At 43.1% G+C, this 144,179-nt stretch overlaps 1 protein-coding gene and 1 pseudogene across 1 annotated transcript; both read right to left on the bottom strand.

Moving 5' to 3' along the window:
• Positions 1-11,937: 11,937 nt before the first annotated feature.
• LOC141141103 (extracellular calcium-sensing receptor-like) lies at positions 11,938-26,234 on the bottom strand. The gene is made up of 6 exons (XM_073628812.1): positions 26,116-26,234; positions 20,443-20,734; positions 16,894-17,718; positions 15,581-15,805; positions 14,489-14,612; positions 11,938-12,851 (listed from the first exon to the last, which is right to left on the bottom strand). The coding sequence occupies exons 1-6, from the start codon at positions 26,232-26,234 to the stop codon at positions 11,938-11,940; spliced, it is 2,499 nt and encodes an 832-aa protein (XP_073484913.1).
• An 18,401-nt stretch (positions 26,235-44,635) lies between these two features.
• On the bottom strand, positions 44,636-78,297 carry LOC141141104 (vomeronasal type-2 receptor 26-like; annotated as a pseudogene).
• Between the last annotated feature and the right edge of the window lie 65,882 nt (positions 78,298-144,179).

A 144,179-nucleotide genomic window follows, 5' to 3' on the forward strand; every position in this document is an offset into this window, starting at 1 on the left:
TTTCTGGGGGGGCTGCAGTTCTCTTTTAAATATTGTCCTAAGCACGGAATATTCTAGTTTGTATTTACCCTCTTCATGACTAGACCATTTTTTGATTTTCAGCACTTTGCTATTTTATCGGGCAATTACGCAGTCATTAGAGTCGTGACAGGACGAGACATCACATGGATTGCAAACCTGGAGGCTTTAGGGGAATGCCCTTCAAGTAGGGAATCTTTTAGTGGCTGCACATTGGTCCATCTTGGCTATTGACAGAGCTGTATATGAATTAGAGGCCAAAAATAATATTCCAGGTACACTGTCTATGATTGACAGTTTGTGGCCCACTATGAGGTTGACTCCGGTTGACTTTGACCATCTTGTGCGGCCATTCCTCCATCTTTTCATGCCCCGCTCTCCTCTTTGCAACTGACCTCTCGTGTTTTTTTTATCTCTAAGTGCAAGATCATGCAATATGCTGATTGAGTCTCTATATGAATACAGTTATCCTTGATATTACCCCTGAAGAAAGGCATTCAAAGCCAGAAACGTGTCGGGTACACTGGAGTGTATTAAGTATTTGTACATGTATTCTTATTACTCAATTTTGACATCCATGCTATTTGTCTTTGCACAGACAAAAATCTTTTATTGTTATTGTTGTGTTTATATTCCTTTTGTAATACAATTCTATATACTTTTTACTATTGGTGTTGATGTTGCCTTTAAAGTCCCATTCCCAAGAGGAATATTTTTCTGTTCCTTGCGTGGACATGCAACACTGTACCCAAACAACATTTATATAATTTTTTTTTTCCATACAAAGAGAGCTTTCTTTTGGTGGTATTTGATCACCACTGGGTTTTTATTTTTTGTGATATAAATGAAAAAATAAAACAAAAAATTATGAAAGAAAAACAATATTTTTTACTTCTGCTACAAAACATATCCAATAAAAAATGTAAAAATCGAAATTTCTTCATAAATTTAGGCCAAAATGTATTCTGTTACATGTCTTTGATTAAAAATACCCCAAAAAGAGCTTGGACTGTGATTCCCCTCCTGAGGGTAAATCAATGAGTGTAATGTCATTTTCATCTTCATCAATTGCAAACCTATTAAAGTCATTAATGTGCTAATGTGTGTTCTCTCCAATCCAACTTGATCTTCTCTTAGTGTTATGCTGCCATTGCCAATGTACAAAAAACATTTATTATTTTTTCGAGTGTAGTGTTGGAAGGGAAACAAAAATCCTCTAAAGTATATCATAAACATTGACTTTTAGCCTTTCTGTATTGTTTTGCAAAAATTTTATTGACAAACTTTAAAGACCATATTTTGGTGGAAATATCTCTGGATACACTAATTGTATAAATGTTGCGTTTGAAAAAAAAATATAGAAAAACTATTTTATTTATTTTTTTTATATTTTTGCAGAAAAACCTAGGAAATAAAAATATGTATAAACAAATCTGATAGCAAATTCCAATTTGTTCTTCAAAAAATGATATACAGTGCATCCAGAAAGTATTCACAGCACTTCACTTTTTCCACATTTTACAGCCTTGTTTCAAAATGGATTAAATTCATTATTTTCCTCAAAATTCTACAAACAATACCCCATGACAACGTAAAAAAAGCTTGTTTTATTAAAAATAAAAAATAAAACAATCCCATGTACATAAGTATTTACAGTCTATGCTCAATACTTTTTTGAAGCACCTTTGGTACCAATTACAGCCTCAAGTCTTTTTGAGTATTTTTGGGTAGTTTCTCCCATTCTTCTTTACAGGACTCCATCAGGTTGGATGGAGAGTGTCGGTGCACAGCCATTTTCAGATCTCTGCAGAGATGTTCAAATCGGGTTCAAGTCTGGGCTCTGGCTAGGCCACTCAAGGACATTCACAGAGTTGTCCCGTAGCCACTCTTTGTTATCTTGGCTGTGTGCTTAGAGTCATTGTCCTGTTGGAAGATGAACCTTAACCCCAGTCTGAGGTCCAGAGTGCTGGAATGGTGTTGGCCAGGTGATGAGTGGTGCCTGGTTTCCTCCCGACATGATGCTTGCCATTCAGGCCAAAGAGTTCCATCTTTGTTTCATCAGACCAGAGAATTTTGTTTCTCATGGTCTGAGAGTCCTTCAGGTGCCTTTTGGCAAACACCAGGCAGGCTGTCATGTGCCTGTTACTGAGGAGTGGCTTCTGTCTGGCCACTCTAACATACAGGCCTGATTGGTGGAATGATGCAGAGATGTGTTTTCTTCTGGAATGTTTTCCTCTTTCCAAAGAGAAACGCTGGAGCTCTGTCAGAGTGACCATCGGGTTCTTGGTCACCTCCCTGACTAAGGCCCTTCTCTCTCGATTGCTCAGTTTGGCCAGGCGGCCCACTCTAGGAAGAGTCCTGGTGGTTCCAAGCTTCTTCCATTTACGGATGATGGAGGCCACTGTGCTCATTGAGACCTTCAATGCTGCAGAAATGTTTCTGTACCCTTCCCTAGATTTGTGCCTCCATACAATCCTGTCTCAGAGGTCTACAGACAATTCCTTGGACTTCCTGGCTTGGTTTGCGCTCTGACATGCACTGTTAACTGTGGGACCTTATATAGACAGGTGTGTGCCTTTCCAAATCATGTCCAATCAACTGAATATACAACAGGTGGACTACAATCAAGTTGCAGTAAAATTCAAGGATGATCAGTGGAAACAGGATGCACCTGAGTTTCTTTTGAGTGTCATTGCAAAATCTGTGAATACTTATGATTTTTCATTTTTTATTTTTAATAGATTTGCAACATTTTCAAACAAACTTTTTTCAAGTTGCCATTATGGGGTATTGTTTGTAGAATTTTGAGGAAAATATCATATCAAAATATGGAAAAGGTGAAGTGCTGTAAATACTTTCCAGATGCACTGTATAAAACATTAGGGTAGACTACAAATGCCAAAATGTATAAGGTGCATAACTGAGACATTTCCAAAATGAAAAAAAAAAAAAAAACACTCTGTGGCTCAAGTGGTTAAGTTGCAATATATTACACTTTTGTTCTTAGGTACAATTTAAATAGTTAGTATTACAACTATTGCAAAGTGTTGATATAACACTGTAGAAATAAATATTAAAAGTAGGCTTTATTTTCATTCTAAAAAATATTTCCCAGTAGAAATGATACGTTTACTATCCAGCAAATAAAATCACTCACGGAAAAACAATCTTTTATTATCTATGCTGTTTCAAAACTGGTGTTTTATTTTTCTAAGATAAGATGATAAGAGAGACAATTATCCATTTCAGCTCTCGCACCTGAACATTCCCCAATGGAGCAGAGCAATTATTACATTTCTACTATGAATCTATTGATTTGACAATAACTTTGTCATTACTTAACAAAGTTATACATTTACAGTATTGGTTTGGTGATATTATCTTGAAAAAAAAGTTTTATTTTCATGCAATCCATGGACAAACATTTGTAACAAAAACACCCTGTTCCTACTTTGAGAGGTGTTAGCTTGCATATTATTTATCCTAAGTTGACATAAAAAAATAGGGTCACGTACCACTTCCGGTGTTACGTGATCGTCACCGGAAGTGACCATCACGTACCACCGGTAGTGACGTTCCGAGTGTTTGGATGAGAAAAAAACGAGCGGAATTTGAAACTTCATATACTTGCTGCTATTTTTTTATATCTCTGGCATCCTTTACAATACCAATGCGATTATTTCATCACCTTCTGGTAAGTGCACGACCATTAGGCCGGTGACGTAAGGAATGTTTGTTTAATAAACGTTTTAAATGGTATCACACTATCTGGAGTTTATTCTTTCCGCGTATCACGATTATCTCTGGATCATCATCTATGGGGATTTTGTTGTAATTTGATTTGTTGACTGCTCTTTTTGCCAAAACACGAGAGTGTGAGGCAATATTAGCAGGTGAGTGTAAATCTGACTGGGGAAGTGGGACAACGTATGTTCACACGGTCTGGTGACAGTTGGAAACGTTTGAATATGAAGTTGCTTTTGGACTATTAACCACTTACGGACCGCCCGCCGCAGGAATACTTCACTACTTTGAAGAGGAATACTGTTGTTATGGTAGTAGCTAGCTACCATAACCCCGGTACCCTCTTCAAGAGCGGGCGGTCCGCTTTCAGCTAAAAGTGGTCTCTGCGGCAGATTTGCCGCAAGATCATTTTTATCGGCAGCGTGAGAGGGGTCTCCCCCTCCTCCCACCGCTCTCCGGTGCCCTCCGCCACTTACCATAGCCGTCGGCAGTGGGGAGGTGATCCGGTCCTGTCCCTGGGCTGACATGGAGACGAGTGAGGGGAAGATGGCCTCCATCCATATCATTGCAGGGCGGAAGCAATGTCAAAACGTCACTTCCACCCAATGCTCTTAAAGGGACATTTATTTATTTTTTTAAATTACATAATTTTTTTTTAATTGCATTTAAGTATAAATATGAGATCTGAGGTCTTTTTGACCCCAGATCTCATATTTAGGAGGACCTGTCATGATTTTTTTTATTACAAGGGATATTTACATTCCTTGTAATAGGAATAAAAGTGACCCACATTTTTTTTTAAACTGCCAAAATAAAAAAATTAAAGTAACATAAATAGGAAAAAAAAATGTAAAGCACCCCGTCCAGACGAGCTCACGCGCAGAAGCTAATGCATATGTGAGCAGCGCCCGCAGGTGAAAACCGTGTTCAAACCACACATGCGAGGTATCGCCGCAATCGTTAGAGCGAGAGGAATAATTTTATTAAGCCCTAGACCTCCTCTGTAACTCAAAACATGCAACCTGTAGAATTTTTTAAACGTCGCCTATGGAGATTTTTAAGGGTAAAAGTTTGTCGCCATTCCACAAAACTTTTAAGCGTGACATATTGGGTATCAATTTACTCGGCATAACATTATCTTTCACAATATAAAAAAATTGGGCTAACTTTACTGTTGTCTTATTTTTTTATTCAAAAAAGTCAATTTTTTTCCAAAAAGTGCGTTTGTAAGACCGCTGTGCAAATACGATGTGACAAAAAGTATTGCAACGACCTCCATTTTATTCTCTAGGGTGTTAGAAAAAATATATATATAATGTTTGGGGGTTTTAAGTAATTTTCTAGCAAAAAAAATGTTTTTAACTTGTAAAGACCAAAATTTAGAAAGAGGCTCGGGGCTTAAAGGGGTTGTAAAGGTTCGTGTTTTTTCACCTTAATGCATCCTATGCATTAAGGTGAAAAAACACCTGGCAATCACGGGCCCCCCAGCCCCCCCGTTTTACTTACCTGAGCCAATTCACCTGCACTGCAAGTCCCCAGCGTCCTCTTCTTCACAGAGTCTTGGCTTTGATTGGATAGATTGATAGCAGCGCAGCCATTAAAGTGGTTAATGGACTAGGAATATTTTTTTATGCATTCCTGTGCACTCTTTCACTAAGGGGACTTTTTTTTTTAGAGATTTCATCATTCCTAAGCGCTACTTTTTACCTCTATCATATATATATATACTTATAGGTAGGTTTTAGAGTGGCTGCTGTACAGTACTGCTGTTTATTATTATTTCTGTATTGATCTGTGGTGCAGATTTCTGATCTTTGTTGGGGGCGCATCTTTAAGATCGGTTCAGCCACCCGAACAGCTGCTGCAACAATCGATTTGCATAACCAAAGAATTTCTGTACAAACTGTCAGAAACCATCTCAGGGAAGCTCTCATGCATGCTCATCATCATCTCTGAGGTCTCGACCTGACTGCGGTTTGTCGTTGTAACCGACTTGAGTGGGAAAATGCGTCTGGCACTTTGGAGAGGTGTTCTCTTCACAGATGAATCCCAGATTTCACTGTACAGGGCAGATGGCAGACAGCGTCTATGGCATTGTGTGGGTGAGCCATTTGCTGATGTCAACGTTGTGGATCGAGTGGCCCATGGTGGCAGTGGGGTTATGGTATGGGCAGGGGTATGCTATGGACAATGAACACAGGTGCATTCTATTGATGGCATTTTGAATGCACAGAACTACAGTGATGAGATCCTGAGGCCCATTGTTGTGCCATTCATCCATGACCATCACCTCATGTTGCAGCATGATAATACATGGCACCTAGGGATGAGCCGAACACCCCCCTGTTCGGTTCGCACCAGAACATGCGAACAGGAAAAAAGTTCGTTCGAACATGCGAACACCGTTAAAGTCTATGGGACACGAACATGAATAATCAAAAGTGCTAATTTTAAAGGCTAATATGCAAGTTATTGTCATAAAAAGTGTTTGGGGACCCGGGTCCTGCCCCAGGGGACATGTATCAATGCAAAAAAAAGTTTTAAAAACGGCCGTTTTTTCAGGAGCAGTGATTTTAATAATGCTTAAAGTCAAACAATAAAAGTGTAATATCCCTTTAAATTTCGTACCTGGGGGGTGTCTATAGTATGCCTGTAAAGGGGCGCATGTTTCCTGTGTTTAGAACAGTCTGACAGCAAAATGACATTTTGAAGGAAAAAACTCATTTAAAACTACCCGCGGCTATTGCATTGCCGACAATACACATAGAAGTTCATTGATAAAAACGGCATGGGAATTCCCCAAAGGGGAACCCCGAACCAAAATTAAAAAAAAAAAATGACGTGGGAGTCCCCCTAAATTCCATACCAGGCCCTTATCCGAGCACGCAACCTGGCAGACCGCAGGAAAAGAGGGGGGGACGAGAGTGCGGCCCCCCCCTCCTGAACCGTACCAGGCCACATGCCCTCAACATTGGGAGGGTGCTTTGGGGTAGCCCCCCAAAACACCTTGTCCCCATGTTGATGAGGACAAAGACCTCATCCCCACAACCCTGGCCGGTGGTTGTGGGGGTCTGCGGGCGGGGGGCTTATCGGAATCTGGAAGTCCCCTTTAACAAGGGGACCCCCAGATCCCGGCCCCCCCCTGTGTGAAATGGTAAGGGGGTACAAAAGTACCCCTACCATTTCACTAAAAAACTGTCAAAAATGTTAAAAATGACAAGAGACAGTTTTTGACACTTCCTTTATTTAAATACTTCTTCTTTCTTCTATCTTCCTTCATCTTCTGGTTCTTCTGGTTCTTCTGGCTCTTCTGGTTCTTCCTCCGGCGTTCTCGTCCAGCATCTCCTCCGTGGCGTCTTCTATCTTCTTCTCCTCGGGCCGCTCCGCACCCATGGCATGGGGGGAGGCTCCCGCTCTTCTCTTCTTCTTCATCTTCTTCTCTTCTTCTCTTCTTCATTTTCTTCTCCGGGCCGCTCCGCATCCATGCTGGCATGGCGGGAGGCTCCCGCTGTGTGACGGCGCTCCTCGTCTGACAGTTCTTAAATAGCGGGGGGCGGGGCCACCCGGTGACCCCGCCCCCCTCTGACGCACGGGACATGACGGGACTTCCCTGTGGCATTCCCCGTGACGTCACAGGGAAGTCCCGTCAAGTCACCGTGTGTCAGAGGGGGCGGGGTCACCGGGTGGCCCCGCCCCCGTTATTTAAGAACTGTCAGACGAGGAGCGCCGTCACACAGCGGGAGCCTCCCGCCATGCTAGCATGTGTGAGGAGCGGCCCGGAGAAGAAAATGAAGAAGAGAAGAAAAGAAGAAGAGAAGAAGATGAAGAAGAAGAGCGGGAGCCTCCCCCCATGCCATGGGTGCGGAGCGGCCCGAGGAGAAGAAGATAGAAGACGCCGCGGAGGAGATGCTGGACGAGAACGCCGGAGGAAGAACCAGAAGAGCCAGAAGAACCAGAAGAACCAGAAGATGAAGGAAGATAGAAGAAAGAAGAAGTATTTAAATAAAGGAATTGTCAAAAACTGTCTTTTGTCATTTTTAACATTTTTGACAGTTTTTTAGTGAAATGGTAGGGGTACTTATGTACCCCCTTACCATTTCACACGGGGGGGGGCCGGGATCTGGGGGTCCCCTTGTTAAAGGGGGCTTCCAGATTCCGATAAGCCCCCCACCCGCAGACCCCCACAACCACCGGCCAGGGTTGTGGGGATGAGGCCCTTGTCCTCATCAACATGGGGACAAGGTGTTTTGGGGGGCTACCCCAAAGCACCCTCCCAATGTTGAGGGCATGTGGCCTGGTACGGTTCAGGAGGGGGGGGGGCCGCACTCTCGTCCCCCCCTCTTTTCCTGCGGCCTGCCAGGTCGCGTGCTCGGATAAGGGTCTGGTATGGATTTTTGGGGGGACCCCACGCCGTTTTTTTTTGTTTTTTTTGGCGCGGGGTTCCCCCTAAAATCCATACCAGACCTGAAGGGTCTGGTATGGAATTTAGGGGGAACCCCACGTCATTTTTTTTTTTAAATTTTGGCCGGGGTTCCCCTTAATATCCATACCAGACCTGAAGGGCCTGGTATGGAATTTAGGGGGACTCCCACGTCATTTTTTTTTTTTAATTTTGGTTCGGGGTTCCCCTTTGGGGAATTCCCATGCCGTTTTTATCAATGAACTTCTATGTGTATTGTCGGCAATGCAATAGCCGCTGGTAGTTTTAAATGAGTTTTTTCCTTCAAAATGTCATTTTGCTGTCAGACTGTTCTAAACACAGGAAACATGCGCCCCTTTACAGGCATACTATAGACACCCCCCAGGTACGAAATTTAAAGGGATATTACACTTTTATTGTTTGACTTTAAGCATTATTAAAATCACAGCTCCTGAAAAAACGGCCGTTTTTAAAACTTTTTTTTGCATTGATCCATGTCCCCTGGGGCAGGACCTGGGTCCCCAAACACTTTTTATGACAATAACTTGCATATTAGCCTTTAAAATTAGCACTTTTGATTTCTCCCATAGACTTTTAAAGGGTGTTCCGCGGCATTCGAATTTGTCGCAAACACCCCAAATTGTTCGCTGTTCGGTGAACTTGCGAACAGCCAATGTTCGAGTCGAACATGAGTTCGACTCGAACTCGAAGCTCATCCCTAATGGCACCATGTTGCAAGGATTTGTACACATTTCCTGAAAGCTGAAAACATTCCAGTTCTTGCATGGCCAGCATACTCACCAGACATGTCACCAATTGAGCATGTTTGGGATGCTCTGGATCGGCGTATACGACAGCGTGTTCCAGTTCCTGCCAATATCCAGCAACTTCGCACAGCCATTGAAGAGGAATGGACCAACATTCCACAGGCCACAATCAACAACCTGATCAACTCTATGCGAAGGAGATGTGCTGCAGTGCGTGAGGCAAATGTTGGTCACACCAGATACTGACTGGTTTTCGGACCCCTCCGACACCCCCAATACAGTAAAACTGCACATTTTAGAGTGGCCTTTTATTGTGGCCAGCCTAAGGCACACCTGTGCAATAATCATGCTGTCTAATGAGCATCTTGATATGCCTCACCTATGAGGTGGATGGATTATCTCGGCAAAGGAGAAGTGCTTACTAATACAGATTTAGACAGATGTGTGAACAATATTTGAGAGAAATAGGCCTTTTGTATACACAGAAAAAGTTATAGATATTTGCGTTCAGCTCATGATAAATAGGGGCAAACACAAAAGTGTTCCGTTTATAATTTTGCTCAGTGCAGTTATAATGATCAGGTGTGTGTAAGATAATTGGTCATTAGAGGGGGGCGCAGCTTGGCATGTTCTCCCTGGCCGCTGGTTGACCATGTCCCGGCACTGGCAACAGATGAATCATTTGCTTAATTCTTTTCCAAAAGTTCCATTCCAACCGGTAAAATTTGAACATACTGATATTTAACTCCTCTCTCTCTCTCTATATATATACATGTAGAGTTACACAATCTGTACGCTGATTACCCTCATAAGTGGAAAAAGACATACAGATAATTACAGGTTCTGTTAGTTGAGATATAAACAGGGCCATGGATGAATCCATGGAAAAAAAAACAAGCTTACTTACCGACCAGCTCGCAGACAACCAATTAAACCTGTCTAACAGTATGCGTTAAAAACAGGGGTTTAGCCCACACACATTTGTAAATGCATGCGTAAGCCACAGAGCCTCGCCACGGCACTCTGGTATCTGTGGTACCTAACACTAACTTATGAGTGGCCCCACAGTGGAGGCACATGCATGTGATATACCACAGATACCAGTGTGCCATGGCGAGGCGCTGTGGCTTACGCATGCATTTGCAAATGCGTGCGGACTAAGCCCCTGTTTTTAACGCATACTGTTAGACAGGTTTAATTGGTTGTCTGTGAGCTGGTCGGTAAGTAAGCTTGGTTTGTTCCCATTAATTCATTGATGGCCCTGTTTATATCTCATATAGCCTTCCAATGCTGCTTACTGCGATGGCCAGCTATAGATGGGGGCGGTGGGGTCTTTTTTGTATCTCTGTTAGTTGAGAGCAGGTGAGGAGTTGGCATTCTGTGGACACCAAAGCTAATTATTGGTTTTGTTTCCACTCTGCAGATCTTCTGGGGGAGTCATCACATCTTTGTTCAAATTCAGCATTTTTGTTATGCAATGAAAAATTGTGATGATTACAGAAAGAGTGGACAATTATTACAAGTTCTGAGAATTTTATCAGAATCTGAAGGGCTCAGGAATTGTGAAATTGCTGGTTAAACATCCTATGTTTGTCCTGTTAATTATACGGGGTGCTGAGGAGAATACTCCTGAGGGAGGATAATAATGGATCTTGCAACTGAACTTATTTACTGAGAATAAACAGACCTCCCTGGTAAGGTCAGGGGAGTATCAAGTTTTGAGACATTTCACTAATTAGTATTATTACACCTCCATCACTCACATTGTACTTCATTTCAAGATTTCAGAGAATTCTATAAATTGGCAGCCTTGCCCCTAATTTTAGAGACCTAAATTTAAAGGAAACATATAACTAGTGATGGGCCGAACACCCCCCTGTTCAGTTTGCACCAAAACTCCCAAAGATGTAAAAAGTTTGGATCTGAGCCGCAAAACTCTATTAAAGTCTATCCGACCCGAACTTGAAAAATCAAAAGTTCCCATTTTGAAGGCTTATATACAAGTTATTGGACATCAAAAGGGTGTGAGAGCCCAGGTACTGCCCTGGGTGACATGTATCCATGCAATTTTTTTTTTTTTTTAAAGATAATTTTTACAGAAGCAGTGATTTTAATGATGCTTAATTTGAAATAATAAAAATGAAAAATACCTTGAAATATAGTGCCTGCGGTGTCCCCTTAGTCTGCCTGTAAAGTGGTGTATCTGTACCGTGTATTGAACCTGCTGCAGCAAAACTGACATATACAGTATAAAGAAAAGAAATTACATTTAAATAGATTTTCCCGGCTGCAAGCCATTGCCGGGAATACAAAAATTATTTTAAAAAAAAATGGCGTGGGGGTCCCCCCCGGCGCAATCCATAACAGGCCCTTTGCATCTGGTATGGATTTTAAAGGGAACCACACTCCAAATTAAAAAAAAAAAAAGTTCAATAAAAGTTGGCTGCCAGGCCCTAAAATACAGTTTGGACTGGCACAACTTTTTGGAAAAAATCACCTACCACACGAGTAGATTCACCCAAATACCACACTGTCTATATCCTAATTGCCTTCATAAACTGGTATTCAGTATAAAAAAAAAAACAACACAACTGGATGGAGTAGAAATCCTTTATTAAAATCACCATGTCAATGAACAATTTATAATGCTCAGGCACACTACTTTCTGCCTTATTTTATTGCTTCAAAATATGATTACCGCATAGAAAATATTACATCATTCACCTGATACTTACATTGTTATATTCCCATGTAAGCTTTAACTCAATGCATATTTTGTTTATGTACAACAAGAATTAATGTACCTATATTTGTTTAATAAATTTCATTATGGAAAAAAAGAAATTTGACCAAACAGGAGACATTTTTGAAGAGACAACTGGCCAATCTTTACTTGTTACTAATGCTCTCTGCAAGTTTGTGAAGATCTAAAATTGAAATAATTGAAATGCTTCCTTTTGACATAAATTCTATACAGTAAGATTAAGTTTATTTAATTAAATTTGTCCTGTTTTTACTGCCTGATAGTAAATCACGATTGTTCCTATCTGGTCTCACCAGAATAATATAACATTTGGGTAGAAATATACAGCTTAGCAGTCCTGCACAGGAAGCCAAGATGGCAAATATCTGAACAGCCACTGTGTATTTGCCAGAAGTGCTCAGATAGGCCGGAATGAAGGAGATCCAGACACAACAGAAGACCAGCATGCTGAAGGTGATCAATTTGGCCTCATTGAAGCTTCCTGGAAGGTCTCTTGCTAGGAAGGCCACTAGAAAGCTTATCATGGCCAGAAAGCCCATGAACCCCAGAGTCAAGTAGAAAAATATTTTCTGTCCTTCATTACACTCAAATGTTATCTTATAGCTGTTGGTGACTAGCATAGGAAAAGGAGGGGACCTGTATAGCCAAAATAAACAAATGCTAATCTGCAAAACAGAACAGATCCCTACAACACTACGAGGGATGGTAGGACCCAGCCATTTCCTCAAAGGGCTGTTCAGTCTGGTGGCTTTAAAGGCAAGGATCACCATAATAGTCTTGGCCAAGACTGAGGAGATACAGATGGAGAAGACCACACTGAAGAAGGTTTGTCTGAAGAGACAACTAAAAGTGGACGGTTGACCAATGAAGACCAGGCTGCAGAGGAAGCAAAAAATGAGAGATACCAGCAGTATGTAGCTCATCTCCCTATTGGTGGCTTTGATGATGGGAGTTTCCTGATGTTGAATGAAGATAATTAGAATGCAGAGTGTGAGAGCTGACAACATGACAGCTGTTAACACCAGCATGATTCCCAATGGGTCATCATATGATAGGAACTCCAAAACTTTCGGGACACACCTGTCCTTCTCCTCATTGGACCACTGATCGAAGTGACATCTGATACACTCATCCACATCTAAACAAGAATATGAAAATTTTATATTAATGCTCAAAATGAATTATGTCTTTGGTTGCAGTATTTTATAAAGATATTGTGAATAATAATCCTATCAATATGTACTAATGTTGTATGATATCTGGTTTATAGTTTGTAATAGTATACAGGGGTTGATTTACTAAAGGCAAAAAGACTGCACTTGCATTCATTTTCCAAGAGCTAAGTAAATGTGGTGAAGAGCTGCTCATTTCCATCATCCAATCAAGTGCAAGTAAAAAAATTATATATTTTTTCTTTCCTTGCACATGGTTGAGTATTTAAGTACACGTGAATTTCCACAGTGCACAGTCTTTTTTACTTTTAGTAAATCACCCCCAAAATGTCAGTTTTGCTGCAATACATCTAACACATCCTACAAGTGTGCTACTTGGGAAAGGGATCAAAGGCAAAAAAAAAAGTAGGGTCTCCCCCCAAAATCTATATCAGACCTCTATCTCTGAGAAGGGCCCAATATAGATAATAAACGAGGACCACTCAAAAAAGTGGAGTTCGCCTAAGTATCTATATCAGATCCTAATCCAGGCATACAGCCTTGAAAGCAAAGAAAAAAAAAGTAGACAGCAAGCACACATCTCCCCAAAACCAACTAGGCCACATGCTTTCCTTTGAACATAGGGAGGATACCTTGCCAGGGGGGCCCCCTGGCATGGCACCATGTCCCTATGTTTATAGGGACTAGGGTCTTTTCTCCACTACCCTGGCCCAGTGGAGGGGAGAGCTTATCAGAATTTTCTCCCCTACATGAATGTGTAAGGGCCACTGACTTACTAGAAACCAGGAGCAGGCTGGTGCAAGGATTTTTGACACCCTATGCGAAACATCATTTTGCTGCCCCCTTGGCGCCACCCCTGACTCCACCCCCCTTGCCCTGCCCATGTATACCCCACCTTTTTAATGAAGCGCCCTTCAAATGCAGCCCACCAGCGCCCATAAAATGCAGCCTCACCAGTGCCCATTAAATGTACCCTCACCAGCATCCATCAAATTCAACTTCACCAGCGCCCATCAAATTCAGCCTGACCAGAGCCCATCAAATGCAACCTACCAGCGCCCATCAGTGCAGCCTACCATGGCCCATAAATGCAGCCTACCAGTGCCCATCAATGAATGTTGGCTTGCTTCTATTCATTCGGGAGTCGGGACACAGACACAGTCCTCCGCCGCCGCTGCGCCTCTGACACCATGTGCGAATGACTGCCTGCTAATGCTGAGACTTAGTTGCTTGCTGAAGAGAGTAGAGAGTAGCAACACCAGTGGCCAGGCACCCTAGGCAGCAGTGCGCCCTAGGCGGCTGCCTAGTTTGCCTAGTGGTAGCACCGGCCCTGACCAGGAGCCCTTAGCAGAAAACTGCAGTGTTAGTAATACTGCTGCTAAATGTATGACTTCAGACTGCAGTCGGACATTTGGCTCGGCAGGCAAACAAACACCTTATTTAGTTAGCCCATTCATGAAACAACAAAAGTTGAACCAAATCCTACATTGGTATGAGCCTTATCACTAATCTTTATGTTCAAACTCCATAACCCTTCTATCTCTCTCAGGGCTCCATCTTCAATTTCCAATTTCAAAGATCCAGCTACTTCACTATCTGATACCTGTGTGATTGGTCATCTCTCCCTCAGAGCAGGGGACACAGTCATAGCAGCAGATGGGTCTTCCTTGCAGAGAAGCTTTCCTGTACCCAGGCTGACAGCTGTTACTGCAGACAGAGATCGGCACCTGCTAAGAAGACAATGTCATCATGAATGGGATATTAAGGAAGCAGAAGCATATAATTTCTGTTTCATAAGATATAAACTCTTCTTTGTGTCATTAACACAAATGGAGCACGAGTTTACTTTGTTTCCAAACTGTAATGTGTTAGCCATGACCCTTGAAAATGTGGGGACTTGCATGCATAAACTGCCTGTATTATGACCCCTGTAGGCCAATTTCTCCCCCAGACAGGAGCAGCCTAGTCATATGAGCAAGGGCAAAGAAGAAAGATAGTGTCAGTCTTAGTGACTAGGAAAATAAGAGCAGTTGTGCAAGAGTTTCTATTTGATTGTTTTATTCCCTGAGAATCCTAATTTGAAACTGTCATGATCTGCGCTGTTTATATGAGAGTGTTAGTAGATCTGGCCAAAAAAAGCCAGAATTCTCTCACCTGTCAATGGTCACCTTTGGTCTATAAAAACATCATAGACAACGTGCCCACTACCATTATAAAGTCACTGCTTAACTATTATTTTTATGATTATGCCCAGAACTGGTTGAAGCACATCAGTGGTTATTATTCGCTTTGTGTTGTAAGATCTCCAGTAAATGTTCATCCACACCAAACTGGTCAAACCATGTCTTTATGGAGCTGGTTTTGTGCACAGGGGCAACAGAAGAGAGACTTTCTTAGACTGATACAAAAACATTAGGAGCATGAAATTGTCTAACAGATATTTGTATGATGTGACATTAACATCAACCTTCACTGGAAACACCTGAACTCACTTAATTGGAAGGAGGTCAACATACGTTTAGGTATATAATGTAAAATCTATAATATTCATTCTCGTTTCTCTATTCCCCAAGACAAAAATGAAAAGAGAGCTTTTCCATGTTTCAACATCTCTTGCAAATGCCAGGTCCACATGTGAAGCCACCAAAATCTAACAAAATGACAGAAACGGTGGTACAGTGTCAGCATCAATTACCTGTAAAAAGTGATCATTCCAGAGCATGGCGCTAAAGTTCAGGCTGATCTTCTCACCAAGTTCGGCTTCGGGGTCAATCTTCCCTACTTTCACTAGGTTGAAGCTATCATTGGCGAACTGCATGTTCAAGACGTCAGAGGAAGCAGGAAGGTCCCCCTCGGCATTAAATTTCATCATCTCCCCGGACTTTGAGTGAAAACTGATTTTCTTGAGGCAATGAAGCACCTGTATTATTTTTTGGACACCAAAAGCATATTAAAAGTTTATTGTTTGGCCACATTTATAGCTCATTAAAAAAATTGAAACATTTTGCCTCTTTCCCCAGTTGATGAATGTTTTAATGCTTATTTTTATTTTGTTATTTTGTTATTTATTTTTATTTTGTTATTTTTTTTTTTATTTTGTCTGACTTTTTTCACTTTTTTGCCAGTCTATGACCCCCCTCTTGTCAACATAACCCTGTGCAATGCAGAACCAGTGACAACCGCTTGTCCAGGACTGTATATTGATCATATAGAAATGCCCTCCAACATTACTGTGAAGATCAGACCACATGCTTCCATGGCATCATGAAGTTAAGTAAATAAGTATATGTTAAGGTCAACTCATCAAAGGTCAGTTTGAAAAATAAAACTATTTAAAGTGGAACTTCACTCTCTCAATCAACATTTATCATTTTTAATCCTCATGCTGCTAGCATTAGTAACCTGATAGGAAAGTATATATATCATAGTAACTTGTTTGAAACTTTTTTCTAGCTTTTATTCAGTTACATCCTGGTGTCTTGCCTAGGCAAATTATGTCATACACCCCAGCAGTCCTCAGGAAGGGAGTAGAGGAAGAGGGGTTTTCTCAGCTAAGCACACCCTCTTCCTGCATGTTTAAACTAAGGAGAGATGGATTCTAGTAAGTAAATACTACATTAATCATTTGCCCTTATATAAGATGGCCATGGCCAGAAATGCCAGGGGGGGGGGGTTCAAAGTGATTTTTTTCAAAGCGAGTTGAAAAATTTGACAACAAATTGACTGCTTATGAACTGTTGCAACAATTTATGCAAGTCCACATTTGATGATTTATATATGCAACAGAGACATTTATCACTTTCTGCATACTATATGGGCTATGCTAGTGTTGTTTATATGTTGATTTATGTACAGTGCTTTGTTATAATCCAAATCATTAATAAAATGCTATGTTCCAAAGCAATCAGCTTATACCTACACTGATTGTTTAGGTTATTTTTATATAAACACTGTGGAATAGAAGGCAAAGTGAAAGCATATTCGTTCATTAAGCCATTTGTAACGTACCTTCCAGTGTTGAGCATCATTAATATTTTCACACTTCCCATTATACAGTCCATTTGATCTGGAATTACAGCCAAGGAGTGAATGCAGAGCATGTGCATAGGCATACACACCCAGGTAAGCATGATAAGTGTAGCTAAGATCATTTGTTTCAAATATCTGGGTAACCTTATTGCCCAGTTCTTCTTCCTCGGTGCAGGCCTTTATATCAGGAGTATTTGACTTCTCACTATCTCCATTAGTCCAGAGGCAGCTGAATGCTTTCTCCCAGAATTGTCTAATAAATGGGTAACTTGAGTTGGCAGTTGGGTGAAGGTTCAAAAGGAATTCCTCAAACCCTGGCATTGTACCAGTACGTGGAATCAGTCCAATGGTTCCATTTAAAACCTTCCAGGTTTTCTTGGAGAGATCTCCAGGTGAAAGTCCAAAGTGATCCGAAGCAATGAAAATTTTTCCAGTAGCCCCCCCATCAAACAAAGCTTCTAGCAGTGCCTTAAGATGGACATCCTGGCTGTGAAGAACAATTACATTGACAGAGCTTCTTTTAATTACATCTACTACTCTCTTAATCTGTTCATCTGAATAACTGGAATGGATTTTTTCCAGAAAAGCAATACAGCCTCCATTTCTTTTTATCCTAGCTTCTATAATCTGTCCACCTTGAAGCCCAATATCATTGTCTGCCACCAGCATGCCGACCCAAGTCCAACCAAACTTCCCAACAAGGTCAGCAAGAGCCTCTATCTGAAGTAAGTTAGGTACAGTGCGGAGAAATGATGGGAACAATATTTTATTGCTTAGAGCTGAAAAGGTAGACCCATAACTTATCTGTAAGGAGATTAACATTTATATCAGTGAAGGGGAATTAGAATTTGTGACATTGTTTTATTGCTGCCAATGCCTTCCTTTCCTAGTCATAACCATACCCCCCCCCCCCATTTATTATGTAGGTGTTCCTAGGACTGAAAATTAACATATCTCCAATTGGAATACAGAGAGAAATATGTCATATTTTTACAGATGGATGGTTATCTGTGTAGCTCTACATCCACAGGGGCCACTGGTTCTTCCAAAATAGTACAGATGCTGCACACCACCACAAGCACCACTTCATACACACTGGCTCCAATAATACAGTTTAGGTGATATAGTTTTGATATTTATTGCTTGAGGAACTTTAAAAAGGAGAGGGTTAGAGCATGGGATATTCCAAACTGCTTGCGAAGTAACAGGAAGACACTTTTCTCTATGCTCACACTCCAGGATTCTTCTGAGTACAGGGAAATGGGCAGTACTCTGAGAACCTGTGGGAGCTGTCTCAGTCCAAGCTACTTCTAGCACTTATATCTCAAAAGCACACAGTCACAAGGAAATCATTTTAGGGTCATTACTCACAATTTCTCAGGACAGCTGCACACTCTTCAGCTTCCTCTGGACATGGTCCAGTAAGGATGACAATCTTTCTCCTGACCTGATCCCGTTTGGTGAAGTCCCTAAAGCTCAGAGAGATCACTCCAGGACCTCAGCTCTGCCACAGCCAAGGCATCAAGAACAGCTACCCCATGTTCTGGAAACTTCTTTTAGAAGCAGGGGAAGCAGTCAAACTCCCAGTTAGAAGAGGGAAGGTCTGGACAGCCGCACTCCAATAAAAATGCCTTTATTGTGCCAAATGATAAAAGTACAAACCACAGCAGGATACAGGGAAAACTGACGCATTTCACACTCTCAACAGTGCTTAGTCATAGCTCCTCAGAGAGATCACTCCAGGCCCTCAGCTCTGCCACAGCCGAGGCATCAAGAACAGCTACACAATCCACAGGTTGCCTCAGAGGCAAAAGTCCCTGAGCCTTTTTAACCCTCCTGGGAAGAAGGAACTGTCTTTCCAGGGCTTCAAACTGTATATCACCTCCCCAACCACCTTCTGGACATTCCCCTCCAATGATTGGTTAGATCATGAAGGGGAAAGGGGATCACCGCCCCAAGTAGATCAAATGGAAATAAACCTCTCCTCAAAGTTGAAGCAACAGGTGCTGGCAATGCATATAGCAATTAGGATGAGAGAAGATTCTGGACAGCCACACTCCAAAAATTAGCCTTTATTCATAAAAAAGGATATCAAAAATACATGCCACAGCAGAACACAGGACAGAAGAGCTGAAGCATTTCACACTATCAAACAGTGCTTAATCATAGTTATGATTAAGCACTGTTTGATAGTGTTAAACGTGTCAGCTCTTCTGTCCTGTGTTCTGCTGTGGGGTGAATTAGCTTTAGCTAATTTTCAGAGTGCGGTGTCCAGAATCTTTGGACTTTGGACAATCTTTGGACATCCTAATTGCTATATGCATTGCCTGCATTGACAGCTAATTTTCAGAGTGCGGCTGTCCAGAATCTTCTCTCATCCTAATTGGTTGGGTCATGATACATATTCAGGCTGGCCATTTGCCTCTCCCAGCCCCATGTTCTGGAAACTTCTTTTAGAAGCAAGGGGAAGCAGTCAAACTCCCAGTCTGTGAAACACTGAACAGACCAGACCAAACAAACACTAGATTTGCCTACCCTGTTTCCCCGAAAATAAGACCTAGCGTGATTGTCGGTGATGGCTGCAATATAAGCCCCCCCCCAAATAAGCCCTAGTTAAAGTCCTTGTAGGTCTTATTTTCAGGGCAGGGCTTATTTTCGGGGAAACAGGGTAGGGCTTATTTGGGGGTAGGGCTTATATTGCAGCCTTCACCAACAATAACGCTAGGTCTTATTTTCGGGGAAACAGGGTAGCATCCTACACTAGGAGGGTGCTACATTTGTATGTCAAGGGGGTAGTCAGTGTCTTTTCTAGATGGCACAACAATCAGTTATAGGTTAGACCACATGAAGAGTGTGTTGTTACCACAAGAAGACTACAGATGAGCTCTCTCTGCATATTAGTCCTAACCTAAAAAAGTAAAAACACAACATGTGTATGTAATGAGCAGAAATGGCTGCCCTATGTCAGCCATTTCATATTCTGCAAATAAGTAATGTTTCTTGTATGTTTTGATAGCGAATTGATAAGATGATTTAAAGTAACCTGGTTACTTAAAATCATCACAGATCAATATCCAAAACCCCTTTAAAGACTATAAATATGACATTAAATAGTTTTAAAGCTAAACTTCCGACAGAGAGAAAAGATCACTACTTAATCCAGGCATGTATTCCCTAAAATGAACTTGTCAGTACAGCAAGTATAGGTGTCTGAACCTGTGATTATAGTAGTCTTCTGTTGTAACTTGCTAATAGGAAAAGAGAGCAGAGCGAGGGACTCATTGTTTAGGACTGCTCCTTCACTGTACAATCAGTATGCAGTGGGGTAGTTGGTGACCAAGCTGTATTCATTATCAACAGTAGAGAAAAGGGAAGTCACTGACCTGAAATACGGTATAGTTAGAGTGTCTGGTTCCAAAACTGGCTAAGCAGAATTACAACTGTTTTGGCAGGTAAAGCAGTCTACTATATAATCCACTTGTATTTAGCTAAATACATCCATATATAGCACCTATAATTCTTATTTACCTGTGGGAAGTGGAAGACGCCAGTTATCTGGGCAATAGGAATAGATAAAAAGGAATAATTGTCACCTACAATCCCAGCCATGGTTGAAGGTGCATGACATTTATATCCGGGAAAGGGGTTTCTAAGTCCTGACAGCAGGGACAGAACTCCTCCCACAGCCAGGAGCTCTGACATACAGGAGTCCAGCACACTGAAGCCAAGGGTGATGTTAGGCAGGAGGTCCAGAGAATTGTTAATTTCATCCACTGCAAACATGAGGCCAAGAACATCCCGGTAATATCGAATGTGGAACCTACACAAGATGAGAGAACATCAAGAAATGTGTTGAATTATGGTAGCTGTACACATGGCCATTATTCCTCTCACCTTTGCTCCATCCCATTTAAAAAAAATATGTGTGGAAGATGAATTACAGATGGAGAGAAGATGACTGCTTTAAGAACAGCCGGTCCCTATGCCTATATAGACTTAATACAGGAAAGACTTCAACAAACATGACTGAAGATAAGGTCATTTTATAAAGTCCAATACGTACAAGACATTTAGCTGTGGACGTTGAACAACAAGCAGTTCTATTCTTATCAAAATATGGAAGTTATTGATAAAATTCCTTTTGGACGCCCAACCTGTTGGGGGCTTAGGAGACCTCCTTTATTCCACCATCTCTTAAAACTATCTTCCAATCAGAGTTTTCTATATTTTATGCATTGCTATCTCCTAAAAGCCCTGATCAAGAAAAATGTTGTCAGGGTCCAGATCTGAACTTGCGACCTTGGCAGTGTCTGTCTATAGCTCTTCTCACCACCTGAGTTGCTGGACAGCTCCCTTTCTGATCTCTTATGCCGCGTACACACGGTCGGACTTTCTATCCTACTTGGTCCGGCACACTTTCCGACGGACTTTGTCCGCCAGGTGCGCCGGACTTTAAAACGGATGGACTTGCCCACACACGCCCGGACTTTCCGGCGGGCTAAGTCCGCCCGTCTTTCCGACGGACTTTCGCCGGAGTTCCGGCGGACTTTCAGAATGAACGGACTTGCCCACACACGGACAAGTCCGTTCATTTTGAACGTGACTCAGGTGCGACGGGACTAGAAAAGGATGTCAATTTTACCGCTTTTATCGGCGAGATTGACACCTTGCGAGCCCCGTCGCGGGGCATACCAGGCCCTTAGGTCTGGTATGGATTATAAAGGGAACCCCCTACGCCGAAAAAACGGCGTGGGGTCCCCCCTAAAATCCATACCAGACCCCGATCCGAGCACGCAGCCTGACCGGTCAGGAAAGGGGGTGGGGACGAGCGAGCGCCCCCCCCCTCCTGAACCGTACCAGGCCACATGCCCTCAACATGGGGGGTGGGTACTTTAGGGGAGGGGGGCCGCCCTGCGGGCCCCCCCCACCCCAAAGCACCTTGTCCCCATGTTGATGAGGACAAGGGCCTCTTCCCGACAACCCTGGCCGTTGGTTGTCGGGGTCTGCGGGCGGGGGCTTATCGGAATCTGGGAGCCCCCTTTAATAAGGGGGCCCCCAGATCCCGGCCCCCCACCCTATGTGAATGAGTATGGGGTACATGGTACCCCTACCCATTCACCTAGGGAAAAAGTGTAAGTAATAAAACACACTACACAGGTTTTTAAAATATTTTATTAAACAGCTGCGGGGGGGGGATCTTCCTCCGGCTTCGGGGGTCTTCTTCCGGCTTCGGGGGTCCCTCCGCTTCATCTTCTCCCGGCGTCCGGTTGGTTCTTCTCCGCTCTCTTCTCTCCAGTTCTTCGGCCGGCTCCTCTGCTGTCTTCAGGTAGCTCTCTTGCCAGCAGAGGTCCGGACTTCTTGTCTTCTTCTCTTCTCCAGATGTTGACACGACGCTCTCTCCGGCTGGACTGCTCTCCGAGGGCTGCGTTGTGACTTATATAGGCGGAGACCCCGCCCCCTTTTGATGTCACAGTCCCTGGGCATGCTGGGACTGTGACGTTTTAGGGGGCGTGGTCACTGGGTGATGTTGACCACGCCCCCTAAAACATAGGGAATAGGGATATTAGTGGGGTCGTAATAGGGAATATGGAATACAAACTGGCCGCCTTTGCAGATGACATCCTGCTGTATATAACCCAGCCAAGGATATCCCTACCAAATATCATGGCTAACCTAGTAGAATACGGAAAGTTATCAAATTTCAAAGTAAACCCAACTAAATCTGAAGCACTTGAGATAAACCACTTCAAGGAGAGTGACCACTCCTACCAAAAACACTTCCCCTTTGTGTGGGGGAAAAAAGAACTGAATTATCTGGGGGTCAAAATCACTACATCAACCGAAACGCTATACCAAGCGAACTTTATAGCACTGTTAAACGAGGTAAAAGCTGAATTGAGTAGAATTCATCTGGGTCAACTATCCTGGGTGGGAAGAATCAACATATATAAAATGGTTATACTGCCGAAAATAACTTATAAAATGCAAATGATACCAATAACACTCCCACATACATACCTCAGAAGGCTACACTTAATGTTTTCAAAATTTATTTGGAGGGGAAAGTCACCTAGATTAAAATTCTCACAATTGATTAATACTAAAGGTAAAGGGGGATGGGGAGCACCAGATATAAGGAAATATTACGAAGCTATCGCTATAGCCAGAGTGACTGAATGGGTCAAAAACATAGAAAAACAATGGGTAGTAATAGAAAATAAAATTAGTGACACTAAACTGGATAAGATTATATGGATTTCGCCTCAACAGAGAAAGTACAGCACTGAAACGCATGCAATCACTAAACACGCACTTAAGATATGGGACACCCTTCACAGAAAGGAACACTGGGAGTATAACTCACCCTTAATGCCACTTAAAGATTTAGAACAGTTTGCACCAGGGAAAGAGGAATGGTTTGGTAAATGGTTACTAGAAGAAAATATACAACTAAAAGACATAATGCATAGGGGTCGAATATGCTCATTCCAAGAGATGCAGGACAAAAGAGATATGTTAGTCATTAACCCCTGGCGCTATAGCCAATTAAAACACTATGTTGGTTCACTCCCACAGCCAATAAGATCGGTGGATAATTTAACACCACTAGAAAAAATATGCGTGGATAGAGAGGGGAGGGGGGGTTTCTCCCGGATATATAAAGTTCTAGTTGATTTAGAAAGGTTAGAAACCCCGGACTATATAGGGAAATGGGAAAAGGAGTTAGGGAGAAATCTTACAGATACAGAAGTCTCCCTGATCTTGAAAAGAGTCTCAGCCACTTCAGTTAATAGTAAACTCCTAGAATTAAATTTTAAATGCCTGACCAGAATGTACCTGACCCCCGATCGGGTGCATAAAATACATAGGGATAAGTCGCAATTTTGTTGGAGGGGCTGCTCAGAGATGGGGTCAATGGCCCATATCTGGTGGCTATGTCCGGAAATGAAAAGGTTTTGGGGCGAAGTAAGAAAATTTATCGAAGTGATAACAAACTTGGACGTCCCAAATGACCCTTGGATCTGTTTATTCCACATGAGTGATATGCCGACTAAAACATATCTCAGAACACTTTTGCCACATCTTATTGATGCAGCTAAGAGCTTAATCCCTAAGTATTGGCAAAGGAAAGAGAGACCAAAGATGAGGGAATGGTTTAATAAAATTAATGAGATTCAGTGCTTGGAGTACCTAAGATTTAGCGAAGGGACAAAAATGGGGGCCTTTGAAACAAAATGGAAAGACTGGGAAAAATTTAAAGAATCTCCAAATGCGGTTGAGATGTGGTCTACATAAGTAGAGGAATGCAGAGGACTGGATGGATATGGTCTCGGGGGGTGGGGTGGGGGGGGGGGTAGTGGGTGGGAGGGGGGGATGGGTAAAAGGGAAGCATTAGCTATCGTTGGGATAATTATGTATCCTCTTTTGTTTTGTAATATACTAAATTGGAGTACCAAGCAAATGTAAAGCCATGATGATGTGACGATAAGATGGGAAAGAAATTTGAATTTTAATATTTGAAAAATCTTTTCCCGGGAGAAACCTTCAAGCTGAAGTGGCAAAAAAAAAAAAAAAGAAAAAAAAAAAAAAAAATAACATAACAATGTCCATGCAGTAACATGCCAAAACCCATTTCTCTCCTCCAGGCTTGCTCTTTTTAACCGGACGACTCAGGTGCTGGCTACCACAGCCCATCTTCGCTCTCAGTCAAAAGTAAATATAAGCCGCACTCCAGAACTTATCTCTTCTTCCTATATGAAATTTGTCAAAAGATGAAAGCTGCATACATTAATGTCTCCACCTGAAACTACCTTCCTTGACAAGTTTCACCACTGCTGGCTTGTTTACAAGATAGGGGAAGAACTCACAGGGACTTCACAGGGAGCAGTGGCGGCTGGTGGAATTTTTTTTGGGGGGGTGGCAAACAGTATGTCACCCCCCTGTTGGTTGGTCGGTCGGTAGCACTTACCCCATCACCGGCAGCTTCTCCTGCTCGGCAGCCTCCCGTTCTTCTGCTCTCCATCACCTGCGGCTTCCCCTACTCAGCAGCTTCCTGTTCTCCTGCTTTCCACGGCGGCGGCTTCCGTTTCCTCCCTCCTCCTCAGTGGCCAATCGGGAGTCTTATTTTTTAGGCCAAACTGAAAATGGGTCTCACACCCGCTTCTGATTGGCCTGTTTGAGGATCAGAGTTTCAACAGTGAATATTTATTCGCTGTTGTAACACAACTGGGTGGGCTCCGGTCGCATGCTCTGTGACTCGAGCCCACCCTATTTTGAAGCCTATTAGAGCCTCTGGCTCTAATCAGGTGCTTCAAAAAAAATCTCCTGCAGCTATAATTTATGCGCCCAGTGCCCTGAGAGGGGCCGAAAGCATGAATAGGGGGTGGCCGCGGCCGCCCCCTATTAATGCGTGTGAATAGGGCATGGAGAGGTATTCTTTCAATCATTTAAAAAATTTGTATGACACTATAATAAATTCTACATCCAAATTGATCAAAATAGCTTAGTGTCAGCGTTATCATCAATCTTACTGAGCGTCCGGAAATGTTTCAGTGAAAGTCTTCTAGGAGAGAGACAACCGAAAGGAGTGGATGTAGGCTGGTGAGCTTGCTGAGACCTTCACTGAAACATCTCCGGCCCCTCAGTAAGATTGATGATAACGCTGACACTAAGCTATTTTGATCAATTTGGATGCAGAGTTTGTTATAGTGTCATACAAATTTTTTAAACGATTGGAGGAATACAATATTGGGTTAAACGGAACTATACTATGTGGAGCTTCTCTTCTCATATTTCCGGGAACCTGAGGATATTGTTTGCGGCTCTGATCATGTTCACATTGCGGTTGGCAGCATTTTGATGAGTGTGGAGGCATGAAAACTACTTTGGTCTGGTGAGTTTAAACCCCAGAGGGGAAGGTGACACACTGTTTGGAGGAATCTGGTGAAAGGTGCACATATTTCAGACAAACACTAGGACCACCACTTGTGTCTACTTCGTATATTTAGTACTCAGGTTAGTGATCTACCATACAGAGTTTTAGCCATCTTGGAGTAAAGAATTTATGTTGTAGTGTTCAGCACAGTAAGTAAAGCACATAGCAGATTTGTCCAAGACTGTATACATCAGAAGGTGACCACAAGCAAAAAATAACCTCATGAAAATCATTTTCCCTATTAGACAGTGGTCTCTAGAACTTACCCTGTACATGAAAGTGGCTTTGGCCTCTCCTGGAAGGTTGGTTGTTGGAAAACAATTCCAGAATGAACCACCAAAACTCCACCAATCAGAATATCACCGGATAGTGAGAAGGTATCCATCGGCCAACCCTGGAGACTGCAGCCAGGGCTAGACTGACCCTCACCCAACCACAAGAAGAGGAGGACCTGCAGGAGTCCACACATGATGGCCACTTATGTTATTCTAGTGATCCGAAGATGAACCCTTCCGATGGAGTTCGGCCAGCTGGTTCTACTGGAAGAAAACAAACTTGGAGGTTAGAGTATTATATAACAGTCTCGAAGGTTAGAGTATAATATAGCCGACTAGAAGGTTAGAGTATTATATAAGAGATTTGGAGGTTAGAGTAAAATATCGCTGACTTGGAGGTTCGAGTACAGTGGAACCTCGGTATACGAGTAACGCGGTTAACAAGCATTTTGAAAGACGAGCAACTTTTTTTTTTTAATCCTGACTCGGTTTGCGAGTGTTGTCTCGCAAAATGAGCAGAATTCAAGCTAATCTGGCCTGCAGTACCGCATTTGGCCTGAGGTGCGGGGGCGCCGGAGCCGAGCAAAGCCAAGTGAAGCCGTTCGGAAATACTCGGACATACTTGGAAATACTTGTAAATACTCCATTCCCGGGTGTTTCCGAGCCTTTTCGAGGGTTTCCGAGGTCAGCCAAGCTGTCTTCAGGCCTTTCCGAGAGTTTCCGAGGCTCTCCGGCGTCCCCCCACCTCTGGCCACATGCGGTATTGCATGCCAATGCGGAGCAAATTATTTTCGTTTCCATTGACTTCAATGGGAGAACACGCTTTGATATGCGAGTGCTTTGGATTACGAGAATTCTCCTGGAACGGATTATGCTCGTAATCTGAGGTTCCACTGTATTATATAACAGACTCAGAAGTTAGAGTATTATATAGTCTGATTTGGCTTTTGTCGTATAGTAGAGCTGCAGTAACGTTGTCTTGCTAATGCTTTAGGAATTTGGAAAGGAGAACTGCGGATCTTTTATATAGGGTGGCATATCTGCAACTATAGCCGCTGTGGACTGGCTGCTGGAGTGAGAAAAAACAAAATAGGCTTGGAAAACACCCAAAGAACACCATCAATATCTTTTTTTTATTGTTTTATCTTTTTTTTTATTATAAAAGCTTTTTCATATATACAAATAAACATCGGGAGCACCCATGACACTCTTGACACAGAGATTATACAGTAGGTGTTCTATAGAAGGTGCACAGCAATAGTTGGCTGGGTTTTTTCTATTTGGAAGTCTTTACTGAACTAAATAGAGCAGAGTTTGTTTGCATGTCCAGTCTGAGCTTCAGCTACTGAGCTGTGTAAACAGCAGTTTTTTTTTAATTAATCAAAGCTAAATTCCAAGTAGTTAAAAAAAATACGAATTAAAGCAACTCAATATTTATTAAGACATCATCAAATGTATTTTTGATACAAACAGTATAGGTACCTGAATTTGACTCAGCACCATGCATTCCCTGTACAGCAGAGCTCAGAATAGGAAGGAGAAAGCAGCACGAAGTGCCAATAAGCAATCAGTTTATGTCCATGGCCATCTTTTATTTACTTATGTAAAACCTTCATCTCAAAAGGAGAAAAAAATCTGTAACTGTAACTGTTTATAAAGTGTTAGCTGGAGTTGTTTGTTACGTCCGTCTAAATTTACTAGTACATTTAATACTACCCTTTCCCCAGATTGACAATGCTGCTGTCCAAGGGGGTCTCTGTTGTGCCTCCATCCAAGACTGGAGTAGCCTTAAAACAGGGAGTGGGTTACTGGCTGATATATCAGGAGAAAATAAGCCTAATAAAATAAAAATAATTGGGCCACAACATCTAAGGATTGGCAAGCTGAAATTTATTTTTATTTTTGGGTTTTTGAATTTTATTAAAAATTACCTTCCCATTTCAACCTGACACCACTGTAATTTTATAAGCCTGTCAAAAAAATTTGACACAAACAGTAGAGAATTTTATTTAGTAAAAATCAGCACAAATGATAGTTTTTTATTTTTCTTGAATATACTTTACACTGTTTTGTCCATTTTTAGTTTATGAAATTAAAAACCAAAAGGTTGCAAAAAAAACGCAGTCAAAAAAGATAATTATTTTATTTTTACATGAAGCCAACTTGTGTCAATCCCCCTCTCCTTTTTTTTTCTATATTTGATATAGAGTGAATTAAATTGTTGTTTTTAAAAATAATTACAAAATATCTTAGGACAAATCATGCATATTTGCTTCAATATACTTTACTTTATTTTTTCCTTTTGTTTTTAGTATATGAAAACCAAAGGCTTTCAAAAATGTTTAAAAAGTTTTACCGGTATTTTTTTTATATATTTAAATGCAGTTCTTTTGTGTCAGTCTCCCTCTCCAGTTGTTCTCTTGAAATAATAGATATGGAGTAAATTACAATTTTATTTATAAAAAAAAAAAAGAAAACATTTAGAATTTTTTTTTTGACAAATTTCAGTTAGAATGACCCTCATCCTTTGTTTATTGAAGTGCTGTCAGTCATCCTGGCACAGGAATGATATAGTGACACCGACAATAGGGAATTTATTCAGTAAAAATCAGGACAAATTATGGATTTTTGCTTCAATACACTTTAGTTTTTTCAGTATATTTTATGTTTTGTCATTTTTTTTTCAGTTTATGAAAATTAAAAAACAAAAAATTGCTAAAAATTCAAATAGTAAATTGGGGATTTTTTTAAAAATCAAATCATCTTGTGTCAAACTTCTTCTCCAGTGTTCTGGAAATAATAGATACCGAGTGAATTAAATTATTGAGAGGACCTAAATATCCACATATTATTATTATTATTGTTCATGATTTATATAGCCCCAATCAGAAGAACAATGGGAAAAAGCCTGTGTCTTCACCCATAAATGTTCTTTAAGCACACGCACCCAAGAGACCTCCTTTAAAATTTGCAGCCAGTGGTACATCATCCCTGTGAAAATCAAAAGTTGGTCACCTCAGGAATGAGTTGTTGGAGATGCAACACAGGCAGAGGGACCTTTCTCCATAACTGGTGGTCTTGCCCTACAATTCAAAGCTACTGGCAAACGATTATAAAATGGATAAAACACATTACAAAAAACAAAAATGGACCTAGACCCAGCTTGTTGCCTTCTCCATGTTAACAATCTCTCGTATAGGAAATACAAGAAATCTCTGGTGAGACACCTACTTAACTCTGCAAAAACGCTCATACCACTAAATGGAAAACTAGACACACACCATCAATAAAAGATTGCCTTCTAAAAACTAACGCAATTCATGAAATGGAAGAAACCATCGCTATTACGAAAGAAACTTCCACACAATTCCATAAAATGTGGAGATCCTGGTACCTCTTCAAACTATCTGAGGACTACAAAACACTAACTGACTTCTGATAAGACTACAGTCATAGGAATAAACATTTGAGACTATGTACTAATAATCTTTTCTGTTTTAGAAATCATTTACTACTCCTTTAGATTAATAACCACTAACTTAACATATACTATTCCAACCTTCCCCCCTCCCACTTATAAGAAACATTCTATCTATCAGAACTATGGTAATCGAATAACTTGATCTACTGAGTGGATTACCACAAGAACTACGGTACTACTGGTACAGATATAATGTAGACTAAGATGTTCTGCCTCCTTTATATCCTACTTTGATTATAATATATTCTCTTTATTATTTCTTTACAATTTTGTTCAAGATGAAAAAACTTATGTATACATTGTATGCTTCATTTTGTATGCTTCATTTTCTATAATAAACATTTTTTTTTTTTAAACGCACAAAATCATTAAGGCCAGAGCTGCAATTTAATTTCCTGCAGTATATTCAGCACTTACCAATAAAAAAAAGACCTTGTTGCAAATAAGTAGTAGAGTGAGGAACCACCTTGTCAGAGGTCTATAGTTTACCCATTTCAAATTTTATTTATGTTTCCTATAATTCTTTGATTAAATAAAATGTTACACCACGTGCTCATAGCATGAACTTGAAATTCCATTGTGTTACAGTGCGCGATTAATCATTGGTATCATTCTTATCCAAGAGTTCCATTCCAGGATTTAAAATTAAAACATATATATATATTTATGTTGTGTATATATACATACTCTATAGAGTAGCGCAATCTGTATGGCGAGTTCCCTTGTAGTTATTGCTCACTCTTATAAATAGAAAAGGACATACAGATAATTATTGGAGCCGGTGGTGGGAACAGATGAGGAGTCCTCACTCTGCTGACACTAATAACATAACATAATAGCTGGTTTGGTTTAACATAATAGCTAGTTTGGTTTTCTCTCTGGATATTCTCGGGGGGGGGGGGGGCATAGCAATTTTTCCCAAATTAAGCATTTACAGGTTCTGAGAATTGTTACTGAAATCTAAAGAGTTCAAGATTTAGAAAATTGCTGGTTAAACATCCCAGGTTTGTTCTGTTAATTATAGATAGAGGCAAGAAAAAAGTCTCCTAAGAGAAGATAATAATAGACCTTTAATCTGAACTCAGTTACTGAGAATGAGCAGATCTCCCTGATGAGGTCGGAGGAGTATCAGCTGCTGACGTCTTTCACTAATAAATAATATTCCACTACTAGCACTCACAGTGTACTTCATTTGACGACTTCAGAGAATTATATAAAATTGGCAGCCGAATATCCCAGTCCCTAATTTTAGAACCATAACTTTAAAGGAAACATTTTGTTCATATTTCTGTTTCTTTTTTTACTAACGTTAGGGCTAAAAAAAAAAAAAAAATACAAATAGTTTTTTTTTCCTTATCAGGTAAATATGAAAAATTGTATAAACATATTTAGAATTCTCCTTTGAGGCCAGCAGAAGAAACTTTATGCTCCTTTTCTCAAACTTTCTATCCAGTTGTTTACATAGTTCAATAGCTTAAGCTGAATTTACACACACAATAGGCTTAGTCAAAGCAGTTTATTAATGAAAATAATCAGCAGAACCACCAACTCAACCTTACTATAAAATTGTTTAAAGTAGTGCAGCTTATAACCCAGGCATAAATTGCTGCTAACACTTCATCAGTGTGTTCTCTAAAACCACCACATGTATCTAATGAAAAATTCTATATAAAATAAGTGTAGTGCAACGGGTGTATATATAAAAAAAATAATAAAAACATATAAGAAACAAACTAAATTAAAAGTTAGTGCTACAATAAGGCGTACCCTATTAAATAAGCGCTTATGAAAAATTGAGTGCTACAATAAAGTGTAACTTGTGAAAACTACTTATTGTTCTGATACTGATAATTACTACGTGACATCCTCCCACCATGGGTGGGAGGAGCCAAAGCATGTGACATCACGTAGTAACTATCAGGATCAGCGTAGTGAGCTGATGATTTTACATGCGTGTTATCTTTATTTCCTTGTGAGTGTTTTTAATCCTTTTTTTAATTTTTTTGGTTTATAATAAATGAGTGGAAACAGAGGGCACTATGGTTTTTTCATTTTGTTTTATGGTATATTATGCTGAGGACTGAGGAGTGAAGAAAGGTAGCAGCTATTCCCCTGGATGGGAAGGAGGAATTGGTCTGAGGGACATTTGACTCTGTAAGGGGGTCAGATATTTCAGGTGAGCAGGCATTGCACCTGGTGGGTCAGCAAAAGCACTGCAAAAGATATATGAACTGGCACTGTATGACGCAGTGGTTTTCACTGTCTACAGTATATGGGACTTTCTTTTTATTTGTTGAATTTTAAATGGATTAAAACAGTAGGTGTGGCGCTGTTCTAAAAAGATAATCCTTTGGGTTTTACCTCAACATCTTGTCTGTGTACAAAGCTTGGGGTGAGGGGCAGGTAGAAGCTCTTGGTCTGCTGAAAGGGTTTGGAGGGCAGGAGGCACTGTTTGGTGGAGGCACCCAGGCGAGGTGCCAGGCAGTCCGTCGCAGTCTGCAACTAGTTAACGTGCCAGACATCAGGTACCTCCAGCTCCTGTTTTCGAACCCTTTCACACTGATCAGTTTTTGATGCTGTTTTGAAACAAAAATACATGAAAAATGTATCCCTTTAAATCCTATCAAACTCTTCACACTAGCATTTTTGCATGTTCTATTTCTGGTGCATGTTTAAAAAGTGCGCCAAAATGCACCTTTTCATTCAAATATGAGGAAAACGTATCAAAAATGCACCGGCATATAGCAGGGAAAATTTCCAGTATAAGAGTACTGATGTAGAGTGAGATCATCACACCATCCAGCTGTCCCTTATCACTCCAGGTGTTAAATAACAAACAAAAATGGTCAATAAAGTGGCAAAAGGAATAATGTCCCCCAAGTCAGAAGAACTACCTTAGCCTTGTAGAGCTGGCTGAATGATTTGTGAATGAATTCACCCATTACTTAATAGATATAGGGGGTCATTTACTATAGAGCCCGGAAGTACTGGGCACTATTGCAAATAATAGCGCCCATTTTAGCCAATTAAAAATTTTAACAGGCGAATGTGCGAATGAAAAGGAGCGCTATTAGCGGCAAACAAGCGTTAGTAAATTCAAAATCAGCTCTAATTAGCGATTCCGCTTATATGCAAATGCCAATTTCTGCTAAGTTATTATATAGCACTGCACTGTAACCATGATCCATGTATGTGAAAGAAACATTTTTATATGAGATGTGCTCTACCCCTTGTGCATCTATTGACGTATATTGCAATTAGCATTCCTAAAAGAGTTTTGAACAGGGGAATTGGCGCTGTCCGGCTATATGTGCATAAATGGTGATTCATACAAGTGCAAAAAGAATAAAAAATGCGTGTAAAAAGTATTAATAATATTGTGCGTGTAACAAATGTATTGCAAGAGCTGAGGTATATCAAGTGCAAACAAAACACCTGATAGGTGTGATGTAATAAAGTGCAACGTGCTCCTAAAATATATGTGAATATGCTATTATCTCGATATATACCAAATATCTGTCTGTGTATAGGGGAATGTGCCCACAAATGCAATCTACAAACAATTATGGCAATCAAAACAGTATTTAGCAATACAAGCAAACAGTTTTATCAATAAAAATAAAAATAGAAATAAAAGTAGCGATCCCCAACATATGTGCATAAAAAGTCCAAAATTGAAAAAATGAGAAAAGACAAAAGCTTATGGAAAGTAAGTGTCCAAAATCAAAGTCCTAAAAGTGTGTCCTTCTGGTGAAGAAAAACGTGGTCTCAGCATTAACTGATATTGTCCCCGTCCTTCACTGCACCCCCACTCGTGCTTACACTCACCGGACTGCCTAACCCCTGCAGGGGTAAAAGGCATATGTAGAAAATCCAGCGATGGCGAATCCAGGAAGTGATCCTCCGTCCGGGGGTATTTTATCCTCCTCTGATGTAGTAGTATCCCCAATAACAAGCATCCATATGAAGTGAGGAAAGAAAAGACTTCATAGCGTGAATCCGAAAAAATTGGAGTTTATTAATAAAAGCCCATAACAAATATGGTAAAAATGGTTAAAACAGTGTTAAAACACCGGAGCTGACAATGCTCCAATAGCCGGCTCACAGCTGTTGGGCAGCGTGGTGTGGCGTGCGTTCCACTGCCCGCCAGCTAGAAACCTGAACAAACACAAGCTCAAGCAGAGAGACGCAGACGTGTGCGTATCACAAGGCCACGCCTTACGCGTTTCGTCATCAAGACGTCATCTGAGGCCAACATTCCCTGTTTTTTTCCTTCTTTTGCTAACGAATGCAGTTATGAATGATTATTACATAGTATTGTCTGCTATTCTGTAAAGTTACATGTATTAAACATTTAGGTTACCTATTTGCTGTATGTTGTTTTTTTCATCTTTTTTACTTATTACTTATTTCTTAATTTAGGTGACTATAAAGCAGTAATTATTTATGTTCATTCTTTAATCATACTACACTAGGGCTCAAAATTTCAAGTCCTGAGCTACTAGCCAGGACTTAAGAGTTACTCGCCACCAGTTACCCCACCCAACCCCTACCCTGCCCCACCCCTAATTCTGCTCCTAAACTCAAATTAAATTAATGTAAACTTAATTATAACCCTCAGCATTGGTGTCAGTGGACGCTATAATAACCTCCAAAACAGGTATCAGAGGCTGTGGTAATAACCCCCAGCATTGATGTCAGTGGATGCATTAAAAAACCACAGCACTGGTGCCAGATGCCATAATAACCCCCAACGCAGGTATCAGAGGATGCATAAATAACCCCTAGCATTGATGTCAGTGGACATCATATTAACCCCCAACACTGGTATCAGATGACGCATTAGTAATTCCCAGCATTGAAGTCAGTGGACGCATTAATAACCGCTAGCACAGGTGTCAGTATTAATATCCCCCTCTCCTACATTGGTGGTTAGTGGCATTAACATGTAACCCCTCCCATGACCCCCCAAAGTGTGGGGAGTGGGTTAACTTTCACTGACATTACCACATGCAGAAGGAGTTGGCGGGGTGGTGGGTTAAAATTTCACTGCCATGAGGACCGATGCAAGGTGGGGTGGGGGATTAGGAGGTTAACATTCACTGCCATAAAGACCAATGCATGTGGGAGGTTAACTTTCACTACCACTGACCCCCCCCACATCCCCCACCTGCATTGGTGGACATGGCAATGCTAACCCCTTCCTCAATTTCAGCCTGTTCCAGTCCCATTGCCCTAATACTATGGTGCTGGACAGGGAGCCAGAGTAATGAAACAAGTAGTTAGCTGAGCTTACCTCAGCACACACTCGGTCCTGATAAGTTCACATCTCCCTCTTTCAGGAGTGCAGGCAGGCAGGTGGACGGTTCAGGCAGATGGGCTGGTGAGCAGGCAGGTGGTTCAGGCAGATGGACAGGCGAGTGAGTGGTTCAGCAGGCAGCCGATTCAGGCAGGTGGGCGGGATCTCAGAAGATCGCTGCATCCCTATCCCGCCCACACAACAAGCAGCCAGAGCCTGAAACTGCCAGTCTCGAAGCTGGAGGGAGGGGGAGCAAAATCCTCCCTTCAGCAGCCATCGGAGCCTGCACTGTGTGGTGCTCAGAATGATAGCAGTTACGGCGGCATCACTCCTATCATTCAGGCAGCTGGAGAGCCGGGCACTTAGTGTCACTCGTCTGCTCTCAGCGCCCCCCTCTCCACTCGCCCCCAGCAAATTTTCACTCACTAAATGCGAACAGGCGAGTGAATATTTTGAGGGCTGTACTACACAATTATGCAGGTCTGGTACTTAGCACAATGGCTTAGTGGTCTGCTCAAATGTCTCCACAGCACACATGGTACAAGTTTGAATACCAGCCAACCTACCATCCACAGGCCGTGTTTATTTTTTCAGTGCACAAGCGAATTAAAATAAACAAAGAAAGAAATGTAAACTGCCCATTAGCTAGTGTGTGGTGTTTGGAATTCCACACCATAATATTATTGAATACTTATATACCATTGCATGCATTTGAAGAGTTAATATAATAGAATCAGCCAATTTAAAGTGCATTTGCTAATTTTCAGCATATGCTGCTTTGGCTAATTGTCATTTTTTCACAAAGTCAATCTTTTAGTATCTCTCCGTGGGATTCAAACCCATAAATCTTTCAAAGCCTGAGATATTCAAGGTAGAAGTGCTGACCACTATCCTATTGAGCGTAGTACAATCATATGTAGAAAATACATTTACTAGTGTTTGATGTTTCTTTTCCCTGAGCTGTCTTCTCCCCGAGCCATCTCTACTGCCGCCGCCGTCTTCTCCCGCTGCTGTGTTCTTCTGCGCAGTCGGTTACCTGCTACTAAAAAAGAAAGCCGATGTTCTTCTGAGGCGACCTACTGTGGCCATCCGATAACGTCACCCGGAGAGCCCACTCCATGGCTATGTAAGAGACGCCACACAGAGGGTGACAACACAGCGGAGGAAGACCGCCTCAGAAGAACATCAGCTTTTTTTTTTATTAGTGGGTAACCGGTGGTGCTGAAGAACACAGAAGATGGAGAAGACGGCGGCAGCAGGAGAGACGGCTCTGAGAGAAGACAGCTCGGGGACAAGATGGAGGAGGGAGAAACAGCATCTGGAGAAGACGGCTCAGGGAAGAAGACAGCTCGGAGATATTTTACAATAAAGGACTTGTCAAAAACTTGCTATTGATTTATTTTACATTTCACTGCTTTTTTTGGTGAATGGGTAGGGGTACGATGTACTCCATACCTATTCACATGGGGGGCAGGATCTGGAGCCCCCTTGTTAAAGGGGGCTTCCATATTCTGATAAACCCCCTGCCCACAGACCGACAACCAACGACCAGGGTTGTCAGGAAGAGGCCATTGTCCTCATCAACATGGGGACAAGGTGCTTTGGAGCATGTGGCCTGGTACGGTTCAGAAGGGGAGGGTGCACGCTCGGATAAGGGTCTGGTATGGATTTTGGGGGGCCACGTCTATTTCTAATTATGCTGCTGAGTACAATGCACACTTTCAGGAGGTGATGCCGTCAACCCTCTTTTGATTGAAAAAATGCACAAGAATTTCAGCAAACAGCCCTAGTTGGGCATTTGTCAATAGGCACAATATCATTCCCTCTGCCCCACAAATCACAGCAAAAAACTTGGCCTTCTCAGGCCAAACGAACCCCCCTACTGCAGCCCTTGATATAAGAGAGGTTGTATTGTTAGCACACTGACACACGCCCAATAGAAGTACACGCCCACCAGTATCTTCCAATCTGTCTCTTTGTGTATGTCTAAAGTGATTGCACCTGATGAGCAGGAACACATAATAATATTTGCAACTGTGTTAGCCCTTGGCTATGTGCATCAAATCTCCAACTACAGGCCAAAGATCGAAGTCCATTTGCATGCACATAAACAAAGCAACAGTTTTCTAAGCATATGTACCTGCGCAGTGTAAACACTACAATTTTAAATGTCTAAGACCCTGTCTAAAAATAGTGCCTATAAAGCGCCTGAAAAAAGCCTCAGCTGCAATCCCAGTGTAAAAGGCCGAGTGCTTTCACACTGGGGCGTTGCGCTGGCAGGGCGTCAAAAAAAGTCCTGCAAGCAGCTTCTTTGCAGCGCTTTAGGAGCGGTGAATACACCGCTCCTAAAGTGCCCCTGCCCATTGAAATCAATGGGCAGCACCGCCGAACCCCTGACAAAGTGCCGATGTAACCCTTTTTCAGCTGTTAGCGGGGGTTAAAAGAGCCCTGCTAGCGGTCGAAAAGCGCAGCAAAAACAACGGTAAAGTGCCGCTAAAAATAGCGGCTCTTTACCGCCGATTCCCGGGCGCTTTCAGTGTTAAAGCACTCTAAGTCCCTGGGCATGATTAGTGCTAACAAACATTAACATCAGTCCCTGGCTGCAATAAGCTTCCAATCTAAAGTCCAAAACAAACTTTCTTACATTAGAACCTATTTCGACAGGAGACAAATAATATGCCAGCATGTCTTTGGACTGTGGTGAGAAACCCACACAGGGAGAACATATAGGCTCCATGCACACTAGGAGTAGAAAAAACGTCAATGTTTTTAGCTTAAAAAACGTGGCGTAAAGGACACAAATAGAAAGCATATTGTACAAAGTTTAGGTGAGTTTATGAGAGTTTAAGTTTAATTTATAGGAGTTTTTTTCACTACACGCCCCTCTGCAAAAGTTTTACTCCCAAAATAACCAGAATGCATTGCACACTGCATTGCATTTTTACTTAAAAACGTTGAAACTTGACGTTTTTACAGCTCCTAAACTTCTCCAGAAAATGCGATAGGGAAGGTTTTTTTTTCCTGCCTCTGAATGTCCCTGACAGAAAACGCCTGTAGTAGTCATAATGTGCAAAGACACATAGAATACAACAGAAGTGCTTCTAGAGGCAGGAGAAAAAAAATCAAACATCTGTAGAATCAACGTTTTTTAAGTCCAGTGTGCATGGAGCCATAAACTTCATCACAAGCATTAGTATGTTGGGGAATTGAACCAGCAACTCGAGTGCTGCTAGACAGAATTGCTACCCACGTCACCAGCGGGCAGCCTCACACATGTTGTCTGCATCTCTGTGGTGTGAACCAGTCCTAAGTTACCATCCAGTGTCGCAAGCAATATACAATATATTGGCCTAAGTATTGGGACGCCTGCCTTCATACGCACATGAACTTTAATGGCATCCCAGTCTAATGCCCCGTACACACGGTCGGACTTTGTTCGGACATTCCGACAACAAAATCCTGGGATTTTTTCCGACGGATGTTGGCTCAAACTTGTCTTGCATACACACGGTCACACAAAGTTGTCAGAAAATCCGATCGTTCTGAACGCGGTGACGTAAAACACGTACGTTGGGACTATAAACAGGGCAGTGGCCAATAGCTTTCATCTCTTTATTTATTCTGAGCATGCGTGGCACTTTGTCCATCGGATTTGTGTACACACATTCAGAATTTCCGACAAATTTTATATCCTGCTCTCAAACTTTGTGTGTTGGAAAATCCGATGAAAAATGTGTGATGGAGCCTACACACGGTCGGAATTTCCGACAACAAGGTCCTATAACACATTTTCCGTCGGAAAATCCGACCGTGTGTACGGGGCATTAGTCCGTAGGGTTCAATATTGAGTTGGCCCACCCTTTACAGCTACAACAACTTCAACTCTTCTAGGAAGGCTGTCCACAAGGTTTAGAAGTGTATCTATGGGAATGTTTGACCATTCTTCCAGAAGAGCATTTGTGAGGTCAGGCACTGATGTTGGACGAGAAGGCCTGGCTTACAGTTTCCATTATGATTCATCCCCAAGGTGTTTTGTTGTGTAATGTCAGGACTCTGTCCAGGCCAGTCAAGTTCCTCCACCCCAAATTCACTCATCCATGTCTTTATGGACCTTGCTTTGTGCACTGGTTCAAACCATTTGGTGGAGGGGGGATTATGATGTGGGGTTGTTTTTCAGGGGTTGGGCTTGGCCTCTTAGTTTAAGTGAAGGGAACTCTTAAGGGGTCAGCATACCAAGACATTTAGGACAATTTCATGCTCCCAACTTTGTGGGAACAGTTTGGGGATGGCCCCTTCCTGTTCCAACATGACTGCACACCAGTGCACAAAGCAAGGTCCATAAAGACATGGATGAGTGAGTTTGAGGTGGAGGAACTTGACTGGCCTGCACAGAGTCCTGACCTGAACTCGATAGAACACCTTTTGGCTGAATTAGAGCAGAGACTGCGAGCCAGGCCTTCTCATCCAACATCAGTGCCTGGCCTCACAAATGCACTTCTGGAAGAATGGTCAAACATTCCCATAGACACACTCTTAAACATTATGGACAGCCTTCCCAGCCTTCCCAGAAGCTGGTCTAGCTGCAAAGGGTGGGCCAAATCAAATTTTAACCCTACGGACTAAGACTGAGCTGCCATTAAAGTTCATGTGTGTGTAAAGGCAGGTGTCCCAATACTTTTGGCTAAATAGTGTATCTGGCAAGACTTACAATGGTGGTGGAACCCTCCTACACATAAATACTACATTTAGACATAGTAAAAGGACCTGGGAGATGAGACAACTTCTCTACATGAAGCAGCATGTTTGGGATTACGAACCCAGACCCTCAGAGATACTAAGCAGAAGTTCTAACCTCTAAGCCACAGAGCTGCCACATGTGGTTACCTCCTACACGTAAATACACATAAATACTGCATTTCTTTGGACATACAGGTGATGGAATTATATTACTCAAGAGTTATTCTTCTTGATTTATTCTGTGATATTTGGTGGTTCTTTGTGGGTGAGTGTATAGTGATATTAGTAGTGAATAGTGATATTATCCTAAAATTTTGGGGAATTACATTTTGATTTGTGATGTTGGTACACATATCAAATTTTTTTGGCTCAAATTATGATTATTTGGAAATAATAAAAAGCACAAAAAATTGTGATTAATTTTAAATTTGCATCAGCAATGGTATTGTTTGTGGATTATAAAGACACCTGTGTGAGTTTGGGGTAAAGATTGTTGTGAGATGGAGAGTAACAAGTGAAAGTGACAGAGAAAAATATATTTTACCAAAACGTCAAAACATTCCACATTCTAGTATTCTTAAAATCAAAATAGAGGAGAAAAAAACATAATAGAAGCAGCAACATTGTTGCAAGGAACATTTATTTCAGAGAAAGATACATTTCATTTCAACATTAAAAGTATTTTTTTTATTGTACCATTAGAATCAATGGCTGAAACTTGCATAGGACTATAATAGTGCCAATTTTCATTCTCAAAAATGCATTTTAGCCAAGCGCTAATTTTAGTATTTACTATAGCGCCCTGTAAAAAAGACACTAAGAGCTAAAATGAGAGCTATTTGCAGGTCTGAGCATATTCAGTTTTGTTGGCACCTAGTTGTACAAAAACTGGGGAATTTATCTCTTCTCGGACTTTTAAAGATATTTTAATGTAGAAATCACTTTTTCACACAGTTTAAAAGCAGATTATCTTTAACCACTTACCAACCGGCCCATAGCCGAATGACGGCTGCAGGGCGGTTGGATAACTCTGGGAGGGCATACTATGACGTCCTCCCAGAATTCCCCTCTCGCGCGCCCCCTGGGGTGCGCACCCGAACACATCCGTGACCGCCGGGTCCGGAGGACCCGGCGCATCACGGATCCCGGTAAATGGCCGCTGATCGCGGCCGTTTACCATGTGATCGCGCCGTCAAATGACGGCGCGATCACATGTAAACAGACCGGCGTCATCTGATGACGCCGGTTCCTCTCCTCCCCCTCTCCTCCCCGCCTGTGTACCGATCGGTACACAGTGAGCGGGGAGGGGGATGGATGGATGTCTGCAGCGCTGTGGGCTGTATGTGTAGTGCCCACAGCGCTGCACAGAGACATCCAGGCATCCATCCATCCATGCTCAGCCATCCCCACTACACTGCAATGCTGAGCAATACTCTGCAACACCCCCACAATACTCTGCAATACCCCCACAATACTCTGCAATACCCCCACAATACTCTGCAATGCTGTGCAATACTCTGCAACACCCCCACAATACTCTGCAACACCCCCACAATACTCTGCAACACCCCCACAATACTCTGCAATGCTGTGCAATACTCTGCAATACCCCCACAATACTCTGCAATGCTGTGCAGTACTCTGCAATACCCCCACAATACTCTGCAATACCCCCACAATACTCTGCAATACCCCCACAATACTCTGCAATACCCCCACAATACTCTGCAATGCTGTGCAGTACTCTGCAATGCCCCCGCCATACTCTGCAATGCCCCCACAATACTCTGCAATGCTGTGCAATACTCTGCAATTCCCCCGCAATACTCTGCAATGCCCCCGCCATACTCTGCAATGCCCCCGTCATACCCTGCCATGCCCCCGCCATACTCTGCCATGCCCCCGTCATACCCTGCCATGCCCCCGCCATACTCTGCAATGCCCCCGTCATACCCTGCCATGCCCCCGCCATACTCTGCAATGCCCCCGTCATACCCTGCCATGCCCCCGCCATACTCTGCAATGCCCCCGTCATACCCTGCCATGCCCCCGCCATACTCTGCAATGCCCCCGTCATACCCTGCCATGCCCCCGCCATACTCTGCCATGCCCCCGCCATACTCTGCCATGCCCCGCCATACCCCGCCATACTCCGCAATACCCCGCCATACTCCGCAATACCCCGCCATACCCCGCCATACTCTGCCATACTCTGCCATACCCTGCAATACCCTGCAATACCCCGCCATACTCCGCAATACCCCGCCATACTCCGCCATACTCCGCCATACTCTGCCATGCTCTGCAATACCCCGCCATACTCCGCAATACCCCGCCATACTCCGCAATACCCCGCCATACTCCGCAATACCCCGCCATACCCCGCCATACTCCGCAATACCCCGCCATACCGAGCCATGCTCAGCTGTACTCGGCCTCTGTATGTGGCCAGGCTGTGGAAGTCTCACACATGTGGTACCGCCGTACTCAGGAGGAGCAGGGGAATCTATTTTGGGGTGTCATTTTTGGTATGTACATGTTATGTGGTAGAAATATTGTATAAATGGACAACTTTGTGTTAAAAAAAAAATGCGTTTTAACCACTTCCCGCCCACCGGCCGTCATACAACGTCCTTGACTTTGTGCGGAGATATCTGAATGATGGTTGCAGCTACAGGCATCATTCAGATATCGGCTTTTTCAGCCGGCGATTCCCTACACCATGAGAACGATCATAGCAGCTGTTCCACTGCTTGATCATTCTTACGGGAGGCGAGAGGGGATGTCCCCCCCTCCCGCGCTTCTACCGACTCACCGCTACGATCGAAGCCAGGATCGTTTTTTTTTTTTTTTATTTCAGGCTTCCCAGCCTAGAGGTGAGATGTGGGGTCTTATTGACCCCATATCTCACTGTAAAGAGGACCTGTCATGCCATATTCCTATTACAAGGATGTTTATATTCCTTGTAATAGGAATAAAAGTGGTCAAAATTTTTTTTTTTTGGAAAAAAGCATCAAACTAAAATAAATAAAGTAAAATGAACAATAAAAAAAAATAAAAAAATTTTAAAGCGCCCCTGTCCCTGCGTGCTCGCATGCAGAAGCGAACGCATACGTAAGTCCCGCCCACATATGAAAACCGTGTTCAAACCACACATGTGAGGTATCGCTGCGATCGGTAGAGTGAGAGTAATAATTTTGGCCCTAGACCTCCTCTGTAACTCAAAACATGTAACCAGTAAAAAATTTTAAAGCGTCGCCTATGGGGATTTTTGAGTAGCAAAGTTTGGCGCCATTCCACAAGCGCGTGCAATTTTGAAAGGTGACATGTTGGGTATCTATTTACTCAGTATAACTTCATCTTTCACATTATGCAAAAACATTAGGCTAACTTTACTGTTTTGGTTTTTGTAAAGCACAAAACAGTTTTTTTCCCAAAAAAAATGCGTTAAAAAAATTGCTGTGCAAATACCGTGCGAGATAAAAAGTTGCAACGACCGCCATTGTATTCTCTAGGGTCTTTGCTAAAAAAACATATATAATGTTTTGGGGTTCTATGTAATTTTCTAGCAAATAAATGATGATTTTTACATGTAGGAGAGAAATGTCAGAATTGGCCTGGGAGCTACAGAACGCCTGAAGGTGCTCCCCTGCATGTTGGGCCTCTGTATGTGGCCACGCTGTGTAAAAGTCTCACACATGTGGTATCACCATACTCGGGAGTAATAGCAGAATGTGTTTTGGGGTGTAATTTGTGGTATGCATATGTGGTGTGTGAGAAATAACCTGCTAATATGACAATTTTGTGGGAAAAAAAAAAGTAAAAAAAAAACCTTGATTTTGCAAAGAATTGTGGGAAAAAATGACAACTTCAAAAATCTCACCATGCATCTTTCTAAATACCTTGGAATGTCTTCTTTCCAAAAAGGTATCATTTGGGGGGTATTTGTACTTTTCTGGAATGTTAGGGTCTCAAGAAATTAGATAGGCCGTCAGTACTTCAGGTGTGATCAATTTTCAGATATTCGCACCATAGCTTTTGGACTCTATAACTTTCACAAAGACCAAATAATATCCACCGATTTGGGTTAATTTTACCAAAGATATGTAGCGGTATAAATTTTGGCCAAAATATATGAAGAAAAATTACTAATTTGCAAAATATTATAACAGAAATGAAGAAAAATGCATTTTTTTACAGATTTTTGGGTCTTTTTTCTTTTACGGCGCAAAAAATAAAGAACCCAGCGGTGATTAAATACCACCAAAAGAAAGCTCCATTTGTGTGAAAAAAAGGACAAAAATTTCATATAGATACAGTGTTGCATGGCTGAGTAATTGTCATTCAAAATGTGAGAGCACCAAAAGCTGAAAATTGGTCTGGTTAGGAAGGGGGTTTAAGTGCCCAGTTGTCAAGTGGTTAAATATTATACCGCATATTTCAGTACCATTTAGGCAATTATATCTTGCTCTAAACATTATTTCCATGTGCACTACTCCAGCGTTTAGCAGAGTAAGGATTTGGGCACTATTTGGATTCTGGAAACTATAGTAAGTTCCATTTTGGGAGTATATTCTCACCAGCGCTATAGTGAATACCGTTTTATCGCTAATTCTCGCTAATTACCGCCAATTAGCGTGAATTAGCGCCGCGGCGCTATAGTAAATGACCCCCACAGTCTCCTTCATGCAGTCTGGCATTAATAACATTAACAAAATAATATTTTAAGGGAAAGTCTTGTTGATTAAAATTATAACATCTTGGTCACATTTTGGCTGTGTAAATGATGCAAGAAGCAAAAATATTCTTCATTGTCTTTGAAAAGTTACATATAACCTTCATCCTGTCCACATACCTCTTGTGAGGGTGTTACAATCTAAATTTCCAACATCCACAATGTAGTTAACACTATCTGCATTACATTCTGGGATATTTCTACACCTCCAAGGGAATAAGTCATTAAACGGCTTGTTGAACAGCCCCCGCCTCCGCAGAACGATTCTGTTAGATACTGTTAGTCCTCTATAGTTAGATTCTGTTAGTCCTCTATAGTCTGGTTTGAGGAAACTGCATTGTTCTGAAACATTGATCAAGGGAAATTAATAAACTTCATGGCAAGTGACAGGGGAGAACCTTCCATTTTGTTCCTCTGAATATTTTAACCACATTTGACACAGGTAACCATGTTTTTTTTTTTTTTTTTTTTTTTAATAAAGCAGACAACTGATCTAAAGAAACATGCTGAGTACTACGAATGCAAACATTCAATATATACAATACTATTTATTGCAAAACTCTTCTCTCCATTAAACACGTTTTAGTGTTCAGTTCTGGTTTCCATAAGATAATATAACATTTAGAGAGAAAAATACAACCTGAGACTCCAGCACTGGAGCTCAGTATGGCGAATATCTCCACAGCCACCATATACTTTCCTCTGGTGCTCAGATAGGCTGGGATCATGGCAATCCACACACTGTAGAGCACCAGCATGCTGAAGGTGATGTACTTGGCCTCATTAAAACTATCCGGTAATGTCCTCATCATAAAAGCCAGAACAAAACTGAGTACTCACAGCTGCCAGAAACCCCATGTAACCAAGAAAAGAATAAAACCCAACAACTGACCCTTCATTACACTGAACAATGATCTTGTCCTGATGAGAAGAAATGTCCAGCTCCTGGAAGGGAGGAAAGATAGACAACCAGATGACACAAATTATGACTTGAATAGATGAACATAAAATTACTATGGAATTAGAAAGTTTTGTCCCGATCCAATGTTGTCACAGACTGCCAGGTTTGGTGGCTTTAAATGCTGCAAATACCATGATGGTTTTGGCAAGGACACAGAGGAATGCAATCGTGAAGATGATTCCAAATGATGTTTGGTGTAATAGGCAGGCTGTATCAGCAGGATGTCCAAGGATGAAGAACACACAGAGGAAGCTCAGCATGATGGAGACCAGAAGGGTGAAGCTCAGGTTCCTGTTGTTGGCTTTTACAATGGCAGTGTCTTGGTGTGAAATGAAAACCAGAAATATCAGTCCAGTCATAGCACAAAAAAAGAAGGAGGACAAGGCAAAGACCATTCCTATAAGGTCATTAGCGTAAGAAAGGAAATCTAGGAGTTTCAGAATACACTGATCCTTCTTCTCATTGGGCCATTCATCATATCTACATTGCTGGCAGTTTTCACTGTCTGGAAGATAAAAAAGGACACATAATTGATATTCCATATCATTCAGGGATATATAGTTGATGCATAGTTCATTTGAAACTTTTGACTAGAATGCTGGTTGATTACCAGTTTGTATGGCTTTATAATTTTCAAACTAAATAAATAAATAAATGTCAACTGATCTTCAGTCCAAATTTGTTCATACATTTTGAATGTTTCATTATGGTTTGCAAGAACAAGTATCTGGGAAAATATATTTGTCTTGATGTAGGCTAGATGGCCAACAGTGAACAAACTAAAAAATGTTGCGCTAGTGATAAAAAGAAAAAAAAAAGTGAGAAAAAGTAATGTAATACATAAGTAATACAATAATATATAATATCATATATCTCTTATCGTGTGTGATTCAATAATATAATATAAGTTCTTCTCCAAACAATCCACATAAAGGAATCCAGTGCTTCAGTGTAGTCAAATAAAGCTATAGATAGTTGGGCAAAGCTTCCTTTTACATGAAAAGGAATCCCCTGAGGCAGTCACGAGACCCTGTGACGTAACGCGTAGGAGAGGGGCATTTGGTTTGGTGAGACACTCAGACTTTAGTAAAAAATAATGCAGCACTAAGGATAACCAAAACATGAAAAGAAAATATTTTTGTGAACAAAAAAATTATTATGAAAAAATTGTGAACCATAATATCATAACTAATACCACAAAAAACATACCATAAGGTTATTATGACCACTAAAGGATTGTGTATAATTAAATATTCAAGTGATAAGGTCAAATAAACCGAAAGTGATCATATAAAAAGTCCCATCACAAATAGTGCAATACCAAAAAAAATTAAATATATATAAAGTTCATAAACATAAAAGACTGATCCAGAATCCGTGATGAAAAAGATCCAATCTCCCAAGAGGTGAGTGCACCCAAGTGAATATGAGGCTCCTTACCGACTCAGAAGACCACAACGGTCTGACCAGGCATATGGGAGATTAAAGGTTTCCCAACAACCTATACCGGCAACTGGGTCTGCAGCTAAAGCTGTATGGCTCCGGGAATAAAAACAAGAAAGGCTCCCATAGTGTAATCGTTCCAACCAATAAAAATTTCATGAATAAAAAATGCACTTACAAACAAATCCAATAAGCAAGTGTAAAGGCAATTGCGATGTTACGGCGTCTCCTCAGGCTTCCCGCTGTGCACACACTTCCCATCCAGCTTGGCAGCTCGGCAGAGAGGAACAGCGTAGTGACGTCAGCGTCGTAGGCCACACCCTATGCGTTTCATCATGATAGGACGTCGTCTGGGAGCTAGGCCAAGTGCCGCACGTCACCACGCTCTAGGTATAAATAGACCTGCGGCGCCATCTTAAGTGCTGGCCGCTATAGAGATGAGATGGGAAACACAGAAATGGCGCCAAACTAACGACACACCACCCAGGAAGATGACCTTATCACTTGAATATTTAATTACACAATCCTTTAGTGGTCATAATAACCTTATGGTATGTTTTTTGTGGTATTAGTTATGATATTATGGTTCACAATTTTTTCATAATAATTTTTTTGTTCACAAAAATATTTTCTTTTCATTTTTTGGTTATCCTTAGCGCTGCATTATTTTTTACTAACATCTGAAGTTTGTGTCTGACTTTTTGATGCTGGCTGCTTTGGCAATCTAGGGTAAAATCTCCGATTTTCGTTTACCTTTGCATTAATTTGCTTTAGGCTGTAAGGGTTAATCCTTCATAGCTACCAATCAATTACTAGGTTTCTAGCACAGCGTTAACCTTGTGTTTTTTTTATACATGAGACACTCAGACTACCTTTGGAGCAACACGGAGCTGTTGCAGTGCTGTGGATTAATTTCTTTATGCATTTCTTTATGAACGCATTGGTTTTAAAAAATGATACAAGCACTATTTGGAGCTCCTCTTCTTTCCATGTATATCGAGCAACTGTGGGAAACACTGACAGGACGGGAAGGAGGAAGACACTTCTCATTAGTCCGAGGAGACTAAAATGCTTATTTTGACCAAACTTAAATGTGAGGTTACATGTCATAAAGTGAGCACATAGGTGAAATAGCACACGCACTTTGAGGATTTCTGAAGATAAAAGGAAGCTTTTACCCAACTATCTATTGTTTTATTTGACTACACTGAAGCACTGGATTCATTTATGTGGATTGTTTGTAGAAAAACTTATATTATTGAATCACACACAATAAGAGATATATGATATTATATATGGTTGTATCAGTTATGTATTATATTGCTTTTTCTTTATCACTAGTGCAGCATTTTTATTTTTTTAATTGTTGGTTTGCACATTTATATTGGGAGTGTGTTCCATGCTGCTACATGCCGGGAACCCTACTGCGCATTCGTGAGGCGCCGCTCCTCTCTCCTACTGGCTCGGCGAAGGAGGAGGGAGGAGGAGGATGACGCAAATACCCGCGGCTGAGGCTCCTGAAAGTGGGGACAGGATACCTGTGAAAGACAGGTATTCTGTCCCCCCTTCCTCCCGAAAGGTACCAAATGTGGCACCGGGGGGGGGTACAACGAGCGGAATATCCACTTTTGCGTGGAACGCCGCTTTAAAGAAAGTCAAAGCTACCCAAGAGCACATTTGAAATGCCACATTAGACTTTCTTCTTATGCCCCGTACACACGGTCGGATTTTCCGATGGAGCGCGTTGTCGGAAATTCCGACTGTGTGTGGCTCCATCGGACATTTTCCATCGGATTTTCCGACACACAAAGTTTGAGAGCAGGATATAAAATTTTCCGACAACAAAGTCCGATCGCGTCAATTCCGACCGTGTGTGGCCTGTTCCGACGCACAAAGTGCCACGCATGCTCAGAAGAAATTCCGACACGGAACAGCTCAGTCTGGTAAACTTACCGTTTGCAATGGATACAGCACTTTCGTCACGCTGCAATGGTAAAAATGGTTTAATACAGCGCACTTTCTTCTTCTTTATAATGTGACAAGAATTAAGTAGTTTTGCTGCTCATATTCACACAAACTTCTCACAAACTTATTTCTTTACTATTTATTGGGATTCCCTCAATATATTTTGATTTGTCACATCTGACAACATTATTTTGGTGGGTTTTTTTTTTGGTTTTTAAGGCCGATTATTTTTTTTTTGGTTTGTATTTTTTGCCAGGCTTATTTTTTGTTTTTGGGACTTTTATTTGTACTCCAGAAAATTTTTGTGTGTGTTTTTTGTGTCAAGTTACCACAACACCATTGATATGTTGTTCTATTTAATCTGTAGGAGATTGTTTGGTGGTGTTGTCCCTTGTTAATTTCACATTTTATGTTAGAAATGTACCTGAATCGTCAACAACAAACTGTCCTCTTTGGATGAAAACACACATAGGAGAGTATAATTTTCCAAAAAATAACTTTTATTAAGGGCTCACAACTAAACAAAGAGGGAGGCAAAGCTGGAGAAGCTGCAGAAATGGGTGAAGCCTTGGACCCCCAGGGCAGATATCAATTATTTTCAAGCAAAATTGGTGGCCTGAGGAGTCCTTATCTAAGGGAGTGCAGTCTGGTCCAGAAGTCCCAGAGATCTGGAAAGCAGCAGATGACATCTGTGTCCCCAGGCTGTGGTCATACGAGAGACTGCAGCTTTTGTCAGACCAGACTGAACCCAGGGCCATCACTCTCTGGTCTTCCTTCCACGCTTCCTTCCACGCGGTGGCTCTGTTGGTGGAGTTGTGGCAGCAGGAGGAGGAAGAGGATGGTCCAACTCAATCACGTCGGTCTTGTGTGTTAGTTCCCCACTCACCCCATTAGTTAGGACTTTATAAATAAGTTGCTCACACAGGAGGCGTTGACCCTCCTGCATGCCCTGCAGTTTGGTGGCAGCCATGCAGGCAAAGGCCTCTTCAGGAGTGGGTAAGGCTCGATGGGACGCAGAAGCCTCCTGAATGAGCCTGAGTGCTGAATCCTGCATGGGAGTCGTCTTCCTCGCTCTTTTATATGGAAGGCGGAGGGGAGGAACCTGCGATTCAGTCAGGCTGCGACTGGTCCCAGGCTTCTCTTGGCTGACACTTAGCCCCGCCTCCTCCTGGCTGCCACTAATCCCCACCTCCTCCTGACTGCCACATTCCACAACCTCCTCCTGGCTGAGGTCTTCCTGTGTATGAAAAAGGGACATAGTTTTAGTTTTTTAGTCATCAATCACACACAATTTTCACCTCCTGACTGTTACAAATTGACTGTTACCAAATATAACAGACTATCTTTCTGAGCCCAGGATTTTTCATTCTTGTCCCAATTTTTGGTGCCCACTACTGTCTATTGATATGTAAAACACTTTTTTCAATCAGCAATTAGTGATCAATAATAACATCTAATAAACATCATTTATTTATTGACCAGAAATCTGTAGAAGAATGCTATACCTGACTCCAGCTGGGCTCCTCCACTTCTTCCTGGCTGGAAGGCCCAGGTTGGACATCGGAAGCCTCAGCTGGTGTCGAAGGAAGCGTGGAAGGAAGAGTAGAGAGGGATTCCCTGACTTCAGTGTGGTCTGACAAAAATCGCAGTCTCTAATAGTACCACAGCCTGGGGACATAAACGTCATCTGCTGCAGCTCCGGACCTCTGGGAATCTGTGATCTTCTTGCGCTCCCTAAGATAAGTGCTCCTCAGGCCACCAATTTTGGTTTTTAAATAGGGGATGGTTGCTGTGGGGACCACCGGCTTCACCAAATCCAGCAGTTTCTCCAGCGCTGCCTGCCTCTTTTGTTTATTGTTGTAATGAGGATGTGTCACCTGCCACAGACAGGACAGCTCCCTGTATTTGTCTATGAACAGGGGGAGGAAATTGTGGTCGTTGAAGCCATCCATTTTCTCAAGTCAGGCCAAACTCTCCTAATCTTGTTACAATATAGGCTTCAATTTCGAAGCAGTATAGGCCCAAGTTTAGATCTTACCTTCGTTATCACGATCGGCGCTTTCGATGCTCCTTCCTCCGCTCACAGATCGTACGCAATATGCACGCGTGTTACGCTTTATACACACTGCACATGCGTGTAACTCCACCCGCCCCTGATGTTCTTTCTAGTCTATTCCCCGCCCCCTTTCGTTCGGCGCAGTGGGGGAAGAGCACATGGCGGATACACAGCAGGTGCGTGCTAATTATAGCAACGAGCAGGAGGAGGAGGAAAGCCTGGAGCCAGAAACGTCCCGATCCAGAAGGAGATTTAAGGCCTCAAATATGTCCTTTGAGGAGATGTTGGAGATGGTGGACATCCTGAAGAGGGCCGACTATGATGGAAAGTATGGGCCTTACCCCAACCCCAATGTCCGAAAGGCCAAGATCATGGCGAAAGTGGTCAGGAGTCTGCACCGGCATTTCGGGGTACGACGATCGAAAGATCAGCTCAGGAAGCGGTGGTTGGACCTGAAATTACGAGAACATGAGCAGTACAGAAAGATCCAGAGAGTGCTGCAAAAAAGTAAGTAGTTGTCCTGTGTTCTGATTTTTTATGTTTATTACGTTCGTGCTGCTCCATGTGCTTTTCTTACAAGTCTACATTTTTACATGGCAAATTTCATGTTCATGGGCACATTATTCGTTCGTATCAAACATTTTTCTTTCGGCCTATAAAACACCATTGTTTTGGCCATGGATTTTTTCCGACAGATGTTGGCTCAAACCTGTCTTGCATAAACACGGTCACACAAAGTTGTCGGAAAATCCAATCGTTCCGACTGCAGTGACATAAAACTATATCAGAACTATAAACGGGGCAGTAGCCAATAGCTTTCGTCTCTTAATTTATTCTGAGCATGCGTGGCACTTTGTCCGTCGGATTTGTCTACACACGATCGGAATTTAACCGATTGGATTTTGTTGAAAAATTTTATAGCCTGCTCTCAAACTTTGTGTGTCGGAAATTCCTATGGAAAATGTGTGATGGAGCCTACACACGGTCGGAATTTCCGACAACAAGGTCCTATCACACATTTTCCATTGGAAAATCCTATTGTGTGTACGGGGCATAAGTAGACAACCAGATGAATAAACACACTGCACGCCAATATCATACCAGTATTAAATGAAGCTTTTAGTTATAAATATTTTTTGTAATATGTCATAGGAGCAAATTAACCACTTCAGCCCCAGAAGGTTTTACCCCCCTTAATGACCATGCCATTTTTTGTGATACGGCACTACGTTACTTTACCTGACAATTGCACGGTCCTGCGATGCTGTACCCAAATAAAATGTATGTCTTTTTTGTCCTACAAATAGAGCTTTCTTTTGGTGGTATTTGATCACCTCTGTAGTTTTTATTTTTTGCGCTATAGACAAAAAAAGAGAAAAAAACAATGGGGGTTATTTACTAAAGGAAAATCCACTTTGCACTGAAAGTGCACTTGGAAGTAAAGTCACTGTAGATCCGAGGGGGACATGCAAGGAAAATAAAAAACAGCATTTTAGGTTGCACATGATTGGATGATAAAATCAGCAGGGCTTCCACTCATTTCAGATCTACCCCTTAGATTTAGAGCGACTGCACTTACAAGTGCACTTTCAGTGCACTTTCAACTGCACTTGCAGTGCAAAGTGGATTTGCCTTTCGTAAATAACCCAACTAAACTGCTGGCAACAAAAGTGACTACATCCCCTAAGTGAAAATGTCCAAATTGGTACCAAAGTTTCAACACTTTGGGTGGCCACCTTTATCTTCCAGCACTGCCTTAACCCTCTTGGGCATGGAGTTCACCAGAGCTTCACAGGTTGCCTCTGGAGTCCTCTTCCACTCCTCCATGATGACATCATGGAGCTGGTGTATGTTAGAGACCTTGCGTTCCTATACCTTCCGTTTGAGGATACCCCACAGATGCTCAATAGGGTTTAGGTCTGGAAACATGCTTGGCCAGTCCATCACCTTTACCCTCAGCTTCTTTAGCAAGGCAGTGGTCGTCTTGGAGGTGTGTTTGGGGTTGTCATCATGTTGGAATCTTGCCTTGCGGCCCAGTTTCCGAGGGGAGGGGATCATGCTCTGCTTCAGTATGTCACAGTACATGTTGGCATTCATGGTTCCCTCAATGAACTGTAGCTCCCCAGTGCCGGCAGCACTCATGCAGTCCCAGATCATGACACTCCCACCACAATGCTTGACTGTAAGCAAGACACACTTGTCTTTGTACTCCACAGCCGGTTGCCACGACACACGCTTGACACCATCTGCACCAAATAAGTTTATCTTGGTCTCATCAGACTAGTAGTGTGCAGCGTATGGGCTGAGCACTGACAGGCTGACACCCCACTTCTTCAACCTCTGCAGCAATGCTGGCAGCACTCATATGTCTATTTCCCAAAGACAACCTTTGGATATGACGCTGAGCACATGCACTCAACTTCTTTGGTTGACCATGATGAGGCCTGTTCTGAGTGGAACGTGTTCTGTTAAACCTCTGTATGGTCTTGGCCACCGTGCTGCAGCTCAGTTCAGGGTCTTGGCAATCTTCTTATATCCTAGGCCAACTTTATGTAGAGCAATAATTATTTTTTTCAGATCTTCAGCGAGTTCTTTGCCATGTTGAACTTCCAGTGACTAGTATGAGAGAGTGAGAGTGATAACACCAAATTTAACACACCTGATCCCCATTTACACCTGAGACCTTGTAACACTAAAGACTCACATGACACCGGGCAGGGAAAATGGATAATTGGGCCCAGTTTGGACATTTTAACATGGGGGTACCCACTTTTGTTTTGCGGTTTAGGCATTAATGGTTGTGTGTTGAGTTATTTTGAGGGAACAGCAAATTTACACTGTTATACAAGCTGTACACTCACTACTTTACATTGTAGCAAAGTGTCATTTCTTCAGTGTTGACACATGAAAAGATATAATAAAATATTTACAAAAGTGTGAGGGGTGTACTCATTTTTGTAAGATAGTTGTGCGTCATTTCGCACAATAGAGCATCTGCGGTAGGCGGTCGGCAGGGGGTTAATATATATATTGGTCACAATAATAATGCATGGCATCTGTTGGTATTAATGGATCTAGATACAGCCTATTAGCCTATATCATTATATAGTTTTTTTTTTTTTTTTTTTGTATACAGAAAAATACTTTGTATTGGTTAAAAACTGTATATTATGTAATATTATTCTCTATATTCATCCACTCGTGGTTAGGTGGACATGACCTTACTCTCTACTTTGGGAAGAAGAAGGGGGGTTATATGGACATTGCTCATAGTGGGCTATCATGGTTTCCTTTAATTATTAAAGTTTATTGAAGAAATTAATTTTCATGTGAACGTGGATTGCAAATCCGTATAAACATTGACATAGTAGGATTGAATCAGGGTGGCAAATACAACAGGTGAGAACATTGTCAATGAAAGGGCCAGAAAAATCAAAAAATACAAATACTAACATTTTAAGGCAATTATCTGCATAGAGTTACAATCACTGCTGAAGGTGAGGAATATCCACATTCCATAGTTCTGTGTATAGAGAGAGAATAATCTTAAAGAAAGAAAACACAAGTAGGAGGAAGAAGTGAGAGATGAGTGAAAGAGTAGAAATGCGAAGGTGGGGAAATGAAGGGGGGGGGGGGGCTGGAGAAGAGGCAGCCAGTTTGTGTTGTGTATTTTATTGTTTATAAACCAAGGTATACAATCTATTAATAAAAAATCATTGTAAGATTCTATATGGATTGAAACAGAAGAAAGCGATTGGATGGTTTGATCACTATTAGATGTGGCAATTCAGATTAACTACAAGGAAACAAGAAGAAAGTGGAACCTACAGATCTATTTCTCATATTCCTGCGAATATTTATAGATGAACCAGGGAGACCAAGTTTTATGATAGTGCTCAACATTTTCGTTTGATTGGGCTCCTCCATCTCACAGATGTCGCAAATCCTGTGTAGCCAATCCTGAATGGATGGTATGCGAGAAGATTTCCAGAATAATGGGATAAGGTATTTAGCCACATTTAGTAGATGTTTGGATAAAGAATGTTAATATTTCTTGAATGAAAAATTTGAGATGTGAAGTAAACAGCATGACGAGAGTAAGCTTGGTCTCCATGATATGATAAATAACCTCTCTAATAGGGATGAACCGAACACCCCCCTGTTCGGTTCACACCAGAACATGTGAACAGGAAAAAAGTTTGTTCGAACATGCAAACACCGTTAAAGTCTATGGGACACGAACATGAATAATCAAAAGTGCTAATTTTAAAGACTTATATGCAAGTTATTGTCATAAAAAGTGTTTGGGGACCTGGGTCCTGACATGGATCAATGCAAAAAAAAGTTTTAAAACCGGCCGTTTTTTCGGGAGCAGAGATTTTAATAATGCTAAAAGTGAAACAATAAAAGTGTAATATCCCTTTAAATTTCGTACCTGGGGGGTGTCTATAGTATGCCTGTAAAGGGGCGCATGTTTCCCATGTTTAGAACAGTCTGACAGCAAAATGACATTTCAAAGGAAAAAAAGTCTTTTAAAACTACTCGCGGCTATTGCATTGCCGGTCCGACAATACACATAGAAGTTCATTGATAAAAACGGCATGGGAATTCCCCACAGGGGAACCCCGAACCAAAATTTAAAAAAAAAATGACGTGGGGGGTCCCCCTAAATTCCATACCAGGCCCTTCAGGTCTGGTATGGATATTAAGGGGAACCCCGGACAAAATTTTTTTTTAAAAATGACGTGGGGGTCCCCCTAAATTCTATACCAGACCCTTCAGGTCTGGTATGGTTTTTAAGGGGAACCCTACGCCAAAATTAAAAAAAAAACGACGTGGGGTCCCCCCAAAAATCCATACCAGACCCTTATCCGAGCATGCAACCTGGCAGGCCGCAGGAAAAGAGGGGGGGTCGAGAGAGCGGCCCCCCTCCCTCCTGAACCATACCAGGCCACATGCCCTCAACATTGGGAGGGTGCTTTGGGGTAGCCCCCAAAACACCTTGTCCCCATGTTGATGAGGACAAGGGCCTCATCCCCACATCCCTGGCCGGTGGTTGTGGGGGTCTGCGGGCGGGGGGCTTAACAAGGGGACCCCCAGATCCCAGCCCCCCCTGTGTGAAATGGTAAGGGGGTACAAAAGTACCCCTACCATTTCACTAAAAAACTGTCAAGAATGTTAAAAATGACAAGAGACAGTTTTTGACAATTCCTTTATTTAAATGCTTCTTCTTTCTTCTATCTTCTTTCATCCTCTTCTGGTTCTTCTGGTTCTTCCTCCGGTGTTCTCGTCCAGCATCTCCTCCGCGGCGTCTTTTTCCCTTCTTCTCCTCGGGCCGCTCCGCATCCATGGCACGGAGGGAGGCTCCCGCTCTTCTCTTCATTTTCTTCTCTTCTTCATCTTCTCTTCTTCTTCTCTTCTTCATCTTCTTCTCTTCTTCATCTTCTTCTCCGGGCCGCTCCGCATCCATGCTGGCATGGAGAGAGGCTCCCACTGTGTGACGCGTCTCCTCTTCTGACGGTTCTTAAATAATGGGGGGCGGGGCCACCCAGTGACCTCGCCCCCTCTGACGCACGGTGACTTGACGGGACTTCCCTGTGACGTCACGGGGAATGCCACAGGGAAGTCCCGTCATGTCCCGTAGTTGTAGTATTTGAAGTTCCTGTGCTGGCATTTGGGCGTGATGCTGCGGCAGTGCTGGTACTGGGCCTGGGCATTTCTTGTGGTCTTTCGCTGGCGGCAACGCTGGTAGTGGGCCTTTGGTTTTAGCGTCTATTGCTGCCAGCAGCTCTGGTACTGGGTCTTTGTTCTTGGGGTTTATCGCTGGCGGCAGCGCTGGTACTGGGCCTAGGAATTGGATCCTGGGGTATATTGCTGGTGGCTACCTGGTTTCCAGAGCGCTGTGCCCTTTTAGGAGGGATCCATACTTCCTCTGATTCATTTGACGATCCACTACTATCAATCGGTTTAAATGCTGAATTTGATTCACAATCGGACTTGGCATTTGAATCTAATGAGAACTCCCCACTGCTCTCATAGGTCATGGAGAGGATCTAGAATGCCTCCTCACTTGTATAGAATCTTTTGGACATTTTTTCTGATGGGCTGTACGATGGGTGACAGGTGATGGTCACTGGGTCACTGATAGGCGACAGGTGACATGTGATGGCTGACAGGTGACGGTCACTAATGGGCAACAGGTGATGGGTGACGGTCACTGGTGGGTGACAGGTGATGTGTGATGGTCACTGGTGGGTGATAGGTGATGGGTGACGGTCACTGGCGAGTGACAGGTGACGGGTGACATTCACTGATGGCAGTCTCTGATAGTGACTGGTGCACTTTATGGGACTGATAGGTGACAGATGAGGGTCACGCATGGGTCACTGATGACGGTCACTGATGGCGGTCACTGATGATGCTCATTGGTGGGTGACAGGTGCACCGCTGACGGCAGTCTCTGACGGTGACAGGTGCACTTTGTGGGCACTGATGGGTGACAGGTGCACTTTGTGGGCACTGATAGGTGACAGGTGCACTTTGTGGGCACTGATGGGTGACAGGTGCACTTTTATAAGCACTGATGTGGTGACTGTTGAGTGACAGCTGTAATGGGGGGTGCACTTTATGGCTGGTGCACTTTATGGGACTGATAGGTGACAGATGAGGGTCACGCATGGGTCACTGATGACGGTCACTGATGGCAGTCACTGATGATGCTCATTGGTGGGTGACAGGTGCACCGCTGACGGCAGTCTCTGACGGTGACAGGTGCACTTTGTGGGCACTGATGGGTGACAGGTGCACTTTGTGGGCACTGATGGGTGACAGGTGCACTTTGTGGGCACTGATGGGTGACAGGTGCACTTTTATAAGCACTGATGTGGTGACTGTTGAGTGACAGCTGTAATGGGGGGGTGCGATGTGACAGGTTCTATTTTTTTGTGGTGTTGGTGCAGTACACTACAATACATAGATCGGTAACTCACTGCTCCTGTCTCTTCTCTCCTCACACTGGAAACAGTATGTGAGGAGAGAAGAGCTGGTAACAGCTAGTAACCGGTCTATGTTTACATTTAATGATCAGCTGTGAATGGATCACAGCCGATCACGTGGTAAACAACCACCAGCCATTGGCTGTTTACTCGTCGGTGACGAGCAGTGTTCCTGGGAACACGCAGCCACCGACATGACCTTGCTGCGCGCTCCAGATTGCGTGCATGCTCAGTCTTAAGCGGGGAATACCATTTGTGACTGGCCGTGACGTAATCGTGGCTGATCACATGGTGAACAGCCATACCCAACGGCTGTTCACCCCTGTCAGTGACGCGCTGTGTCTCGGGGACATGGCGCCACTGTCAGTGAAGGGCTGCGTGCCCGTGATCGCGTGCATTCCCTCTGTGAATGGGCCGTCGTCATATGACGTGGGCCCAGATCAAGAGCCGTACCGCTCCGCCATCATACGATGGTGGGTGGGCGGCAACAGGTTAAAATTTAGAGAATCATTATCAGTTAAGAAAATTAGGTCTATTTGTATCTGAGTTCTTATGTGTGTTAAACGTTTGAATAAAGTATATGTATCAAACTACTGAGTGTGATATTTTAATACCCAATGAAGCAGGAGATTAAAATAATGAGAGATCAAATGGGCATATATGGTATATATATCTAAAATGGATGCAATGGAAAATAGACTATGCAGGAACAATGTGAGGATGTTGGGCCTCCCGAAGCGGAGTGAGGGCCCTCATCCTGCAGAGTTCCTGGAGAAGTGGCTCAGGGAAATATTTGGAAAAGATACTTTTTCACAACTCTTTCTGATAGAGAGAGCTCACAGAGTGCCCTTCAGAACTCCACCACCAAGGGGATACCCTAGACCTTTACTCATGATGATGCTCAATTACAATGACAAAGTGACTCTCTTGCAAAAAGCCAGGGAGATGGAGAATATTCTCTACAATGGAGTTAGGATTTCACTATACCCAGACTACTCACTGGACTTACAGAAGCGTAGGGTGGAATTTTTGAAAATTAAGCATAGCCTACAGAAGTATAAAATCACATATGTATGAATATAAATATAGCGCTCGCAAACACAATAAGTGAAAAATAAAAATATAAATGATGAAACAAAACAAAGTCCAAAACAAAACAAAGACTAAAGGTGCTCCAATCCAAAGTGAAGGGAAAAGGTGCTTCAGAAAATTCTGGTGTGCAACACCCCCTCATGTATCCCCATTCACCAGATAAAAAAATGACCCCCAGCTTTTCTGTCTGGTGGGTCACTTAAAGCTTGGTATGGATGTCTTGGGATGGGAGTAGGTACTTACAAAAAGTAAGATCAAACAAGCATCAAACATGGAACTGTTAGTGTTCCTGGCGTGCGTTCCACGAGACCGGAAGTGACGTCAGTGATACCAGAAATAGCGTCTGACATTTTTTTTTATTAGTTAATTTTGAGAATAATTACCTATTTTAGACGTTTTTCCCCTTGTTTATTTTTCTTTTTTTCCCTGTTTTTTAAATTTTATTTTATTATGCAATCTAAATAGAGGATGGAGCGGGGGGGGGGGGTATATTTGTATGTTTGATGATGGTTAAAAAATGTTTTTGCAATATTGAACTGGGTGGGTGGTAGGGAAAGGAGAGGAGAACATAAATGGAAAAATAATGAATTTAAATTACATGCACTTGGGGTTGTGGAAGAGTGGTTGGGGTGGTTCGGGGAATACAATATGGTCACAAGTAAAGCCCCCAGGACTAGCCTAGTTAGGCGTGAGGGAAGGGGAGGAGGGATAGGTAGGGAGGTAAGGGAAAGGGGTGAAAATAATATGGGAGGGGGGCTTAGTGGAGGGGTAGTGGAGGATAGTAAAATGAACCCACAAAGATGGAAAGGAATAATAATAAAAGTAAATACACTAAAATATCACCAATGTTTAATAAGAAAAGACACTGAAGGTAATATTAGTAGGGGGAAACTTGACAAGGGTTTCTTTTTCTTTTTTTTGAATGACACAATTATAGATTGGACTACTCCTATGGAGGTTATAAGTATAGAATGGTTTAGAAGGACAGACAGGGCTAATAAGTAATGTTAACCAAAATAACTTCCTTTTCTGGTTGCCTTTTTTTTTTCTTTTAGGAAGGATTGGAATTTTTTGGGGTTTTTTTTTAATCTTTTTTCTTGGATGCAGTCTAGAAGCTTAAATATAGGTTCTTGGAATATCCGGGGGATGGGAGACCCCATTAAAAAAGCTACAGTGTTTTCTGTAATGAATACACATGGAGTGGAACTGATATGCCTGCAGGAGACACACTTGTCAAAAGACACTATGTTACAATTTCAAGAGCAAGATATTTCCAAATCAATACCATTCAGTTTACTCCTCCTATTCTAGGGTGGTGAGCATGGTAAAGAGAGGAGTGTCATTCTCCTGCAGGGAGGTCAGTATAGACGTTTTGGAGTGCTATATTTTTTTATATTGCTTAATAGAGAATAAACCATATGTAGTGGCAAATGTGTATATTCCCCCTCCGTTTAAACTGGAGATTTTGTACAGATTATTGGTATTTCTTGAGGACAAGATTGATATCCCGGTCATAGTGCTGGGGTATTTTAACAAGGTTCTCGATAGAAGCTTGGATAGGTTTCCACCAGGGGTTTGGACAGACAGGGCATCAGAGGGATGTTTACTTCATTATTTCTGGAGGAGGTGGGGTGGTGTGACATTTGGAGATCTTGTAATCCAAAATGTCGGCAATACTCTTGCTTCTCTGGTTCATACTCCACACTTTCCCAAATAGACTCGGCCCTAGGAAATGGGGAAGTACTGCGGCTAGTAAGAAAAATAGTGTACTGGCCAAGAGTGGTGTCAGGCCACTCACCATTCGTCCTAACGGTTAACCTAGGGGGGAAAAGTACCCCCAAAATATGGAAAATAAACCCACTATGGATGGAATTAATGGAGAAACCTGATGAAATATCTTTAAGATTAAAAGAGTTTGTGGAATGTAATACAGGTACAGCACCGGTGGATTAGGGTGGATTGGGACACCCTAAAAGCATTTCTTAGGGGGCTTTTGATCCAACAAGTGGCACAAAATTAAGAAGAAATCAAGGGAGTGGGAGGAGAATATTAGGAAGGAGGTGATAGAGGCCGAGAGACAGTATGTGATAGATCCAACACTAGTGATGCAAGGGTTATGGCTCAATAAGCAACAGGAATATAAAGTGGCTATTACAAGAATGATGGAAAATAAGCAACTTTTTCAGCGACAGTGTTCTTTTGGAGACGGGGAAAAAGTAGGCCGTATGCTGGCTATTTTGGCCAAAACCAACTGCCCCTCCTCTGCTATTTGTGTGATTAAAACAACAGGGGGAAAAAATTTGTCCGAGCCATCCGTGATTATGGAAAGATTCAGCGAGTTTTATAAAAACCTGTATAGATCGCGGCAGGGGTCAGAGGTGGGTGGTATGGACAGGTTTTTGGGGAAATTGGAAATACCTGTTCTTTCGGAGAGTGATAGGGACAGGATGGAGCCCCCAAAACTTAAGAGGAGTTGCAACAAGCGACTTCTGGTATGGCCAGTCAAAAATCTCCTGGACCGGATGGTCTACCATTGGAGACTTATAAATACTATGGGGAGGTGTTGCTCTCGGAGCTTCTAAAGACACTGAGTTGGGCAGCAGTAGAGGGAAGGCTGCCCTCCTCTATGTCAGAGGCTACCATAATAGTACTACAGAAGGAAGGGAACGATCAGCTTGAAGCAACTTCCTACACACCAATATCACTACTGTGTTCTGATGTTAAAATAGTAGCAAAGGTGCTGGCAACCAGACTGAACAAAAGTATTTTGAAACTTTTACATCCAGATCAGTCGGGGTTTATCCCCAATAGATCTACTACTATCAATATCAGAAGGGTATATATGAACCTGCAGACCCTGACAGAGAATATGGGATGAGGGTCATTTTGTCCTTGGATAAAGCCAAGGCCTTTGATAGCCTTGAGTGGGGGTATCTCTGGCGGGTACTGGAGAGGTTTGTATTTGGCCCCATTTTTATAGGATGGTTAAAAACATTATATAACCTCCCAAGCGCTAAATTAAAAATTAATAATGCATATTCAGAAAGGATTCCACTTGAGAGAGAGAGACGAGACAGGGGTGCCCTTTGTCACCCCTGTTATTCGCCCTGGCAATGGAGCCATTAGCATGTGTGGTAAGATCAACAACTGGTATTCAGGGGTTTCAAAGTAAATTTGGGGAAGACAGGATAGCATTAAATGCATATGATGTTATATTTGGGGGGGGGGGGGGGGGGACACAGAGTCCTCTTTGATTAAGGAAATGCATATAGTGGAGGACTTTGGTATATTTTTGGGCCTAGTTATTACCTGGGAGAAGTCATCACTTTTTGCCGGTCGATCCACTCATTAAATCCATTCCATTGGGAATGTCCCAGCTAAAAGTAAGGGAGACAATGAAATATCTTTGTATTGTGCTGTTAAACGACCCCAATCAGTACATTAGTGATAATTTAGTTCCACTTCTGTTAAAAGTCAAGCGGAAATGTAACATCTGGAGTCGACTCCCCTTATCTGTGGTGGGGCGTAGCAACCTGGTTAAAATTATTTGGATGCCACAGTTGCTGTATTTGCTCCACAATTCCCCAGTTTGGATAGGGGAAACCATAGTTCCAAAAAATAGAGACCCTTTTTAGGGAGTTAATATGGAAGAAGGGCCAGGCCAGGATCAGCCTACAAATGCTACAGCTACCAATAAATGAAGGGGGAATGGCTGTTCCCCAACCATACAGCTATTTTTTAGCAGCTCAGTTGCAGCAATTGGGGGGATGTGCTGCACCGGGAGGGGGGAATGCCAGTGGTAAAATGATGCTACAGGAGGCTCCACATAATACAGTAGTGGAAGCGCTGGAGGCAGATTCCTTTTTGAGTGGGAGTCCAACATTAAAGATGGTTACTAAAATCTGGCAGTCAGTTAAAAGACTGATGGGGTATGAGGGAGTAACAGAATACTCGCCATTTCGTATAACAAACACCTGTAAGAATTATTAGTCATAGGGAGGATCAAGGAATGGGAAAGGCAGTGTATAAATTGGTTGACCCAATTGTATGAGGGTAATATCTTAAAATCATTTTCAGAGTTGAGAAATGAGTATGGGATATCAAATCAATCATTCTACAGTTACCTACAGATCAGACATGCCTTAAGTACCCAGTTTAGTAACCAAACAATGGAATGGAGCAAGATTCCCCTTCTCTAAAAAATAATCAAGGCAGATATTTCTAAAGGAATTATTACAGAGGTGTACGCGTAAATAAAGGGTAGAATCACTATTGAAGTAGTGTCCTCTAGGAATAAAGAAAGATGGGAAGAGGATGTAGGAGTAATAACTCTGGAGCAATGGAAGAGGATCTCAGAACTTGGACCATTGGTGTCAGTCTCTCCTTCACAAAAAGTATCACACTTGTTTCTATTGCACAGAGTTTATTATACCCCTAGGAAAATGTACATGATTGGCAGCAGACTTGATGCCAAGTGCCGTAGGTGTCAGGAGACAGGGATCTTATTCACATGATGTAGAGATGCCAAAAACTGTTCCGATATTGGACAGAGATATTAAATATTATAAATGCGACGTTTGGGGATACATTAGAACTAGAACCTAGAGTATGTGTGTTGGGATACATAGACAAAGGCAGAGGGTCAGCTAGTACTATAACAGTGATTGTAAGATGCCTATATCAGGCAAGAAAATTAATTGCACAAACTTGGCAATCATTGAGACCCCCGACTCCTGAAGAGTGGGTTAAGGCCATAAACATGATAGTATGGAAGGAAAATGTAACCTTTACTAGACGTGGTAATTATAACAAGTTTGTAAATATGTGGAAGCTCTGGTTGCAAAAGATGGACTGAGTGCTGGGTAGGGAACCAAAGGTGATGGTAGCCCGCAATGGGCAACAATATGAAACAGGTAAAAATCTTATAAGAGACAGAAACATAGGGAACAGTAAGCATATTGGAAATTGGTATCCTCCACGGGATGGGTAGGGGGAGGGTGGGGGTGGTGAGGTTGAGTAGTAAAGCAGGTAAAGATGTAATATTAGTGGGTGGGGGATAAATACAAAATGCAGTATGTAATGTTTAATTGTATGTTTTAAATTTGTGAAAACAATAAAAATGTATTTGAAAGTAAAAAAACAATGACCAATTCATTCTGTGCTTGGTTTCTGCTAGACTCTGGGAGTTTTCCATGCTTTAGTTATTGTCTGTTTTGCAGCCGTCATAAGTTGTATGAATACCCGTAGCTTGAATTGTTTATGAGTCATGTAATCAGGTTTTATATTTAAAAGTGCAATTTCTGAATCTGGTATTATTGTTATTTCAAACATTTCTGAAGCGAGTCAAAAAACCTTTTTTTCAGAATTTTTTTATAATAGAACACTTCCATCACATGTGTATATATGTTCATTGTTCTGAACAGCCGCGAAAGCAGAGACCTGAGTAATCAGGCTCAAATTTAGCTTTTGTAGCAGGAATCCAAACCGGCATGAGAGTACCTTGTAGGTGGTTTCAATATCTGTCACATTAGGAGAAAAAAGACTTGTTATTGGACCAGATTGCAGACCATTCTGTTTTATCTATAGTTCGATCAAGATCTTTTTCCCATTTCACCACATAAGATGATAATTTAACATCTGATTTAACTAGCAATGTGGAGTATATTGTTGATATGAGACATCTGGCATGAGGGTCTTTCATGCATATATTTTAAAACTTAGTAAAATCATCTACAGAGTCATCAATGCTTAGGAAAGGAATACAAAAGTTCTTAATTTGAAGGTAACAAAATATTTCTGATTGGGGGAGCCCAAAAGACTTGCATAAGTCTAGGAAGGGATGGACTGTTGTATTTAGGATCATGTGATGTAAACATGTTACACCTGCTTTGGGCCAAGCCCGAAAAGATCTGGAATAAGTCCATGCTGGATAGAAAGCTGGGTTTTTGAGAAAAGACAGAAGTGGATTATGTTTGGATTGCAGACCATGAGAGTTTTTGAGTCTATTCCAGATAGCTGGAGAATGTAAAGTGATTGGGTTTTTTAAAGTTTTACGATCTATGGGATGTAACCATAAAATATTGTGTAAGGCAAGAGGGTCACAATCGATTGCTTCAGTGGTAACCCACAGGGGAATCTCAGTTTTGGAGTGATATTTTATGGATTGTGCTAGTTGAGTGGCTTTAAAATATAATGAAATGTTTGGAAATCCTAGGCCACCATAGATTTTGGGAAGAAATAAGGCTTCTCTAGATATTCGTGGTTTGAGTTTCCCCGAAGTAAATTGTATGCATTTTTGTTGTATTATTCTATGGAAATAGGCAGGATGTGTAATGGAAGAACTCCAAAAAGATACAGGAATTTAAGAATTATGGCCATCTTTATTATATTTATTTTCCAAACCCATGAAGTCGGTATAGATGACCATTTTAAAAGCAAGTTTGTAGTTAATTCTAGTAAAGAAGGATAGTTGGCAGAAAACAAATCCAAGTGGCTGGCAGTGCGCTGGATACCCAAATAAGGAATGCTATGTGTAGCCCTTTTAAAGAGTAATGATTCTTGTTGTCAGGGAAATAGGCTAGCAAACCAGCACAGGCAAGGCCGCGCTAACGCGCATCAACGCACACGGGTGTGCAATGTTTCTACTAGGCGGACGCCTGGCACCAAATTCGGACGAATGCGCGTGCGTAGCAACGTCGCGATGTTACGAACGCACGAACGGAACGGTGTGCGTACGACGTGATACTACGCCTTGTCTATTTAAACGTCCCACTGATGGTGCCACATTGCTGGATTATCGTCAGCTCTTCCTGTGTTCCTGTGATTGTGTTTCCTGTTATCCTGACTTCCTGTTGTCCTGACTTCCTGTGCACCGACCCGGCTTGTTATCGACTCCTCTGGACCTCCTGGCTTATTCAACCGGCTTGCTTCTGAATCTCCCTGCCTGCTTCCTGCATCTGACCCCGGCTTGGCTAAACGGACTCCGCATTCCTCTGTCTCCTGTACCTGGACTTGTTGCTTTGATTCTCGGACTGCTTACTGTGTTTGACCCCCTGGCCTGGCTTCTGATTTTCCTATTGGACTTCCATTGGTCCCATCCTTGGATCCTAAGCACGTTGCCTCTACGGACTTTCTCTATCAAGCCACCAACACCGGCTCCTACTTCCAGGCAACCCGTGCTTCTGTGAGCACCACATCCCTGTACCATATTCAGGGTTGTGCTGCACTCGGCCGCAAGGGGAGCCCTCTCAGCAACTCGGTCTCCTACCAAGGTCCTGACAGTATAATCCAGCCATGTCAGAGACCGACGGAGGTGACTCCCCGATGAAGGCCATTCTCCAGCAAATCACGGCCTTTATCCCAGTCATTCAGAAGCTTCAGGAGGAATACTTCCGGTTGGAGGAACGTCTGCAGCACCTACCTGAGTCATCCTCCTCCTCGGTTCAAGGTCCACCTCCAGCGGCAGCTGCTGGGATCATGGTCCCTCCAGAACCACGTGTCCCAATGCCAGAATGTTTCCGTGGCGATCGAAGAAAATTTAGGTCTTTTAAAAACTCCTGCTACTTATACTTTGACTTGCAACCACAGACTTTTTGCAGTGAAACAGTCAAGGTGGGGTTCACTATCTCCCTATTACGTGGTGAACCACAGACCTGGGCCCATGGCCTGTTGGAACGAAGCAGTCCCTCCATCAACACTATGGATCAGTTCTTTGAAGTCATGGCTCGGTTATATGATGATCCCCTATGGGTAGCCTCTGCCGAAGCAAATCTACATTCCCTCCGTCAGGGTCAGCGCCCTGCGGAGGACTATACAGTGGAGTTCCGCACATGGTCCATGGATTCTGGTTGGAATGAGGCAGCATTAAAATACCAATATCGAATGGGGTTATCAGAGGCCCTCAAGGATGAGTTAGCCAGGTTACAGGGTCCGGCCACACTTGAAGATCTCATCCAGTTAACTATTCAGCTTGACAGACGTTTACGGGAACGTCAGGGTGAACGTGACCAGGCCTCTTGCTCCACTCGGAACCTGCCCCAAGTTCAGTCTGCATCAGCTCCCTTACAAGTCGGCATGTTCCATCCAGCATTAACTCCTGGGGTGAGACTTTATCGCCGGCAGGCGAGACTTTGCTTCTACTGCAGGGAATCAGGACATTTCATAGATTACTGCCCTATAAGACCAAGAAAACCGACCCTCCGTACTCACCTTCAAGTATCCAGGTCTTCCTCTGCCCATATCTCACTTCCTGTTACATTGCTAGTGGCAGGTAAGGAGATCCACCTCCAAGCAATACTGGATTCCGGGGCGTGTAGTTGCTTCTTGGACTTGGCCTTGGCTAAAGATCTAGCTATTCCGTTAAACTATAAGGAACAGAGACTAACAGTTCATCTGGCTGACGGCTCCTTGCCAAGCTCGGGTCATGTCACCCAGGAAACCATACCTATTCTTACCACTACCAATTCTGGTCATCAGCAGTTTCTCAGATTTGATGTCTTAAGTTCCCCTATGTTCCCAGTCATCCTGGGAATCCCATGGCTACAAGCACACAATCCTCAGATTGATTGGTCCAAGAAGGAGGTACTCCTTACATCTCCCTATTGCCAACAACATTGTTTGACCCCCGAATTCCAGGACTTTTCCAGTTGCCTGACTGTACAATCCACACCGAGTCCGGATCCTAATGTACCAGCAGCTTACCTGGAATTTCTTGATGTCTTCGATAAAAAGAAAGCAGACACCTTACCGCCACACCGTCCTTACGACTGCCCCATTGAATTACTACCAGGAGCTACTATTCCTTTTGGTCGTATATTCCCCCTCTCCGAGACTGAGCTTGAGACCTTGAGACAATATATTGATGAGAATCTTGAAAAAGGTTTTATCCGTCCTTCTTCTTCCCCTGCAGGTGCCGGAATCTTCTTTGTTGAGAAGAAGGACAAGACACTGAGACCATGTGTGGACTACAGGGAGTTAAACAAAATTACCCTTAAGAACCGCTACCCACTCCCGCTCATCCCTGAGCTTTTTCAAAGGTTCCGCACAGCACACATCTTTACCAAACTCGACCTCCGTGGTGCCTATAATCTCGTCCGCATCCGAGAGGGGGACGAGTGGAAAACGGCTTTCAGAACAAGATTTGGACATTTTGAGTACCTAGTCATGCCGTTTGGGTTGTGCAATGCCCCGGCGACCTTTCAGCATTTCATAAATGACATCTTCCGGGAACATTTAGATCATTTTGTTGTTGTCTACCTTGACGACATTCTTATTTTTTCTGCCACTCTGGAACTCCATAGAATACACGTGAAGAAGGTACTGAGCATCCTCAGAACCCATGGGTTACTCGTCAAATCTGAAAAGTGCGATTTCGAAAAAACTTCAATTCAATTCCTGGGTCTTATCATCACCACAGGTGGAATCGCCATGGATCCTCAAAAAGTAAAGTCCATCCTTGATTGGCCGGCCCCTTCTGACAAGAAGGGTGTACAGAGATTCATTGGCTTCGCCAACTTCTACAGAAGGTTTATAAAGAATTTCTCCACCATTGTAGCACCTATTACTCAGACAACCCGCCAGCATACCAAGTTTAAGTGGTCAGCAGCGGCACAGTACGCCTTCGATCAGCTTAAGACCTTCTTCACTTCTGCCCCAATTCTGCAACACCCTGACCCTGCTCTACCCTACGTCCTGGAAGTCGATGCCTCAGAAGTCGCCACAGGGGCGATTCTATCTCAGCGTCAGGGTCCCAAAGCACTGCTGCATCCCGTGGCCTTTTCCTCACGGAAAATGAGCCCTCCTGAGAGGAATTACGATGTGGGGGATCGGGAACTTTTGGCAATCAAGACAGCTCTCGAGGAATGGAGGTATCTCCTGGAAGGTGCCACTCATCCCATCCTGATTTTTACGGACCACAAGAACTTAGAATATCTCCGTACGGCCAAACGCCTAAGACCCCGACAGGCTCGATGGGCAGTATTTTTCTCTCGGTTTAATTTTCACTTAACCTATCGCCCAGGGTCGAAGAATGGAAAGGCGGACGCCTTATCCCGGATGTTTCCGGACACGCCTGAAGAAATTGCCCCCAGTACAATTTTGTCTCCCCAAAACTTCCTACTGATCCAACCCGACCTAAGATCCTCTATTGAGCAGGCCTCTAGTCAGTGTACTGAAGCGGAAGTCTCCTCCCTGAGAAGCCAAGAGGGACTCCTATGGCACCAAGATAAGATTTTCGTTCCCCAGCAAGCCAGATTACAAGTGTTGAAGACCTTTCATGACCATCAGCTAGCTGGTCATTTTGGGGTTCGAAAAACAACTGAGCTAGTTCAGCGGTCCCTATGGTGGCCCACTTTGAAACTTGATTGTAAAACCTACGTCAGCTCCTGCATCATCTGCCAACGGAACAAAGGATCCAACGCCAGGTCTTGGGGCTTGTTAAGACCCTTGCCAGTCCCAGAACAACCATGGAGGAAGATTTCCATGGACTTTATCGTGGAGTTACCCCCCTCAGAAGAATTTACTACCATCTTGGTGGTAGTAGACCGCCTGTCCAAAATGGCGCATTTTTTACCTATGAAAGGTACCCCCTCTGCCTTAGATACAGCAAAAATCTTTATTAAGGAAATTGTTCGACTACACGGATTACCAAATAACATCGTATCAGATAGAGGGGTACAATTTACTTCTAGGTTTTGGAGAAACCTCTGCAAATTACTTTCTATTGAAATGTGTTTGTCCACAGCTTACCACCCACAGAGTAACGGTCAGACCGAAAGGACCAACCAAACGCTGGAACAGTATCTGCGGTGCTTCTGTTCCTTTTCTCAAGACGACTGGATTCAACTATTACCTTGTGCAGAATTTGCTTATAATAACTCAATACACACTTCTACCAACCAATCACCCTTCTGGGCGAATTACGGCTTCCACCCCTCATTCCTACCCAACGTCATTCCAGAATCTTCAGTACCGGCGGTTCAGGACAGAGTGGATTTCATCCATACTAATTATCAGACACTCCAGGATACCATGAAGAAGGCCCAAGAAGAATATAAGAAGCAGTACGATAGGAAGAGAAGAGCGAGCCCTACCTTTAAGATAGGGGACAAGGTCTGGCTCTCATCTATAAATCTCAAGCTACCATGCCCATCTCGGAAATTGGGACCCAAGTTCCTGGGTCCTTTCGAGATCAAACGCGAAATCAACCCTGTAGCCTTTGAACTCACTTTACCCGAATCTTTCAAGATCCATCCTGTTTTTCATGTGTCACTTCTTAAACATGTTGTTTCTAGTCCTTTTCCAGGGAGAGAAGAAGTGCCCCCACCTCCGGTCCAGGTTGGAGATGAAGCAGAATTTGAAGTTGAATCTATCCTTGACTGTCGTCGGAGAGGTAGGACAATTCAATTTCTAGTCAAGTGGAAGGGGTATTCTGCAGAAGAGAACTCTTGGGAGCCCGCAAGTTATGTACACGCTCCTAGGCTAATTCAGAGATTTCGCAGTAGGTACCCCGAAAAATGGGCACGTTTAGGCATCCGGAGGCTGCCCCTTGGGGGGGGGCACTGTCAGGGAAATAGGCTAGCAAACCAGCACAGGCAAGGCCGCGCTAACGCGCATCAACGCACACGGGTGTGCAATGTTTCTACTAGGCGGACGCCTGGCACCAAATTCGGACGAATGCGCGTGCGTAGCAACGTCGCGATGTTACGAACGCACGAACGGAACGGTGTGCATACGACGTGATACTACGCCTTGTCTATTTAAACGTCCCACTGATGGTGCCACATTGCTGGATTATCGTCAGCTCTTCCTGTGTTCCTGTGATTGTGTTTCCTGTTATCCTGACTTCCTGTTGTCCTGACTTCCTGTGCACCGACCCGGCTTGTTATCGACTCCTCTGGACCTCCTGGCTTATTCAACCGGCTTGCTTCTGAATCTCCCTGCCTGCTTCCTGCATCTGACCCCGGCTTGGCTAAACGGACTCCGCATTCCTCTGTCTCCTGTACCTGGACTTGTTGCTTTGATTCTCGGACTGCTTACTGTGTTTGACCCCCTGGCCTGGCTTCTGATTTTCCTATTGGACTTCCATTGGTCCCATCCTTGGATCCTAAGCACGTTGCCTCTACGGACTTTCTCTATCAAGCCACCAACACCGGCTCCTACTTCCAGGCAACCCGTGCTTCTGTGAGCACCACATCCCTGTACCATATTCAGGGTTGTGCTGCACTCGGCCGCAAGGGGAGCCCTCTCAGCAACTCGGTCTCCTACCAAGGTCCTGACACTTGTACAATTCATTTTTCTGCAGTGGTTAACGAGATGTTCAGTGCTGTAGATTTTTGAGTATTAACCGTAAGGCCTGAGATGATCGAATCATTTTTTTAGAATATTTATAAGGTTAGGAGCTGAAATTTGAGGTGAAGATAAAAATAGAAGGATGTCATCTGCAAATAAACATATCTTGTGGTGACAACCTCCCATTTCTATGCCTGTTATAGAAGGTGGCATTCTCATTCTTTGTGCTAAAGGCTCAATAAGCAAAGCAAATAATAAAGGTGAGAGCGGGCATCCTTGACGTGTGCCCCTTTCTATGTTGAATGTTTCAGATTTTTAACCTGCTTATTTAATGGACGCTTTAGGTTTGCAGTAAGGTGCTGAGATCCATTGTAAGAAATGGGGGCCAAATCCCCATTTACTAAGAGTATAGTGCATATACGACCATGAAATGGAATCAAATGCCTTTTTTATATCTAATGAGAGGAAACAGGCTGGGATGCGGCGTAATTTCGCAGCATGTGATAGAAGGGTGGCGCGTCTAATATTATCATTTGCTTGTCAGATAGGGATAAATCCTGCTTGGTCTTTATGTATAATTTTACCAATGAATGTATTAAGTCTAGGAGCAAGGATTTTGGCTAATATTTTAATATCTACATTTGGTAAAGAGATAGGACGATAGTTTGAACAGATGCTATTGTCCGAGTTTGGTGTGGGAAGCATACAAATGATTGCTGTTAATGTTTCCTGTCTAAATGAGTGACCTGATAGTATAGAGTTGAAGACATCAGTTAAGGTGGGTGATAATGTTTCAATATATGTAGGATAATATAGAGCGGAAAATCCATCAGGGCCAGGTCTTTTGTTTATTTTCAGTGTTTTGATAGCACTGGACATCTCTTCAACCGATACAGGTTTCTCTAGTAGCTCTAACTGTGTTGTGGATAATAGGGGGAGGGAAATGTGGGAAAAGAACTCATCTGCTTTGGATGTATCCAGATCAGTGTCAGACGAATATAAAGTGTTTAAATGTGTTTTAAACTTTTGAACTATTTTTTCTTGGGTTATTGGAGTATACACCTTCAGATATTTTGAGGCGAATAGGTTTAGTGGTAGAGTTGTTAGATTTGAGCGTACGGGCTAATAGAGTTTCTGGTTTATTAACTTTCATGTAAAAATTGTGGCATGATCGATTGATAGTTTTATCTGTTAATTCTGTGAGAAACAGGTCAAATTCAAGTTTAGCCTTATCCAACTGCAATTGTAACAAAGGGGAAGGATTGGATTGAAATGCCATGTAGCAAGTGTTAGTTTGTTTCTAATTTGTTATATTTGTTCTCGATTAAATAGAGTCGCTTGTCTTATACATAAACCACGTAGAACTGGTTTGTGAGCTTCTCACAGAGTGAGCGGGGATATATCAGGGGTATAGTTGTCTACAATGTATTCTTTCAGTGCAAGTTCAATATTAAGTTTATGTGCTGAATTTTTAAGTAATTAATCTCTAAGACACCAAGTCGGATTATGTGCTTTTGGAATGGTAGAGGCTATAGTGGTAAGTATTGCACTATGATCCAATCACGGAATTGGTAAAATTTTGGATGTTAGGATTTCAAACACCATACCTGTAGATAGGAATATGTGGTCTATTCATGAGAATGAGCGATGGGGATGTGAATAATGGGTAAATTGTCTTTTAACTGGATTCAGTTCACGCCAGGAGTCTACTAAATTATGTTTTGTAATAAGTTGTGAAAAAGAGAGCCTATTAGGAACATTTGATTGAGATATAGGTAAATTTGTCTAGAAAAGGAAAGCGAGTTAGATTGGAATCTCCACATAACAGTAACGTTCCTATATTATGTGATTTGATTATCTGTAAAAGGTGAGAGAGGAACAAAGTAGGACTTTTGTTGGAGGCAAAATATGAAATTACTGTTATGGCAATATCATGCAAATATCCTGTTAGAATCAGATATCACACTTCTGGGTCTTTAATCTCCTTTAATAATGTAAATGGGTTATTGCGGTGAAATGCAATAAGTACGCCTTGCTGTTTAGTTGAAGCTGAGGCTGTGTAGACCTGTGAGTACATTTTACTGAAAAAATTTAGGAGTGGATTGAGGTGTGAAGTGGGTTTCTTGAAGGCACAAGATATGTGCTTTTCTAGTGGCAAAGGAGTGAAAGGCTTCGATGCGTTTTTGTGGGATGTTCAGGCCCTGAACATTCAGGGATAGTATATTTAACGGAGCCATAGGGTTATGAATGCATGAGGTAAGATATCATGTTTTCCAAAAAATTGTGTAGATAGACCTGCCTTCGGAAGGGGGGGATAGGGAAGGATAGAAAAGGAAAGGGTAGAAGATTTAATAATAAAACATAAATATTCTTCATTTTGAATAGTAAATAAAACATATATAATCTCATAACACTTCCGTTGGGGGGGTAAAAAACTCCTCCCAAGGGTACATTGGCCACTGTTGATTGTCCACTATATCAATGACCTAACCAAGAGTAGCAAAAGGGAACGCAAGAAACATTCCTAAAAGAACAACAAAGCCTACTAGTAGCAAGTTTCCATAAGTATATAAGTAACGAGAATATTTTAGCACTAGCAGGAACTGGGGGGACAAATAATGGAAAATAAGTATGGATATTGAAAATGTATGCATCTAAAAATAATAAGAATTAATTTGATGCAAAATGTGAAACAGACAGTAAGGATTAGTGAACTTGTCCATCAAGTAGAGAGAGAAATAGTCATCAGGGACTTGATCAGGTGATCCATATCGGCCCCTTTTATGTGAGCTCTGGTACTCATTTCTCCTTGGCAACGCAGAAGATTTATTTGGAGAAGATGATGTTGGTCTTCGTCAAGTGGTTTCTTGATTCTGTGTCGAGTTCAGCAGATGCATGTCTTGAAGGGTAGTTTGGAGTTCGTTAGCAGAACGACATGTAAATTTTTCAAAATTGTATTTTTATTGGGTTATCAAATAACATGTACAAACTTGTATCATAATGTACAATACACTATTAATGATAGTGTAACATTAACAAACATAATAAAAGAGAAGGGAGAAGGTAAAAAAGTAAATACAGGTAAATAATGTCCACAGATACAGGACGCAGAGGTGAACTGTATCGCTTCCCCATGATATACAAAATAAGCAACTCATAGGTAGATATTTAGAACTTCAAGAGCAGTTACGATAATATAACAGACATAGATTTCTATGGAGGATGTAGAATAAGCAATAGAAAATCTAATAAGGCATCAAATGATGTATATAGAAATGAAGGAGTGAGGGGGTCATATGGACATGATTAATGTAAAGTTAATACAATTTTAGGGCGTGCTGTTTGGCACAGAAGTCCCATAATCCGATAGATCCCATGGTTCCCAAACTTTATTAAATTGGGAAATGGAGTTGTGCACTGAAGCTGTCAAAAACTCCATCTTCCGAGTTTCAGCCACCAGGTGTAAAAATCTGGACCACGAAGGCGGTATACTGGACAGCCAGGACAATGGGATAAGCCTCTTGGCGGCTAGCAAAATGTAGGATATTAGCCGGTTTGCCTTTTTGGTTACACCTGGAAAAGAAAGGCCCAACAAACAATTTGAGGGATCCCGCGGAGGGGACACCCCAACCACCTTTTGTATAAGTAGGTGCACATCATGCCAAAAGAGTTGCATCAGCAAGCATTGCCAGAAGATATGAAATAGAGAACCCATGTCAGTCCCACATCGCCAACAGCGTGGCGAGACTGAGGGCTCATACTTGTGAATTACATCAGGGGTTCTATACCAGAACATGAGAATCTTAATGGATGTCTCCCTTTGAGTTACACATTTGGAGGATTTAAAAATAGAGGATCGAATCTTGTCCCACATCTGTACCGTGATAGGTCGGCCTACCAAATGGGACCATCTGCTCATATAATGGTGTGTGGTCTCCTTGAGAGGAGTCGACTCATGAAGGATATGGTAGATATATGAAATTAAATGTAGTTGGTGAGGGCCCTGAGCGCATAAGTATTCAAAGGTGGTTGGTTTATCCAGGGTCAGGGTTGGGGATTTAGAGTGGAAGAAGTGTCTAACCTGTAGATAGAAATGGAAAAGGTGGGAGGGTATGTCAAATTTCTCGCATAAAGTATTGAAAGTGTGTAGTCTCCTGGTGATGGGATGGACCAGGTTCCGGAGCTGAAAAAGAGGTGCATTGAGCCATGGGAAAACCCTACCCAGGGACATACTATCTGGTATGAGTGGGTTGAATAACACATTCACAGGTGAAGTGAGGGAATAATGTTTGACACACTGACGCCAAATGGTTAAAGTAAATGTCATTGGACCAGTGCACTGACGTTTATAGATGGCATCCATGGAGGGGGGGCACCCCAAACCAAGGAGCACGGGTGAACCGGATATAGCACTCCCTTTTCAATGGCAGTCCACTGATTCGGTGCGTGTAAAGAAGACCATGAAGTAATAGTCCTTAAGTGTGTGGCGTAGTAATATTTAGTAATGTCCAGGGCTCCCAAACCCCCCCGGATCTTAGAGAAAATACCACTGAGCTCGCTATGCGGTGGGCCCTGCCGCTCCATATAAATTTGAAAAAGCTCCTTTGGAGTGCTTTTATTTGTGAGGTAGGTAAGGCCACTGGCAATGTTTCAAAGTGGTAAAGCAGTCTGGGTAAGATAGACATTTTTAGGACATTGATCCTACCTAACAGGGATAGGGGGTATTTTGTCCAGGTCGACAGAGATTTATTAATGTCTAAAATCAAAGGAGGAAAGCTAGTAGAATAAAGGGAGGCGTAAGAAAGGGTAAGTAGGACACCCAAGTATTTGAGAGAGGTATTGCACCATTTATAAGGGTATGATTCTTAAAAGTTGAGATAATAGGGGTGATGGAATGTGTAAAGGAAGGGCTTCAGTTTTGAAGGTGTTAACTTTGTATCCAGAGATGGCACTAAAGGAGATCAGTAGTTTATGCAGCGAGGGGAGAGATATCAACGTGTTAGTAATAGTAAGCAAAATATCGTCTGCAAATAGTGACAATTTGTATTCCCCCTGTCTCATCACCACTCCACGTATGTACGGATGAGTGCAGATGGACTCAGCCAGGGGCTCCAAACACAAGATAAAGAGCAGTGGCGACAAGAGACATCCCTGCCGAGTTCCATTTGTCATGGGGAAACCAGGCGACAGGAAGGATGACATCTGCACTTGGGCTGTAACAGTTGAATATAGGGCCTCTAAAGCTTTTAGAAAAGGACCATTAAAGCCATATGTTTTAAAGTGGCAAACATATAAGGCCAACTCAGCCCGTCAAAGGCCTTCTGTGCATCTAAACTTAGAATCAATGCCGAGCGAGAGGACCTGTCTAGAAGGTCTATCAGATCTATTGTACTTTGGGTGTTGTCCCCGCAATGCCTGCCAGGCACAAAGCCCACTTGATCCCTATGGATCAGTTTGGGGATAAGCTTGGATAGTCTGGATGCAAGGATTTGGGTGAATATTTTATAGTCCGAATTTAGAAGGGCTATGGGTCTGTAGATATCTGGGATAGAGGGGTCCTTATCAGGCTGAAATGAATGAGTGAGAAAAATGTGGGTGTGGGGGAGTACCTTTAAGGAGGGAGTCATATAGGGTTAGCATGTGTGGAGACAAAATGTCAAAAAAGGATTTGTAGTAAGAATAAGGCAAGCCATCAGGGCCAGGTGACTTATGTAATGGGAGGTTCTTAATTATAGCTAGGAGTTCCTCAGCCTAAATCTGCTGTATATAATTTCAGAAGCTTTATATTAGAGAAAAAAGACTCAAATTTTTCTTGGGTGAAATTAAAATGATTCTCCGGGGTCAGACAATTATACAGTTTCCTGTAGAATTTGCCAAAAATTTTGGACATCTCACAGGGGCAATGTGCTCTAGATCAGTCTGCCTGCTGAAGAAAGTCAGGGAATGAGTTAAAGGGTCATGGGCACAGTTTATCGACTAACATTCTATGGGGCTTATTAGAGTATTCGTAAAAATTCTGTTTCGTCCAGAGTATGGACCTAGCTGTTCTGTCAAGCTTTGTTGATTTAATTTGTTCTCTGAGGGAGGTGACTTTGCATAATTTCATCACTGTGGGGTCACACAACAGCCTCTGCTCCACGATTATCAGGGCGAATGTCAAGGATTGTGTAAGTCTATCTCTATCCCTCTTCATCAGAGAGATTTCAGCTATACATGCACCACAAAATACAGCCTTGTGTGCCTCTCACAATGTAGAAAACTGAGACACCGATCCTGTGTTAAGCAGAAAGAAATCTTTCAAACTATTTGCTAGAATAGAATGGGAAACTTCGGACTGTAAGAGGTGATCATTAAGACGCCAGTGACAGGATTTGGTATAGGCCTGAGAAAGCATAAGATCTAACATAATGGGTGCATGGTCTGACCATGTAATGTGGGATATATCAGACTCGACCACATGAGTGGGATGAGGGGATGAGTGGGGCCGAGATAAAAAAGTGATCGAGGTGTGAGTACATTTTATGAGCTGGTGAGTAGAACGTAAACTGTTTAGCAGAGGAATGTTTTATCCTCCATGAGTCGAAAAGCCGATGGGACCTAATACATTTACGAAAGGCACTGGCTTGGGACGTAATCTTTTTAGATGGTAGAATACTAAAGAGGGTCGCTCTATCTCTAGTGGGTGACATAACCAGATTGAAGTCCCCACCAATCATCATAAAAGGTTGTGAGCAGTATTGAGGGGCATCAAAAAGTTTGTTGATAACGTCAATCTGGCCTGCATTTGGAGCGTATAGATTAACCAGGGTAAAAGAGACAGACATATATTCGCAGTCTAAAATAAGGAATTTCCCATGAGGATCTATGTGAGAGTTTTTAACCTTAAGAGGGCACGACTTCCTGATCAGTATTGCCACTCCCGCCTTGCCCGTGGAATCAGAGGCAAGGATGGAAGTGGGGAAAAACTTTGAGGCAAATTTTAATGATCCTCCTGCCCGGAAGTGGGTTTCCTGGATCATTACCACATCTGCATCTGAGGCTCTGAAATCTTTCAGGGCCATCCAGCGCTTACTAATGGAACCCAAGCCCTTCACATTATATGCCATAGTTCTCAGAGCCATGATTGTGGTCTATTCAGATAGGCTTGTGTAAGGATAGTAGGAGAGGGAAACAGTAAAATATTGGCAACATAGGAATATACATAATGCAGTTTGTGGATATTATTGATAACAGTCGCTCCTCTGCATCTGAGTGTTAAAAAACATACGCTGTGTTAAGACTGCTTTGAAATGAGGGAAGAATAACAGTGCAATCTCAATCTGTAAAGCAGATCTATAGACATGGACACAAAAAAAAAAGAAAGCCTGATAAAAAAACTGTATCTCAGGAAGCCCTGAACATATTCAGGACCTGATAGGGGCATGCACGGACTCCCATCTGGAGACTCTGGGTAGAGAAATGGGAAGGGCCTGCTGCTCACCTTATGAACTCAGTCACATGTAAAAAAGAAAAAAAATCTGTTCACTATAAAAGAAAAAAGTCAGCAAATAAACAAGAACATTTGTCGCTTAACCGGTTCCCGACCGGCGCACACCGATGTCATCGGCAGAATGGCACCGCTGGGCAAATGGACTTACAGCTACGTCCATTTGAATTCCCCGCCATGCCATTGCGCGCACGTGCGCCGGTCGGGAGCTCCGTGAGTCAGGTCGCGGGTCCTGCGGACTCGATCGCCGCGGGGATACCCGCAATCGCCTCACGGAGAGGACGAACGGGGAGATGCTGATGTAAACAGCATCTCCCCGTTCTGCCTAGTGACAAGTGTCACTGATCACAGTTCCCTGTCATCGGGAGCAGTGATCAGAGTAATGACACTGCTAGCCCATCCCCCTACAGTTAGTAATTACTCCCCTAGGACATACTTAACCCCTCCCCGCCCCCTAGTGGTTAACCCCTTCACTGCCAGTGTCATTTACACAGTAATCAGTGCATAACGTCGCAGTCACAATAAAAATCGCTGATCGCCGCCATTACTAGTAAAAAAAATGATTAATAAAAATGCCATAAAACTATCCCCTATTTAGTAAATGCTATAACTTTTGCACAAACCAATCAATAAACACTTATTGTAATTTTTTTTTACCAAAAATATGTAGAAGAATACGATCGGCCTAAACTGAGGAAAAAAAATGTTTTTTTATATATTTCTGGGGGATATTTATTATAGCAAAATGTAAAAAAATAATGCGTTTTTTTCAAAATTGTCGCTCTTATTTTGTTTATAGCGCAAAAAATAAAAATTGCAGAGGCGATCAAATACCACCAAAAGAAAGCGCTTTTTTTTTAGAAAAAAAGGACGTCAATTTTTTTTTGGGGAGCCACGTCGCACATGCTGAATCGCAAAAAATGCTCTGGTCAGGAAGGGGGTAAAATTTTCCAGGGCTGAAGCGGTTAAGGTATTAGAACCTCTAATGCAAGAACCCCATGGGATGGGAAAGAATTCTGCCCCAAACAGGGAACAGGGTAGACACAAAACTGTGTGAACCAAAACAGCAACTTTGTTTCATCTAAAACTTGAAGAGAAAATGCAAAGGGCAATAAAGTATGGATCCAAGAAGGAATGTTCACAGAGAAGTTCAATGAGGTTGTTTAGAGGAACGTAGACGTTGAGGAGTAGAGAGATGTTTCTTGGACTTGCCCCTAACAGGGGTCCAGATGCGGCTGGGAGTGTTTGGAGGCAGATGGCAGAAGGGATCAAGTCTTCTTCTGGAAGGGGAGGGAGGCCAAGATTTTTTAGGAAGGCTTCAGCCTCCTGCAGTTCACGCAGGGTATACTGGGCTCCATCTTTAGACACAGCAAGACGAAAGGGAAAGCCCTAGTAGTATGGAATCTTATGATGTTGTAAATGAGAAGTAATTGGACGTAGATTCCTCCATTTAGCAAGGGTGATAGGCGAAAGGTCGCTGAAGATCTGCAGTTTTGCACCCTTGTACATAATTTGGGATTTATTACGTGTGGCCAGGGTTAGTGCCTCTTTGCTTTCGAAGTATTGAAACCTCACCACAATATCTCCGGGTCTAGCTCCGGCAGGGGGCTTTGGGCCCAGAGACCGATGTGCCCTATTCAGGCGCCAGTCTATGTCTACAACTGTGGGGGCCAAATTATTAAAAAGGCCCAATAGATAGGCACATAGGTCAGGGTCTCCCACCGTCTCCGGGATTCCTCTGAAGCGCAGGTTCTGCCTTCTCTCCCTGTTCTCCAAGTCCACTTGTTGTAGTTGTAGCTGAGAAACTGAGAGGCGTAAGTTGTGATTTTCTTCCTCAATAGCCTGTACATAGTTTATCATCTCGTCAATATTGGAATATTGGCATGCATTAAAAGGGGGATCAACGGCAGAGGTAAAACAAAAATTCTCCCACTCTACAAGGCTCTGGTCCGGCCGCACCTGGAGTATGCTGTCCAGTTCTGGGCACCAGTTCTCAGGAAGGATGTACTGGAAATGGAGCGAGTACAAAGAAGGGCAACAAAGCTAATAAAGGGTCTGGAGGATCTTAGTTATGAGGAAAGGTTGCGAGCACTGAACTTATTCTCTCTGGAGAAGAGACGCTTGAGAGGGGATATGATTTCAATTTACAAATACTGTACTGGTGACCCCATAATAGGGCTAAAACTTTTTCGCAGAAGAGAGTTTAATAAGACTCGTGGCCACTCATTACAATTAGAAGAAAAGAGGTTTAACCTTAAACTACGTAGAGGGTTCTTTACTGTAAGAGCGGCAAGGATGTGGAATTCCCTTCCACAGGTGGTGGTCTCAGCGGGGAGCATTGATAGCTTCAAGAAACTATTAGATAATCACCTGAATGACCGCAACATACAGGGATATACAATGTAATACTGACACATAATCACACACATAGGTTGGACTTGATGGACTTGTGTCTTTTTTCAACCTCACCTACTATGTAACTATGTAACTATGTCAATTTTATTCTTAAGGGTATCTGTGCATTCCCTAATTTGGGTTATTTCCCCTCTTAGTTCAGCAGCCAGTTTGCTCACTTCTGCCGAGACATTAGACGTGATTTGTTGAAGTAAAAGCTGTAGTTTAGTGTCCAGGATGTCAGGGGTGAGTCTCACGATCAATTGAGAACTTGACTCTGAGAGTTAGTTAATGGGGGATTTGCGGCATCTTCCGTATCCAGGGATGGATCCATCATGGCGAAAGGGTTCGCGGAGGAGTTCGAAGATACAGATTGTGGCCTAGTAACAAAACGTTCCATGTTTAGTCCTTTGCGCAACCCAAACTGTGGCTTATAATAACATTGCTGTTGGCCAACTTTGCCCATGAGGTGTGCAGAGAGTTTAATGGTCAGTCAGGCTTACCTCCGTAGCTTTATGTAGCTAAAATAGCATATCGGAGGTCTCGGTGAGCAGGTAATGGCCCTGAATTTACTTAAACAGCATCCTCCATGTAAGTAGAAATGGACTCTGTTAACTTAGCAGAACCACTAGTCTGCGGACCCATAGACCACCATTGCAATTAAGAGAGGTGAATAACAGTCGTTATGAGCCACAGAACCTTATGGGAGGCCAGTTACCAGGAGGAGCAGAGGATATTTCGTCAGGGTGTATTTTGGAGCAGCAAGATGGCCGCCGACCTCCAGATGTAGGCCAAAGCCGCGGACTTTCCTAAGGTGCGGCCGCCGGGCGAGAGAGTACCACGTTGGATAGGCCAGAAAATCCCCCTGCCGCGGACAGGGGATGATTCCCAGGAGATCCAACACTTCGGAGGGTGTCGGTCACGGGGAATTGCGTATGGTTACTCACTGCCTCCCGGGTTGTGGTCTAGGCCTCAAAGGTGCGGTAGGCCGCGGGCAGCAGGAGCCTATGGCAGACTGTATCTGGCACTTTCCTTCGACTGGGAGTCAGCCCTGAATCCCCGGGTTGGTTTGTGGATATGGCCGGAGCACTCGTTCCTTCTGCAGATCGCGGCCGAAGGACGCAGGAGGCGCCGTCTGCTTTGTAGGCCCCAAGATGGCGGGGGCCACCACATTGTAGCGTGAGTTGCAGGCTTGGGCCCGACTGGCCAAAAATCTTGTTATCCCCCTAGACAAGGGCAGGGAAGGTTCAGGGATCAAAACAGGTGGTCTGGAGTTTTACTCGGGCAGAGAAAGGTAGTGGATGGCAGGACACGCCCCCTTAGAATGACATGTAAATTTAGAGACTTGAAATGCGAAACACACTGAAAAGGGGAATTATCATTGATATGTAATTTGATTGTGTTGTAATACTTGTAGTAAGGGTTTTAAGGCCTTTCTTTTATTAATTGTAAGTTGGGACAAGTCTGAAAAAAGCTGGTACTTTTGTCCTTGAAAGTTAAGAGTTTCTTTATTCCTTACTGCAGATAGCAGTTGTTCTTTTGTTCTGTAGAAAATAAACTTTGCAATGATATCGCGGGGTGCACCATGAGATTTTTTAGGTGTTAGGGCTCTATGAACCCTGTCCATTTCCAGATGGTCTATTGGGATGGCAGGTTGTTGTTCCTGAAAAAGTGCTGTCATAGTAGCTTGTAAGTCAATTACAGTTTCAAGAATACCTCTAATACACAAATTAGAGCATCTAGCGTGATTTCCGTAGTCTTCCAATCTTGCCTGTAATGTTGCATTTTCCTCTTTAAGGTTGTCAATTTCATTATAGCATTCTACATAGGTAATTTCTAAGTCATCTACTCTGGTTTCAAGTGTGGATAAGCACTGGCCCAGCTCTCTTATTTCCTTGGTAAGGCTAGTAGTAATATGGTCAGAGGTGCTTTTCAATGCTTTTTGAAGCAGTTTTTCTATTTGTTTCAGTGTAACTGGTGAGGTAATTTTGTTCTGAGGTGAATCTTCCAAATACAGTGTTATTGAGAATCATATGGTGCTGTCTGTGTGACATTATTTGCCTTTAAGTTGATATCATCACCACCGGAGGTACCAGAGGCAGACTGCTGCAGCGCCGTTTTGGCTGTGCTGTGAGGCGGCACTGTTTTGTTGATTTTGGGACCCATATTCTGTCCAGCAACACCGAGACCCCCGAATTCAGAAGTGCTGTGGGCACAAATTGATATATTTTATGTGCGGGTGTTGGGTGAACACTCGCCGTTATTCGGCTTTATCGTTCTCTCAGAGAGCAGAGCTTCAGGCAGGCATGTCTGCTCCGCTTGGCTTCACCCCAGGCTCTATTTTTTTTCTTTTCTTTACTTCTTCTATCCTCTTACTTCTTTTTCATGACCCTTTCCCTTTTATCAGTTCTTATGTGGTAATTACAGGGTTGTTCTCCAGACCGATTGGAATGTACTTTTGCTTTACTGATTTATTAATCATCTTGTTTTAAAACTAGAGCGACAGTCAACAATCTACCCTTCTCTTTCTTTTCAATTATATGACATTTTTGACATTAGAATTTGATGGTCTATTTGAAGCTTATATAGTGCTATATGGCATTTGAATTTTTTTATAAACTGGTCTAGGTAGTGAAAAAGTCTCACACATGTGGTATGGCCCTATTTGGGAGGAGTAGCAGAATGTGTTTTGGGGTGTAATACTAAGTATGCTCATGCTGCATGTAAGAAAATACATTTTCATTTTCTTTCTAACTTTTCTGAAAATTTGTGGCAATAAAATGAAGTCTTCAAAAGACTCATCATGCCTCAAGGTGTTGGCTGTCCAAAATGTTTTCATTTTGTGTGTGTTTCTATTCTGGTGCACCAGTGACTCCAAAATTGTGATAGGTAGTCAGAAAATTAGATAATTTATAATTTATTTATAACTTATACTCCTTGAAATCTCAAAGGTGCTCTTTGGATTTTGGGCCCCTCTATGCATCTAGACTGTGAAAAACATTTAATCAATAATAGGTTTAATAAAATGGATACTCACAAGGTAGTAATTAATAATAGGCATAAAACACACCAGCAATGTGATTATGGTACAACTGTGTCCATATTGTCCAGCATTGTGTTTTTAGGCCCATTATTAATTGCTACCTTGTGAGTATCCATTTTATTGATCCTATTATTGATTAAATGTTTTTTGGTAATGCACTAGGTGCGTTTGCCTTGCATTTTCCTTTGTTTTTGTGGTATCTCTCAGATTACCCCATCTTTGGAAGGCAAAATCCGCTTAGTTCTTTGGCATTACTGCTGTCCTTGTTCCTTCACCAAGAAGACCTCATAGCACTGGAAGTGACTGCTTACTTTTGTAGGCTGTGAAAAAGTCTCACGCATGTGGTATCCCCATACTAGGGAGACATAGCAGAATGTGTTTTGTAATTCTTAGGTATGCATATGTTGTGTGTGAGAAATAGCGTGTTACAATAGCAACTTTGTGAAAAAAAAATATTATACATAAATAATATATATTCCAAAATATTATGCCAAAAAAGGACTACTTCAAAAACTCACCATGCCTCTTACTAAGTACATTGGGCTGTATTTTTTGCAAAAAGGGGTCATTTGGGAAATATTTGTACTGTCCTAGCATTTTAGGGCCTTGATCAATTTTCAAATATATGCACCACAGTTTGTAGACTCTATAACTTTCCCACAGGCTAAATAATAGTTGGGTTATTTTTACCGAAGAAATGTAGCAGAATACATTTCTGCCTAAATTCATGAAGAAAGATTATTTATTTGCAAAATTTTATAACAAAAACTAAGAATTTTTTTTTCTAAATTGTCGGTATTTTCTATTTATATAGCAAAAAAAAAAAAACTGTGGTAATTAAATACCACCAAAAGAAAGTTCTAGTTGCCTCAAGAATATGATAAAAAGTTATTTGGTACAGTGTTGCATGCCTGAGTAATTGCCTTTTAAAGGATACCTTTACAAAAGAAATAATAAATGCACATTTTTTTGCAGGTAAAAAATTATGCATTCATTATTTTTTGTTAGGAGCCTGTAAAGTATTGCATCACAATCAGGAGATTGTGGGTGTAATGCCACAGTCCTGCAGACTGTCTGTGTAGCTGTCTGTCTGCACCTCCAATATGGACAGGCAGTTACTGAATGACAGGAAGCTCAATAGCGCCCTGGTAGTTCATTGAGAACTATGTACAAGCCAACAGCCACAAAGGATGTTGGAACTTGCAGTTTTCACATTCACAGAACACTGTGAAAAAATGACGTGGCCCAGTGGGCGGGGCCCCTACTTGACTCCTGGAGGTACTGGGCAGGATGTTGGTTCCTCAGGATGGATGTATTTGAATATGTGGTAAGGAATGCCTTGCATGAAAAGTCATGCACAAGAAAGTTTCTGTTCCAGACTTAGTTAAAAATTGGTAAAAGTTGCACAGCCAACATGCTTCAGGGGATTACGACTCACCCTTTTTCAAGGTTCTTAGTGGTAAAATGGGTGTTTGCCCTGGACCTACTTGGGGGACCTTATAGGGGTCTTCATATATTCTCTACATCAGTGCTATAAATAAATGGTATAAAAACAATATCAGAGAACTTGGGGCTGTGTTTGCCCTTCTTTGTCTGCAATGCAAAGTAATCTCAGTAGGTTGTACTACATCCAGAGAAACACAAAGCAGGTCAGACAGGTGGTGCCAACCACATCGCACATACTGTAGATCTATACTATTAACAAAACAAAAGTAAAAAACGGGCAGACTTGTTGGACTACTTGGTCTTTTTCTGCCATCACTTTTCTATGTTTCTACGATTCTAAGTAAATGGGGGATCTGCTGATTTGAGTTTCATGTGCACCTGAAACACCCAGGCCCATCAATGTAACCCCTATGAGGGGTCGGCTTTCTGGAGAACCTCTATTCCACAGCCAGACAGAAACACCATAGCAAAGAAGAACTGAAGATGGCCAGTGACCATGCTAAAGACCTATTTTCCTATTAACTGAAAAAGGAGAAAACAACCTCCCAAACTGTTCAAAATTTGAGAGGTTGCTTTCTGCACCTAGAACAATTAATGACACTACATAAACATGTGACACTTCTAATTATCTTTATTAATTAGCAGAAGGTGTATTGCTGACATGAAGTAAACTTCAGACATTTGCATGGAATTTATTATGGGCATAGAGGAAGTGTCTCTGATGAGAAGCATAGTAGACTCCACCTGGATCTCTCCAATCTTCAGACTTCTAGGGATGCATCATCCTTAAAAACATGTAAAAGTTATTGCAATGTAGTTAGTCAGTGCTTGGAAAGAAGGAAAAGAAAACAGAAAAATAAAAGGAAAAGACTTTCAGTTGGCTGGGCTGGATGTTTATGGCTGGAATTACTTGTTGTAAGTGGACCTGTCCTTCTTAGATACTCCATGTATTGTATACAGTGTAATAGAGTTTACTTGTAGCTCTCTGTGTTCTAATTCTGTGTGTTATGTGTATTGGATGTTTAATGCACCTTTTTTTTAACTACTTTTTACTTTTATGATATTTTAATTTTTGGCCCCCCTGTGTGAGCCGGTACAATAATTCTTACCAACAACTATCTTGCTGTATTATAAACCAGTGAGCAGATCAAGTGGAAGGCAGATGGACTTACATGAGCAGGGGATTTGCTATTGTAGTAATTTATGGGCCTAACACCAATAGCAAGCTATTTTTTCAACAACTGCTTCAATTCACCATAACTCACCAATGCCAGGATAGAATTATCATCAGTGAGGAATTCAGTGAAATGTTCTCTTCTAAGGAAGACAGATTTACGGTTCCCAAAGCCTCATCAGGTCCAACATGTATATGTTGTCCAAGACTGTTGACCTTAATGATGTCTGGAGACATCTTCAACCTTTAGAACGGCATTTTACCCATTTCCCCACCCTCACCAGTCTAGGCTGAACACCTTTCTAGTGTTAGCGAATCTGCTACCTCAGGAGGCTTCCACTGAAACTATGGTGGTCTCAGACCACTCACCTATGGTGATAACTCTTGAGCACATGGGAACAATGAAACTCCTGACTACATGGTCATTACCATCATGCCAGGCTTCAGATGATTATGCAGATTGTAATGCCATACACATGTAGGAAATGATTGGCTTATGGCTTATGTACATCGAAAAAAGAAAAGTTCATTCCTTGATATTTGGAATATTGTCCTGTGATGTGACAGTAAACTGAATTCAATCAATTGAAATAGAACTAGCTTCAGAAGTGACAGGTCTGTGATCACTGATTAACCCAATATGATACCAAGGTACTGTAAGGTCTTGGAAAGTTTGACAAGAAGCTTGCCCCCCCCCCCATTAGTGAAGGCCAGATACAAAATGACCAGAGAAAATGAATAAGATCTTTAGACATTTTTATAGGTACATTTGTGGATCCGAGACAAATTCATAGGTTACAGCAGCCTGGGGTTAATCTATGTACCATGGCATTACATTAACACCATAATTTGGAATTGTTCTTGCCATTACTTGGAAGTCAACTAAAGTTAGTGCCTGCACCTTTTTGCCTCATTCTGTGTTCTCCAGAATAATGGACATGGGCTGCAGCATGGCTTATAGTACTATAATGGATGCTTGACTGGGGGCAATGCAGCCAGCTTAGAGCAAGAACACTGGTGACCTAATAGCGGTGGGCCTTGATGGAGATATGAATTGTGTGGTTCTAGATGCATCTATGATGGGCGGTTGGGATACTGTTACTGGTCCTCAGCTGCAGCCCAGGACCCTACCTAATGACCCAACCTGTATCCACGAGCATAGCAAGACCTTGCAAACTCATGGTAAAAGTTTGGCTTCTGTCTTTTCTCTAGAGTAAATTATATTGTGTAACCTGTGCTTGTGGGAGGACTCAAGCTCTACCTTTTCCCTCCTGACATGCAATTAAGAAAGGAGTCAGATACCTGCTTTGCAGCTTGCCCAAGTATTATATTAAATTTAAGTACTTTGGGTAAGGACCCTGGTCTTGGTAATGACCTTTGGTCAGTAGGGCGTGCTTACAAGTTGTTATATTGAAAGACAGGAGGCCCAGAATTGCATTGGAAAAATGACAACCTTCCCAAAATATACTTAGGGGCCAATTTACCCAACCTCAATCTATATAACCTAGCCAGCCTGACATAGCATGAAGAACATTGGACTAACAGCAATTCTAACTACACCAACATGGTTCCTGAGTCATAGATGGTGGGGCCATGGTCCATTTTGGGATTATTACACACACCTCTTGATTCTCTTTCTACTCTCATTAAACATAATATGCTCCTATGAGACCTAGAAGGAGAGAGGAAAGATATTGAAAATCCCATGCCATTATTTCTGTTAATGCCCTTAACGTCCTCTCCTGTCTTTTCTCAAGGATTCCAGTCTCCAGCTTTCAGTCTTTGGTATCAAAATGTTGCCTTATGAGGAGTTTATGAGTAATCTCCATTAGCAACTGAGAATATTTGTATATAGGTGTATATATATTTTTGGATAAGAAATAATAGTCGTGTGTATGTGACAGGGTTTCAGTAAAGGGTTAATTTAGCTAGATGTAAATATGTGACAAGCTTTGCCTGAGAAGAGCTAATGCATTTAACAGCTACTTGCAGTATGCGAGAAGGATGTACTGTGGAGACAATCTGCTATTTACCTAGCTTAATATTCAAAGGGCCAGGAAGAGATACCCATCTGAAGTGTGTATTTGTTACCGGGCCAAATTCATTAGGTCGATAAAGGCCTTTGTATTCCTCCGTGCTAATCAACCAGTTGTCCATTTCAAAGGGGTGTTTGAGAGGATGAGAATACTTCTTTCATCTGTTCAGGAAAGGAAGTTTTGCCCTGGCTAATGCCATGCATAATTAAGTGCCCCATTCAAGAGAAGGTGATGACCTTCACCTTAATTCCTCTTCAAACAATTTATCACTAATTTGTTACCCCAACAAGAGGAAGTTGCCCAAATTAGGAGATACGCCTGGAGGAAGTAGCGGGCTAACAGAATACCTAATCAGAGTGGCCCTATTCAATTCAATGAGAGATGGGCCTATAAGAAGTAATCCCAAAGAGAGTGGTAGAGAGATGAAGACTGACCTGGGCCCAGGAACATTAATATAGGTAATTATCAGAGCATCTCCCAGCACTTAAAGATATACCTGCTTGTCATATGTTTGTTTGTTTACTAGTTGTATTGTGTTGAATATACTTTGTATTCTTGTACCTAATATTTTATCCCTTGTTTAAGACTATAGATATTGTCTGTGTATTAGATTTAGATTAGACTTTTAACACTACTTTAAAGTGGAGTTCCACCCACTTTTACAACTCTTCAGCATCCCTCACTAAACTGTGCACTGTAAACGAATTGGATATATATTTTTTTTCTCAGCACCTACTGTATATCTGCTGTATTAATTTTTCACTTCCTCCTCACTGGCCGTGGCCCATCACATCATTTCCTGTTTGCAATGCCTTCTGGGAAGGGGCGGCAACTTCCTCTGACACTGCCATTGCTATAGAAACCTGACCTGAAACCTATTACACTACTTGTGCTGCACTGAGCATGTGTGGGATCTGCAAGCATGAGATCCAGGAAGAAATATAGTCTGGCTTCAGATGCCCACACTTAAGATGGCCACGGCCTGCTGAAAGTTTATAAAATAACAAACTACTGCTATAAACTAACAAAACAGACTTTAGTTTACAGACTGACTTTACTAGAATACATTAAGCTTGTGTATTATAGGGGTATTTTTATTTAAAAAGTATAATTTCAGCCGGAACACCACTTTAATAAATGTTATTATATTAAAGCTTTCACTTCTGGTCATAAGAACTCTTATTTAACCAACCTCATATCTTATGGTTAATAAATCATAAATATACATTTCTAAGGTTAACAAAAGGGATATAGTTAACCCCCAAAGAGTTTGGACCCATATGGTTCATTGCTTCCATTCTCTTTGCTCCAACAGAGCTATGGCATCCCCAGACTACACTGTTTACAATATGCACACATTTGAATCTTGTTACTTGCTTAAACCGTACAGCACAATCACAACCAAGCCTGGCACTGATACTAGGGAAACCCTCAGAAAAACATGAATTGTTTTGGGTTTACCAGATCCTACAAGAGGCTCCCTACATAGACCCTCTGTTATCGGCCAACTCTTTTGGCAAAATCTTTTTAAAGTTGGAACCAACACATGCCAAGCTCTGCATTCAACAAGGTTGGATGTGCACCAATACAGCAACCAAAGCTTGGAGGTAGATCCACTTCAAATTATACATCAAGGCTGTTAATGCCCTCCCCAAATTTCTTCACCCACAAGGTTTTCCTCTTGTCCTAAATGTTATAGAAAGGCCTAACCTTAAACCAGTGATGGAAAAGCCCAATTATGGAAGCCCGCTGGCAGGGCACTATTTCCTACATGAATAAATGAACTGGGTTCACAAGGCCGCTATGTCCATCCATTTGTCTGATGCATCACGTTACGGAGTGTGTAGAGACCTGACTAGTTTATTGGGGATGGAGAAAACCATGCTAACTTGATGGATCCAACTAGATTCTCCCAATCTAGAGTTGAAGGCAATATTGTTTAGAGTTTTAGACTGATGCAATTAGATAAAATAAAAACATAAGAAATCACTAACTCCATGCTAAAAAGTTTTTCAAAAGCTGTTATTTGCAAGTGGAGTTATCTGAGAGAACAGCTCAGAGAAGTAATTGCCACCTTCATTCACACAACGCGGTATAACAGAAACAACAAAGCGGTAAACTAGGACAACTAGAAATGTTCTCAACAACTTTATTAGCCCTCAAAACATATGGAAAGATTCCAGTAATTAACCAGAATAGGGATCACCAATCTCTCTAGGTTCTTGAAATAACAGGAGGTGTTTGCTCAGCAGCGATTGTTGTTGATGATTGTTTTATGAGAATTAGACATGTGCACTACTGAAAAATGTGTTTGTTTTTCTTTTCGTTTCATTCGTTATTTGTTTTTTTGAAAAATTGGAAAATTCGGAATTTGTAAATACGAAAATTCGAAAAATCTGAAAATTCGGAAACTCGATAATCCGAAAATTAGACAATCCAAAAATCCCAAAATTTTGAAATGATAACTAACTAGTAATAACTAACTATTAAATTATACTGTAGGTATTGGAATTTCCTTTCAAATCTGGCTGTTAGTGAACGTAACTAATTCAAATTTATCTGAAGTTACGAATTATCCGAAATAACGGATGCCGCAACTAAACCAATAGAACGGAATGAAAAAACATTACATAATTATATGTTTTTATTATTATTGTTATTTATTATTATTAATTTGTTATGTTCCATTCGTTTAGATGCGGCATTTCAGGTAATTCGAAGCTTCGGATAAATTCGTATTCATTACGTTCAACAGCCAAATTTGAAAGGAAGGACATTTGAAAGGAAATTCCAATACCTATAATATAATACTTAGTAAAAGTTACGTTATTATTAATTATTATTTCAGATTTTTGAATTTTCGGATTTTGGTTCTTATTTTTGGATTTTGGTTCTTTTAAATTTATGGATTTTCATGCTTATGCTTATTTTTGGATTTCCGAATTTTCGGATTTCCAAATTTCCAAATTTCGAATTTCCAAAATTTAGAGTTTTCGAACATTTGGATTAAAAAATTCAGCTATTTCCGAATTAATGAGTTTGTCTAAATTTGTTAAAAAACTAATTTGGAACTAAACTGAAGGGCAGCATAGTGGTGTAGTGGGCAGCACTCTCACCTAGCAGTAAAAAGCGTTGCTGGTTCGAATCCCAACCACAACACTACCTGCCTGGAGTTTGCATGTTCTTCCTTCCTTGGCTTCTGTCTAAATTGTCCCTAGTATATGAATGTGAGTTAGGGACCTTAGATTGTAAGCTCCTTGAGGGTAGGGACTGATGTGAATGTACAATGAATATGTAAAGCGCTGCATAAATTGATGGCGCTATATAAGTACCATAATAATAATAATAAACCACTTGCACATGTCTAATGAGTATATAGTGCTCTTAGCTCACCATGTTTAGAAAGCTCACCATTACACTTTTTGTCATATTGAAAAGATGAACATGCTAAAACATCAACCAATTCTTTTAGGGTGTATGCCATCTGACATTTCCTATCGGATTTTCCGACGGGAAATGTTGGATGTGAGCTTGTTGGCGGTAAGTCCGACTGTGTGTATGCTCCATCGGACATTTGTTGTCAGACTTTCCGCCAACAAATGTTGGTTAGCATGCTTTCAAATTTTTCGCCAACAAATGTGTGTTGTCAGATTTTCCGATTGGAATCAAGTACGAGCTGGAAGCACTCTGTCAGGTCACCAAGAGGCTGGGTGACAGATGCACACCATTGGGATCAGGAGTGCACCGCAAGGCAGTGGACCCTACGGCTGACTGCTGCGGATTGAACCCTGGGAGGTTCAGGAAGCAGGTCTACTGGATCACTGACACAGATCCCACTGGGAGCTAGAGCATAGATTCCCCCAGGGCGCAGAGTCTAAGAGCCAGCAGGGGTTCACCAGAGCCTTTAGTGGTAAGGATGGACTGAGCTGCAGTCTGGCTCCAGGTCGCGGCCTCCAGGGTCTCACAGCTCACGCTCACGGTAGACTACAAGAGAAGAGGAAGGAGGCAGCAGGCTGTAACAACAAGAAAGTAAGGGACAAGCCAAGGTTGGGGTCACAAGCAGACAAGGACAACAGAGTACACGCCAAGGTTCAGGGTCATAGGCAAACAGGGATGGTCGGGAACACGCCAAAGGTCAGGGTCACGAGCAGACAGGAATAGTTAAGAACAGGCCAAAGTCGGTAACAGCAATCAGATGTAGGAAACACAGCAAGTACACACAGAGGCTAACACACAATGGTTGATCAGCACTGCTGGCTTGCAGTGCACAGGTTAATATAGGGTTCCCTGATAGGGCCTGGGGTGGGGCCATGCTTAGAGGAGAGGTTACAAAAGCAGTCAGGTGAAGGTCAGCTGGTCTCTAGAGATGAACACATGGAGACAGGTATGCTGATCGGCAAACTCTATTGTATAACCATGACACACTCGGTCTTGTAAAACTAGCGATTGTAATGGAGATATCACATCGGCTCGCCATATGTCTTGTACGTCACTACGTTTGGAATTGTTGGTCAGTATTTGTGTGACTGTGTGTATGCAATACAAGTTGGAGCCAACACCCTTCGAACAAAAATCCACATTTTTGTTGTCGGAAAGTCTGATCATGTGTACGAGGCTTTAGGGGTTAATTAAAAAAAATATGCTGGAATGGAAACCACAAGCACTCGACAAGCTGTCATGAATTGTACACCTATTTTGTCCAATACCTTTATTTCCCTATGATTGCCAGCTCAATCTAGTGGCCACAATGCAGTATTTTCCAGATTGAGGTATTTCAGGAAAATTCTTCATTGTGGTCACTAGATGCAGCTGGAGGGAAGAATTTGTGACAGCTGTACAAAAGCTTGTGTCATTTTCTTTTCTAAATTCCTAGTGACCTCTCAGAAACCTCTCTGTAAAAAACCCGCAAAACAACTGTAATGTCATCTTAATGTTCAACACAATAAGTACACACCTGCTTTAAGAATAGATAGATAGATAGATAGATAGATAGATAGATAGATAGATAGATAGATAGATAGATAGATAGATAGATAGATAGATAGTAGGGATGGGTGAATGGTTCGGCTCCAGCATAAGTTCAGGCCGAACTTTGGTTGTTCGGATGTTCGGCAAACACCGAACAATATGCGGTGTTCGGGGCAAGTTCGAAAGCCGCTGGAACACCGTTAAAGTCTATAGGACATTAACATGAAAAATCAAAAGTCTTCATTTTAAAGGCTTATATGCAAGTTATTGTCATAAAAAGTGTTTGGGGACCTGGGTCTTGCCCCAGGGGACATGTATCAATGAAAACATTTTTTTTATTAAATGGCCGCTTTTTCAGGAGCAGTGATTCTTTTAATGTTGCAAGTGAAACAATAAAAATGAAATATTCCTTTAAATAATGTGCCTGGGGGGTGTCTATAGTATGCCTGTAAAGTGGCACATTTTTTCGTGTTTAGAACAGTACCACAGCAAAATTACATTTATAAAGGAAAAATTGTCATTCAAATCTGATCGCGGCTGTAATGTATTGTCGGGTCTCGACAATATAGATAAAAATCATGGGGGGATCCCCCCAGTCCATTACCAGGCCCTTTTGGGGTAAAATCTCCACGAGCGCCATGCAGTGTAATTTATATGGGATCACGCTATGTGCGGTTCTTTGTTTTTTATACTGCACCGTGTAACGCTGTATGACGGGCGGTGAGGAGCAGGAGGTGAAGATACGTTGGAGGATCCTTGGCCAGCATTTGGGAGTATACGAGCTCGGCGCTCGTGGGTTGAGGCTTGCGCTCATTGGTCACAAGTGAGTGCAACCCCCCTCTTTCCCCCTCTTCCTGCTTTTCCTCCCCTCCTGTGTCCTCCACATCAAACAGAATTATACCATATGCTGTTTATCTTGTTTCTCCGCATATAACACACCGCATCCTTGATCAACGCCATCTGCTGCATTTTTTGGATTTTACTATCTGCTGGGCTTCTAATATATATGCTGTATACCTTACAGCTGTAAGGTAAGGGGCCTGTGGACACGGAGGTGCCCCCACTGAAGATCACTCCCCTCCCCTTACTTACACCATTTTTTTTTTGGATTTTCATTCAGAAGTGTCACATCTGGTGGCGGGACTGTTGTCACATTTTTTTCTGATATAACTTTATATTCTTATATTTTTTATGTGAATTTCTATTTTTGGATTATACTTGCTAGCTGCCAAGTGTTTGGTGTTTTTTTCCAACACTTACCACTGGGACTATTATATATTTTTTGACATTGTTTCATCTATTTGTTTATTCATATATTTATTTTGTTGATATGATATATTTCTTCAGCAAATTCTACACGTTTTAAAGGAATTGTATATGATCACCTTTGGGATTTTGCACTTGTCTGGCTGCTTTCCATACCCATGTGCACTGTTTACTGATATGTATTGTGATATATTTTCTTTGTTGCTTGATGATAGCACTTTCTTCTTACACCATTAAGTGGTATTCCTATGTAGTTCACCATTCAGCTTTCTCCCCTTTTTTTCCTTTTACCCATTTTGACTGATGTTTTTAGGTCATCTGGTATGTTTGTCACATGCACTTTAGTTTAGTCCCCTTCCCCCTCCCTCTACTCCCTTCCTATCACAGCGCAATTACCACCCCCCTATTTATTACTAAAGGAATTGTCTTTCTTACCATTTTAACACTTTTTTTGTGAAATTGTAGAGGTACGATGTACCCCATTACCATTTCACACAGGGGGGCCAGGATCTGGGGGTCCCCTTGTTAAAGGGGGCTTCCAGAGTCCGATAAGCCCCCCACCTGCATACCCCCACAACCACTGGGCAAGGGTTGTGGGGATGAGACCCTTGTCCCCATCAACATGGGGACAAGGTGCTTTAGGGGGCTACCCAAAGCACCCTCTCTATGTTGAGGGCATGTAGCCTGGTACGGTTCAGGAGGGGGGGCGCTCCCCCCCCCCTCTTTTCCTGTGGCCTGCCAAGTTCAGTGCTCGGATAAGGGACTAGTATGGATTTTGAGGGGGACCCCTATGCCATTTTTTTTTAAATTTTGGTGCAGGGTTCCCCTTAAAATCCATACCAGACATGAAGGGTCTGGAATGGATTTTGAGGGGAACCCCTACGCCATTTTTTTAAAAATTTGGCGCAGGGTTCCCCTTATTTTCCATAACAGACCCAAAGGGCCTGGTAATGGACTGGGGGGATCCCATGCTCTTTTTTTCAATGATTTTTATCTATATTTCCGAGACCAGACAATTCATTACAGCCGCAATCAGTTTTAAATGACAATTTTTCCTTTAGAAATGTCATTTTGCTGTGGTACTGTTCTAAACACAGGAAAAATGTGCCACTTTACAGACAAATTATAGACAACCCCCAGGCACGATATTTAACCACTAAGCCACCGCCCACCCTCATATGATGGCGGGACGAGGCTTCTGTTGTTCTGGGCGGACGTCATATGACGTGATCGCCCTCCCGAGCCACTAGGGGGGCGCGCGCACGCCGCCAGCGGCGCACATGCGTGTCCGCTGCGTCGCTGGCGACCCGGTGCGCGTGCCCGGCGGCCACGATGTCCGCCGGGCACCCGCGATTGCCGGGTAACAGAGCAGGACCGTGGATCTGTGTATGTAAACACAGATCCACTTCCTGTCAGAGAGGAGAGGAGACCGATGGTGTGTCCCTTGTACATAGGGACACCGATCGGTCTCCTCCCCTAGTGAGTCCCCTCCTACCACAGTTAGAATCACCTCCCTAGGTCATACATTAACCCCTCGATTGCCCCCTAGTGTTAACCCCTTCCCTGACAGTCACATTTACACAGTAATCAATGCATTTTTATAGCACGGATTGCTGTATAAATGTGAATGGTCCCAAAAATGTGTCAAAAGTGCCCGATATGTCTGCTGCAATATCGCAATCACAATAAAAATCGCAGATCGCCGCTATGTTTATAGCGCAAAAAATAAAAACCACAGAGGTGATCAAATACCACCAAAAGAAAGCTCTATTTGTGGGGAAAAAAATGATAAAAATTTCATTAGGGTGCAGTGTAACATGACCGCGCAATTGTCATTCAAAATGCAACAGCGCTGAAAACTGAAAAATGGCTTTGGCAGGAATGGGGTGAAAGTGCCCTGTATTGAGGTGGTTAAAGGAATATTTCATTTTTATTGTTTCACTTAAAGCATTAAAAAATCTACCAAAAAAAGTCAGTTTTTAAATATTTTTTTGCATTGATCCATGTCCCCTGGGGCAGGATCCGGTCCCCAAACACTTTTTTGACAATAACTTGCATATAAGCCTTTAAAATTAGCACTTTTGATTATTCATGTTCGTGTCCCATAGACTTTAACGGTGTTCATGCGTTCTGCCAAATGTTTTGCCTGTTCAGTATGTTCTGGTGCGAATCGAACCGGGGGGTGTTCGGCCCATCCCTAATAGATAGATAGATAGATAGATAGATAGATAGATAGATAGATAGATAGATAGATAGATAGATAGATAGATAGATATACCTCCCACGCCTATGGTGTTGATTGGAGATTGATTGGCAGCTGTAACTTATATGGCTTGGGTTGTACACACCTCTTAGTGCAGATTGTCATGCAGCACTTCGACTCTCCATAACATTCACTGTCATATCTACAGCGTGGTGTCGTTTTATACATACATCTTGTAAAAGGAATAGGGCATAATCCAGGTTTTACTGCAATACAAAACACAGACAAATTAAATAATACCTTACCCCAGGATTTCCAGATCTACAGGAACCTGCAAGAATATGAAGGCTACCATAGCTCTAGTAAAAAACAAAACACTGCCTGTCTCCCCTTAGTCTGTTGATAGCTCAGACAGTATCAATGGCAGAGACAAGCAGGTAGCTATCATTTTCAGCAAGACGTCAGTGGTGGCATGCTCGATATTTTTCTCGCCACATGATAGAACCAGAATACAGATCAGAGGCATAACTAGAACCTTCAGGGCCCTGGACAAGATTCCATGAAGACCCCCCATTGGGGCCATTCCCTCTCAGGCCCTTCATAAAATAGGTGTAAGTGACAAGTGTCCTTAGAGACCCCCCCCATTAGATCACAGTGGTATTCAAACATATACACCGTACTTGATACACATAATACTATATGAATAGTGTTTGAAACTTTCAATCCATTCCAAAATGTGTTGTGCTAATATCCAACTTATAAAGTTCTTTTGAGTTGGATACGTTAGAGTTTAGCATAACACTTTTGTAATGGATGGGAGGTTTCCACCACTATTCGTATAGTATGATGTGTATCAAGATTGCACAGTATATATGTTTGAATGAGATTTGAGTGTATTAATACTTGGATTGCCCTTGGAGGTTTCCACCAACATTCACAATTATTTGTGGGATGTTCCTGGTCTGCCAGTGAACTGGCAACAAGGTCATGGGCAGCCAAAGCTGGCCCATGTAGTCCAAACCAATAGAAGAGCTACTGTAGCTCAAATTGCTGAGAAATTTAATGGTGGCTTTGATAGAAAGGTGTCCAAACACACAGAGCATTGCAGTTTGTTGTGTATGGGTTTGCGTAGCCCCAGATTGATCTGAATGCCCATGCTGACCAGTGTCCACAGCCAAAAATGCCTACAATGGGTACGTGAGCATCAGAACTGGACCACAGAGCAATGAAAGAATGTGACCTGGTCTGATGAATTCAAGAATGGTTTGAGGAACACAAATTTGAGGTTTTGACTTCGCCTCCAAATTCTCCAAATCTCAATCCAATAGATCATCTGTGGGATGTGCTGGATAAACAAATCTGATCCATGGCGGCCCTACCTTGCACCTTACAGGTTTTAAGGGATCTGCTACTGATGGCTTGGTGCCAGGTAACACAGCACACCTTCAGAGGTCTAGTGGAGTCCATGCCTTGATGGGTTATGGTGGGCAGTCATAAAGTTATGGCTGATCAGTGTATACACTGAATTTACTATGATTTGCTGTGAGATGTACTCTATAGTGTCTGAATGTGCATCATCTAAGCCAGCGTTTCTCAACCCTCTAACCCTAGAGCAGGGATATGCAATTAGTGGACCTCCAGCTGTTGCAGAACTAGAAGTCTCATGAGGCCTAGCAAGATTCTGACAGCCACAAGCATGACACCCAGAGGCAGAGGCATGATGGGACTTTTGCAACAGCTCGAGGTCCGCTAATTGCATATCCCTGCCCTAGAGGAACCCTTGAAAAAATTTCCAGATCTTGGGGAACCCCTGCTAAAATGTGTTCATCAGGGTTCAATGAGAGAAATATCACCTATATTGGTGGGCAGTGAGAAGAATGCCATCCTTATCGTTAACTAAAAAGATTTTTGGTGCCATGCCTCTAGTTCTGAAAAGTGGAATTTGCAAGCTCAAGGAATCCCTTATGAACCTCTGAAGGAACCCTGATTAAGAATAGATTTTCAAAAAGTTAGTTGGTTTGGTGCCATCAGCCACAGTTCAAGGGACCTCTAGCAACCCCTGGAGAAACCTTAGGTTTCCTTGGAACTGTATTTGGGAATGGCTGATCAAAATGATTATTGGTGCCAAGCCACTAGTTCTACCAAGTGATGTTTGCTCCGGAAGTATGCAGACACCATCAGATGGGGGGTCAAATAGCCACAGCCTAAGGAATCCCTAGCAACCTTTGAAGGAACCCTAGGTTTCTTTGGAACTCTAATTGAGAATGACTGATCAAAAAGATTATTGGTGCCATGTTGCTGGTTCTGCCAAGTGGTGTTGGCCCCAGAAGTATGCAAGCACCATTAGATGAGAGATCAATTAATTACAGCTCAAGGAATGCATAGCAACCTCTGGATGAACCCTAGAGTTCCATGGAACTCTGGTTGAGATCAGCTTGTCTAAGGTGTGATGTGCTTACAATAAAAAGAAGGCGCCTCAATCAATGCACAGACAGCCAGGCACACCGCATTTTCTCTGGATTTCTGGATCAAGGCTATACTGACAATCTGTAAATGACACTGGGGCAAGGCTACACTGACACTGGGCAAGGCTGCAATGACACTGACAAGGCTGCAATGACACTGACAAGGCTGCAGATGGACACTGATAAGGCTGCATTGATGGGCATTTAAATTAAAGTTTTTTTCCTTAAACTTCCCTCCTAAAAGTTTTTTTCCTTAAAATTCCCTCCTAAACTTGGGTTGCGGCGCGTGTTATATGCCGATAAATACGGTAATTATCATTTTATCCATTTTTATTGCTTTTATTAATCGGGGACCCAGGACAAATACCAGTACAGTATCCCCCACTTATACGCTTATATATTATCTACTTTTGTAAGTAGCCATTTGGCTGTTTTGTCTTGTCCAATTAAACAGAAGTTCTTAAATACTGCACTGAGTTTGGCACACCTTGTCCTTTTCTATTTCTGTTTTATACAGCTGTGCATACGTATAGAAGGTAGGGCCCGAAAGTCACTCAAGCCCAGGGGCCCCACCACCCTAAGTCCTGCCCTGCTGACAGCTGTCTATGACTTATTTCAAAGAACTGATAGCTGCACACAGCCACTAACACCCAGCACTTCGGTCATCTACTCACAGTGCCGCAGGATATTCGGTTGCTTCCTTTCGATATCCACCGGGCACTCTTCAGTGAGGGAGACAAAGACTACATGACAGCTGGATACTCTTCTGCCAACTTCCACCTGGTACTCTTCAATGAGCTCTCCTGACTCAGAAACTCCAGATATTGAAAATAAGCTGCTCAGCTGTTGCTCCAACTGGGATTTTAAGGACTTCTCAATGGCACCTCCAGCAACCTGCCCCTAGGGCAGAGCCTCTGTACAGGAATCTCCTCTGGCAGGACTAGAACCAGCAAATGCTCATTTGTGAGTCTACTGGAACTCTGTCCAAGTGGAACTGATCTAAGTGGTGAGTTAAAACCAGAGTTTAAAACAGGAGGTTATAACAGAGGTCATAGTACCTGTGTAGTGTGAGTATCTGAGTGTGTGTGTGTGTGTGTGTGGATCGTTAGTATTTGTGTATTGTGTACTGTATACTTGTGTATTGCGAGTGCACATAGGCCTGCGAGTGCACGGTGAGTGATCTGTGAGTGCGCGTAGGTCTGCGAGTGGTCTGCGAGCGCACGTAGGTCTGCGAGTGGTCTGCGAGCGCACGTAGGTCTGTGAGTGGTCTCCAAGTGATCTGCGAGTGCGCGTAGGTCTGCGAGTGGTCTGCGAGTGCGCGTAGGTCTGTGAGTGGTCTGTGAGTGGTCTGCGAGTGTGCGTAGGTCTGTAAAAGGTGTGCGAGTGCGCGTAGGTCTGCGGGTGGTCTGCAAGTGCGCTTAGGTCTGCGAGTGGTCTGCGAGTGCGCATAGGTCTGCGAGTGATCTGCGAGTGCGCGTAGATCTGCGAGTGGTCTGCAAGTGCGCGTAGGTCTGTGAGTGGTCTGCGAGTGGTCTGCGAGTGTACTTAGGTCTACGAGTGGTCTGCGAGTGCGCGTAGGTCTGTGAGTAGTCTGCGAGTGTACTTACGTCTGCGAGTGGTCTGCAAATGCGCGTAGGTCTGCGAGTGTGCGTAGGTCTGTGAGTGGTCTGCAAGCATGCGTAGGTCTGCGAGTGGTCTGCGAGTGCACGTAGGTCTGCGAGCACCTGTGTATTGTCTTTAGTATTAGCATCAGGAAGCTAGTTGTTAGGTAATTTGGACAAGATATAATCCCCAATCCTCATTAAATTTAATAGGTACGATGCCCGGTGGGTGTGGAGAAGCGACTGTTTGTACATCTTGCGGCATGTATGCGTTCCTTGATCGTCCGATCGAGGGTGAATACTGCTGTGCAAAATGTAAGCACATTGTTCCCCTGGAAGTCCAGGTTCTGAAACTGGGGAAGCAACTGACAGTACTTAGAAGTCCCTCCATACTAAAGGAGAGCCAGGAACGTACACAACAGGTGCCGACAGGGGCCAGCACAGAGGCGGGTGGGACAAAGAGGTGCAGGCACTAGCAAAGAGTAGATGAGTGACAGTCAGGAAGGGTAGAGGGGGAAGTGCCAGGGAGGCTGATCCAGGGCTGGAGCATCCCAATAAATACACTCCATTGAGTGACATTCAGGGACCAGATTGTGACATTCAGGGACCACAGTCAGGGACCAGAACTGCTGGAGCTGATGGACTCTCCTAGCTGCCAGGGGAAGAACTCCCCCAGTGAAAGTGGGGGGGAAGCGAAGGGAAAGGAAAGACAGATTCTGGTGTTAGGGGACTCAATTTTTAGAAGGACAGAGAGGGCAATCTGTAACAAAGAGCTGAAGCGCCAAACAGCATGCTGCCTACCGGGCGCTCGGGTTTGGCACATCACGGATCTGGTGGACAGATTACTGGGAGGGACTGGGGAAGACCCAGCTGTCATTATGCACGTTGGCACCAATGACAAAGTCAGAAGCAGATGGAGTGTCCTAAAGAATGATTTTAGGGACTTAGGAGCTAAATTGAGGAAAAGGACCTCTAAGGTAGTATTCTCAGGAATACTACCAGTACATGGAGCCACACCAGAAAGGCAGAGGGAGATTAGGGAAGTAAACAAGTGGCTGAAGAGCTGGTGTAGTAAGGAGGGGTTTGGGTTCCTGGAGGACTGGACCGACTTCTCAGTCGATAACCGGTACTATAGAAGGGACGGACTGCACCTAAATGAGGAGGGTGTAGATCAGCTGGGAATGAAGATGGCCAAAAAGTTAGAGGGGTTTTTAAACTAGGTGATGGGGAAAGGGTCCAGAGGTAGAGATAGTCAGTGCGGAACATATTCCAGAGGGCAGTATTGGGGGCATTAGTGGTCGGTTGACCAAAGCACAAAAACCCAAGGTAAGTATAGTAGTAAGTCCTAGTTGCAATCTCGGAAACCCCACAATACGAGGATAATATGCGACCGGTCTAAACTACGTGGCATGTTCAACAATGCCAGGAGCCTGGCGGATAAGATGGGTGAACTAGAGATACTGTTGTACGAGGAGGATTTGGATTTTGTGGGAATTTCAGAGACCCGGTTCAACAGCTCTCATGATTGGCTGGCAAACATACAAGGGTATACCCTTTATTGCAAGGATAGAGAGGATAAAAAGGGGAGAGGGGTATGCCTATATATCAAGAATAATGTACAAGTAAATGTGAGAGATGGCATCACTAAGGGAGCTAGGGAGGAGGTGGAATCCCTTTGGCTAGAGCTCCAAAGTGATGAAGCAAAGGGGAAAATAATATTGGGAGTATGCTATAGGCCCCCTAACCTGAGGGAGGAAGTGGAGACAGATCTCTTATCACAATCTGGATTAGCAGCAAGGATGGGAAGTGTTATCATAATGGGGGATTTTAATTATCCAGACATAGACTGGGCGGAGGGAACCGCGTATTCATCTAAGGCTCGCCAGTTCCTTAATGTCTTGCAGGACAATTTTATGGGTCAGATGGTAGCCGCACCAACTAGAAATAAAGAATTACTGGATCTATTGATTACCAACAATACAGACCTGATCACGGATGTGGAATTACGGGGCAATTTAGGTAACAGTGATCACAGGTCAATTAGTTTCAGTATAAATCACACAAATAGGAAACATAAAGGGAATACAAAGACATTGAATTTCAAAAGAGCCAACTTCCCTAAACTACGAACCTTGCTAGAAGGCATAAATTGGGATAAAATCTTAGAAACAAAAAACAGGGAGGAGAGATGGGTTTGCTTTAAGAGCATATTAAATAAGGGCATTAGCCAATGCATCCCATTAGGTAAAAAATTTAAAAGAGCAAACAAAAGTCCTGGATGGCTTAACTCCATTGTAAAAATGCATATAAAAGCAAAGGAGAAGGCCTTCAAAAAATACAAGGTTGAGGGATCATCATTAGCATTCAGACTTTATAAAGAATGCAACAAGAAATGTAAGGGTGCAACAAGGATGGCAGATCATGAACATGAAAGACACATAGCAGAGGACAGCAAAAAAAAAAAAATCCCAAGAAATTCTTTAAGTATGTAAACAGTAAAAAGGGTAGGACAGACCATATTGGCCCCATAAAGAATGAGGAAGGACATCTGGTTACAAAGGATGGGGAGTTGGCGAAGGTATTGAATTTATTCTTCTCCCCAGTCTTCACAATGGAATCGGGGGGCTTCAGTAACCAAAACTGCAGTGTTTATCCTCATGACACATCACAGGAAGCACCTGCATGGTTAACAGTGGACAGAATTAAAATTAGACTTCAGAAACTTAACATTAATAAATCACCAGGACCAGGCTGTGTCTCCAACAGATCTGACTATCTTTGTGTCAGTGTCAGTCTGAGTGCTGACACTGTGGAGAGCTGACCTCTGTTGCAGCAGCTCTGTTACAGCGGCTTTTGCGAAGCAGCTTTGGCCACCTGGCCTCCCATCCCTGGGATCCCGACCATCCCTGACTCCCCCACCGGCCCCCCCTCCCTATCTGCTCCTCTACTCTCACCGCCCACATCCTCACGCCGAGCCAGCTGCCCGGCCGCTCAGGACACTCAGTGGCTCCGGCCAGCCCCCCCTGCAGCAGTACCGGGAACCCCCCCTGTCCGCACCAACCACTGTCTCACCCGGACCCTCTCGGCTAGCCGGTCGGCCGCTCAGGCCACTCCACGGTCCGGCCCAGCCCCCCGCTTCATACACCTCCCCTCCTATCCGCACTCACCTACTCCGGACGCCGCCTTCAGCCAGCTGACCGGCCGCTCAGGAAACTCCGCGGCTCCGGCCTAGCTTCGGCTGCCAGCCGGCAGCACTCATCACTTCCTCCTACCACCGTCCGGTCGCCCAATCGGCGGGCCGCCCCCCCTTCCCTGCTCGATCAACCTCACTGGATCTCCTGCCCACCTTCGGTGGACGGTCCGGGCATCACCGCAGGGCAGCCCGCGGCTTGGGCCTAGCCGGCGGCCATCTTGGTACCCCCATCACCGTCCAGCCGCGGCTCGGGCCCAGCCGGCGGCCATATTAGCACACTCAGACCTACGGTACAGCTACTGAGGACCCGGTGCAGCATCCCAGGATACCCCCACTCCTGTGGCCACTAGCGTCCAGCCGCATCACCCCTCAGTGACCCGCAATCCAAGGTCCCTCCTTCCAGTCACCCGTCCCGCCCCCCCGGGACACCTCCGCAGCCGCGGTCTGACTACCTCATTCTAGCCGCTAGATTCGGTGGGACAGACCACGGCTGCGACCTAGTTCCAGCAACCAGCTACCCACACCCCCTCCCATTATTGTCCTACAGAGCACGGGCCCCTCCACACCTGAAATCACCCATCCTGCGACCACTGGACCTCACCGCAGGGGCCCTGGTTATTCACCGGAGGCTACTCAACTTGAATCATCGTAGACGCAGCCACCGCACCACCTACCTGTAAGTAGCATCAGATCCCCCTCCCCTCGCCCGCTGGACCATCCATTCAGGTAAGCACAGGGGTAAGTTAGCAGTTGATCCAGGGATTCCCGATCGCCCCTCGGGGGGGGGTCAGGAAGGAATTTTTTTCCTCTGCTGCACCATTGGCACTCGCAGCTAGGGGTTTTTTGCATTCTTCCGGATCAACGACAGGGGGGTAGGTAGCCGCACCTCCTCAAGCACCTCCACCCCAACTCCAGCCCGAAATCCACGACTTTGTCACCGAAAATAACATTGATTGCCTCTTCATTACAGAAAGCTGGCTAACACCTGACTGCAACACCATCCTAACTGAACTGGTGCCCAAGAACTACAGTATCCTAACCGAGCATAGAATCGGAAAAAAAGGAGGAGGCCTAGCAGTGATTTTCAAATCACATCTTGGGTTCACCAAACCAAACTTACAGAACCCAGTGCCTTTCATGGAAACACTCTCACTGCATCTTCAAACAACACCTCAGGACACCATTCACATACTACTATGCTACAGACCACCAGGACCAAAGACCAATCTCCTTACGCCGCTCACTGAATTCTTCTCAATACACACCTTGAAAACCAAAAACCTTCTGGTACTTGGGGATTTTAACCTGTGGGCAAATTCTGCCCAAGACGCCATTGCAACCGCCTGCGTCAACCAAATGGAAGAACTCGGCCTTCAACAGCTGATAAATTCTCCCACCCATGGGTCAGGACATACTTTAGATCTCATCTTCAAACAGAATATGGACATCAAAGTACTTGACAACACTCCACTACCATGGACGGACCACCATGCTATTAAATTTATAATCACCACTAACGGCATCCTCCGAAAACAGAAAAACGCAACAGCAACTCACTGGAATAGATCTCAGAAGAAACTTCACTCTGATCTCTTCAAAACTACTTTATCAAGCAAAATTCTTTTGCTAAACTCAAACCTCTCAACCGAACAAACACTCAACTTCCTAAACAATACATTACTACAAACAGCAGACTCCGTGGCGCCAAAACGCAGAACACTTATCCCCAAAAAAAACTCCAGTTGGTTTAATGGTACTCTTACCCTACTCAAGCAAGAACGTAGAAGAGCTGAGAGAGCATGAGAAGAAATCCCACCAAGGAAAACCATGCTAACTACAAAACACGCACTGTGAAATACCACAAGGCAATCTTCAAAGCCAAAAAAGAACATTTCTCAGACACCATCTCATCCGCCTTAAAGCGCCCACGTGAACTCTTCAAAATAGTTGCTCAGTCAATGAACGCGACCTGCTTGGAGCCCCCATAAAACGATACTCAAGAATTCTGCAATGAGTTATCAGACTTCTTCATCGACAAAATCGACTTCATTCGAAAATCAATCCATCAAAAAATAACAACCAACCTCACTCAACCAAAGCAAAAAGAGGATAACGTTACGAACTTCACTCAACCGCCAAATTTCTTTTTGTCCCCAATCACCACGGACATGACTAAAAACATCATCAGAAGCCTTCGAGACAGCACATCACCGAACGACATCATCCCCACTAAACTGTTTAAAGAATGTGCCGATATCTTGGCCCCTACCCTAACACATCTCATAAATCAATTATTCAAATAAGGGATTGTGCCAACCTCCCTCAAGCAAGGCATCGTCAAACAACTGCTAAAGAAACCCAATCTCGACCCCAAGGACCCTAACTGCCGCAGACCAATAACCAGCCTCAACACCATCTCCAAGATTATAGAGAAAGCATTAGTACAGCAGCTACAACACCACCTGGATTCACACCAACTCCTGGACCCTCTGCAATCAGGCTCATGGCACAGAAACAGCACTTCTGAAGATATGGGACGACGCCCTTGAAGCAGCAGACGATGGAGAACCGAGTCTCCTGGTACTGTTAGACCTCAGCGCAGCATTCGATACAGTGGACCACAATACTTTACTTGTCCGCCTTGCTGAAGTTGCAGGAGCTACAGATTCTGCTCTAAAATGGTTTACATCCTTTTTAGAGAATCGCTCCCGACAGTGAAACTAGGAACATTCACCTCGGAAACCCGGGCAGTCTCCTGTGGAGTCCCTCAAGGCTCACCCTTGTCACCAATACTATTCAACATCTACATCCGCCCACTTCTCAATATCATCAGGAAAACCTATCTCTGCTTCCACTCATACGCTGACGACACCCAACTCTACCTTCGCATCAACGGACAAAAAGATCTTCATCAGCAATTACAGAAATGTCTCACTTTAATAGATGACTGGATGACAAGTGGCTCCCTCAAACTCAACGGTTCAAAAACAGAACTTCTTCTCCTACAAGCTAACAAAAATTCCACAACAAAGACTCCGTGGACACCACCCACCATCCTCGGACAGACCATCTCTCCAAGCACCAAAGCCAAGAGCCTCAGAGTCATTTTTGACTCAGGAATGACAATGGATGCACAAATAGGATCAGTGGTGAGCGGATCCCACCATCTCCTCCGCCAGCTACGCAGACTAATCCCCTTCATCCCAGAAGAGGACAAAGCAGTTGTGGGAACAATCATCAATTCCCGACTCGACTACGCAAATTCGCTCTACGTAGGACTACCCCAATATCAGCTTGCGCACTTACAACTCATCCAAAACACGGCGGCAAGACTGTTAACAGGAAAAAAACCCTGGGAATCCATCTCCTCATCCCTAAAGAGCTTACACTGGCTAACCGTGAAGAATTGGATCACTTTCAAGACCCTCTGCCTCACCCACTAATGTATACAAGGAAATGCTCCGCTATATCTCCTGGAGAAAATAAAACACTACACACCGAATCGCAGTCTTCGATCAGCCAACCAAAACCTCCTTATCATTCCCAAATACCGCTACAAAGCAAAGGGAGAACGAAGATTCGCAGTCCAAGGACCCCGACTATGGAATGCTCTTCCTACCAACATCCGCATGGAAGAAAACCACCAGGCCTTCAGGAAAAAACTAAAGACCTTCCTCTTCTAACAAGCTGACAACAGAGAATGCACCTCAGCGCCTTGAGGCGATTCAGTTCACATTTGCTGCGCTTTACAAATCATTCATTCATTCATTCAGATGGCTTGCACCCAAGGGTACTTAGGGAACTCAGTCAAGTGATTGCCAGACCATTGTTCCTAATTTGTACAGACAGTCTACTGACTGGAATGGTACCAGCTGATTGGAGAAAAGACAATGTAGCACCAATATTTAAAAAGGGCCCAAAATACAACCCTGGGAATTACAGACCAGTTAGCCTAACATCAATAGTATGTCAACTCTTGGAGGGGATGATAAGGGACTATACACAAGATTTTGGTAATGAGAACGTTATCATTAGCAGTAATGAGCATGGATTCATGAAGAATCGTTCTTGCCAAACCAATCTACTAACGTTCTATGAGGAGGTGAGCTGCCAGCTAGATAAAGGAAGGCCCATAGACGTGGCGTATCTGGATTTTGCAAAAGCATTTGACACAGTTCCCCATAAACGTTTACTGTACAAAATAAGGTCCATTGGCATGGACCATAGGGTGAGTACATGGACTGAAAACTGGCTACAAGGGCGAGTTTAGAGGGTGGTGATGAATGGGGAGTACTCGGAATGGTCAGGAGTGGGTAGTGGGATCCCCCAGGGTTCTGTGCTGAGACCAATCCTGTTTAATTTGTTCATAAATGACCTGGAGCATGGGGTAAACAGTTCAATCTCTGTATTTGCAGACAATACTAAGCTAAGCAGGACAATAACTTCTCTGCAGGATGTGGAAACCTTGCAAAAAGATCTGAACAAATTAAAGGGGTGGGCAACTACATGGCAAATGAGGTTCAATGTAGAAAAATGTAAAATAATGAATTTGGGTGGCAAAAATATGAATGCAATCTATACACTGGGGGAGAACCTCTGGGGGAATATAGGATGGAAAAGGACCTGGGGGTCCTAGTAGATGATAGGCTCAGCAATAGCATGCAATGCCAAGCTGCTGCTAACAAAGCAAACAGAATATTGGCATGCATTAAAAAGGGGATCAACTCCAGAGATAAAACAATAATTCTCCCGCTCTACAAGACTCTGGTCCGGCCAAACCTAGAGTATGCTGTCCAGTTCTGGGCACCAGTCCTCAGGAAGGATGTACTGGAATTGGAGAGAGTACAACGAAGGGCAACAAAGCTAATAAAGGGTCTGGAGGATATGAGTTATGAGGAAAGGTTGCGAGCACTGAACTTATTCTCTCTGGAGAAGAGACGCTTGAGAGGGGATATGATTTCAATATACAAATACCGTACTGGTGACCCCACAATAGGAATAAAACATTTTTGCATAAGAGAGTTTAACAAGACTCGTGGCCACTCACTAAATTTGAAGAAAAGAGGTTTAACCTTAAACTATGTAGAGGGTTCTTTACTGTAAGGGCGGCAAGGATGTGGAATTCCCTTCCACAGGCTGTTGTCTCAGCGGGGGGCATCGATAGTTTCAAGAAACTATTAGATAAGCACCTGAATGACCACAACATACAGGGATATACAATGTAATACTGACATATAATCACACACATAGGTTGGACTTGATGGACTTGTGTCTTTTTCAACCTCACCTACTATGTAACTATGTAACATCTCCCCTCTGCCTCAGGCCTCCAACTATTTATAGGCCCTCCAGCCACCTATTGAGTACACCTCCCCAGGGATTGGCTGGATCCCCATACATATTCAGGTTGCCTCCTTTATTCTTCCTCTCACTATAATTCTAGAATCTTCTAGAATACAGGGGGAAGCAATCAGACCAGCAGCCTGTGAGACACTGAGCAGGCTAGAACAGTCAACCCCTGCTCCACTGGTTACAGAGGAGCCAAACTAAATTTGCCCAGCAACCTACACTAGCTAGGGGGGTACTACAAAATATGATTTTCTCTAATATTTTGGGGACTATAATGGGAAAAAAACTAAATCAAATGTGCATGGCTATAATTAAAGGACACTGGTATCTTTGCCGAAAAACACAGAAGTTCATATACCAGCTAAAATATCAGACTCTTGTGCTGTGAAATTTGTATTGATGTGTACCTCGCTGAATGAAAGAAAACTGATCATTAGAACTTTGTAGGGTTAGATTTTAAGAAATGAGGCAACCCTGTACTCAGGTGATCCCCTAGCCTGATGGATGATACCAAATTTTAATAACTTGAAGCTCATCATAGCAGAGTAGAAAATGGAATGTTATAATTTTACAGGTTGAATTGTAACATCAGATACAGGTTATGTTATATCTACTAATGAGAGTTTTTCATATGTGTGAATTTTACCTGACACACAAGACCTGCAACATTCAGTCTCTAATGCAGGAGGACTCTTGCAGGAAACCATAAGATTCAGACGTAGAAACATGCCCCCTGCTGAAATTCCCCCTCCCAGCAGAAATCTTTGCCCCCCCATCCCCCAAATCCCACCAGCTCAAATGCCCCACCCCCCCAAAAAAAATTACCCCTTCTAGAACAAATCCGCTAACCCTAAAATGCCCCCTCTTGGAACTAATCTCCCCCCCCACTTCAAATCCTCCTTCCCAGCACAAATTCCCCCCCAAATCCCTCCTCCTAGCACAAATCTTTTTCCCCCCATACCCCCCTCTCAACACAAATCCCTCTAAATCACCACCCTTAGAACCCCCCCCAATTTCCCCTCCTAGAACAATACTTACCCCCTGCCACCCTCAAAATTCTCTCTTCCTACACAAATCACCTACCCTACAATCTCATTGTGCTCCCCCCCACTTCACATGATACCACAGTGCCCCTCCTGCCCACCCCTTGTCCCAGCCCTTTCCTCTACAATGGGTTCAAGGTGAATCCTGCATGCCTGCATTTCGCCTCTTCAAAATATTATCCTGCTGCATTTTCTCTGGCCTCCAGTGATAAGGAGGAAAGCCTCACATGAATATGCCCCATCAAACAAAGAAGAGAGTCATGTAGGCCACATTGAAGAGGGTCAAGCAAAACCTTTAACCTTGTCCGAATTCCCCTAACCCAGCCCTGCCATCTCCACCACCTTCTTTTCCAAGGTCGGTGCCTCTTCTGCAGCTGATCGAAGACAAAATGTCCTCAAATCACCCCCATCACCCTCATGCCCATTGTCTTAATGCCAGCTTAGCAAAACAGGTGGTTTTGCAGCTACTCCCATTACATCTCATGGAATCTTTCCCCTTTCCTAAATGTATGTCCTGTGCCACACTACATTGGCCGGCACCAGCCATTGTTATTTGCTCTGAAGGCCACCTCTGCCCTGCACCAGCATTTGAAACATAATATGACTGTGCTGCTGGACTACTTTGTCAGGTACACATTACTACAGATATGTATGCTCAAGGCAGTGGCAGCTGGTGCTCCATTTTTTTGGGGGCGCGCAAACAAAGCCCCAACCAACCCCATACACCCCCCGTCACTCGCCCGCAAAAGGGCCTACAGATAGATAAATAGATAGACAGACAGATAGATAGATATTGGGTGGGAGGGGGAGAAAGAGAGATGTGGGATAGATAGATGAATAATCAGCAGTGTTGCCAACTGCCCCTGTTTTTACAGGCAGTCCATAAAAACAGGGCTATTTTTTCATGTACGTGAAAAAAAAATCTTGCCAGTAAAAATGACGGTCATGTCTGGTTACGTAAACGGTGACCCCGCCCCCTCTGACAACAGGGGGAAAGTCCCCATGAAGTCCCCGTGCATCAGAGGAGGGCGTCACCGGTTGGCCCCACCCTCCGTTATATAAGAAGTGTCAGCAGAACCGAAGTGTCACATGGTGGAAGACTCCCACTGATGAAGTTTGTGCATACGGAGCGGAGAAGAAGCCAGAGGAAGATGTGGGACGAGTAGAGTGGAGGAAGAAGAAGATGGAGAAGAAGTAGATGGAGGAAGAAGAAGAACACCGAAGAAGGACCAGAAGAAAAAAGATGGAAGAAGAAGAAATGAATAAAGGACTTGTCAAAAACCGTCTCTTGTGTTTTTTAACCTTTTTGACACTTTTTTTGTGAAATGGTAGTGGTACATTTTTACCCTATTACCAATTCACACAGGGAGGGCGGGTCCCCTTGTTAAAGGGGGCTTCCAGATTCCGATAAGCCCCCCGCCTGCAGGCCCCCACAACCACCGGGCAAGGGTTGTGGTTGTGGAGATGAGGCCCTTCTCTCTGTCAACATGGGGACAAGGTGCTTTGGGGAGCTACCCCAAAGCACCCTCCCAATGTTGAGGGCATGTGGCCTGGTATGGTTAAGGAGGGGGGGGCGCTCTCTTGTCCCCCCTCTTTTCCTGCAGCCTGCCAGGTTGTGTGCTCGGATAAGGGTCTGGTATGGATTGTGAGGGGGACTCCCACGCCATTTTTTTTTAATTTTAGAGCGGGGTTCCCTTTAATATCCATACCACACCTGAAGGGCCTAGTATGGCAATTAGGGGGACCCCCACGCATTTTTTTTTACATTTTGGTTCAGGGTTCCCCTGTGGGGAAATTCCATGCCGGTTTTATCAATTAACTTTTAAGTGTATTGCCGGACTGACAATTCATTATAGCCGGCGCTAGTGATAGTAGTTTTACATGACTTTTTTTCCTTTAGAAATGTCATTTTGCTGTCAGACTGTTCTAAGCATGGGAAACACGCGCCCCTTTACAGGCATACTGTAGACACCCCCCAGGTATGAAATTTAAAGGAATATTACACTTTTATTGTTTCACTTTAAGCATTATTAAAATCACTGCTCCGAAAAAACTGCCCTTTTTAAACTTTTAAAGGGTGTTCCTCAGCTTTTGAATTTGCTGCAAACAGCCCAAATTGTTCGCTGTTCGGCGAACGGGCGAACAGCCAATGTTCGAGTCAAACTCATCCCTAATCTGGAGCCAGAAGGGATGTCAGCAAAGCAAGTCTTGAACAGGATTACAGGAGATAGTTTCTGTGATGTGACCAAGGCAAAGGCAGAGCTCATCTGGATTGGACTTATGAGCAGCATATCATCAACAGCTGAGTAACTGTGGAGAGATAGGAGCTGGCAATTAGCCGACAGCTGAGCGGCCAGCTCAGAGAAGGAAGAGCTGAGCCCAGCCCTGACAGTACCCCCTCCTCAACGACCCCTCCCCCTTGGAGGACCACCAGGCTTGAGGTGAAAAGTCAATGGAAATCACGGAGGAGGACAGGGGCATGTATGTCCGAGGATGAGACCCAAGAGTGTTCCTGCGGACTGTACCCTTTCCAATACACCAGGTACTGTATGTGCCCACGGAACCTACAGGAGTCAACAATGGACTGTACTTCATACGCCTCATGGTTCTCAACCTGTACAGGATGAGGACATAGCACTGAGGTGGTAAAGTGGTTGCAGATCAATGGTTTTATTAAGGAGACATGAAATACATTCAAAATACGCATATTAGAAGGAAGGTCTAATGCTAAAACCACTGGGTGAATCCTGTGAAGAATACGGAAGGGCCCAATAAACCAAGGTGCAAACTTCAGTGAGAGAGCAAGAAGTCGGGGGCTGGGAGATGACAGCCAGATCCTGTCCCCAACCTGGTAGGAAGGTGCAGGCAGGTGTCTGCAGTCAGCATGGAGTCTGTACCTATCATTAGCATGTTGTGAAGTCTCCTGGACTTGTGCCCAAGTGGAATGAAGACCACGGAGATGCTCCTCTAATGCAGGAATATTCTGCGGAACAAACGAGTCAGGCAATGTGGAAGGTTGGAAACCATAATTCGCCATAAACGGGCACAATCGGGAAGCAGAATTCAAGGCACTGTTGTGAGCAATCTCTGACCACAGTAATAGGTCTGACCAGTTGTTATGATGGTCAGAAATATAGCAACGTAGGAATTGCTAAAATTACTGATTGGCTTGTTCTGCGGCCCCATTAGACTGCGGGTGATGGGCAGAGGTGAAAGCAAGCTGAAATCCAAACTGTGCACAAAAGGCTCGCCAGAACAGGGACACAAACTGACCACCCTTGTCCGAGACAATCACCTTGGGTAGCCCATGTAAGCGAAAGATCTCCTGAGCAAAAATGGAAACCAGTTCCTTAGAAGTGAGCAACTTCTTAAGTGGAATACAATGACATATCTTTGAGAACCGGTCAACCACCATAAGGATAACTGTGTTGCCCTGGGAGTTGGGTAACTCCACAATGAAATTCATAGACAGGAGGCCCACTGGAAGATGTTGTGGAGTCTTACTCTGAGCACACAAAGAACAGGCAGCTACAAAGGCAGTTACATCAGCACGTAGACTAGGCCACCAGAATTTTTGGGAAATGGCCCAAAAGAGTTGATTCTTCTCAGGGTGGCCAGCAGCCTTGGGAAAATGGAAAACCTGGAGCACGGCAATACAGAGACTCTCTGGGACAAAGCAGCAGTCACAAGGTTTCTCAGGAGGAGCATGGACCTGAGCAGCAAGAATTTTGTCACCCAAAGGAGAAGTGAGACTGGTGCAAACCGAAGCCAGAATACGATCACGAGGAATCGCAGGAAGCGGAATAGTCTCCAACTTGGAAGTGGGGGAAAATTGTCGTGACAAGGCGTCAGTCCTTACATTCTTAGTACCGAGTAAGAATGAGACAATGTAATTGAAACTAGACAAGAAAATAGCCCATCGTGCCCTTCTGGGAGAGAGGCATTTAGCCTCAGACAAGAATGTGAGATTCTTATGGTCAGTAAGAATGAGAACCGGCACAGTGGTACCTTTGAGGAGATGTCTCCATTCTTTCAGAGATAAAATGATTGCCAACAGCTCTCTGTCACCAATCACGTAATTGCACTCTGCAGGTGACAATTTCTTGGAAAAGTAGCCACAAGGATGCATAGTGCTCTCAGAGGTAGGACGTTGAGAAAGAAGGGTGCTAACACCAGTCTCAGAAGCATCAACCTCAAGGATAAAAGGTAACATAGGATCAGGATGTGCCAACACAGGAGCAGAAACAAAGGCAGCCTTGAGACTCTCAAAGGCCTTAATGGACTCTGGAGACCAACTCTGTGGGTTACTGTCCTTTCTGGTCATATCAGTCAGGGGTTTGACCAGAGATGAGAAGTTACGAATAAACTTCCGATAATAGTTGGCAAAGCCCAGGAAATGCTGCAGAGAGCGTAAACCCACAGGTCGGGGCCATTGTAGAACTGATGAAAGTTTCTCTGGGTCCATCGGAAAACCATCAGTGGAAATTACATAACCCTGGAATTTAACCTGTTCACGATGGATCTCGCACTTCTTCAGTTTACAATAGAGATTGTTCTCTCTTAGTTTCGGAAGCACACAACAGACACCTGTGTGGTGGCTCTCCAAGGACTTGGAAAATATGAGGATATCATCGAGATAAACCACCATACATAACTGCAACAAATCTCGGAGGACATCATTAATAAATTCCTGGAAGACTGCCGGGGCGTTACAAAGGCCAAAAGGAATTACGAGGTACTCACAATGGCCTGTTCTGGTATTAAACATAGTTTTCTACTTGTCACCCTCCTTAATCCTCACAAGATTGTATGCCCCTCTCAAATCAAACTTCATGAAAACTATTGCTCCCTTGAGTCGGTCAAATAATTCCATAATGAACAGAATTAGATAGGCATTCTTAATTGTGAAATGATTGAGACCCCTATTGGCATGGTTCCTACCATGCCATGCAAATGGCCAAGCATGGCCATTCCCCAGGTGTCTCAAGGAGGTATTGATCCCATGATTTTCTGTGTACTGCCCCTGCAGTATTGCCTCTGAGCCACACCTCAGCTAATTATTCAGCTTGGTTTCCAGCTATGCCTTGTCCTGCATGCAGCACTGACGGTTGTACTACACCACCTCACCCTGAGGGCTGTGTCAGTTCATTGTCTCTTGTATTGCCAAAGGTTCCTTTTTCTGTGTTCCTTTTTTTAAGTTTTGGTGTTCCAAAACTGACCCCAGCTCCTGGCCCTGGCTCTGGCTCTGTTCCTCGTTAACTCTGACTTCTGGAATACCTGACTTCGGCTTCACCTCGACAATCCTTTGGTAAATTCCCTGTCAAGTCCATGCTCAGATTCACAGCCCAGGTAGCCTTTTACCTAGTTACCTTTGGCTGTGTGTATTTGCAAGGGTGAGCATATATCCCTGCACTATGGACTCCAACCAAGGTAAGCCATTACATAAATGAACTGACCCACAACTGGAGATGTTTGAAAAAGCTTTGCAAGCGATGAATGTCTCCTCTGCAAGAACTTCTAAAGCAACAATGCCCAAAAAGAATAAGGAAAGGTCTTCTAACACTACTATTGGTGCCCGTGAACTAGACGAAGACTGTACATATGGCATGGATGCCTATGATAAACTACCTGTTCACGCCCAGAGGGCGTTTCTAAGGGGGGGAACGGTCACGGTTCCTACAGAGCCATGCAAACAGCCAGGCCCCCAGGTGGCTTAAGAATATGTTGAACCCATGACTTTCTGTGTACTGCTCCTGCTGTATTGCCTCTGAGCCACACCTCGGCTTGTTATTCAGTCTGGTTTTCAGCTATGCCTTGTCCTGCATGCAGCACCAGCCTCAGTGCAGGCACCCACCTCGAGTATTACCTCTATAAAAGGTATGTCTGGTTCCGCTCCACTTCCCCAGCGATTTGGGGGCAATCCATCCAATGCAGAGAGTTTCTCAACCAGGTTGAGATATACTTTGAGATGCTACAGCAGGGGTTTCCCATGGACAGAAACAAAGTAGGTTTTGAGATATCTTTGCTTTCTGAAAAAGCCTTGGCCTGGGCAAGCCCTTTATGGGAGAAGCAAAAACTTGTTATCTTGAGTTTCCCAGAGTTTGTGGCTTCTTCCAAAAGGGTATTTGACATTCCCTCATGCTCTGCTTCTGCTGCCAAGTGCCTCGCGTCCATCAGAGCACGAGAACTGTTGCTGACTACGCCGTTGAATTCCGTACTCTGGCAGCAGAGTTTGCTTGGAACAACAAGGCCCTCGTGGCTGCTTTTTCCCATTGTCTCCCGGATACCATCAGGGATGAGATAGCAGCCTGAGATATACCCACTGAGCTGGAGAAGTTGATCACGTTTGCCATCCTCATTGACTCCAGACTCAGAGAAAGATTTCCTTTTAAGAAGCGCTTGTGGAAGAGTCCTGTACATTTGTCTCCAAACTTTGCAGTCCCACTCTTGCCTCCCTCACCTCCCATGCCTCCTGCTACTGAGTCAGTCTGTGAAGATGAACCCATGCACGTGTCTCTCTGCAGATGAGAGAACCCTTAGGTGGAGGGAGGGTTTGTGCCTTTATTGTGGCCAGGCAGGTCAGTTTTTAAAGTCTTGTCCTACCCATCCAGGGAACGCCCGAACCTTGAGGTCCTGTCACGGACAGACCTTAAGTGGCATTTTTTCGTCCCCAGTTATCCAGAAGGATAAGCCCCTGGTTTCGGCTACCCTTTCTTGGGTTGAGTCATCCATCAAGATACAGGCTCTAATGGACTCTGGGGCTGCAGGCCTGTTCATTGATGCTGCCTTTGTATGAAAGCACTCGATTCTGCTGCAGCTGCGTGACACTCCACTTGCCACTGAGGCTCTTGACGGGAGACCTCTACAGCCTGCCCATGTGACTCATGAGACTGTTCTGTTGTCCATGACCGTAGGGGCTCTTCACCATGAGATAATCCAATTCCAAGTTATTTCCTCACCTATGTTTCTGCTGGTTATTGGTTATCCTTGGTTGCAGAGGCACAACCCCTCTTTTGATTGGCTCTGTGCTGAGGTTCTCTCCTGGTCACCACAATGCAGTAAGACATGCTTCCAGAAGGTAGCCAAGGTCCTGTGCACCTCTTCACTCTCCTCCTTGCTGGAGGAGTACTGCGATTTTAGCAATTTCTTTGACAAAGGTCAAGCCGGTAGTTTGCCTCCACACCAGTTGTATGATTGTGCAATTGACCTTCAACCTGGTGCCATACCCCCTCGTGGCCGGGTTTACCCTTTGTCAGTCTTGGAGGATAGGGCCATGGAGGAGTATGTTGCAGACACACTTTCTCGAAGTTTCATCTGCAAATCCTCATCTCCTGATGGTGCTGGTTTCTTCTTTGTGAAGAAGATGATTGGTGAACTGAGACCTTGTATTGATTATAGGGGTCTCAATTGTTTCACAATTAAGAATGCCTATCCGATTCCATTGATTACAGAGTTATTTGACCGCCTCAAGGGAGCAACGGTTTTCACAAAGCTTGATCTGAGAAGGGCATACAATCTTGTAAGGATTAAGGAGGGTGACGAGTGGAAAACTGTGTTTAATACCAGAACAGGCCATTATGAGTACCTCATTTTGGCCTTTGTAACGTCCCGGCAGTTTTCCAGGAATTTATTAACTATGTCCTCTGAGATTTGTTGCAGTTATGTGTGGTAGTTTATCTCGATCATATCCTCATATTTTCCAAGTCCCTGGAGAGCCACTACACAGATGTCTGTCGTGTGCTTCAGAAACTAAGAGAACAATCTCTATCATAATTTGGATAAGTGCGAATTCCATCGTGAACAGGTTAAATTCCTGGGTTATGTCATTTCCACTGCTGGTTTTTTGATGGACCCAGAGAAACTTTCAGCAGTCCTGCAGTGGCCCCGACCCATGGGTTTACGTCCTCTGCAGGGTTTTCTTGGCTTTTCCAACTATTATCGGAAGTTTATTCATAACTTCTCATCTCTGGTTAAGCCCTTGACTGATATGACCAAAAAAGCCTTGAGAGTCTCAAGGCTGCCTTCGTTTCTGCTCCTGTGTTGGCACATCCTGATCCAATGTTACCTTTTATCCTTGAGGTTGATGCTTCTGAGACTGGAGTTGGCGCCCTTCTGTCTCAACATCCTACCTCTGAGAGGGCTATGCATCCTTGTGGCTACTTTTCCAAGAAATTGTCACCTGCGGAGTGCAATTACGTGATTGGTAACAGAGAGCGGTTAGCAATCAATTTAACCCTAAAAGAATGGAGACATCTCGAAGGTACCACCGTGCCAGTTCCTATTCTTACTGACCATAAGAATCTCATATTTTTGTCTGAGGCTAAACGCCTCTCTCCCAGAAGGGCGCGATGGGCTCTTTTCTTGTCTAATTTCAATTACATTGTCTCATTCTTTTCTGGTACTAAGAATGTAAGGGCTGACGCTTTGTCACAACAATTTTCCTCCACTTCCAAGATGGAGCTTACAATCTAAGAGGGAAGGTCAAGCGATACAAGAGGTAATATCTGTGGGTGATGTGCTGATTGAGAACATAAATGTACAGCTGTTAGGTGGGGGCCAGATAGGCTTCTCTGAAGAGATGAGTTTTCAGGGATCGTCTGAAAGTGAATAAAGTAGGAGAGAATCAAATGGATCAGAGTAGAGCATTCCAGAGGATGGGAGAGGCTCTGGAGAAGTCCTGAAGGCAATCATCGGATGAGGTGACAAGGATGAGGTGACAAGGGAGTTTGAGAGCAGTAGGTCTTGGGAGGAGCGAAGAGAATGATTAGGTTGGTATTTTGATACTAGGTTAGAGATGTAGCTGGGGGCCAGGTTGTGGATGGTTTTGTAAGTTACAATCACTTTCAGGATGCTTGCACCTAGATTGTGGTCCTGCAAGCTGGAAAATCTTTGTGCTGGGCACAGCTGAGAGTGGCATTGTTACGTAAGTGACAGCATGATGTGAGGTTGGCTGGTCCTTCGTTGCAATTTTGTTTGTCACAAATTGGTAAATAGGTATGAGTCATGCCAGCAGGGGCAGTCAGGTGGAAGATGGAGACAGGAGGCTGTCGGTGGCCCTTGAGGGTGCCCCCTAGTCTGGGGAAGGGGGCTGACCTTGGGCTGGGGCTTGGGTGCTGGATAGTGTTAGGCGAACAGTTCGTGCCGAGCATGAGTTTGGGGCAAACATTGGCTGTTGGCCCATTTGAAGAACATCTGAATTGTCAGGGCATTTGGCCATTTTTTCAGCCCACTAAACAACCAAAATGCACTGCGCTGCCACACAGTGCATTGGAAGCCCTGATTAGCTGAAGCAATGAAAGATTTTCCCAATCAGGGCACAGAGCACTGTCAGATCCCTGATTGGGCACTGTCACGATGACTTTATCCAATCATGGCTCATTGCTCTAATGCCCCGTACACATGGTCAGACTTTTCAACGGCAAATGTGCGATCGGAGCTTGTTGTCGGAAATTCCGACTGTGTCTAGGATCCATCAGACTTTTTCCATCGGATTTTCCGACACACAAAATTTGAGATCTGGATCTCAAAATTTCCAACAACAAAATCCATTCTCGTAAATTCCAATTGTGTGTACACAATTCCGACGCACAAAGTGCCACACATGCTCAGAATAAATTACGAGACGGAAGCGCTCGGTCTGGTAAAACTAGCGTTCGTAATGGAGATAGCACATTCGTCACGCTGCAATTTTTTAAATATTTTAATGCGGAGCATTCTCATCTTCTTTATAACGCTAGAATAATGAAGTTGTTTTGATGCTCATATTCACACAGAGTTCTGACAAACTGATTTCTTTATTATTTCTCATGATCTCCTGAATAATATTACTTTTTTTTTTTCGTCAGATCTCCATAATAATGTTTAGAATTTTTGTTTAGATTTTTTTTATTTTTTATACTTTTTCAACAAGATCTCCTATTTTTTTGTTTTTTTATAGTGATCTCCATAATATTATTTCTCATTTGTGTCAAGTTACCACAACACCATTATTATCTTGTATTTTTTAACCTCGAGAAGGTTGTTTGGTTTTGGTGTCCCTTGTTAATTTGACATTGTATCTTTGAAATGTACCTGCCTACTCACAAACAAACTGTCCTTTTTGAAGTAAAACACATAGGCAAGTATTTAATTAAAAAATAGCCATTTATTCTGGGTCAGAACAAAATAAAGAGGAAGGCAATGATGGGAAGTATGGACCTTACCTAAACCCAAATGTGAGAAAGGCCAAGATCATGACTAAAGTAGTGAAGAGTCTGCACAGGAATTTTGGGGTATGACGATCCAAGGAGCAACTGAAGAAACACTGGTCAGACCTGAAATTGAGGGAGCACGATCAGTACAGAAGGATCAAGAAACTGCTTCGAAAAAGTTAGTACTTGTCGTGTGTTCCTATTATTATTATTATTACGTGCATGCTGCTCCATGCGCTTTTCTTTACTGTTGTACAGTTTAAAATGGCAACTTTCATGTTCATGGGCAGAGTAATCGGTCGTAGGAAACATCGTTCGCTTGCCCACTTATAATGGGCAAGCGATGGGTTTGTAACTAGAATGAAATGGAAACTTGATTCAGTGTAAGGAGAGGACACTCAGCAGTTGTTTAGACATCTGGACGCAGGAGCACTAGTGTGGGACACCAGAACAAACTTTTTAGGGAGTTCCACACAGGTGCTCTAGTGGATACTAGGTGTGTCTCCATGTGTGAAACTTTAACAAAAAAGGTAAGTATTTCAGCTTTAGAAAGGAAAAAAAAAATTCTTCAGCTTGGAACTCTTCTAAAACAGACAATTGTACGACACTTCCAAGCAATGTTTCATATTCCTATTTCTGCCATCAAATATCTGCGTGCTAAGTATACCTTTTTTTTATTCACATAGGGGGGAAAAGACTCAGGACATCTGAGGACACCAGGGACCCCCCATCTCCTAAAGAAGGGGAAATCCCAAAACCACAAGCAAAAGATGTGGAGGAAGGAGAGATTTATGAAGTGGGTGAAATAGTCACCACAACAGGTGAGTGTCTGAGACCACAGCTTCAGGTAATAGATGGATGCCTGCATATTAATAATACATGGTGTGTTTTTTTTTATTTTAGGTGATGTGGATGTTGTGGAAGAAGATTCGCATTTCACAAGTGAAAGTGCCCAGATCCTCATCGGGGAGATAATGGGGTGCAATCGTGATTTAGAAAATATAAAGGAAAACATCAATGATGTTCAACAAAAAATGAAGAACATCATTGATGTTTTAGCAGAATATAAAACACACAAACATTTTTTTATTGTGTATTTTTGCTTTTAAAAACAAGTTTTTAATTATTTTAAAAGCCAAATTTTGAAGATGCACAAGGTGTGTCAACATGTGCTATCTGCCATCATGGGATATCAATGTACACGTTTTGTGGGTGCAACCCCTTCCTTGCAACTGAAGTAGGTGAGAGGAAGGGGTTGCACCCCCCAAAACACGTGCATTGATCCCCCATGATGAGACATAGCACATGTTGACATTAGGCATGGGATCAGGAGGGAAATCCTGAGTTTGAATCACAATTTGTGTGCATCTTCAAAATTTGGCTTTTACAGGGGTGACATCAAACCTTCTGATGAAGGCAATATCAACACAGTTTTCACATACTAATGTCTGATATTGCCTTCACTTTATTAAAGTTGAACTTTGTAAGTTTCTGAGTTGTGTATGTTATGTTTTGAAACATGCCTGTTTAACCAAAAGAAGGTTATTTCTAATGTGACAAAAAAATGTTATACAACAAAGATGTTGGTTTGTTCAAAGACCCATTTCTAATACACTTGTGAATGGGCTTTGGGTAAAATATTTTCTACTCAACAATGTGTGGCTTCTTCTTTCAATGCTCAATAGCAATTTTTGTAGTAAGTTGGTTTTTACAGTGCCAATGGGGGTTATTTACTAAAGGCAAATACACTTTGCACTACAAGCGCAGTTTCAGTGCAGTTTCAAGTGCACTTTTGCAGTGCACTTGGAGTGCAAAGTGGAATTTCCTTTAGTAAATACCACCCACAGTGCTTTATAATTTGCCACAATCAGGCCATTTTCGTGACTCGACAAATTTCAGTCATGGTGCTGAAAATGATGAATATTTTTATCAGTAATTCATTACATACATTAACATAAAAAAAGGTGTGTGTGTGTAGCAGACCCACAAGATAATAGTTTGTTGAAGAAGAGATTGTCACCTCATTTATCCAAAAAATTACGGTTGCAATATTGAACAAAAAGGGAAAAAAGAAAAGCCCATTGGATAACCTAGGAGCCAGCTAAAAAAAACACAAGCAGTAAATCAAAGTAAATATTATTTCCGTTTAAAAAAAAAATGTCTTTTTCACGTTTGTTAAACATTTTGTGGAATATCAATTACCCCCCCCCACCCGCAAAGTACTCTAGATACTTTTCACAAACTTCACGGGCGCTTTGGGGGGAAAGCCAGGGCAGCCAGCTTCAAGTGCCATCAGGGTTGTTGTATCCGGTAATAAGCCGGCCTCAGTCCCAACTGAGGCCACGTAGTTTGGTGCATTTTTGCTCCGGGGTGTGGGTCCTCATCGGGAACGGCCACATCAGGTGTTCACCCAGACTAAATACTTCAACAGCGACAAAGACGAATGTGAGTCCTTCCACATTCTCTTCAGCAGGTGGCAATCCCAAGCCACCATTCTGGAGCCGTCTGTAAAGTTCGGTCTGGGTGATGACTCCACCATCCAACATCTGGCCATTCTTCCCCACATCCACATGCAGGAACTCATATGTCGCCGACACCACCGCCAACATCACTATACTATTAAACCCCTTGTAATTATAATAGTATGACCCAGAGTTGGGGGCTGGGACTATGTGGATGTGGCTTCTCATCTATTACCCCTCTGCAGTTGGGAAAGTCCCACCGCTGGGCAAACTGGAATGCCACAGTCTGTCAAACAAAAAATAAAAAATTTGTCATTTTGCACATAAACATTGCAAGCAGATTAGACACAAACATTCTTGGCCAAAATCAGTATTAACATTTATTTGAAAGAGTATTTAAAGACAAAAAGAGAAGGTCCACTTATCAGATGCCTCACTTCCTCTAATGGCCCATTGTCAAAATTTTAGGGGGGGAGATGTTTTGGACAGGTAACCCTCTCCACTTCATTGAGAGCTTAATGCATACATAATGTGTGTTACTTTGGCCGGCCCCTCCTTACTTACACTATTGACAGCCCACTGGACAGGTAAGACGTGTCATAATACAAAAATATTATACACACTGTACAAATTGAAACACTTTTTGACATTCTGCAATTACCTATCAAGATAATAGGAGGAAAAAACTTTAAACGGTACCATTTGAAAGTATTCAGGCAGGCCCTTGCACTACATGCTTTGGTGAATTCACCCATAAATATGACCACAAAAGAGCTGGGAATCATGTGTATGGGTTTGGCAAAGTCAGCAGATAGAGGATTGGTATCGGTTGACTTAGAGGTTGGGGGGAGGGAGGGTTCCAAATGATTTTGGGACCCCAAATAAAAGCTTCTGGCACTCTGCCTGAATTTAAGGACACAAATAATATTTGTACACATTTTAGGGGGTGTTTAGGGTAAAGCACTACTCTGCACCTGCCAAAGTACATTGTTAAGTGACTAGGCTATGGAGGCAGAAGGCTGACCTATGTATGGGGAGAGTGCCACATCCAAAAATCGAGACAAAAGTGCAAAAGGTTCCCATGAATGGACTTTTAAGGCACTCGATTCATATAATGTAAGAAAAATGTATATAACAGAGTATAGAAAAATGTATAAAAGTACAAAAATGTTATTTTTAGACATACATTAAAAACAGTTATAACGAAACATTGATTAATCTATACAGTGCATATAAATCGCCATGAAAAAATATATAACAAAATCTCCTCACATCCAACGCGTTTCGGTATATATATCTAGTCCTTCTTCAGGGGTGTAGGAAATTGGGAGGAGTTCATCTAAGATGAAATTAAATATATAGAAAGTCAGTTAGACAAACCTAAGGCATACAGGTTCATAGAAGGTTATAAATGTAACACTTTAGTATTATGGCACTTACATACGGTTGGTTGATAGAGTGGTTTGACAATGTTTCGTTGGTTCACATAAAAGCTTGCAATCAGAGTAGCACCAAAAATTTGGCTTGGTGGAATGGCTGTCTTGGGGTCAATAAGAGGGCCTCAGAGTGATGTATGCAAAAAAATATCAGTATTAGTATCCTTAGGAGAGGGGGAGGTCCCTTCTGCACTCCATGGCAGCGGTATTGCCAAAGGAATATACTGAGGCAAAAAAGGAACCCTGGGAGTAAAGAAAAAGTAGACTGAATATATAAATCTCCTTAATATAGTTTGGTTAGTACAAGGTAAGGAAATAGGAATAGGATAAAGCATAGAATATACAGGACATATGCGGAGGGTATAAATGTGTACGTATAAATGTATGTAAATGTCCATTGATTATATGCATATTTTAATAGGGATAACAAATAAAATTTAAAAAATAAGACTATAAGCAGATGAAAAACATGTCCCAACATAGATATATTCACATACAGGTAATAGAGAATTAATCTCAATATAGTTGTGCAATGGAATATTAGCTTAATATAAGCAAAATAAATTGATGGTAGTGTCAGTAGTTAGATTAAATGAAATTGGGATATTACATATATAGCAAGTATAGATAAAGGGGAGATGAAGAAGTATGTAAATCTGTATGGACATAGAAAGAGAAGTATATTGTAAAAGAGACTCAGTGTTTACTATCAGTGAGACTGGATGACACATTGCTTTGTCTAAGTATGAGCTAATACTGAATATACAGATTAACAGTGAGTAAATAGATAGTCAATACCTTTGTTGGAGGAGAAATTAATAGATCAGCCGCACCGCCCAAATCCAGCAAAGTGATGCCTGGTTTGGGAGTGGTGTGGTCAAGGTATTTAAAGAGTAGTGGATCCCGGTCAGCTGGCGCGCAAATTGCACACAGCTGATGTCTGGGAAGGTTGTCAGGGAAACCTACGGTGCTACCCCCTGGACTAGGTGTGCGCAGCGCAGCCCTCACCGCGCATGCGTGAGCGTCTGCACGTCGGAGCGGCGTCACGCACACCGAGTCCACCGACACGGAATGCCATCTTGGAGGACTGCGCATGTCCGCCAGAGTGACAAGATGGAGGCTGTGGGTGACAGGGTTGTTCGTAGCGAATTTAAAAGTGAATCCAATATATCACATTGCAAATTTAGAAGCACCGTTATGTGTGGCACCTGTCATTACTGTAAATATATGTTAACTCAAAAAAATCCAACCCTTCCCAATGGCAAGACATTTTATCCAAAACATTTCTCCAACTGTAGGACTCCCGGAGTAATTTATATGCTCCAATGTAGTTGCAATTGCTTCTACGTTGGAAAGACCATACTAGAATTTTGGAGGAGAGCCTACAGACACATCGCCAGCATGCAAACTTGCAATCCAGACCTCCCCCTTGGATGCCACGTAGCCACTGTACATGGCAGAATTTTCCCCAAGGTCAAATTTTTGATTCTTGACAGGATACATCCCAACCCAAGGGGGGGGGACTGGAACAAGACCCTACTACAAATGGAAGTGAGATGGATCTATTCATTGAAAGCTACCCTGCCCCCTGGTTTGAATGAAGCTATATCCTTCAAACCATACCTAGAGGGATTCTCATCTGGGGGAATGGAAAGGTAAATCCCTCCATCAATCTTTGCCCCCCCCCCATATGTGCCTTATTATCTCCCTCCTTCTTTTCATTTATCCACCATATCAGTCTTCTCTAGCAAAGAGCTCTATCCATATATGTTTGGACAAGCATACCCCTCAAATCATTACTACAGTAATTTTTCTTTAAATCTGTTACTATATAATATTAACAATATAATATCATTACTGTCTATGTTTGCCACATTCTTGTTTGGATAATATATCTTTTCAATCACTACTATAGAATATTCTTATCTGCTGCAATTTAGCAAAACAATGTAATATTAGTATGAAATTCTTCATGACTATTTTATGTTAGGGCATTTTGCCAGCATTGTTATACCATGCAAAATTTCAATAGAAGTACTACGTAAACCTTGTTTAGCCTATTTATATCTTGCATGCAGTATTTATATGCTCAGATTGATATTGTACAATTCTCCTGTGTACAGGGCATGCAATTAGATCTAGCCCAATCCTTTTCAAGTTCCCAACAAAAATTTATTTTTATCACCCCCTTCCCCCTGTCCTATCCCTTAATCCTCTCTTTATCCATTACTGCTGCTTATTTAAGATCGGCTGCTCCACATTCTCTAATGCACCAAATGGTGCTTGTATGGCCTCTTTTTTATCTATATACATGTAATATGTATTTATTATGCATGCTCTATTTCTCCAGACTATTTTTGCATTAGTTTATGTACGTTTGCCTCCCCCTCCCTAGCCCTCCTTTGGCTGCGGTTGACCAGAGGAGTTGCCCGGCACGGAAAGCCGCCCAGTTCTTCTTACTGGGTGACGTCCTTGGAGGCTGATGGACGTATTACACCTCCGCCCACAGCCTCCATCTTGCCACTCTGGTGGACATGCACAGTCCTCCGAGATGGCATTCCGTGTCTGTGGACTGGGTGTGTGTGACGCCGCTCCGACGTTCAGACGCTCACGCATGCGCGGTGGGGGCTGTACCGCGCACACCTAGTCCAGGGGGCAGCATCGTAGGTTTCCCTGACAACCTTCTCGGACATCAGCTGTGTGCAATTTGCGCGCCAGCTGACCGGGATCCACTACTCTTTAAATACCTTGACCACACCACTCCCAAACCAGGCATCACTTTGCTGGATTTGGGCGGTGCGGCTGGTCTATTCATTTCTCCTCCAACAAAGGTATTGACTATCTATTTGCTCACTGTTAATCTGTATATTCAGTATTAGCTCATACTTAGACAAAGCAATGTGTCATCCAGTTTCACTGATAGTAAACACTGAGTCTCTTTTACAATATACTTCTCTTTCTATGTCCATACAGATTTACATACTTCCTCATCTCCCCTTTATCTATACATGTAGACTCAATTTTTTTTTTTTTCCATAAAGATTTTATTGAATAGAATAACTAGAAAACAAGTAGAAAGAGTACAAACAGTCTTATACAGTTGTCACATGACTTCAAGAACGCATAACATAATATTCATAAGACTTTAAGCAATAATGCTAGTAAGAAGTCAGCCGGGAGGGTTATCCAAGATAAGGTTGGGTACAAAAACATGGTGCCACAAGACAAGGTGCTTAAATACAGTGCACACTTCCCCCCACTCACATCATCTTCCGGTGAGGATTAAGGGAGGAATTGAGCACCAGACCAGGCCCAGCTAGGGTTCAAAGAAAATCGAGACCCCCCAGAGCGTATGTGCTGAATGTCCTGAAGCATCACACTCAACAATTGGAGACCCTCATCTTGGAGTATAAAATATGGGACAATTACAAAAGAACTGCTGACAGAGAGAAAGAAGGATAGAGTGATATAGAAAGAAAACAGAAGAAAAAAAAAACAGAAGAAAAAAAAAAAAAAAGAGAAGAAGGGGGGGGGAGAAAAAAGGGGAGAAAATTCTCAAACAGAAAAAGAGAATGGGAAAGAGAGAGAGGGTATGTTAAGAAAGAGGTAATGAAGAGGAAAGATGAATAGAGAACGAAAGAGTCAGATATGGTAGTCCAGAATGATATATGGGTCAGTAGGAGTAGAAAGAGGTAAGGGAGAAGAGGGGAAGGGAGAGCGTAAGGAGTAAGGTGGAGACAAGAGTGAAGAAGGGAATAAAGAGGATAGTAGATGGGCATTGAGATGGGTGAAAATCAGAGGGAAAAGAAAAAAAAAGCAGCCCTCCTGACTGGTAGTTATTATGTTTGCAGGGTAGCCTTTGGGAGGTACTGACGGTATCTTTCAGTGGTCGTGAAGTGTATCCAGCATGACCAAATAATCGTAAACTTATGAACCCTACACTGAGAAACATGAATGAGCTCTTCCATGTCTTTAGTTATGGAAATTCTTGCAAACCATTCTCCGATTGATGGAACGGAAGTAGATTGCCAATGTTTTGGGACGCATAGTCTAGCAGCATTAACTAAGTGCATAGCTAAAGATTTGAAATAGCTTTGTTTGGGTAAGGATGTATGATGTAAAAGAAATTGGGCCGGGGTAAAATTGAGGGTAAATGTAGTAATTTGTGTTATTAAATCATGAACCTCCTTCCAGAAGGGTTGGAGGATTGTGCAGTCCCACCATACGTGAAGCATTGTACCCACTTCCAGTCCGCATCACCAGCAGGTGTTGGGAATAGAGGGCGTAAATTTGTGGAGTCTTGAGGGGGTTCTATACCACCTGGTAGCTATCTTATACCCATTCTCTTGAGTAGCAACGTTCAATGAGCCCTTGTGTATGTATTCATGGACCTTATTCCATTCATCGTTTGTTAAGGGTGTCGTTAGGTCCCTATTCCATGAAATCTGTGAGGGCGTAAGGCTAGGAGTCAAGGGTTCATTAAGCAAGGCATACAAAAGAGAAATGAGGTGTCTTTGTGGGATTTTGCGATGACACAAGGTTTCAAACGGTGTGAGCTGTTTAGTCCCATGAGTTTGACTGATACGAGTTTCCAGATAGTGTCTAATTTGTCTATAGGTCCAGAAGGAAAATGCTGACATTTTGGACATTTCTTTGAGTTTGTCTAGGGAAATGATTTTCCCATCAAGATAGAAATGCATGACAAGGACATCTTCATGTGTCCATTCTTTCTGCAGGAAGTTGATGTGGGTACCCGGGGAGAATGCAGGGTTCCCTCTTAGCGTAGTTAAGGGACCTGGAACTGAAGCTAGATTTCCCTTGGTTGAAGCCTTCCTAAATGCTTAAGGGTAACCACGGGAGTAAGTGTAGGGAAAGATGTGATACAGCATTTTCAAGGGCGATCCAGGATTTCTTGTGAGTATGGATATTCCAGTCTGCTATCCTCGTAAGGTGACACGCGATATAATATTTGCCCAGATCTGAATCATTGAAATGGGAAGGATTCTTGACAACTAATCACTTCTTGAGGGGGAAGAGAGATATTCAAGGCCTGTGATTTAGTGTGGTTGATTTTTAAGTTGGATATTTTTCCAAAGAGGTCAATCTCGTGTAGAAGATTTGGAAGAGAGACACGAGGTGCTTGCAATGAGAGCAAAATATCATCGGCAAATGCCGCTACCTTGTACTCTCTCCCTTTCACAGCAATGCCTTGAATATGCCCTGATGTGTGCCATTACTGACAGGGAAGGCGTTTGACAGGAGGCCGTTAACTCTAACTGCAGCAGAAGGGCCGGAGTACAGTGCCATAATAGAGGAAAGCAGACGATTTCCAATTCCAATCGCCGAAAGAGTTTCACGCATGTAGTCCCAGGCCACCCTGTCAAACGCCTTCTCGGCATCAAGTGAGAGGAGAAATCCCTGAGTTTTAGAGGAAGATATCCAGTGGTGTAAGTTTAATGTGCGGATTGCATTATCTCGGGCTTCTCTACCAGGGACAAACCCTACCTGGTCAAGAGATACGAGATTTGGTATTAAGGGAAGTAGTCTGTTAGCAAGAATTTTTGCGTATAATTTGATATCCACGTTTAGTAGGGATATTGGCCTGTAGTTCGCGACTGATGATGGGTCTTTGCCCTCTTTGGGTATGACAGAGATGTGGGCAACTAATATTCTAGAAGGGTCAAATTGGGCGTCAGCTAAGGCATTGAAGGTGGTCAGGAGTGTGGGGAAGAGAATGTCCGCAAATGTTTTATAGTATTGGAGAGAGTAACCGTCGGGGCCAGGACTTTTGCCTAGCTTCATTTGTTTGGTTGCCACTTCTATTTCAGTTAAAGATATGGGTTTGTCAAGTTCTAGCTTAAGGTGGGGAGATATTGGCTTGGGGCTATATCTGGAGAGAAAAGATTTAATGAGTTCCGAGCGGGCTTTCTGAGCATTTTGAGACAGTTGTTCAGGACGGAGGTTATATAATTTTGAATAAAAAGTCTCAAATTCCTTAGCAATATCGTCATTCCTGACCAAGAGATCTCCTCTGGGGTTACGTATATGGTGTATTCTGGTAGAGGTTTTAGCAGATTGAACCGAGCGTGCCAGCAAGTGGCCACATTTGTTCCCTTGCTCATAGAAGAACTTCTGGCCAAGAATGTAACGCCTGCTAGAGCGTTTATCTAGTTCTGCCTTAAGGAGAGCGCGGGCGTGAGATAGCTCCTGTAGAGTGGCAATTGCCTGCGTTCGTTTATGAGTTCTTTCCAGGGATCTGATCATTTCAATGAGAGAGTTAATAAGTTCTTGGTTTAATTTTTTGGATTTAGCTGCCAGAGCAATCAACTCTCCCCGGATCACACACTTGTGAGCCTCCCAAAGGGAGATAGGAGAGATTTCAGGTGTCAAATTCTCAGTGAAATAGTTATGAATGCTCGTGAGTATGTGATCAAGAGAAACTGGATCCTTGAGCAGTGAAGGGTTAAAACACCATGTTTTAGTTCTTAGTTGAGTTTCGGGAAAGGACAGTGTAACCGTAACGGGGTGATGGTCTGATAAGAACATCGGTTCTATCGTAGATCATTGTAAAAATGGTAGGTCCGATTGGGAGAGGAAAAAATAGTCAATTCTAGAATATTTTTGATGCGGTGCAGAGAAGAATGTGTAATCTTTAACTGTGGGTGATAATGTGCGCCACGTATCATGAAGGGTCAGGTTTTGTAATTGAGTTTTGATCTGACGTAGAGCTCTGTATGGTAGGGCAGATGAGCCTGAAGAAGAATCCAGTAGTGGGTTCAGGGGAACGTTAAAGTCCCCTCCAAGAAGAACTAAGCCTTCCTGGAAGGACGCCAATCGGTCACAGATATCTCTCAGAAAGGAAACTTGTTCATTAGGGCAGCAGACATTTGCTAATGTTATTGGTTTGTTTGCGTACGTCCCTTTAAGGAAAATATATCTGCCTGTCGGGTCAATCAATGAGTCTGAAAGTAGGAAATTTGCATGTTTGGAGATTAATATTGAGACGCCTTTCGTCTTGGCGTCTGGGTTGGTGGCATGATGGGCCGATCGATATATGTGATTGGCGAGTTTAGGTGTAGCGTCGGAGCGAAAGTGGGTCTCTTGTAAAAAGATAAAGTGAGCTTTGTGTTTAGAAAGTGATGACAAGACCTGGGAGCATTTCTCAGGTAGGTTAAGGCCTTTTACATTCAGGGATATACATTTTAGCGTCAAGGACTGTTCGGTTAATGGTTTTGATTGCATGATTACGCTCAGGTTGCGATTGGAAGTCAAGCCCTACCAAAGTATATTGCATTATGGAATAGTAGATAATGTGTAGGGACTGTCAAAGAGGGGATGGGAGCGGGCCCAGCCAAGCCCCGGAACCTCGGGGGTAGAGCAAAAGAGGAAGAGAATTAGTGGGGAGGGAAAGGGGGGGAGAAATGAAGTGGGAGTAAGTCCGGGGTATGGGGTGGAAAGAAAGGAAGAAGGGAAATGGGAGTGGAAGGAGAGAGAAAGAGAGGAAAGTGGTGAACAATAATACAGGGAAGGAGAGAAGAAAGGAGAAAAACCGAACAAGGGACAAACCAGAGGTGAAGCTAGAACATCTGCCTCACCTAGGGGAAAAGAATCCTGGAGTGTCAGATAGTATCCCTAAGGACCCGCTGTGTGGGGGAGTGAAAAGAGACTGGGACCTCAGGTCGGGTGCGGGCCTGGGAGCAGACCCGCTAATATGCTGAGGGAGAGAAATGTAGACTACGGTTCTGTGGGGAGCCCACTTAACATTTTACTATGGGACCACCGGGATCAAAGCAATGAACCCCAAAATGGAACAATTAGCAATTTTAAGAAAAACAAGAAAGAAGGTAAAGCATATAGAATGTATACCTTAACATTTCAGCCATGTAATAAGCGTGCCAAATAAAGAGGAGAAAATAACAGTAAAAACCAAAACAAAAACAAGAACATTCCCAATGCACACTGTGAGAAAGTTAACAAGCTTAAACATTTCCTACCAAACAGAAGGCTGGTTACCATCGTAAGTGAGAGACTAAAATGGCAGATCCCAAGAGGAGAGATAGAGAGGGGAACAGAAAGGGAGAGGGGAAGGGGGGATGGGGAGGTCAGGAGGGAGGAGGGAAGGGGGTAGGGTAAGGGAACGAGAAACATTTAATCTGAAGGATCATAATATGCAGCAGTGCGTTTGCAGGACTATTGATTGATCAGTAAACCCCTTGGGGGCTTCACCTATCTGATTGAGTACATTGTGTGTGTTATAAATCCTAAGATAAGTGGTTTGCTTACCGAAGACCAGGGACGTCTGGGCAAATGAGATCTCTCCCTCTTACCTGGGCAAACTGTGCAAGAGGTGATCAGGATCAATATAAGAAGGTGAAACCCACCAAAATTTGAAAAAAAATGAGACAGAGGAAGTCTCTATGGGAAAAATCTTGGTAGTAGTACTTTGAGTCCTGAATGCTATTTTCCAGCTATAAGCAGGCCGGGCTTGTGGAGTGTAAGGGAGTCACTGCAGATAACAGACAGGTGAAACTGGGGAAGAGAGAAATAGGTGAAGGAGAAGGGTGCCGGAGAGTGTTGAATGATTGTTTACCCAGAAGGTAGTATAGTACACAGCACAAAATTGGGCAGTGTGCATCGGGGGTTAAGGCATTAACTCACTGATGTTGCGACATGGCTGAGTGGGTACAGTTCAATCATCCAGATGGTTGCGTCCCGGGGGTGACGGCGGTACACTAGCAGGGCTTCGTTGGTAGAGATCGCGGCGGGATGAGTGTGCTTTCGGAGATGCCGAGCCTGCCTTGCGTCTACGTGATCTCTGGCGCGGAGCTTTCGGAGATGGGTTAAGGGAAACCGGGAGCCACGGTTCCAACAGGAAGAAGAGGTCATACCATTCCGGAAGTTCAATCCGTGGGAGATCGAGTTGGTCACAGAAATTCTTTAGGTCATCTGGTGTGCTGAGAATAGCAGAGCGTCCCCTGGTGGACGCAGATAGGGCAAAAGGGAATTTCCAGCGATATTGAATGTTCCTGGCGCGAAATGCATCCAATAAAGGTCTTAGGGCTCTTCTATTTTGTAGCGTAATGTGTGACAAGTCCTGGAATAGTTTTATATCAGCCCCATTGAAAACTACTCGACCCCTTTCCCTGGCCTTCCAAAGGATTTCCTCCTTAAGGGGAAAGTTCACCAAGCAGCACACAATATCCCTAGGTGGTTCGTTCTCCCTGGGTTGGGGGCGTAGAGCACGATGGGCCCTTTCCATATCAATAGGTGAGTCAGCAGGTCTACCTATTAAATCGTTGAATATTGCACATAAAGCTTGCTGCACAGAGTTAGGGTCGATGCTTTCAGGGCCCCCCTTACTCTTATGTTGTGCCGGCGACCGCAGTTGTCAAGGTCCTCCACATGCCTGTGGAGGTCAAACAATTGGGAGAGTTGCGAGTCATAGGCGGATTGATCCTGGCGGATGGCCGCTGCGTGAGTCAGGGATGTTTGCTCCACCGTGTCAATGTGGTGTGCCACCGCCTGAATGTCTGATTTCAGGTCGGCGATTGCTGATGTCACTGTACTTTTGATATCTGACGCCACTTTTTCCAGGTCGAACAGATTGAGTAGGTGAGCTCGCCCGGTATTGGTCGTAGGAGTAGGAGTTCCCAGGGTCTGCATGTCGGGCAGCTCTTGAGGCGAGGCCGGCACCTGGGCCTGTGAGACCGCGTGTGCGGGCGGTTTCTGGGTACAGAAGATGTCAGGAATATTCCTATTGAGTTGCGTACCCGAGTCCATTGTGGTACGGGATGTAGAGGAACTCCGGGTGGTTCTGCTCATGCTAATGTCGAGGTGTGGGCTCCCCTTCAAGCAAAGATCTGTCCCCGGATCACAGGAGCTCTCGGCTTATGCTGCCATCACGGTCTCCGTCCAGGCCACGCCATAGACTCAAATTTTTACTTGCTGTATATGCAATATCCCAATTTCATTTAATCTAACTACTGACACTACCATCAATTTATTTTGCTTATATTAAGCTAATATTCCATTGCTCAACTATATTGAGAACATCTCTATGTTGGGACATGTTTTTCATCTGCTTATAGGCTCATATTTTGAATTTTATTTGTTATCCCTATTAAAATATGCATATAATCAATGGACATTTACATACATTTATATGTACACATTTATACCCCCCGCATATGTCCTGTATATTCTATGCTTTATCCTATTCCCATTTCCTTACCTTGTACTAACCACACTATATTAAGGAGATTTATACATTCAGTCTACTTTTTCTTTACTCCCAGGGTTCCTTTTTTGCCTCAGTATATTCCTTTGGCCATACCGCTGCCATGGAGTGCAGAAGGGACCTCCCCCTCTCCTAAGGATACTAATACTGATATTTTTTTGCATACATCACTCTGAGGCCCTCTTATTGACCCCAAGACAGCCATTCCACCAACCCAAAGTTTTGGTGCTACTCTAATTGCAAGCTTTTATGTAAACCAATGAAACATTGTCAAACCACTCTATCAACCAACCGTATGTAAGTGCCATAATACTAAAGTGTTAAATTTAAAATCTTCTATGAACCTGTATGCCTTAGGTTTGTCTAACTGACTTTCTATATATTTAATTTCATCTTAGATGAACTCCTCCCAATTTCCTACACCCCTGAAGAAGGACTAGATATATATACCGAAACGCGTTGAGTGTGAGGAGATTTTGTTATATATTTTTTTTAATTTTTTATATGCACTGTATAGATTAATCAATGTTTCGTTATAACTGTTTTTAATGTATGTCTAAAAATAATTTTTTTTGTACTTTTATACATTTTTCTATACTCTGTTATATACATTTTTCTTACATTATATGAATCGAGTGCCTTAAAAGTCCATTCAGGGGAACCTTTTGCACTTTTGAAGTGACTAGACTAAGTGGGTATGGGCCCAGGATAGCATACTGGGGAGGTTAGTGAAGGCAAATATGCATGAAGGACAAAGGGGACATTTACAGCATATTACAATCATGGTAATTAGGGAATGATGAAAGAAATACAATACATTAGCAAATATTAAATACATAGAATGTGATGGTAAAGGAGAAAACTTGCCGTAATATAGTCCTTCTGCAGGACCAGAATGATGGCAGAACAGGTCTCTGGAATAATGATCCCCAGAGCCTGAGGGGAGATGCCTTTTGAGAACTTGATGTCCTGCAGACATTTGTACCGCAACCTGGTTACTAGCCTCTGTTCAGGAGTGATGACTTGCCGCAGGCAGGTGTCCTGCCTGCTAATATAAGGGGACAGCAAAGCCAACAAACAGTGAAAAATGGGGTCCGTCATCCAGAGATAATTCCTGAAATCATCAGGATTATTCTCACAGATCTCCCGCAACAAAGGCATGTGAGAGAATTGGTCACGCTGGAGCAACCAATTTTTGCTCCATGAACTCCTCCCTACCTGTTCATGGACTGGGCTTGGGCCAAAGCAAGAACCCCAACACCAAGCCCCCACACAGCACAAACTCTACGAGTACATAACCACAACATGACTTCAAAATGGTTGGCTGGTCAGAACGAACTAACAGAAAGCACTGAAAATCAGAAAGGTCTGAGAAGAGCGAGCTGAAAATCAGAAACGAGTGGACAAGAACGCACTGAATATCAAATACGTACTATAATAATAATACGCACTGACAAACAAATGTGAACTGACTACACGCACTAAAGAACAGATATGAACCCACAAGCACAAACTGAAGAGCAGTTAACGATCTGAAAAGCATGAGGCTGAAAAGCGCATATCGTCTCTCACCAAACTTCTACTAACACGAGATAAACACGAGATTAGCAGAAGGAGCCCAAAGGGTGGCACACTTGATTTGAAACTTCCCTTTTATAGTGCCGTCGTATGTGTTGTACGTCACCGCGTTCTTGACATTTGCAATTTTCGACCCACTTTTTGTGACTGGTTGTATGCAAGACAAGTTTGAGCCAACATCTGTAGGAAAAAAAACATGGATTTTGTTGTCGGAATGTGCGATCGTGTGTAAGCGGCATTAGTCCTGCCCCACACTATAAAAATATTCTTCCCTAGCGAGTTAGTGTGCTATAGTGGACTATTGTGATTCTATTGTGAGTGCAAAGAATTAGTATAGTGAGAATCTAGTGATAGTGCAGTATAAGTGTAGTGTGACTATTCATTTTTACTTTAGTATCAGAGTTTAGTGTGAATATAGTGATAGTGCAATGTGAGTGTAGTGTGACCATTCATTTTTACTTTAGTCATTTTATTTTGTCAGGGCATGTTTACTGCAGTATATTGCAGTGTGTTATTGCACGTTTACCTAAATATATTTCAGTGCATTGGTACAGTTAACGCAGTATATTTCAGTGTGTTAGTGCATGTTTAACGCAGTATATTTCATTGCATTGGTGCACGTTTACCACAGTATATTTGAATGCAGTATATTTCAGTACATTAGTGCACGTTTAACCGCTTGCCGACCGCGCTATAGCTGAATGACGGCTACAGCACGGCTCGATAACTCTGGGAGGGCGTACATTGACGTTCTACCAGAATCCCTGGGGCACGCACCCAGGAATATCCATGACTGCCGGATATTCGGCATCACGGATAACGGTAAACAGCCGCTGATAGCGGACGTTTACCATGTGAACGCTCCGTTAAATGACGGAGCGATCACTTGTAAACAAACCGGTGTCACGTTTGGTTCCTCTCTCCCTTCTCTGTACCGATCTGTACAGTGTGAGTGGAGAGGGGAGAGATCGGTTGCAGCAGCACTGTGGGCTGGATGTGTAGTGCCCACAGTGCTGATATGTGTCTATTCCAGTCATCCATCCATCCATACTCAGCCATCCATGCTCAGCATACCCATTCATACTCAGCATACTCATCCATCCATCCATGCTCACCCATCCATACTCATCCATAATCAGCATACTCATCCATCCATCCATGCTCATCCATCCATGCTCATCCATCCATACTCATCCATCCATGCTCACCCATCCATACTCAGCATACTCATCCATCCATCCATGCTCACCCATCCATACTCATCCATACTTAGCATACTCATCAATACATCCATGCTCAGCCATCCATACTCAGCATACTCATCCATCCATCCATGCTCAGCCATCCATCCATGGTCAGCCATCCCATCCACCCCCATCCATAATTAGCCATACCTATCCATACTCAGCCATACCCAGCCATACCCAGCCATACCCAGCAATACCCAGCAATACTCAGCTGTACCCAGCCATACCCATCCGTATTCAGCCATACCCAGCCATACTCAGCCATACCCAGCTGAACCAAGCCATACTCAGCCGTAACCAGCTGTACTCAGCCATACCCAGCCATACTCAGCCATACCCAGCTGAACCCAGCCATACTCAGCCGTACCCAGCCATACCAGTCGTACCCAGCTGTACCCAGGCATACTCATCCATACTCAGCCATGCTCAACCATATCCAGCTGTACCCAGCTGTACTTAGCTGTACTCAGCCATACCCTGCCACACTCAGTCGTACCCAGTCATACTCAGCCGTACCCAGCCATCCCATCTATACCCAGCCATACTCAGCTGTACCCATCCATACTCAGCCGTACCCGGCTATACTCAGCCATACTTATTCATGCTCAGTCATCCCATCCATACTCAGCCTTCCCCATCCATGGCTCATCCATCCCCATTCATGCTCATCCATACCACATCAGTTCTCATCCATGCCACATTCATGCCACTACAGTGCCTCACAAAAGTGTAATAGGTAGTCAAATTAGATTTGAAACTTATGCCGCTAGAACCCCTGATGGTGCTCCCTGCATGTTGGGCCTCTCTATGTGAACACGCTGTGGAAAAGTCTCCCACATGTGGTATCGCCGTACTCAGGAGGAGTAGGAGAATCTATTTTGGGGTGTAATTTTTGGTATGTACATACTATGTGTTTCTGTAAACAGACAACATTGTGTATTAAAAAATGTGTTTTCATTTTCTTTACACTTACACTCCAAAAACTTGTAGAAAAAAATGACATGTTCAAAAGACTCATTATGCCTCATAGATTATACATTGTGGTGTTTTATTTCCAAAATGGGGTCTTTTTTGGGGCGTTTCCATTGTCCTGGTTCTCCAGGGCCTTCAAAAGTACAAGAGGTAGTCAAGAAATTATATGTGTTATTTATGTTCCAAGAATGCCTGACGGTGGTCCCTGCATGTTGGGCCTCTGTATGTGGCCACGCTGTGTAAAAGTCTCACACATGTGGTATCCCCATACTCAGGAGTAAGGATGAGCTCCGGCGTGCTCGCATGCTGCACGTCCAGAGCCCGCCAGGAAGTCGGCATGGCACAGCGCTAATCACAAGCAATGAGACATTTCCTGATGTGCGCCTGCAGAGATCGGGAAATGTCTCACTGCCTGTGATTAGTGCTGTGCCGTGCCGACTTCCTGGCGGGCTCGGCACGTGCAGCATGCGAACACGCCGGAGCTCATCCTTACTCAGGAGGAAAAGTAGAATGTGTTTTGGGGTGTAATTTATGCTATGCATATGCTGTGTGTGAGAAATAACCTGCTAATATAACAATTTTGTGAAAAAAAAAAAAAAAAAAAAATCTTGATTTTGAAAAGAATTGTGGGAAAAAATTACAACTTCAAAAAACTCACCATGCCTCTCACTAATTACCTTGGAATGTCTACTTTCCAATAAGGGGTCTTTTGGGGGGTATTTGTATTTCCCTGGCTTGTTAGGGTCTCAAGAAATGAGAGCATCAAGTGTGATCAATTTTCAGAGATTGGCACCATGGCTTGTGTACGCTATAACTTTCACAAAGACCAAATAATATACACCAATTTGGGTTATTGTTACCAAAGATATGTAGCAGTATAAATTGTGGCCAAAATATATGAAGAAAAATTACTAATTTGCAAAATTTTATAACAGAAACGAAGAAAAATGCATTTTTTGACAGAATTTTCTGTCTTTTTATTTATCTGTCTTTTATTTATTTATAGCGCAAAAAATTAAAAAAAACAGCAGTGATTAAATACCACCAAAAAAAAGCTCTATTTATGTGAAAAAAGGGACAACAATTTCATATAGGTACAGTGTCACATGACTGAGTAATTGTCATTCAAAATTTGAGAGCACTGAAAGCTTAAAATTGGTTTGGTTAGGAAGGGGGTATAAGTGCCCAGTGGGTAAGTGGTTAACACAGTATACTTCAGTGCGTTATTGCACCTTTACTGCAGTATAATGTAGTGCTTTAGAGAACATTTAATGTAGTGTATTTAAGTGTGGTAGTGCATGTTTAACACATTGTATTTCAGTGCAGTAAATTTCTGTGCATTCTGAACATTTAACGCAGTATACTCCATTGTGTCAGTGCCGTTTTACTGCAGTATATTGTAGTGTGTCAGTGGAGTGTACCTGCATAGTGAGTACTGAAGTTAAAGTGCAACAAACACCACTTTCCATTAATTAAAGTGCATCCACGTACACATTTCCCCATCTTTATTACATTTTGTTAATAAACCCCCCATCATATCTGGGAGGCCAACAAGGAGAGGCAGACGTTCCCATGGCACTGTGAGTAGGCCACCAGCGTATGTGTCCATGGCAAAGGTGGATGTGGTCAGTTCTCAGACATGACATAATTTCCTCTGTTTGGTGATTTTGCCCGTGCTATCCAGCCACAGCATGCAGAGGAGGTGGTGGACTGGCTTACTAAGCAATCATCATCCTCCTCATCCTCTGTCATTCAAGCAGAGACGAGGGCAGCTGCCAGAGTGGCTTAATCCATCTCTTTGTTCACAGCTACTACTGCCATAGTCCCAGCATCAGGCATGGAGGTGTCAGCTGATTTATTTGAACACAGCATCAGCCATTTGCTCCTTGACGATGCACAGCCATTACTTGAATTATCAACAGTACCTCTATAGCAGGGGTCCCAAACTGGTGGCCCTCCAGTTGTTGTGAAACTACAAGTCCCATCATGCCTCTGGCTGTGGGATTCATGCTTGTAACTGTCAGCCTTCCAATGCCTCATGGGACTTTTAGTTTCCCAACAGCTGGAGGGCCGCCAGTTTGAGACCCCTGCTCTATAGGGTTATGGTGTGAAGGCACGACCAATACCCATAGTCCATTTTTCCACACCTGTTACTTTGAAACAGACACCAGAATTCAACCAAAAAAATCTCTAATTTTTTTTCCCAGTGCACTAAATTGTGGCCTCATCATACATACTGGCTCCCCAAGCCATTGTTTATAAAATAATGAAAGCTTGCAGGGAAAATATCATTTTTTTGACTTTATAAATGTCATTATTGTTGCTGCAGGTTCTATACATGGTACAGATGCACCACTTTACAGGCAGACAAATGCCCCATACACACGATCGGACATTGATCAGACATTCCGACAACAAAATCCATGTTTTTTTTCTGACGGATGTTGGCTCAAACTTGCTTTGCATACACACGGTCGCACAAAGTTGTCAGAATTTCCAATCGCCAAGAACGCGGTCACATACACCACGTACGACGAGACTATAAAAGGGCAGTTCAGAACCAAGCGCAGCACCCTTTGGGCTCCTTTTGCTAATCTCGTGTTAGTAAAAGTTTGGTGAGAGACGATTTGTGCTTTTTCAGACTCGTGGTTTTCAGATTGTTTTCTGCTGTTCAGTTTGTGCTTGTGGGTTTGTATCTGGTCTTCAGTGCGTGCAGCGAGTACAATTAACTTGTCGTTGTGTTCGTTCGTTACTGATTTTCAGGTCGCTCTTCACAGGCCTTGCTGTTCTTCGGTGCATTCTGTTACTACCTTCTGAGCAGTTGACCGTTTTCTAGCCATGTTGCGTATACGTACTCCTCGTAGAGTTTGTGCTGTGTGGGGGCTTGGTGTTGGGGTCCTTACCTTGACACAAGCCCAGTCCATGAACAGGGTGGGGAGGAGTTCATGGACCATGAATTGGTTGCTCCAGCGTGACCAGTTCTGTCACATGCCTTTGCTCCGTGAGATCCGTGAGAATAATCCTGACGATTTCAGGAACTTTCTCCGGAAGACGGACCCCATATTTTACCGTTTGTTGGCTTTGCTGACCCCTTATATCAGCAGGCAGGATACCTGCATGAGGCAAGCCATCACTCTGGAGCAGAGGCTCGTCGCCACCCTGCGGTACTTGGCGATGGGGAGAAGCCTGCAGGACCTCAAGTTCTCGACAGGCATCTCCCCCCAGGCTCTGGGGATCATTATCCCAGAGACCTATTTTGCCATCATTCAGGTCCTGCAGAAGGAGTATATTAAGGTAAGAATTTTATCCTTTTACATCAAATTTTATTGTATTTAATGTTTGATAATATATTGTATTTCTTTCCTCATTCTCTAATTACCATGATTGTAATATTCTGTGAATGTCCCCTTTGTCCACATGCATGCGGGATTTTTATGTAATTTTTTTGTCCTTCATACATATTTGCCTTCACTCACCACCCCAGCATGCTCTCCTGGGCCTATATTCACCTCGTCTAGTCACTTAACAATGTATTTTGTCAGCTCCATAGTAGTGCTTTACCCTAAATACCCCCTAAAATGTGTAAAAATGTGATTTGTGCTTTAAATTCATGCAGAGTGCCAGAGGCTTTTTTTGGTGTCCCAAAATCATTTGGAACCCTCCCTCCCCCCCAACTGCTAACTCAGCTGATACCAATCTGCTGACTTTGCCAAACCCATGCACACTATATCTATCTCTTTTGTGGTCAGATTTATGGATGAATTCCCCAAAGCATGTAGTGCAAGGGCCTGCCTGAATACTTTCAAATGGTACTGTTTAAAGTTTTTGTATCCTATTATTATCTTGATAGGTAATAGCAGAATGTTAAAATGTGCTTAAATGTGTACAGTGTGTATTTATATCTTTGTATTCTGACACAACTTACCTGTCCAGTGGGCTGCCAATAGTATAAGTAAGGAGGGGCTGGCCAAAGTAAGACACATTATTTAGGCATTCATGAAGTGGAGAGGGTTACCTGTCCAAAACATATCCCTCCCCATAAAATTTTACAAATGGCCCATGAGAGGGGGGGAGGAGGAATCTGATAGGTAGACCTTATACCTTTGTCTTTAAATACTCCCTAAAATAAATGTTATACTGATGTTGGCCAAAAATGTTTGTGTCTAATCTGCTTTCCATGTTTATGTGCAAAATGATTACCGTATTTATCGGCGTATAACACGCACCGGCGTATAACACGCACCCCAATTTAGGAGGGAATTTTAAGGAAAAAAAACTTTTAGGAGGGAAGTTGAAGGGAAAAAAACTTACATTTAAATGCCCATCATTGCAGCCTTCTCAGTGCAGCCTTGCCCCAGTGCAGCCTTGTCAGTGCAGCCTTCCCCAGTGCAGCCTTGTCAGTGCAGCCTTCCCCAGTGCAGCCATGTCAGTGCAGCCTTATCTGTGCAGCCATGTCAGTGCAGCCATGTCAGTGCAGCCTTGCCAGTGCAGCCTTCCCCAGTGCAGCCTTCCCCAGTGCAGCCATGTCAGTGCAGCCTTGTCAGTGCAGCCATGTCAGTGGAGCCATGTCAGTGCAGCCTTCCCCAGTGCAGCCTTGCCCAATGCAGCCTTCCCCAGTGCAGCCTTCGATCCCCTGTCTTCAAAATCGCCGACCGCGATTTGAAAATGGCGCCGCTGGCGCCGAAATACACAGAGCCGGTCCTCGGCTCTTTCCGGCGGCTCTCGTTCACTTTCAGCTCCACCCGTAGTCCCGAGTGGAGCTATCCGAACCTAGCCGAGTAGGTACGGATAGCTCCGCTCGGGACTACGAGTGGAGCCGAAAGTGAACGAGAGCCGCCGGAAAGAGCCGAGGACCGGCTCTGTGTATTTCGGCGCCGGCGGCGCCATTTTCAAATTGCGGTCGGCGATTTTTAAGTTTTGACAGCTCGGGATCGCATGGTATCGGCGTATAACACGCACCTGTGACTTTCCCCTGATTTTAAGGGGAAAAAAGTGCGTGTTATACGCCGATAAATACGGTAATTTCTTTTTCTTGTTTGACTCCACAGTTTCCTTCCAACCCACAGGAATGGCAGACTGTGGCCTCCCACTTTGCCCAGCGGTGGGACTTTCCTAACTGTGGAGGGGCAATTGATGGGAAACATATCCACATCCTCCCACCACCCAACTCGGGGTCATACTATTACAACTACAAGGGGTTCAATAGTATTGTGA

This window comes from Aquarana catesbeiana, linkage group LG04 (genome assembly GCF_042186555.1).
Source record: "Aquarana catesbeiana isolate 2022-GZ linkage group LG04, ASM4218655v1, whole genome shotgun sequence".
Taxonomy (NCBI): domain Eukaryota; kingdom Metazoa; phylum Chordata; class Amphibia; order Anura; family Ranidae; genus Aquarana; species Aquarana catesbeiana.

Coding starts and splice junctions, on each gene's coding strand:
- LOC141141103 (XM_073628812.1), bottom strand. CDS start 26,234: ATGGATACCTTCTCACTATCCGGTGATATTCTGATTGGTGGAGTTTTG. Junction 17,719..20,442: donor GCGTCTTCCACTTCCCACAG/GTAAATAAGAAT, acceptor ATCTCCTTACAG/ATAAGTTATGGGTCTACCTT. Junction 14,613..15,580: donor GGAATGATCACTTTTTACAG/GTAATTGATGCT, acceptor TCTTCTTAGCAG/GTGCCGATCTCTGTCTGCAG.